At 43.3% G+C, this 142,832-nt stretch overlaps 6 protein-coding genes, 6 non-coding genes and 2 pseudogenes across 12 annotated transcripts; 7 read left to right on the plus strand and 7 right to left on the minus strand.

Moving 5' to 3' along the window:
* The first annotated feature begins 719 nt into the window (after positions 1-719).
* On the plus strand, positions 720-33,977 carry OSBP (oxysterol binding protein). The gene is made up of 14 exons (XM_066361229.1): positions 720-1,730; positions 6,233-6,441; positions 8,429-8,679; positions 13,011-13,209; positions 13,452-13,554; positions 13,874-13,928; positions 14,125-14,256; positions 18,637-18,882; positions 19,150-19,270; positions 27,162-27,265; positions 29,222-29,317; positions 30,400-30,581; positions 31,375-31,595; positions 31,692-33,977. The coding sequence occupies exons 1-14, from the start codon at positions 1,378-1,380 to the stop codon at positions 31,832-31,834; spliced, it is 2,415 nt and encodes an 804-aa protein (XP_066217326.1). The 5' UTR covers positions 720-1,377; the 3' UTR covers positions 31,835-33,977.
* A 4,007-nt stretch (positions 33,978-37,984) lies between these two features.
* Positions 37,985-38,057, plus strand: TRNAS-AGA (transfer RNA serine (anticodon AGA)). Its single transcript has one exon. It is a non-coding gene; the product is annotated as a tRNA-Ser (tRNA).
* Positions 38,058-41,116: 3,059 nt separating this feature from the next.
* TRNAF-GAA (transfer RNA phenylalanine (anticodon GAA)) lies at positions 41,117-41,189 on the plus strand. The gene has a single exon. It is a non-coding gene; the product is annotated as a tRNA-Phe (tRNA).
* A 1,931-nt stretch (positions 41,190-43,120) lies between these two features.
* Positions 43,121-43,376, plus strand: LOC136388577 (large ribosomal subunit protein eL43-like; annotated as a pseudogene).
* A 2,884-nt stretch (positions 43,377-46,260) lies between these two features.
* TRNAF-GAA (transfer RNA phenylalanine (anticodon GAA)) lies at positions 46,261-46,333 on the plus strand. The gene has a single exon. It is a non-coding gene; the product is annotated as a tRNA-Phe (tRNA).
* Positions 46,334-47,202: 869 nt separating this feature from the next.
* Positions 47,203-47,275, minus strand: TRNAK-UUU (transfer RNA lysine (anticodon UUU)). The gene has a single exon. It is a non-coding gene; the product is annotated as a tRNA-Lys (tRNA).
* Positions 47,276-50,582: 3,307 nt separating this feature from the next.
* Positions 50,583-50,668, minus strand: TRNAR-UCU (transfer RNA arginine (anticodon UCU)). Its single transcript is given in 2 exon segments — positions 50,583-50,618; positions 50,632-50,668. It is a non-coding gene; the product is annotated as a tRNA-Arg (tRNA).
* Positions 50,669-50,958: 290 nt separating this feature from the next.
* On the plus strand, positions 50,959-51,031 carry TRNAV-UAC (transfer RNA valine (anticodon UAC)). The gene has a single exon. It is a non-coding gene; the product is annotated as a tRNA-Val (tRNA).
* A 6,973-nt stretch (positions 51,032-58,004) lies between these two features.
* Positions 58,005-58,948, minus strand: LOC136388579 (olfactory receptor 4D10-like; annotated as a pseudogene).
* A 7,954-nt stretch (positions 58,949-66,902) lies between these two features.
* Positions 66,903-67,859, minus strand: LOC136387907 (olfactory receptor 4D6-like). The gene has a single exon (XM_066360017.1). It carries the CDS (start codon positions 67,857-67,859, stop codon positions 66,903-66,905), a length of 957 nt encoding a protein of 318 aa, XP_066216114.1.
* Positions 67,860-77,588: 9,729 nt separating this feature from the next.
* LOC136388580 (olfactory receptor 4D6-like) lies at positions 77,589-78,594 on the minus strand. Its single transcript, XM_066360403.1, has one exon. The coding sequence runs from the start codon at positions 78,592-78,594 to the stop codon at positions 77,650-77,652; it is 945 nt and encodes a 314-aa protein (XP_066216500.1). The 3' UTR covers positions 77,589-77,649.
* A 9,801-nt stretch (positions 78,595-88,395) lies between these two features.
* LOC136388581 (olfactory receptor 4D6) lies at positions 88,396-89,340 on the minus strand. The gene has a single exon (XM_066360404.1). It carries the CDS (start codon positions 89,338-89,340, stop codon positions 88,396-88,398), a length of 945 nt encoding a protein of 314 aa, XP_066216501.1.
* An 8,448-nt stretch (positions 89,341-97,788) lies between these two features.
* Positions 97,789-98,822, minus strand: OR5A1 (olfactory receptor family 5 subfamily A member 1). Its single transcript, XM_066360018.1, is given in 2 exon segments — positions 97,789-97,907; positions 97,910-98,822. Coding segments are annotated over 2 exon segments (1,032 nt in total).
* A 35,621-nt stretch (positions 98,823-134,443) lies between these two features.
* Positions 134,444-136,230, plus strand: LOC136388582 (olfactory receptor 5AN1-like). Its single transcript, XM_066360406.1, has 2 exons — positions 134,444-134,520; positions 135,182-136,230. Exon 2 carries the CDS (start codon positions 135,195-135,197, stop codon positions 136,140-136,142), a length of 948 nt encoding a protein of 315 aa, XP_066216503.1. The 5' UTR covers positions 134,444-134,520; positions 135,182-135,194; the 3' UTR covers positions 136,143-136,230.
* Positions 136,231-142,832: the final 6,602 nt, after the last annotated feature.

Here is a 142,832-nt window from a genome sequence, read left to right on the forward strand (position 1 = left end):
GTTACCAAAAGAAAGCAGTTTGTCCAGTGTCTGAGAGCAATATCTGTTGCCTAGTTTAAGTAACAAAATGTAGCAGGTTCCCCAAAGCTCCATATTAACAGTTTACAACATCTGAATGTTAAAGTGAGTAACTGAATATGATACTTTCACAAATGTGTGAACGTCAGTTTCTATATATATTTTAAAAATGGTGCCAAGTTTATACACAAGTGGGCTTAAGCTAAAACTATCAAGGGACTTTAGGTCTGGAGAGACTTCAGTGGGAAGTACTTAACAATGTCAGTCCCAGCGAATCTATTTTCTCCTCACAGCTAGGTGGGCAACTCGTGCGGCAGAATTAGAAGCAGGACATAGGGGTGCGGTGCGATAATAAAACCAGGGAAAGGAGCTATGAGTACCATGGAGCCAGGATGGAACTGGGGAAGCTATTCCTAGGAATCTAGGCCTCCAGCTTCAAGCCAGCTGCTGGAAGAGGACTCTAGAAGGGGTAGACTCAGGCAGGGTCTGAATGCTGAAGGTCACTCTTCCTACCAAGAAACTATGGAGGTCTCAACTCTGCACGAGGGACCCCAACACAATGCTTACATCAAAAACCCTTTAATGAAACGGTTACTTTTACCTTCCACCAACCTCCTCAAAGCTGGAAACGGGTGGACACGCCCCTCAGACGCTTATCCCGGATTTTATTGGCTGTTCCGGCCTGCCTCTCCCACTATATTTCTTTCACTGGTCAGCATGTCCAAGATCCTGTACCTCCGCCGACAAGTGAGTGACATGCATGCCAACTAATAAGAAATGAAAGTGAGGATGTGACGACATCTTCGTTCAGTCAATGGTAGAAGAGGTTGAGCAGCTGATACCAACCACCAATCCGTAAGGGCGGAAGAGAGATGCTAAGAAGAATGATGGGAGGGGGTGATGTGGCGGTGACGGGAGCATAAACTGAAATGAGTGGCGGAAACACTAGCCAATCGGCGATCAGATTGGTCGGGCACTCTGCATTCTCCTGTCCTCCCTACGTGCTGTAGTCTTCAGAAAAGCACCAATGAACTTTACAAGAGTCTGATTGGCCTTCATATGAACCAATCAACGGCGTGTCTGATGAACGCGTTCCACCCAGGGCTTTCACTGGGCGGTAAGGAATGACAGGCCCCAGAAAAATACCAATGTCCTAGGGGTCTTCCTCAAGTGACACTCAGCGGCACCAATCGACTTCCTCCTACTCTGACGATCCCTCCTGCCCACGGCGGCCTGGCGGGGCGGTGACGCTACGCGGCGGCGGCGGCGGCTGATGCGCTAGGTGTGAGGGGTGGCCCGGACGGCGACGGCGGCTCTCGTAGGCGGTTCCGGTCCTGTGTCTCCGGGCAGCGTCAGCTCATGGCGGCGACAGAGCTTAGAGGAGTTGTGGGGCCGGGCCCGGCAGCCATTGCAGCTCCTGGCGGCGGCGGCACCGGTCCACCCGTGGTGGGAGGCGGAGGTGGCCGCGGAGACGCTGGGCCAGGCTCCGGGGCCGCGCCGGGCACCGTGTCCGCGGCGCCTGCGAGCGGCCCGGGCCCCGGGGCCGGGGGAGTGGCTGCGGCGGGCCCAGCCCCAGCGCCGCCGGCGGGGGGCTCGGGCGCTGGGGGTTCGGGCTCGGCTCGAGAGGGCTGGCTCTTCAAATGGACCAATTATATCAAAGGCTACCAGCGGCGGTGGTTCGTGCTGAGCAACGGGCTCCTGAGCTACTACAGGTAACTGCTTCCGGGGCGCTGTCCCCACCGCTGCCCACAGTCCCCGCGCCGTCACCTCTCCAGCTGGCACCGCGGCCAAGGTCGCCCCGAGCCCCTTTTCGTCACCTGCGCGCGTTGACAGCCGCGGCAGGAGCCCACCATCACGGAGAGTGAATGCTCTCTAAGACTTACCTCTCCACCTGGGTTACCCATCCTTGGTGCCATACCGACCCCCTCGGTGCCTGGCCTTTCCAGTTTGAAGAGCGTCTATTCTTCCATTATGTTTCCACCAGCCCATCGGTGCAGTGATTAATTCTGCAAGGAAGGCGCTTTTGTAGGTGTCCAGGGGCACATACAAGATACCTAAGCCCAGGCACTGCTCCCAAGGAACTTACAGTAAAAGTCCCAAGGTTTAGCAGTTTGTGCCCAGTCTCCAAATTCCAAGGTTATTAGCAGCCCTGATGTTCCCGCCTTTGCTCTCCACATTCAGGCACAAGGACACTGTGCACAGGGTGGCCTCCGTTCCTGTCCCATCTTCTTTCTTTATCTCCAAGACTCGAGAACGCTTTTTCCTTCTAGACAGCTCAGAATGAAGATGTGCATTCCCAGACTGCTTTTATTTTTGCTCCTTCCACCTCTTCCCATGGGAATGATTAAGTCTTCTATGCAGTAGTATTTCTGGGGTCTCTGGTTTGTTAGGTGTCAGTTTATAAAAAGAAGAATCAATGTCTTTGGTATAATTACTTCTGTTCAACGATGTGTGTTTTGGAATGTTTAATATAGATTTATGGTGACTCACAATCTTGCCATAACATAACATGCTTTTGGCCATTCATGTTACTAAAGATAGAGGGGTTAAGATACTGGGTTTGGGGACAGGGCATAAACTGTTTCTGAGGGCTAGACAGTTTGTATAGGTGTTTTACATAGAGTATTTTTTTTTTTTTTTGACTCCTAGTAACCCTGTGAATTAGGAGATAATTCCCATCTTCCTGGTGAGGATACTGAGACGTAGCTTGGGCAATCTTCCCAAAGTCTTGAAGAGCTGGGATTTGAAAGTAGTTCTGTTCACACCAACATAACCTAAAACACAGGTTAGTGTTACATGAATCAGATACACAGATAATTAGGTACCAATAGCAAGTCAGTTTATAGATCATGGTTACTATGTTTATTTTATACAAAATACACAATATAAAAGTCTCCTTTAAGGGAGACTTTGCTTAGTATAAAGGCATTTCTAATCTAAATCTTTTTATGAAGACCATCCTATTTGGGACACAGCACTTGTTAATTGCAGCTCACTCTGTTTCTTTTCTCTGCCGGTAGTCACTCTGCCACCAGGTCAGTTAGGGTGAATGATTATCTATTCACTCCACTGTATTGACTCTTAGAGAATTTTAAGAGAAAATTGAAGGTAGGAGTTGGAGGTCATTTGAATTCAGGAATGGTGGAAAATGCCAGTGCATCCTCACTGCGTAAGTGACGTTAGTTGTGAATAGTTGTGTATATCACTTAAATTTTTATATTCAGAATTAATTTTAATTTTAAAACCCTTCTAATGACTTATCCAGGACTTTAGGTTAGATCAAAAAATTTTTTTAATTTAGTTTGCTCTAGAGCAGCGATTCTCAACCTGTGGGTCGCGACCCCGGTGGGGTCACCTAAAGCCATCAGAAAATACATAATGCATATCAGATATTTACATTCCGAATCATAACTGTAGCAAAATTACAGTTATGAAGTAGCCACCAAAATTATTTTTTGGTTTGGGGTCACCGCAACATGAGGAACTGTATTGCAGGGTCACGGCATTAGAAAGGTTGAGAACCACTGCTCTAGAGCTTTTCCCCTATTCAAGTTTATGTTTACCTAATAAACTGACCATCATTCTTATGTTCAGTTGATTCATAGCCTAATTTGGCTTTCACTATTAACACTGATTCCCCATTTTCAAAAGTTGTTTATCAGCAAGGGCCTTAAAGTATGATAATTTGTCCTCATCCAAGTTCTTATCAGATCTACTTTCCAAGCCAGTTGATTCTTGATCAGTATTGGTCTTGATTGGACCTTAATAACTTATATGTTGTTTTCTCTTCAGGTACTTGTAATCACTTTTGACTTCTCTCTTAAAGAGCTAGTGGTACCTGTCTGACCACAGATAAAACTCCTTCCAAAACATACCAAACCGCATATTGGGAAATATGCCATGAGCCTTTCCTTGCCGGCTAAGATAGTCCCACCCACAAACCAACCAAGCAACAGGATTCGGAGTTATCAGGTCTATACACTACCCTCAAAATCACGCTGTGAGGGACTGCCTACCAATATGTTAGTGTTCTTCCGGTCCCCGTCTCCCTAGAGTTATTTAGCTAAGCTGTCATTCCTCTTGCTTTTCATGCTTGCGAAACCTGTCCTTTCCTTTTACAAACTGCTGTTTTCCTTTTAACTGAGATCATTTACTTCCTCGACCCATCCCCTCACGGACTGTCCTAATAGGCTTTGGCAACACTGCATCCCTCTTTTTACATATCCTGTTCTTCTTTACCCAGTTACACAGATGGCCAGTTACTTAAAACCCAGTGTAGAATCCCAGCTCTCCCAGACACATCGTGACAGCCCCATTGTATTAGTTTTCCTGGCTAGCTTCTAGAGATTGGATTACTGTTCCAACTGGCCTTTTTAGGGAAGAAATTTCTAGCCAGAAAATACCACCTAATACTGTAGTGCCTAAAGAACTTACCTTGTGCCCTGAAAATGTTTTTTTCCAGCTTCTATAATAATCATTTATACTCATTGCTGTATTTTCCCAAACCCAAGTGCTCCAAGATCAAGCCTGACTTACTCTACTCCCAGGGTGCCTTTGGGTTTTTAAGATGGCTACAGACTTTATGTGATTTGAGAAACTTCTTTCGTTCATGAAGCTGAACAGGCAGAGAGGTACCTGGGAAGTGACTTGTGAAAAGTACCAACACATTGTAGCATGGTTGAGTAGAAAGCAAGGGTGAGCGGGCTGTCAGCCGTGGGTCTGTATTTGGCCTGCATTATTCATAATGTAACTGAAGCTTGTGGTGGGGGGAGGGGAAGGAAGAATAGTAGAAACAGGGATTCACATTACACTGTGGCAGGTGCAGGGGATGGAAAGTGGCCCAGTCCATTGAGACCCACCCCACCCCCACGCCCAGACATCCCATACTGCTCGTTTGTGCATTTGAAGATGAAAAACCAGTTTCACGTGACAAATTGAACAATAGTAAATCTGTCTTCCCAAGCACAGCAAACCAACTTTCTCAAACATACCAACTCTTACTTTCTGGAGGCGGTGTGTGTCATTCCTGGCATGCAGGAGTTCGGCATGTGCCAGGTGTGTTTGGCCACTTGGCTCCAGGGAAAGGGAAGTGGCTCCGCTTTGCACTGTGGCAGTTGGCAGAGGACTTTGACCTCTCTGTGTTCCAAGTTGGTCAGGGAGAACTGTGGTCTCAACATGCATGTCCCAGGGCATAGCCAGCAGGTGGTAGGGAATCAGCGCAGTTTGTACACCCAGCCATGCTCGCAGCTTGATGTCTTATGTGCAGTCCCTTGGAGCTTGTCACCAAGCAGTGCTGTAAAGTTCAAAAGTTAGCCTATGAATAGAACTGTCAGTCAGTAGAGATGGGGAAATTTTTTACAGCCAGTCCTCTGAGAACAGATTTACTGGATCTCTCCTTGCTATTAATAGGATGGCTTAGGAGTTCCCACCAATAGAGGTCAGTGGGCCTTCGGAAAGAACATAGTCCAGAAAGATTAGACCACCTGGTGATTCTTAGGGATACTTTGTCTTTTCTCCCACAGAAAACGGTTTATTCCTGTTTCATTATCATCTGAGCTGTAGTCAGTATTTAATACTCTAAACATCTAAGTGTGTCTTACAGTTCTGCAATACAATTCTAAGTGTAATGTGACAGGTCTCATTTGGGCTGAGTTTCGGTTGAGGGGAGGGTTGTTCAATACGTATAAAATGGAGCTCTTCTTTCTCTTAGGAAATGAGACTGTTGTATGAAATTTTGTTGCATGAGTTTATAAAGCACTATTTTATAACTATAACTTTATAAATAAAAAGTAATTCCTTATTGCAAAAGGGCATCAGGGAACTTTTGGGGTGATAGAAATAGTCTACATTTTGATTGTGGAGGTGGTTACACAATTATATGCATCTGTCAAAACTCACTGAATTGTACACTTAAAATTGCTGAGCTTATATTGTTTGTCGTTATTCTTCAGTGAAGCCTCCTTTGAAAAAGCTAAGGGTGAGAGGAACGTCGGAGCAGTACAGGTTGACTCGAAAACAACACTTAGGCTTGGAAAGGAAATCCCTACTAACTGTTTCTTAAATTTTAGGGTTCCATTTGAGGGAGATATTAGAACTTGCTCCTTCCTAAGACTACTGTATCTTCAGAAACCTTATAGTTATGAAAAGAAATGGAATGTGATCAAGGCCAAACCACCCATTAGCTTTCTACTTAGTGTCTGTCTCGTTACTTCAGGTCAAAGGCAGAAATGAGACACACCTGCCGTGGAACTATCAACCTCGCCACAGCCAACATCACTGTGGAGGACTCCTGCAACTTCATTATCTCCAATGGGGGTGCTCAGACCTACCACCTGAAGGCCAGCTCGGAAGTGGAGCGGCAGCGCTGGGTGACGGCCCTGGAGCTGGCCAAGGCCAAGGCTGTGAAGATGCTGGCAGAATCCGGTAGGGAGCAAAGAGCGCTCTATCTGGGAAAATTCTCACTTGCTCATCTTATGCACTAACCTTATTTATCCCTATTGTCATGTAATTACCAAGAATCTCTTAGATGTCTCAGGCTTCTGGTCATCATGCAGTATTTTTCCTGGAGTACTGTGAGGGTAGTTCTGCCTTGCAGGGGACATTTGACAATGTCTGGAGGCATTTTTCTTGTCCCAGTTGAGTGCTGGTGGTGCCACTGGCACGGCATGAGCAGAGGCCTGGAGGCTGCTCAGCCTGCAGTACAGACGACAGCCCCGACGAAGGGGGCCCTGGCCCAGAATGTCGCTAGTGCTGGTGTTGAGGTCAGTGTCCTACAGGCGGAAACAGTTGTCCTTTGGCTTTTAATGCCAGTTGACTGTCTTACAATTTTGAGAAATAATTATTTTATTGCTATAGATCAGTCTTAGGATGATTGCAGCTCACAATTTGGATCTATCCTTACTTTTTAATATTCTCCTGAAATCATCTTGCTTAACTGTTTGTTAGTTGAGTTGAAATAATCTTCATAGACTGACAAAAACATACATGATATTTTCTATGAAAGATCTTCATTCTGTTATCTTAGTTTCACTAACAAAGAGCAATCTAATTAGGTTTGGATTTTTCTTCAATGAAAGTGGTAGGAATTCTCCTGCCCTAGATGTTGATAGTTTAATCATACTGAGCTTGTTTACTTATGGCTGACCAAGATGGTCACCTGTGGACTTTTGTTCATCTGCTGTTTTTCTTACTCCATCATTTCCCATACATATTTACTATCTATTTTTTTTTCTTTTAAGTGAGAAGCGGGGAGGCAGAGAGACTCCCACATGTGTCCCAACCAGGGTGTACCCAGCAAGCCCACTAGGGGATGATGCTCTGCCCGTCTGGGGCCATTGCTTCATTGCTCAGCAGCCGAGCTATTTTAGCATCTGAGGTGAGGCCATGGAGCCATCCTCAGCACCTGGGACCAACTTCTCCAACCAAGCCATGGCTGCAGGAGGAAAAGGTGGGGGGGGGGAGAAAGAGATGGTTGCTTCTCCTGTGGGCCCTCCCCAGGAATCATCCCGGGATATCCACATGCCCGGGTTGACACTCTACCACTGAGCCAACCACGACCACATTAACTATTTGTTAAGCAGTGAAAGGAAGAGTCACTGTTGTGTCAAGTTTTTGGTAAGAAGTATTTTCACTTTGGCCCTGCCTTCTGTCTAGCAGCTAGGTCAGGCCTTTTCTTAGTTTCTTTGTTTTGACTTAATGCTGATGTTAGCTCCCCCAAAGGAAGTGACTGCTGGAAAAGCACTTTTCAGTGACAGAGGTGTTAAGTGCAGACTGGTAGCAAGAGTTACAGCATCGCCTTCTACTTGACTTATTATTGGAGAGTCATTTGACAGAAGACCTTGCATTGCTTTCAGTGCAGCGGTGGCAGAAAAAATAAACTTTTTGTTCTCCCTCTCATCTTCAGAAAAGATAAAATAATGATGTCTTTGGTGATGTGGACTTTGTTTACCGGGAGCTAGACTGAGTCTCAGCCCATTTCATACAAGGCCCACCGATCATCCCACAAGTGATAGTGGGTTTGTAGTAGTGGTCCGCTGGGACTGAAACGGAACCCTCGCAGTGGAGTTTAAAGGCTCAGTAATTCAAAGCAAACCCCAGGAGCCACTTAGCTTCTCCATCCTGTCCTCTAGGTTCCGAAACATAAGTGTGCATCAGAATGACCTGGGCAGCTTATTTGAAATGCAGGTTCCTGGGCCTTGTCTCACACGAGGCAAATCAGAGTCTCTGGGGCGGGACCAGAGAGCTGGACCTGTCAGAACTCCCAGTGTCTGTGATACAGGTGGGCTGCAGACCGCTCCGGGGAGAGGTTGTCCGCTGGTCAGAATGCACAGTGGGAGGAGGGTCAGCTTGGTTGCGGTAGAGCAGGCAGGGTCCAGGTCTGGAATCAGTACCTGGCCTTTTGCTTCTGCAGATGAGTCAGGAGATGAAGAGTCTGTCTCCCAAACTGACAAGACGGAGCTGCAGAACACCCTCCGGACGCTATCCAGCAAGGTGGAGGACCTGAGCACATGCAACGACCTGATCGCCAAGCACGGCACGGCCCTGCAGCGCTCCCTCAGCGAGCTGGAGAGCCTGCGGCTGCCGGCTGAGAGCAGCGAGAAGATCAAGCAGGTCAACGAGCGGGCCACGCTGTTCCGCATCACCTCCAACGCCATGATCAATGTGAGTGCCGGCGGCGCCTGGTGCTTTTGACTCTCCCTCTTTCAAATGGAATTCTTCCCAAATGCTGGGCAATTGCAGTTGTGAAAGCACAGAACATGAGGTCCTGCTCCCCTGCTCAGGGCTTTAAGTTACGTTGTTTGTTGCATGCAATAGAACGGGCTGCACAGGTGGAATGACGCCCACGCCCTGCTCAGTGCTCAGGAGGACACTGCCCAGCTGAGGGTTAGGCAGGAGTCCGGAGGTCCAGCCTGCCTCTGCAGCCCGCAGAACATCTGGTGGCGATGCTCATTGCATGCCTGAACCTCTCTGGGCTGTGCTTTCATTTATGTTGAGCTAACTTGATCTGTTGGGACTAAAAGATCTCATGGATTCTTTTTACTTTGAAGTTCTTTGAGCTTTAAGTTGGAGTCTGATGCCTATGTTGCAGTGTATTCGGGCCTACTGTGGGGTCTATATCAAGAACTAGTGAGAACATTATAATACTAGTTGTTCCGTTTTTACTGCTTATTGTCAGGGGTCATTTTGGGTGGTAAGACAAAACACTCAGCTTTGGGCACTTTTTGTTTAAAAAGAAGAGGCCAGCCCTTCCGCCTCCCCAGGACTTCCACCGTGGTGGCTGTTGGTGGTCTGTGGACAGGGCCCTAAAGTCCAGCTGCCGGCTGTCGGGGAAGCCAGAGCGCCACTGGCGTCTGTGGCAGGTCTCAGACCTTGCGCAACCGGCACGATAGAATACGAGGTGTGAACAGTGCTGTTTTCCTCTGCTGGTCACCAGTTCTCACCTGGCAGGTTGTTTTAGCAGCTTCCACCTGAGAACCCTAGAAGACATTTCATAACGCAAGTCAGAGGGGACTCTGTGAGGGGGCCTGTGCGGGTTTTTTTCTGACCTTACTAAATGGGATGAAATGACTCATGTAGGCCAGGTTTTCCCTTCTTGGGGGAGTCGTAATAGGACATTTGCTTAGGGCGCTGGGGGCTCCCATGGCTCCTGGCGATCTGAGGTCCTCCCTGTGGCCATTTAAAACCCCTTCATTACTTAATAGAGAGTTGTGATAACCTTTATTCTCAATCACTTTCTGAAGTGTGGAGCATTTTCTTCAGAGCTCTGGTTCACAGAAGGGAGAGAAGAAGTTGTTTTGTCCTCCACAGGAAGAGCCGCTGTGTCCAGGACTCCTGCCCATCAGCACTGACACTGTGTCTTATGTCTGGTCGCGTGCTGTTTTTCCAAACTGTGTGCTTCTTAGTGACTGTGTCTGCTTTTCTGTTCCTCTTATCAATAGTACAGGTCAGTCAATCAATTATGAATAAGTAACAGAACAACTCAGGACACAAGCCCCCTGATCACGAGTGTTACTGCCTTTTACCCCTACCAGGTGAATGCCCAGCTCTATGACAATTTTTTCCTACTTTTGATGTGAAAATGCATTAAGTTAAACACCTCTTGATTGGAAAATTTCTCATAAAACTGAAACTTTAGTGTGGACTTTCCTCTTGACATTGTGCTCATCTTTGTTCCTCGGGTCATTCTTTCCTGTCGTAAGAGTCCAGAGTTTGTGTCCAAGGAAGTGATTACTGGGCAGCCAGAGGAAAGTTGTGTCTGATTCTCTTCTCCCTTAGTGCACTGCCTGAACCCCTTTCATAGCTGGTTGTTGCTTAAAAGACATTTTGTATCCGTATTGTTTCCTTTGTACCTTTTAGGTGAGGGTGGCAAGGCCTTAACTGTCATATGCATATTAGAAATGACCACCCTAGCACATCACTTCTCTAAAGGGGCACTTATAGCAAAGGAGACTACATTTCACTCAGTTTCTTAGGATGTAACTTTTCTTACTAACAAAGTGAATCTGACCAAGGATACTGCTAGTGTATCTATTTGCTACTTCAGTGGACATCTGTTTTGTACCTTCTGTGTTCTAGGCGCTATTCTAGGGGCTATAAAACAAATGTAGGTGTGATCCCTGCCCTCAGGGAGATTCCTCACTAATGAGGGGACCGGGAAGTAACCAGATCATTATGGACTATGCCAACCAAGTGCATGACAGAAATGAGCACAGGCTCCTATGGTGTAGGGAAGTGTTTAGCTCAGACTAGGAGAATTTAGAATTCAACTAAATTCTGAAAGACTAGAGAGAGTTTTGCTATGAAAAAAGGCAGTATAGCGCCTAGGGCCCTAAAGTCCAGCTGCCCGGTTAACTCTATAGAACCCAGGCCAGCCCTCCTACTCTGTGACCTCAGTGCCTTTTCTGTAAATGGTGCTGATACTAGTAAGCCGCTCACGAGGTTATTGGAAGGCTCCTATAAGATAATTGGTATAAAGTGTTCAGCAAAATGCCTGACATGTAATTTGTCTTTCACTAGATTTTAGTTGTGATCAATGTCATTAGAAGGAAGTGAAGGAGAAGAGGTGATCCAGGTAGAGGTGTGGCATAGATGGATCCCTCCCTCTCCCCCAAAGTCTGGGAACTGCTGGCGACTGACTGTTAGTGGAACAAGGCTGGAGAGGAAGTGAGTGTGGGGGAGGAGGCGCAGGCCGTACTAAAGGGGTCTGGCAGTAGTGCAGTAAAGGAGGGAGGGTCAGTATTGGTGCCAGTTTAATAGAATAGCTGACGTCTTACTGAGTGCCTGCTGTGAGCCTGTGTGGCCCCACATGCTTTCCATGTAAAGCCACAGCTCTTTGTGGGAGTTACTGTTGTCACTCGCTGTTGACAGGAGAGGAAGGGGAAGCACAGAGAGGTTCAGTACTTGCCCAGGATTCCATAGCTGGATAGTGAGGTGGAGCTGTGATTGGAGCGCCAGTGGTCCAGCTCCAGTGCATGTGCTCAGTACTGCCTCTGAGTATGGAGGACGGAGGGGGTGCACACTCCAGAAATACTGAAGAAGAACCGATAAGACTTGATTATTGGATGTGGGGAGGACTAACCACTCAGAATCAAGGATGCTTCTTGGCTTTCTGGCTTGGGCTGGGTAAAGGGCCTGGGAGACACCACAGGGAGAAGCAGAGTCAGAAAGGGAACAAGCTCATCTAGGGACCCACAGATTTTGAAGTTACTCTGAGCCGCTAAATAGGCAACCGGATGTTCTGATCTGAAGCTCCATGAGCAGGAGCTGGAGTTACTGATTTCGTAGTCATTAATTAGCCTGTAGGCAATAGTTGAAACTATGGGTGTAGATATTCTATTTACCTTGTGGTTTCTGTAGAACAGGACGTTGAATTTTAAGATTTCATTGCCTCATTTTTCCATTTATTTATTAAGCAAACTTCGTCCGGCCCCTACTATGTACAAAGCAGCTAAGTTAGGAGCTGAAGATATATGTATGTGAATTAATTATAAACCGAGACTGCGAGTAGTGAGGGGCGAGGCGATGCCGCTGCGGCTGGTGTGGAGTAGAAGCCCGGCCAGTGCAGTGGGAGTGTGGAGAAGAGACCCACTGCCTCGGCAGCTGGGGGACGGGGCCCAGAAAAGTACCCTTTGCCTTAGATTTTAAACAATGAGGAAGGCTTGGCCAGGTAGAGAGAAGGGGCATTCAAGGGCATCCTAGGCGGGGTGAGTAGCATGTGTGGTGAGAGGCAGGCCTGAAGGAGACTGGGGGCCAGGCCGTGGTGCGCAGTCCAGTGTGACTCCCTGGGAGGGTGCCGGAGCCTGGGGAGCAGGGTAGAGGCAGGTGGTGGCCCTACTGTGAAGGGTCCTTATGTTCATCCCAGAGTTAGGACTGGGTCCCGGGCCCTGTGGGGAGCCAGTGAAGGGACTGATTGATTTGTATTTTGTCTCTAGAGCCTTTCTTTGTTTGCTCAGGTAGACTTCTAATTTTTATGGTCAGTTGTTTCTCTTAGTGACCAACATAAAAACAAATCACGTTTCCCTGTTCTTGGTCTAATTCAGTGCAGATTCTCTGCTTTCAGTGTCTGACTCAGCTTTGGGAGATTTCAGTGTCGTCAAGAGCTGGTTGAGAGCTGACATCCCATGCTTTTCCTCATCTTTCAGTCAATAGATTTTTTTTTCTTTCAGTCCAGTTCACATAGCTGCCCTTTGTGTGGTTGGCACGAATACTTTGTCTAGGTTTATTGCTCCTGTGGTATTTGGTTGGTCCTCATGTCCTCATGAGCAAGAAAGTGTAGGACCGTGACAGCCACACTCATTTTTCTTTCTGGAGTTGACCTTCATTGCATCATGAGCTGGCCGTCCCTGACTGTGTGGAGTAACGGGGGAAGTCTTTCACTGTAATCTGCCTGTTCAGGTTCCCAGAGTACGGTTACTTAATGGGCTGCCAGAGGACTGAGGGGTGTCCCCGACTAGTGGAGTCGATGTGACACATGTTAACTCTTTTCCGTGCAGGCCTGCAGAGATTTCCTTTTGTTGGCCCAGACACACAGTAAAAAGTGGCAGAAGTCACTACAGTACGAAAGAGACCAGCGTATCCGGCTGGAGGAGACCTTGGAGCAGCTGGCAAAGCAGCACAATCACCTGGAGCGGGCCTTCCGAGGAGCCACGGTGCTGCCGGCCAACACGCCCGGCAGTGCGGGTTCCGTGAAAGGTGAGACTGCGCCTGCGCGCTCTGTTCCCAGGGGCCGCGTCATTTCTGCAGTCGGAAGGACCTGCAGGTTCTCCAATACCAGTGACTCCTGTGAAACGCACTTGGAGCTGCTTATTTCTTCCGGCTTTTCCACTGCTTTCTACTGTTTGTTCCTGTGCTTGTGATTAGTATTTAAGAGAGCCTGCTGTGTCAGGTTTTGGTAAATGCAGCCAAAGTGGGTGAATAAGGCTTTTCCCTTGTAGATCAGTGCTGCTCTGGCAAAGGCGACATGAGTGATGAGGATGACGAGAATGAATTTTTTGATGCTCCCGAGATCATCACCATGCCTGAAAATTTGGGCCACAAGTAAGTTGTCTTTGACTCCCAATAAGAATAAACGTATCTTTCAGAGGAAATATTATTTTAGTTGGACTCTCGTAGTTGTCAGTGTTTACTGAGATGTATGTAAGGCTCTTTTCCTTAAGTAAGTGCAAAACTGGCAGCATTTTTACCTGAACAGGTTGACCAGAGATGTTTTAATTCATACATATTTTATTCTGTCATCTGCTCACCTGTTAATAAGTTTGTGCGGTGTGTTTAGCATTCTGCTTTGTAGGGACATGGCGAGAACCAGGCTCAAGTTTGGGTCTTTGTTCTAATTCTCCTGTGTTTTCCATCCGTGTAGACGTACGGGCAGCAACATCAGTGGAGCCAGCAGCGACATCAGCCTTGATGAGCAGGTACCTCTTACTTGGGAGTGATCTGAAGTGAGGGACTGGAGGTGTGATGCCCAAGGCTTTTTACTCTTAGTGCAGCACTAAGAGTAACTGGAAGTAGTGATTTTTATTTTATTTTTTAGCATGGGGGAAGGGAAGGTTATAAGTACCTGGTTTTAAGTTCGTTGTGGAGGTTGAATGGTTTTGTTTTTGTTCTTAGTACAAGCATCAGCTGGAAGAGACCAAGAAGGAAAAGAGAACTAGAATACCGTACAAGCCAAACTATAGCCTCAATTTGTGGAGCATCATGAAGAACTGCATTGGAAAAGAGCTCTCTAAGATCCCCATGCCGGTGAGGTTCTCCCACATCCACCCCACCCCCTGGTGTGGCCATTCGTGGCATGGTCTTTGTTACCCTTAGAGGTACATACTATCCCTTAAAATGATCTACTTTAGTTTGGGCTGTGGGGCTGGTGTGTCCCCAGATCACCCAGAATCAGATGCATTTGTTCATTAGTTTATTTAAGAGCAGATTAAGTATGTCGTTTAAAGGAGACAGGCATGACAACAGGTAAAGTATATTATTTTCTATGATAGTGTTGTTTGAAGTACTGTACATACAAAGGATTGGGGAGTATAGAAGCAAAACCAGTTCAGTCCAACCAAAGTGAGGATCATCACCAGGGTGAATGTGGTGCCTAGACTGCCCTCCCTGCCTCTAGTCATGCTCCCCTTCCAGTCTGTCCACACTGTTGCCAAAGTCATCTTTTTAAAATAGAAAATGCAGTCGTGTCACTCCTTAACTTAAAATCTGTACTAGATCTTTTTGGTTTTGAGAAGGGACCAGATTTCTTGGTGGGCTTTATACTTCTGTGCGAGTCCAAGGCTGTGCCCACACATGTGTGGTGTCTGGCCGTTGGGAGTGACCCTCAGGTACTCAGAGGCATCCTGTTGTCTTCCTCCTCAGGGCATTTACACATGCTGCTCTTTCTGCTCAGAGTTTCAGCAGCGCCCCACCACCCTTGCCACTTTTCTTTCACTGAATGCCCTTTGCTTCAGGAGTCAGCTGTAGTGTCATTTCTTCTGCACAGCTCCATGCATGCATCTGGTCCAGGGAGAACTTTTCTCTCCTGTGCTCCAGCAGGTGGCATCGTTTATGTCTGGGCAGGGGCAGTGCTTGCTTGTTTGTCCCAAGGCGTTTACTGAACGAGCACCCAGTATCTGTCTGGTGGTAGACCAGCACATCAGTTAGGTGTACGTTCAAGTGAACAAACATTCAGAACATACTGGTTTAAACCAGGTCTGCACACTATGGGCTTTGGGCTGAATCTGGCCATCTGTGTAGCCTGCAAGCTAACTGTAGTGTGTGTGTTTTATTATTAAATTTATTAGGTTGACATTGGTTAATAAGATTATATAACTTTCAGTTTTTTTATATTTAATTGAAAAAAATCAAAAGGTGGATAATATTTCATAACATGAGAATTACATGAAATTTAGGTGTTAGTGTCCATGAAGTTTTATGGGAACACAGTGACACTCATATGATTGCCTATTATGGCTGCGTTCATCCTACCAGGGCAGAGTTGAATGGTGTGACAGCGGCTATAAGGCCCTCAAGGCCTACATAGTTACTGTCTAGCCTTACAGAAGAAGTCTGGTCAAGCCCTGCCTTAAACAAATATTAGCTTACCTCACTCTCATGTTAAAGTCCAGACGTGGGCGGTTCAGGGCTGGTACCGTGCTCTGCAGAGTCTGGGCCCGACTCTTCTGTCCTCTTGCTCTGACGCCTGTACCCTCAGTTTCTAAGTCTCGCGTGGCTGCTCCAGTCCGGGCCACCAGGGGTTCGTTCCGGCCAGCAGGAAGGAGGGAGAAAAGGGCTGCTTCCTGGACAGTGCAGAAGTCCTTTCACTTGAATCCCTTCGGCCAGAACTCAGTTACACGGCTGTAGCTGGCTGGGGTAGAGGCGGGCAATGAAAAAACTTCTACTTTTGGTGGCATCACCTAGTTAACAGTTAGAGGTTCTACTTCTCATAGAAGGAAGGAAACTGGCCCGTGGAGGGTGTCTGTAGGCTCTGCCCCGCGGCAGGTACGTGGCGTACAGAAATACCGCATTCTCCTGCCCACTTGGGGCTGTGGACCAGTGGTCATAGACTGCATTCCTCATGGCCAGGGACTGTGTCTGCTCGGAGGTTCTGACCTCGAGGCTTTGCCAGTGCCTGGCACATGTGTACCCCTCAGCCAGTGTTGACGTGATCAGATAACTGGGTCTCGGCAAACAGATTTACATGTACATGTGTAGGGTTTCTCTTAGAAAAATGCTGACCTGCAGAAAAGGCCATGAGTAAGCACATTGAAGAAATAAAATAGTTCACTGGGGGCCTAAGAAGATGCCCCACTGGCCTGGTTCCTTGAGAAGGTGGGCTGGAGAGGCAGGTCTTGCAGCCTCAGCAGCGCAGATGCTGCTTAGCACCAGCTTCTGTGCAGGTGACCTCTGCTTCTCCTTTACCATTAGTTCCTTGTTGACTCTGCCACCAGGAACGTGCAGTCCAGTCCCGCGCCTGTTTGCCTGCAGGTCCCGTCCTTGCCCTTCCCTGCTCTGTGCTGTGTCACAGGAAAAAGATGGCTCCTCCAGGCTGTTTCTTGGGCTTCCAGGTCTGGCATCCGACAGGGCTCCACCGATGCCGGGCACCAGGAAGAGTTCGGGGTAGGGAAGAAGGGAGGAAACCCCAGGGTACATACAGGGATTTTAGCTCTTGCCAGATGCCTCCAGGTCACAGCAACGCCACTGCTGCCTTCTGTCCCTTCAGCTCAGCACTGGCTCTGGCTTCCTGCTGTTGCTACTCTCTAGCTCGTCTTTGGGCTGCCAGCTCTTCATCAGCTCTACCTAATTCCCTGCTCCCTCCAACTTTAAGTTCAGATTCACTTGTTTCCCTGTGAGGTCTCTGAGTGATCAGATGACTGATTTGAAAAGCTTTGCCCTTTAAGAGAAAGTGTGGGTCCCAGAACAGCTGGGGTCAGGGCCCTGTGTGAAGAGCAGTGATCGCTAAAGGCCCAGGTAGTGAGGGTCTGTCTAGCGGGTCCACGAGGAGGGCCCCACCCAGCCCAGTTCTCCTCGGAGTGTCTGCAAGTATTAGTATCGTCTAGAGCGCTGCAAGCGAGGGATTGGTTGGTGTGGTTATGAGCACCCTCTGTGAGAAAAGGGTTATCGGCCTGTTGCCCTGTCCGTGTGCTTGTGCCTTGTCCCAGTGCCCTCTCTCAGCCAACCACGCGGTTTGGTTGAGGAAGGCTAGGTCCTGTGTCCCAGAAGAGGAGTATTCTCGTGTCTGTCCTGTGGCTCTGTTTTCTCGGGGAAATTCCCACAGAGAAATGCTTGGTAGATTCCTCAGAGAAAAAGCAGGCTCTAGTATATTACTTAGAAATGTACAGATGCATAGAAACTAAAAAGAATATTAATATTAATAATGGTTATTGTTGGTAGATGGCATTTCAAGTAAATTTTTCTTTCATACTTTGTTTTTAAAGTTTATTATAGTGAAAATTATAAAATATTCTATTGGGAGGAGAGTAAATATGAGGGATGTCTGTGGCTCAGGGATTGGCAGATAGGAGGCTGGACAAAAATGTAGGGAAAGGTGAACTGTACAAAAGACATTGTTTGTATTTGGTTTGTTAATCTGAAATGTTGCTTTAGGCTAGTTAGCTCCATTCACGAGAAAGGAAATTTTTGTTTACCTTCCTTGGCCCTCTGGACTCAGAACTCAGGCTAGTGATATCCAGGCCTTTTCAACTGTATTGCAGATAAAGTTTGTGGGCTAGGCTAGAAACCAGAACTCTGTTTCTGTAGCATATTGTGAAATACAATGTCATCTTAAATTCCAAATAGTCAATTGGTAACACTGTGTTAAGCTGGGGAGACAATGTCTCTTTTGCTTCTGTCTCCATACCCAGTGAGTAGCATCGGGTCTGGCACACATGAAGCTCAGTAAGTATTTGTGGGATGGGAAAGGGAATGAACAACGAGGGAGCATCTCCCCAGCGGCGCACACAGATGTCCAGGGCTTGAGTGCCCCAGGTTGGCTCTAAAATTTGAAAAATGGAAACACTCACAGTCCCCTCTTTGCTCCCATCAAGAGCACACACCAAATCCAAAAAGTGACTGCAGCCTCAGAGCTAAGAAGTCAGAATCCTGGCCTGGTGTGAAACTGGACCGATTCTTAGCGATCATCTAGTCTAGGAGTGGAAGCTAATTTCGGTCATGTTTTCATTGCCCTAGCCAGAACATGCCTGTGTTTAAGTCACTACCTCTTCTTTCCTCCTTTAAGAATGTGAAATACCTAACGTCCTCTCTGGGTATAGGTGTGCCAAAATCCACTGCCTCTTCTATTCATTCATTCATTCACTCATTCAGTAACTTTGAGATGGCCCCTCTGTGAGGCATTGATGACTTGGCATATGTAGTGACGAACAGCAGAGGTGTGCTTCCCATCTTCGCTGTTGTCAGCCATGGAGATGGAAACGGGAGTGGGTACCGCTCATTGACAGAACAGAGGCCCAGGGAGATGGGCTGCTTGCAGGTTACATCTTACAGCTGCTCTGCCGAGCAGAAGTCCTCTTCCCAGTGACCAGCTTTCTCATCGCGACAACTCTGTGTTTTTCCACCTGCAGAACAATTAAATTGTCTCTTACAGACGTGTGGGCAAAGTTTTTATATCTGTTTTCTTCTTGACAGGTGAACTTTAATGAGCCCTTATCCATGCTTCAGCGCCTTACTGAAGACCTGGAATACCATGAGCTGTTAGACCGAGCTGCCAAGTGTGAGAACTCTCTAGAGCAGCTCTGTTATATTGCAGCTTTCACCGTGTCTTCCTACTCCACTACCGTCTCCCGCACCAGCAAGCCCTTCAACCCGCTCCTCGGGGAGACCTTCGAGCTGGACCGATTAGAGGAGAATGGGTACCGCTCCCTCTGTGAGCAGGTAAAGGCACCTCAGCACTGGGACGCGTTTCCTTTCTGAGGAAAGGCACGATTATTTCGGTTGCGCCTCGCCCCCCACTGCCAGGTGCCGTGTTTGTGGAGCTCCCAGGCCCTGCCACCCCGCGCTGCGGGTTTTCCCTCAGGGCTTCCGCACCTTGTGGGTATAGGAATGTCAGATGTGGATTCCAGGTGTTCATCACCGCTTAATGGGCAGCACCTTTTCCTTGTCCTTCCTTCCTTCTTAATTTGAATCACTGATTTCTTCAAGGTGAGTCATCATCCCCCCGCCGCTGCACACCATGCCGAGTCCAAAAACGGCTGGACGTTGCGTCAGGAAATCAAAATCACCAGCAAGTTTCGCGGCAAATACCTCTCCATTATGCCCCTCGGTAAGGCCCCCTCTTTCTAGGAATTGGTTCCGGCCTGAGGGGTTCTCTGGCGTGGGAGTGGAGGTCGCTGGGTTAGGAGTCGGGAGACCGGAGTCTGATCTGGGCTCGAGCCTTCCTAGCTCATTTTGCACGAGTCATTTAACGTCTCAACTGCAGATAGGCAAGGAGGCACAAGACTCGGGGGACCATCCAATCTTTCTTTTTGTCTTAGCTATATTTAATGCATCTTTAACTCTGATTTTAAAATACAAATTCTAACATGCAAGAAAAAAAGTCTGCCTCTTAACTGGTGTTTCTCCCTTTACCCTAGCAATCAGATGCTCTCTGTAAATCAAAACTGTCTGCAAGGTTAGGGTTCTGAGCTACGCCTCCCCTTTTCCTCTTTCTCCCCTCTCTCTTCCTCTGCCAGGTAGGTTAGGTATCATTTACGTAACAGCTGAACTCAGGAAAAGAAACTTTATTTTAAAAGATATTGGATTACAAGTTAATTTTGCATCAAGATCAAGAAGGCCTGGGAATAGGAATCCTACTACGCAGTGTGAGGGAGTCTGTAATCTAAGGGAATCGCGATGGTTCAGAAAGTGTAGCCGTGTAATCTAAGGGAATCACGATGGTTCAGAAAGCGTAGCCGTGTAATCTAAGGGAATCGCGATGGTTCAGAAAGTGTAGCCGAGATTCTGGATGCTCTGTTGAACTACAGCAGCCACAGTTGGCCGTGAGTGTGCTGGCGAGTAAGTGCTGGCCTGCAGCAAAAGAGTCGAGAGCCACGGCGCTGTCTGGGGACAGCTGCAGTACCTGCCCACACTCCTGTGGTGGCCTGCGCCCGGGCCTGGGCTTTCCTAAGGCCCCCTGCCGTGCTCGGGTACGGCACTATAGTTGTCATCTTTAGTGAGGTTCCCTTTCTCTCAAAATACAGCAGGTGTAGTGCAAACCAGAAATTAGCCAGAAAAAAAATAATACAGAATGTCTGTAATTACAAAAGGAGAAGAGAAACTGGAATATTAATTCTTAGATGAAGAGAGACCAAGTGATTTTGATCTTGATCTTTATTGAGGCCCTTTAAAAAAGTTTCTATTTGCTTCATTATTTTTGAAGTTAATAATATCAGAAGTATTAAGTTAAAAGAGTAGTAAATATTCACACCTAATTTCCAGAGCTAGTGTGTCAGTGTTCACATTGCAGAATGACCCATGGAGACATTTCACAGGCTACCTGAGGATCTCTAAAGAGACAGATTATGTTTCATTCTAAGGAAGGGTGAAGATACATTTAAAAAATAACAATAAACTACCCTGGCCAGATAGCTGGGTTGGTTGGAGCATTTGTCCTGATATGCAAAGGTGGTGGGTTCGATCCCTGTCAGGACACATACTGTTTCTGTCTCTCTGAAATCAATAAATAAGTTTTTTAAAAAATCAAAACTAAAAATTAGCAATAAACCTAATTTACCAGTGATGTGCTATATATTTGTCTGTAGTTTGATTAGTCTAGAATTCTTTTAAGGCATAAGTAACCGTATGAACACAGTCTAATTGGTAGCTCTAATGTTTTAGAGTTAATGAAAGCTCTTTGATGGGATTTCATTCCTGTGGTTAATTAAGGATTCAGGTCACTAGGATGTATTGTCTGTTAGATCCCGAGTGCCTGCCCTGTACCAGGCATGGGAAAGGTAAGTAAACAAAACAAGGATCCCGGCCTTAATAGGAGATTGAACAAGGAAGGACAGAGCGACAGGAGACGGAAGACAGAAGAGTAAAGAGTGGGGTCTCCAGGTGCTAGCCCTGGGGATGGCTATAGTTGATGTTTTTGAATCAGTTACCTGGAAGGAGAATCATGCAGTGAAAATGTTCAGCTTTGCAATGGCGCTCAACTCTCAGAGGCTAAATTGTTAAGCCAACAGAGCCCACTGAACAGGTTTGTGAGTGATAGGCAGATATTTTTTGAGGTGGTGGCAGGGTCTGAATCTCCCTGTAAAATAGTCTAAACAGGTTAGAATTCTTACAATCTGGAAAGAAGAATGTTTCTAGAAAATATGATTGAAGTTTACAAAATGATTTTGCAGAATGCCATGCATTTTCTTATCAAGTTCCAGGATATTGGGACCAGGTAATAACCTTGAAGTTTAAAGTGATACATTTAAATAAAAACATAATTTTATAGGATTGGAGTTCTATAGCCCAAGAAGAATCATAGTTTGAGAACATGAATGACAACCATTCAGCCTGTCCATCTCTATCAGTGACCCTACTGGGCTCCATGGCCTTGAAGTTGGCCTTGAGTGCTATTTTAGTCAGAGTCCTCCTTGTTTATTTCATCCATTCTTCCAGTTTCTAAATTTTTTGTTTGCAGTATTTTAACTCGTTTACATTTATTATAATTGATTAAGTATATACTTCTTTAGTTTATCAATTTACTTCCCTTGTTATTTCTTTTACTATGTTTATTAAAGGTATTTTTATAGTGGTTATCCTGGGTATTACAGTTAACTTCTACTAACCTTTTGCAGATTAATACCAATTTAATTTCAATAGTGTACAAAACTTTGCCATCTGTATGGGTTCATTACCTTTCCCTTCCTTTGTGCTTTTATTATCATACAAATTGTATTTTTTTACACTATAATTCCATCAACATAGTTTTATAGCTGTCGCTTTATGCAGTTGTCTTCATGTAGGAGGGAGAAAGAGTTGCAATAAAAAATACATTTATACTGTCTTTTAGGTAGTTTAATTGTAGTTTTCTTTACTGGTCTCTTTATTTCTTAATGTAGATTTAAGTTACTGTCTAGTGTAGAGTTTTTCAACCATCAATCTAGCGTTTAGTGTCCCTTTATTTCAACCTGAAAGACTTGAGTATTTCTTGAAGGGCAGATCAGCTAGCTATGCATTTTGGGTTTTAGTTATCTGGGGGGAGGGGTGTCTTATGTTCTCCTTTGTTTCTGAAGAATAGGTTTGCTGGCTATAGAATTCTTGGTTTGACAACATTTTTCTCTCAGCATTTTGAATGTGTCATCCCACTGCTTTCTGATGATCTTATTGAGTATCATTTACATGTAATGTATTACTTCTTACTGCTTTCAAGATTCTCCTTGTCTTTATCTTTTTTTCCCCTGAGAGAGAGACAGGAAGGGAGAGAGAGATGAGAAGCATCAACTCATAATTGCGTCACTTTAGTTGTTCATTGATTGCTTCTCATACGTGCCTTGACCAGTGTGTGTGTGGGGGAGGCTCAAGCCAAGTTGGTGACCCCTGTGCTCAAGTTGGCAAGCCAGCACTCAAGCTAGGTGAGCCCGTGCTCAAGCGGTGACCTTGGGGTTTCAAACCTGGGTCCTCAGCATCCCAGATGAATGCTCTACCCACTGTGCCACCACCAGTCAGTCATCGTTTAATAGTTTGATTATGATAGATTTCGATATGGTATACTTTGTATCCTACACGGAGTTCACTGAGCTTTTGGGATGTGTAGATTGAAGTGTTTATCAAATTGGAATTTGCAGCCTATATTTCAACTACCCCAACAATAATCAGCACCTCAGGCAGGTGCTGTGTTAAACCATCAGTTGATGGTTTTGATCATCTCCCCAGGGGAAAGGCTGTATGAGGTAAGCAGGTGCTGAGTCAGGTCAAATAAAGATTAGCCCGTGAGTGGGAGCCTACAAGGAACCACCACGTAGGTCCAGGAGTGACAGCTCTTTGTCGATGGGGCTTTGGGGGGGCTTCATACTTGCTAGTGAAATGAGGCTCCCAAACGTGTTTGCTAGGCTGCTTGCTGGGTTTCTAGGCCACTGCCAAGCTGGCGAGAGGAGGGGGAAATAGAGCAAGTTAAAATGCCCGCCACAAGCTCATTTTTCTTACTGAGATTCAGCCACTTTCTTTGAATAAATGTTTCTTGATTTATTGTAAGCCTTTGGTTAATTTCCAGAGTTCTGAGAAAGTTGATTCTGATGATTTTTGCTAGTGTTCTTGTTGATTTTATCGAGGAGCAGATCTGTGGAAGTCCTTACTCCACCCTCTGGAAGTGGCTGTCTTCCCCTTCATACATTACAGATGGCTCTGTTTTTAGATCTTTAACTTAATGTTGAGTTTTCAAGACACAAATGTTATATAAAAGAAGGCAATCACAGGACAGTCCTTGATTTTTTATTATCCGTGTGAGCTGCAAGGGACACTCAGTAGAACAACAGGTACATTATCGAGGTGAGATACAGTGTTGTAGTATTGGGCTGTATAGATGTCCTGATCTTATTTCGAACTTCAGCTCTGGCCCTCTCTCTCTGTGTGACCTTAGGCAAATTACGTGACCTCTCTGAGCTCAGAATTTTCATTGGTAAAATCGGGATTGGTAGGCTGGATAAGGCCCCCTAAAATATGTCTACATGAAGGAACTTTGTAGGTGTGGTTAAAGATCTCAAGATGGGGAGATAACCCTGGATTGTCCTTTGAGCTCAGTATAATCACAAGTGTTGTAAGAGGGAGGGTGGAGGGTCAGAGTCGGTGACAACGGAAGCAAGACACTTGAGTGATACCAGGAAGAGACCACAAACTGAAGAATGCCGGTGACCACTAGGAGCCAGAAAAGGCAAGACAACCGATTCTCTCCTCAAACCTTCCGAAGGCACACAGCCCTTCCGGCACTGGGACTTGAGACTCTGCCCTCCAGACTGTAAGCGCATCAGCCATGTCATCTTCAGCCACTGAGTGTGGCAGTGAGTTCCAGCAGCAGTGGGACACAGACCTGGGGTGCCGGTGCCTGCAGCTGAGGGACCAGGTGCCCGAGGGCCACGGTGTGCCAGGAAGTACTCTGGGTGCCGTGGTGCGGCGGGGAACGGGCCGCTTGGCTCTCCTTTAGCTTGCCTTCTTAAGGGGCCAAAAAAGTATGTATACAGATCATCTCGTGGTAAATATGTGAAGGAGATAAATGGAGGTAGGGTTGGGGTTAATGAGAAAGGTGTGTGTATGTGTGGTCCCTTGGATGAGGTAGTCAAGGAATCCTTTCTGAAAAGGTTACATTGAGCAGAGACCTAGGTAACGGAAGGAACCAACAGAAGGTGATTTGAGGGCGGGTGCTCCCGGCAGAGAGACCCCAGAGGTAAGGGCCACGCGTGGGGGCGAGCGCAGCACGTTGGAGGAGCAGGGGAGCCTCGCGGCTGGGTCGGGCTGCGAGGACGGACAGGACGGACAGGATGGACGTGTGGAGAGGGTTTTCCGCTCATCGCAGGGAGGCCGTGGAGAGGCTGTTGCCGTGTGGGAGGTTGATACGCGTGTTCCAGACAGCTCCGTTTGACTGGAGACTGAGGGGGCAAAAGTGGGAACCGGGGGACCACAGAGGAGCTGTTACATAAGTTCTGGCCAGAGGTGCTGGTGGGAGAGGGGCCGAGCACGTGCTGGAGGAGGTTTTTTTTTTTTTTTTTCCATTTTTCTGAAGCTGGAAACAGGGAGAGACAGTCAGACAGACTCCCGCATGCGCCCGACCGGGATCCACCCGGCACGCCCACCAGGGGGCGACGCTCTGCGCTCTGCCCACCAGGGGGCGATGCTCTGCCCATCCTGGGCGTCGCCATGTTGCGACCAGAGCCACTCTAGCGCCTGAGGCAGAGGCCACAGAGCCATGCCCAGCGCCTGGGCCATCTTTGCTCCAATGGAGCCTTGGCTGCAGGAGGGGAAGAGAGAGACAGAGAGGAAAGCGCGGCAGAGGGGTGGAGAAGCAAATGGGCGCTTCTCCTGTGTGCCCTGGCCGGGAATCGAACCCAGGTCCTCCGCACGCTAGGCCGATGCTCTACCACTGAGCCAACCGGCCAGGGCTGGAGGAGGTATTTTGAAGATGGTTAAATGAGATCATGTATGAGGCGAAGCCAGCACAGTGTTTGGTACACAGCGTGCTGTCAGCAGAGGAGCTGTTATTACTGTTTGTCATTGTCATCGTAATCTATCATAACTAACGAGGACTACTTTACTCTTCTGTGCAAGAAGGACACACCTAAGCCACAATGTGTCCTTTTCACTAGTGGTTACAGAGGAAGGAGGCTTAGAGTTACACCTTTACTGGAATTGACTGCCTTATTTTATTTATATATATATATCATTGTTTTGTTGTTGTTATTTTTAATGTTCAGTCACCTATGTTCAAACAACTAACTGATTCTGGTTTGGGCTTCACTGAAGACGAACTCATAGGAACAGGAGAAAACTGGGTTTACTGAGTGCCTGTTATGTTTTAAGCATGTTTCTGGGTAAATAAACAGACAGTGACTGCATAAGATGTGGCTACCCCAAGTTTACAGCTGGATAAAACTGAGGCCTAGGCAGGTTAAAACCTCCCCAGGGAGTGGTACTGTAATGCAACTCCGACACTAACCATCCAGCTAATACCAGCCACACAAGGGAAGGGCACAGTCTCCAACACGTCTGCCCTCACTTCGGGGGTGAGGCACACGTTTGGAGGTCCCCACGCCACCTGCACGTCTGACCACTGACTGTAAATCCAGGAGTGCCCACAACTCCTTCAGGTTCAGAAATTGGCTGGAATGACTCAGAGGACTCAGGAAAATGCTATACTCTCTTATTATAAAAGGTACAAGTCAGGACCAGCCAGATGAAGGGTGAGGTCTGGGAGGGTGCTGAACATGGAGCTTCCAGGCCCTGGGCTTCCCTGCAATCAGAGCACATGACCCTCCTGGCACGTTGATGTGCTCACCAACCAGGAAGCTCCACCTAGTTTCACAGTTTAGAGCAGCGGTTCTCAACCTGTGGGTTGCGACCCCAGCGGGGTCGCCTAAAGCCATTGGAAAAGACATAGTGCATATCAGGTACTTACATTCCGAATCATAACTGTAGCAAAATTACAGTTATGAAGTAGCCACCAAAATTATTTTTTGGTTTGGGGTCACCGCAACATGAGGAACTGTATTGCGGGGTCACGGCATTAGAAAGGTTGAGAACCACTGGTTTAGAGATTTTATTGGGAATTCATTATATAGACATGATTGATTGAATGATCGGCCACATGAGTGAACTCAATATTCAGGCCTCCTTCCCTCCTAGAGGGAGGGGAACATCATTTCTAGGAGGTTGGGAGGTCCAGCCTTTATTAGGTAACTCAGAGCTCAGACTCTCTAATTCCATGATTGGTCTTTCTGGCCTGCCCTCATCCCGAAGCACCTTGTCCCCGTAAGCTATCCAGGGACCTACCATGGTGACTCATTGCCATAAACTTTCAGGGCCCCCATGAGTAACAAAAACACTACTATCATTTGGAAACTCCAAGGATTTTAGAGGTTTCTTCCCAGGAACCTGGACAAAGGGCAGACACATTCTTTATTGTACAGCACAGGGTCACACGTCTACTGAGTAGTGGAGCCAGGACCTAATCCAGTTCTTTCTCATTCCGAAGCCGTGGCTCGCCCCACTCCTTCTTTATTACTAAGGCCCTTAGATAAGTGGTTGGCTAAAGGTCACACGGCTAGTTACTAAAAACGGCCTGGCCCCCATGCTACCGACCATGCATGCTGCTATCCGCAGTGCAGTTTTAGTGTTTCTTGGGGCAGATTCGACCTGCTCCTATACATTCTGCAGCCCATGTGGCAGCACAGTCGGAGGAAAGATTGGACTTTGCTGTCACTTGTGCTTGTACAGTTGTGCACGGTCACTTCCTAGCTGGCTGTGTCAGCTGTCAGCCTTTGTCGTCACTTAGTTATGTCTTAGTCAAAACTTTAAAACCAAGTGAAAAAATTCAATTGGCGCTTCCATTATTTAAGAAGGTTTTAAATTTCTTTTGACTTAGTTTTTCTTTTAAAAGTAAATATCAAAAGAGGAACAGGAAGCCCATTATTTCTAGCAAGCATGGAGCTGCTCTTCTCCTGTTGGGTGAATTTCTGTTCCCCCTCTGCTTCCAGGCACCATCCACTGCATTTTCCACACCACTGGACACCACTACACTTGGAAGAAGGTCACCACAACAGTGCACAACATCATCGTGGGCAAGCTGTGGATAGACCAGGTGAGCAGACACGCCGGCGCCCCGGAGCTGTTCGGCTTCTCAGCTTCTCCTGAGGAATCTCTCAGACAGCAGCGCCCCACCTGCTGGGGTTTGTGTGCCACGCGTTGTTATTTATAAACGACCAGCTTGCGGCCTCGATGACTGCTGGCACTGCCCGGGCACTGGGGGGAGGGGTATGAGAGAGTAGGAAGCGCAGCTCCCATTCCTCATCCCTTCATTGTTCCTTAGACATTTACTGCCAGGCAGAGGACCAGGTCCCGGGGGTGCCAAGTCGTGTGTCACACCTTCAATGAGTTATTGTATCATTGGAGATGTAAGGCAAATAAATATGTGTAGGCTGAAAAGTATTTAACAAAATCCTCTAGTGGGGCCCTGGCCAGGTGGTGTGGTTGATGGAGCATTGTCCCGGAGCACCGAGGTTGCAGGTTTTATCCTTGGTCAGGGCACATAGGAGAAGCCGCCAGTGACCACAGCGGCCTAGTAGAACAAGGAGTTGATGCTTTTGTTTCTCTTTCTCTCTCTCAGGTTTACTGAGATACTGTTTGATTGTCAGTGTGCTCTTAAGATAATGATTGCAGTAAATTCAGAATAGGGAGGGAATATGGTCTGAGCTGTCAGGAGAAGCCTCGTGGCAGGTGTGGGAACTAAGCTGCCTCGTAAAGGGAGGTTTGGGGTTCAGAACATAGGGGGAGCAAATGGAATGAATAAAGCAGGGGTTCCCAAACTATGGGCCGCATGCGGCCCCCTGAGGCCATTTATCCTGCCCTCTTTCATTGGTGGTCAGTGAGAGGCGTAGCTCACGTACAGTACTACTTCCGGTGACACGGGAAGCACACGTCACGGCTCCAGAAGCGTGTCATATCACTTGTTACGGCTAGTAGTGACAAATATGGAACCAGACATTGACCGTCTCATTAGCCAAAGGCAGGCCCATAGTTCCCATTGGAAATACTGGTCAGTTTGTTGATTTAAATTTACTTGTTCTTTATTTTAAATATTGTATTTGTTCCCATTTTGTTTTTTTACTTTAAGATATGTGCAGAGTGCATAGGGATTTTTTTTTTTTTTTTTTTTTGTATTTTTCTGAAGCTGGAAACGGGGAGAGACAGTTAGACAGACTCCCGCATGCGCCCGACCGGGATCCACCCGGCACGCCCACCAGGGGCGACGCTCTGCCCACCAGGGGGCGATGCTCTGCCCCTCTGGGGCGTCGCTCTGCCGCGACCAGAGCCACTCTAGCGCCTGGGGCAGAGGCCAAGGAGCCATCCCCAGCACCCGGGCCATCTTTGCTCCAATGGAGCCTTGGCTGCGGGAGGGGAAGAGAGAGACAGAGAGGAAGGAGGGGAGGAGGGTGGAGAAGCAAATGGGCGTTTCTCCTATGTGCCCTGGCCGGGAATCGAACCCGGGTCCCCCGCACGCCAGGCCTACGCTCTACCGCTGAGCCAACCGGCCAGGGCCAAGTGCATAGGGATTTGTTCATAGTTTTTTTATAGGCTGGCCCTCCAGCGGTCTGAGGGACAGTGAACTGGGCCCCTGTGTAAAAAGTTTGGGGACCCCTGGAATAAAGTATAGAAAGGCCTGGCACAGGTAACTTTGGAACTGTGAGTAGGGTACTTTAATTTAAGCACTGAATTCCTGAAGGGTACTAGTGAGGATTGGGTGGAAAAAGTAAATTGTATGGATATCATTATATCTGCTGAAGGTCAGATTGTGCTACCTAACTTGGGACACACAATTAAAAGACAACAGCAAAGGTCATTTGGTCTTTATCCGAACCTGGGATACCAAGGTTACAAAGGGATTCCATAGCATCTCAGGGCTGCTGAGACCTGACTCTTGAGCAAAGTAGCGCTGGAATATAAGATTGGAAAGGAATAATTGTGAGGCATGCGTTTGGCGGATATTCAAGGCATCTCCTCTTAATGAAACTAATCTATGACTCTTTTCATTTTATAGTCTGGTGAAATTGATATTGTAAATCACAAGACAGGAGACAAGTGCAATCTTAAATTTGTTCCTTATAGCTACTTTTCTCGGGATGTAGCAAGAAAGGTAAGAGAAGGTTAACTTAAATGTTTTTATTTAGGATGTATCCCTTAGAAAGCTACTTCAGCCTGACCGGGCGGTGGTGCAGTGGATAGAGCGTTAGACTGGGATGCTGAGGACCCAGGTTCAAGACCCCGAGGTCGCCAGCTTGAGCGTGGGCTCATCTGGTTTGAGCAAAGCTCACCAGCTTGGGCCCAAGGTCACTGGCTTGAGCAAGGGGTTACTTGGTCTGCTGAAGGCCCGCAGTCAAGGCGCATATGAGAAAGCAATCAATGAACAACTAAGGTGTCACAACGAAAAACTGATGATTGATGCTTCTCATTTCTCTGTTCCTGTCTGTCCCTATCCCTCTCTCTGACTCTCTCTCTGTCCCTGTAAAAAAAAAAAAAGAAAGCTGCTTCTTTGGGGCTAGGTGGGTGGGTAGATGGATGGATGGACGGATGGGGAGGGAGGGAGGGAGATAATCTAATTATATGTATCATATATGATAATATCTATATATGATATGTGATGATTCAAGAAAAAAGGAAGAGGTAAAGGAGAAAGTCAGCTGGAAAGGGGACTAGATTGCATTTCTAAACCAAAGTCATATCTTTTCTGGGAAGGTCAGCAAGTAAAGGTCAAGAGCAGGGAGACAAACAGGAAGGCCTGGTGGGAGGATTGCAGGCTGCAGGTGTGGGCACCTGACCCCGGGAGCGGGGCTGAGCGAGGGCTGTGCGTTTGCTCCCCAGTGGAGGGCGCCGTGAGTTCTGATGAGAGAGTGAAAGACGGATGTAGTCTGCCTGTGGCTGTCCATTCTGGAGAGAAGAAAAGACCGTAATTCTGAAGGCCAGTCAGATCCATTTCCTACACCGTGTCTTTGCAACAAAAAATTCCTATCCAACAAAATGATAATGAAACCTCCAGCTTATGCCTCCCTTATTTTAAGCAGCTTAAGGAAATCTAACAGTAATTTGGATGACTGTGTTTTTTGTCATAATAGGATTTAACAGTATTTACTCTAGGACTTTGGTTTCCAGAAGAGCCAGGTAGGCTAACCCACGGTGACCGTGGTCTGTGCTCCAGAGCCCCGCTCTCCATCCTTGTAGGTGACCGGGGAAGTGAAAGATCGGTCAGGAAATGTTCACTTTGAGCTGCTGGGGACGTGGGATGAGAAAATGGATTGTTTCAAAGTCCGGCCAGTGGTCGGGGAAAACGGGGGTGATGGCCGACAGCGAGGCCATGAAGTGGAGGAGAGCAAGGTCCTGCTGTGGAAAAGGAACCCTTTACCGTGAGTGCCAGCGCGTGCCGCCCAGAGACCGCTGCGGCCTCCGCCTGGGGGGGACACCAGTGACGCTTCCACATTGCTTCCCACTTAATTGTGGGAGGGACTGATTGAGCAAGGGAGTCAGAGCCTCTGGGGAGATGACCGAGGTTGTCACTGTGTGGCTGGAGTTGGTGCATGCCTCATCCCAAGAAAGTTCAAACTGATCAAACCATAGCTGCCCACCCACATCAGGTGTGTTCTGCAATCCTTAGACTTGTGGCCCAGCTGGATATTATTCTATTCTTTATATTGAGAAGTGGCCAGAGGAGAATCATGCCTATTGCCTGTTAACAACTTAGCCGGAAGGCCCAGCGGCAGTGTCAGACTTCCTGAGATAATGCACAGGACTTTGGAAATAAATTAAGACAGAAGCCGTTTGTCTCTCATCCTTGAATATGTGCAGTCTGTAGCAAGGCCAAGATTATCCCAGAAAGAGGTTAAAAGGAAGGCAGCGGAAACAGGAATAAGGAGTTTTCATTTAATAGACTGTTTCCTTCTTCCTGATGGATTTCTCTCTACCTTTCAGCTGAGCACAGCACAAGCTAGGAAACTGGAGTTGAGTGGTGCTGGGCGAGGCTGAGGAATGGTCCGGTCTGGGTCTCTTAGTTCAGGGCCAGTGCCGTGGTTCTTGAGTCTGTCCGTTTGTAGACCAGCCTGACGATGCCATCTTTGGGCAGCGTGTTCAGCTCTTGCTCCTGAGCTCAGTAGGGCCTGGGCTCTGGCCTGACCCTTTCTCTTTCTCATCCTTTACCTTCAGGAAGAATGCTGAAAACATGTACTACTTCTCGGAGCTCGCGCTCACTCTCAACGCCTGGGAAGCAGGCACCGCCCCCACAGACAGCCGGCTACGGCCCGACCAGAGACTGATGGAAAACGGGCGCTGGGATGAAGCGAATGCGGAGAAGCAGCGCCTGGAAGAAAAACAGAGAGCTTCCAGGAAGAAGAGAGAAGCGGAAGCTATGAAAGTCTCCGGGGATGGTAAGGAGCCTGCCCTGCTCTCGCTTTCCTGACATGTGCAGAATACCAGTGTGCATGGGCTCTAATTCTGTTTCTCTTCGGCCTCTTTCCCTTTAGGCACACCCTGCGATCCCTGTAAGGCACTGTGGTTTGAGTGGAAGGAGGACCCTGTTACCAAGGAGTTCACCCATATTTATAGGGGAGGGTACTGGGAGTGTAAAGAAAAACAGGACTGGACCTCATGCCCGGATATTTTCTGAACTGACAGTAATGAAAAGAAGGAGGAGCCAAGGCCAAGAGCACAGAGGATGTGCAGGAAAGCTGGCATTGGGACTCTTACCGAGGGCTTTCCTCAAGTTTGTCTATCTTAACCAATCATTTTTTCCAAATCAATCACCAGAAGCAGACACCAGTGGTGGTGATTGGCTGGTTGCCTTAGCTGATTGAAACTGAAATCAACATACTAGATGCCTGTGTTTGTCAAGGAGAGGTTAATGGCTGCAAGGTAGTGTTTGTTACTCCACGTCTGCAAAGTCAAGTATTCTCGGCTCTTCCTTCTCCCTCGGTCCCCGTTTAAGGTGATGCCATCCAGCCTCCTCTCGTAGGGTCCTGCTCAGCCAAGATCTACGCAAGATTATGATTCGGGGCATTGTGGGGCTGTTCAGAGCAAGAGCTGGTTTTAGAAGTTCCTTTCAGAAGAAACACGCAAGACTTGCCAACGGAGGCATTGTGCATGATTGCGGTGGAGCTGGGGCACGCCGCTAAGAAACGTGCTCACCAGCGGGGTCCGTTTCACGGGGCGTCCATGTGTAGATAACTGCGTCTTGGAACGTTCACCAGGGGAATTGTTCTGTAAGGTCGGAACATTCAGTTACCTTCTTGGAAGTTTCTATCTTCACTCACGTAAAACACCCTTCTCCTGTTCTCCATCTGCTTTGACAGCAACCGAAGGCCACTTTGGTGGCTGGTGGGAGGGTTGCAGCGTGCTCACAAGGGTGTTACGGACTTGCTCAGGCAGAGAACTTCTGAGAACATGGGCAGGATGGAGAGAGACTGCTGGCCACTCTGCTTTCCCACTTCCTCTACACCCACCCATCCTTCACTGCCTTTGCCGCTTCTCTCTCGGCTCAGTACCAGTTTGGGTCTGTGCCCCAGTGTGGAGCGAAACCTGACCCGTCCCACTCTGCGCTGCAGAATTGAGAGAGGCGGTTCATCTGGCCTAGAACTTGTCTCCATCTCTCAGCCCCATGGACTGGAGCCACCATGGGATAATGTGTTAAATATCTGTATATTATACATATGTAGAGAAAAATCTAATTTTTGTTTGATTTTCCTTCTTCCCAGTAAGAACTTTGTTTTTGATACCGCTTGTCTCCCTGGGACTGTCTCGGACCTCAGGCTGTGGGTTGAGCCTCCTCTTTTCATCGTCCTTTAGGGGCCGACAGATTCCGAACGTGAGCAGGGACGGTCATGTCCGGCACTTACTCAACAGGGACGTCATCCATGGTCTGTCGTGGAGTGCCGGCTGCTGTCCAAAGTCTGCTCTCCTAATTACCTAACTCTTGAAAGTGAAATCCTAACCTCCTTCCTGCCTTTTTCCATCTTTTGTCAGGAGGAGGATGGGCTGGAAGTCAGAAGGAGAGTTTCCAGTTTAATTCTGCCTCTGTCCAAATTGCAGCCCACACAGCTGTCTCCCAAAAGAGCCTTCCTCCTGGGACATGGGCTGAAAGCAGCGTTACCTGGAATGGGTGGGAGACCCCCTCAGGCCCTGGCTTCCTTCATTCTTTGTTCTGTATTAGTTTGAGTTGTCCTGTTCAGAAATCTCACCCCCTGTGCAATCCACCCTTGGTTGAGGATCACAAATTGAGGTGCCTTCTTTGTATGCCTTTTGTTAGTATTTTTTGTTTCTGTTCCTTAACTGCTGAGCCTCAGCCAGTGTGGGTCCTAGGGGGAGTGTCATTCCAGAGGAAGCCCGCCCTCCAGGGGACTTGCAGTAATATGGGTGAATTAGTCCTCTCGGTCCTTCTTGCCCCCTTCCCCCTCCTCCCCTCCCCTCTTCCCCCTCTCCCCAGCTGTGATAAACTTGAGAGCAGCAGCTGCTGAGGAATTCCCCCTAAGAAACTGATTTCCAGCATAAGCAAGGGGCTTCTTTAAAGGGGGCCCTTAAATGCGAAGACCTAACGAATCGGGGGCTTTAGACAGAGGGGGAGTCCCCCAACTATACTGAACTGCTTCCTCTCCCCCATCTGCACTACATTTCCGGCCGGGTCCCCAGTCAGATTCCTGCTAATGGAAGAGCTTCAAGTCCTTCAGGTGAAACAAAACGATATATATTTTCGGTTTTTTTGCCTTATTGTTTTTTTTCCAAGAAAACTACTAAATTAAATAATTTTTAAAAAGCCATTTTGCTTGTCTGCTTCACTTCTACTAGGTAGGAAACGGTGGTGGGAGGAGGTGGAGAACCGACCGGTGGTGATTTGTTCTCGGGACTCTGGGGCGGTGGTCTTCACGAGAAGCTGAAAGGAAAGCTGGGTACCAGCTTCAGCTGCTCAACAGCCTTCTGGAGGACATGGGCTCAGGGGAGTGGCTTTAACAGCCCCCACTGCTTCACTGTCACGGAATCGTCCATGTCCCCCTTTGGTAGAAGGGGATTGTTTCTAGTGTTATCGATGCCGGGCCTGTTTCGTCTCAGAAGTGAAAATTTAGTTTCTATTGCCCGTTTAGATTCTTAAATTCTTAGCTGTTTCATACAGAAATTCCCATCTGTTTTGAAACATAAGCAGGTGAGTATTGGTTTAAAGACCTTGGAAAGAAGAAAAGTGAAAATGCTTGTTTAGGTTCACAGGACGTGGCAGAGTTTTCAGGCCCCCCCAGCCGCCCCATCAGAGCCAAGCTCCTCTCTGCCCCACCCCCCTGCTGCCCTGCGGGAGGCCCGCACTCCACTGGACATCTGCTTTTGGGTCCAGGCTGCTGAGATAGCGACTCAATATTGTCTGGCTTACACTTTAGCGATTTTAAGTAAATGTTTCAGCCATTATGTTGAATATGAAGAAAGGCATTGAAAGAACTAACCAACAAATTCACTGAAGGTCACATACCTGATTGGTTAGTCATACGGTTGGAATTCAAAGCAGAATTGGTTTAACCCCAGAGTTTGTGACCTCTGCAACCTTGTGTTCTGGGGGAAACTGGGTTGGAAGGCAGTTGATAGTTAAATTGTTTCCTCTTGATTAGATCACATCATGAAAAAAAAATGACCATTCCTGTTTCGAGAAGCTCATTAGTATGAATAATGCCATTTTGGGGGGGTTCCACCTGTAGGAAGGAGCATTCTTGAAGTTTGGTTTCCATGCTCAGTGATGTCTCGAGATTCCTGTGTCCACAGAATTAGCTCTATCTGCCCTGGCTGGGCAGCTCAGTTGGTTAGAACATTGTCCTGTTATGCAAGGGTTGTGGGGTCACTGCCAGGCCAGGAAACAGGTCAATGTTTGTGTTCTCTTGCTCCCTCTCTAAAATCCATTAATAAAAAAAAATTTTAATGTTCTGTGTGTTGTCAGGGATTGGTTTTCTAGCCTAGTTCCGGGGAGGGCACTCATTTGCTCGGGTCATTTGCCTGATTCCCAGTGCTGGGCTTGATGTTAAGTTTCAGCAACATGTTTTTCTGGCTTGCTACAGACCATCGCAGTAGACCCTTGACATCTGTTAGAGCTTCATCCTGCAATCCTGAGTACCACTGTGGCATACGATTTCCTCCACTGGGAGCAATCAGGTGTACCTTAATCATTTTAATTCATCCTTTAGTCCTTTAATGAGCTACTGTGACATGAGGAGTTGGGATATGGGTCCCGAGGGGTCCACCACACTCATGATTCAAAATTAAGACATCAAAATTGCACATTGCTATCCTTGTCAGGGACCTATGAAGTCCCACAAAAATGTTAAACCTGCACATTTCAAAGGTCTGTTCTACTTCCAGCAAGATAAGCGAAAACCATCCTATGGTATATTTTATAGTCCCTAAAAGAAGGTGAAGGAAAATTTTGGGAACTTATTCACTATATGGTGTGTAGTATACCTATAGTATACCTTGTGAAATTTACCCAAATTTAGAGCCTGTTTCTAAAAGGTTATTAAGCTTTTCCCCACTAGTCTGTCCTGCCATGGGGGAAGCATTCCAAGCTTTTCATGGCTTTCTCTTCTAAAGCTCACAGAAAAATCTGGTTGTATTCTCCTCAGACTTTCCTCCCTACTCTCTTTCCACTAGAATGAATGCCCCTCTTTCCGTTCATCGTCATCCCTTGGGAAGGAAGTAGGGTGGCCAGATGAGGCGACTTTAAAGGCAAGAATTAAAGAGCTCAGAATCTTAAATAGATCCTGCAGAGGTCACATCTTCTGAGTATGACCAGGTGATTTTAGAAGTGAGGAAAGAATCCCTTGGCCCTGAGATGTAGCTGGGAATGTGTCCATTCATTCATTCATTCATTCATTGAACATTTACTTCAGCCTGTTACATAACGTATTGGAGATGAAAATGTCAAGAAAGAGCTCAGATAAACAGGCAATTACAATCCAGCTTGATAAGTGATGAGACAGCACCGCGGAGGAGCCACTAGCCTGTAAGATGGGAGGGAGGGGTCAGAGACATGTCAGAGAAGGTTTCTAGAATTTAGGAGACAGGATCAACGTTTAGAGTTGTTTTAATGGGGGTTGGTGGAAGGGGAATGTCAAAAATGCTGCGTGGGCAAAGAAAAGAGTGAAGTCAGGGAAAGCATCCTGAGCGTGGATGGCGTGTGAATGATTAGATTTCAAAGTCGAGGAGAGAGCACCGCCGCGAAGCTGCAGAGCGGCGAAGCCCACACCAGGGAAGTCTCTATGTGCCATGTAAAGGAGCCTTGGTGTTTGTTTGCAGCTAGGCAGCCACTGAAGGATTCTTCAGTAGGATGGTGGGTTCCAGTGTGGAAACGGATTTATAGGTAGGATGGTCCATTAAGGGATTCCAGCAATATCAAACTGAAATGACTGGCACTTGGGTCCAATTATGGGTGAAGTCAGAAGGAGGGAGGAAGGAATTTGTATTTTTCTGGTTTGGGAAACTTAAATAGAAAGTGGTCCTAAGATAAACAAGTTTACTGGGAAAGATGAGGCTCATTTCTGGACAATCTGAGTTGACGTTCCTGTGGAGAGGTTGAGAAACAATTGAACATGTGGGTTTATGTGTAACAGCTACATTTTTGTATGAGAACTGAGGAATGAGATGCTCAGAGAGGATGTACATTAAAATCACCTGGTCAGCTTAAAAAACTATGTAATCCTGAGCTGCCTCTGCACAGATTCCGACTCAGGGCTAGAGCTAGTACAATTATACATACAGGCTGGGGCATAAGTAGGTTATCAGTTGTGAGTACGAGAAACAATTTTTGTATTATTATTTATTCATTATTATATTATCTTCCATATGAATAACTGTAAACCTACTTTTGCCCCACCCTGGTTATAGGAACACAAAGGATGCAAAATTACGAAATGGGAGGAAGTGGAACACGGCTAGCATATTAGAGGATATAATTAAACCAGAGCTTGTGTCTCAGAAGTCTGAGAGAGGTCTGAGCCAATTCTACTTTTTAACAGTGTCTATATGTTTAAAATTTTTTAAATGCCAAGGTCGAATTACAAAAATTGAGGTATATTTTAAATATTTAGGTTTAGCAAATCAGTGCTTTTAACATACAGCTACAATAACTATGTATACATCATCAAAGGCTTCCACATTTGAACCCTTTGCAAATGGCTTTACCATCCTCTTCCGTACAGTTCTTTTTCTTTTCTCTTCTTTTCTTTTTTCTTTTCTTTCTTCCTTTCCTTTGTTGTTGTTGTTGTTGGTTTTAAACTTTCATACATTTCTTTAGTCCAATTTGACAATATCCCAAAAGTTCAAAATGTTCCTATCTTTGACCTTGGAAAAATCTGCCTTCTCACAAGAAAAATAAATAAATAAATACAAAAAGATAGTCACTGCCATATTGTGTGTAATAACAAAAAGTAGAGGGGAAAGTCAAAATGTCTGTATTAGGAATGTGATTAAATGTATTGTGTGGTATTCATACAACTCAATACTGTGCATGGTTGAAAAGAATGAAATAGCCTACACAACTGACATGAAAAAAAAAGTCCATGATTTATTTTTAAACCAGAAAAGGAGATTGCAGGGCAGTTAATAAAACAAACCACTGATAAAAGTAAAATTAGTCATCACTTCTGGTTTATAACTGAAGCTGGTCTCATCACCTCTATTATATTTATTGAATGCATACCTCCAGTCAAACCTCTATGTTAAACTGACTTATTTCATTGCTATGGAACAAATATTTATTTTACATATTCAGAAAAAAAAAACACCCAGTGTAGGAGCTGCCAAAATAGCTCAGTTGGGAGAGCATTAGACCAGAGATCTAAAGGTCCTTGGTTCAATCCTGGGTTTAGGCAGAGGTTTTAGATCAGGGATCGGGAACCTATGGCTCATGAGCCGGATGTGGCTCTTTTGATGGCTGCATCTGGCTCGCAGACAAATCTTTAATAAAAAGAAAATAACGTTAAAAATATAAAACATTTTCATGTATTACAATCCATTCATTTCCTACCGCTCATGTTTATGGTTGCGGGTGGCTGGAGCCAATCACAACTGTCCTCTGGGACAACACCAAATTTTTATTGGATAATGCGTAAGGTACGCAGGTCATTGTGAAGTCAGGAAGTAAACTTCCCTCCTTTTAATCAAGCAGTCTGCTAGTTAATTGCAGAAACCCTTTTGACGAAGAAGGTGGCTAAAAGAAAAAAAAGATGAGGAGTATTGTACTTTTCAGCAGGAATGGACAGAGGAATTCGCCTTTGTGGAGAGAGCAGGTTCTACAGTGTGTCTAATATGCAATGATAAAATTGCATTGATGAAATGGTCAAATATAAAGCGGCACTTTGACACACGCCATACTACATTTGCATCGAAATATCCAGCGGGGGACAGCAGGAAGAAAGCATGTCAAGAGTTACTGTGCAGAGTGCAAGCTAGTCAGCAGCAACTCCGTGTTTGGACCCAACAAGGTGACTGGAATTCGGCTAGCTTTGCTGGTGCTTTAGCAATTGTGAGAAACGGAAAGCCATTCACAGATGGAGAGTATGCAAAAACATTCATGCTTGATGTTGCCAATGAACTTTTTGATGAATTTTCAGATAAAGACAAGATAATCAAATGAATTAAAGACATGCCTCTGTTGGCAAGAGCTGTTCATGATCGTACCATCATGATGGTAAATCAAATTGAGGCAACACAAGTGAAGGACATAAATGCAGCACCATTCTTTTCTCTCACTTTGGATGAGTCAACAGACGTAAGCCATTTATTCAACGTGATTGCAAGATATGCTGTCGGTGACACACTACGTGTGGAAAGTCTTGCTGTTTTGCCTATGAAAAAGACAAGAAGAGGGGAGGATTTATTCAAGTCTTTCACTGAGTTTACTAAAGAAAAAAATCTACCAATGGATAAACTTATTCGGTGTGTACTGATGGTGCTCCGTGCATGGTGGGGAAAACAGGATTCGTAGCTCTTCTTTGTGAACATGAAAAGAGACCCATCCTAAGTTTTCACTGCATCCTACATCAGGAGGCGCTTTGTGCTCAGATGTGTGGCGAGTAACTTGGTGAGGTGATGTCACTAGTCATTTGGGTAGTCAACTTTATTGTTGCTCGAGCATTAAATGATCGCCAGTTTAAAACTGCTGGATAAAGTTGGGAATAATTATCCTGGTCTGCTTCTGCACAGCAATGTGCATTGGTTGTCAAGAGGGAAGGTGCTCAGCTGTTTCGCGGCTTGTCTGAGCAAAATCCAGACTTTTCTTTTTCTTTTTTTTTAAAGTTATTTATTTATTTTTAATAATTTTACTTTTTTAATGGGGCGACATCAAACTTTTCTTGAAATGAAAAACGTCGAGCATCCTGAGTTAGCTAACACTGAGTGGCTCCTGAAGTTCTACTATCTCGTGGACATGACTGAACATCTGAACCAGCTCAATGTGAAAATGCAAGGCATTGGAAATACAGTCTTATCCCTTCAACAAGCAGTGTTTGCATTTGAAAACAAGCTGGAACTCTTCATCGCCAACATTGAAACAGGTCTTTACTACACTTTGAAAAACTGGGAGAGTTTAAAGATGCATGCACAGCAAGTGACCCTGCTCAACATCTTGATCTCCAGCAGCTAGCAGGCTTCACATTTAATTTCCTGCAGTCATTCAAAGTGTGCATTGGAGAATTTCGTGAGCGCACTTGTCTTTTTAAGTTCTTCACCCATCCACACGAGTGTGCAGTGGACAGCGCCAACCTGAGTTACATCCCCGGTGTCTCTGTCAGAGATTTTGACCTACAAGCTGCTGACCTGAAGGCCTCAGACATGTGGGTGAATAAGTTCAAGTCACTGAATGAAGATTTGGAAAAACTTGCATGACAGCAAGCAGAGTTGGCGAGCAAACACAAGTGGGGAGAAATGAAAAACTTAAACCTGCGGACCAGCTGATTGTCAAAACTTGGAACGCGCTTCCTGTCACATACTACACACTGCAGTGTGTAAGTATTGCTGTACTGACAATGTTTGGCTCTACGTATGCATGTGAGCAGTCTTTCTCACATCTAAAGAACGTTAAGACCAACCTACGATCACGTTTAATGAATGGAAGTCTCAACGCCTGCATGAAGCTTAACCTCACCACTATCAACCAGACTACAAAGCCATCAGCAAAACCATGCAGCACCAGAAGTCGCATTAATGGTAAGAAGTACTTTATTCATTATTGGTTAGCAACAGCATTAACAACGTTATTAAAAAGAATTCAGAGACTTAATGTACTTTCAAAGTATTGGTCTTACATAAAATGCACGCTTTCACTTGTATTTAGTGTTAAACATATTGTATGGCTCTCACGGAATTACATTTTAAAATAGTAGCGTTCATGGCTCTCTCAGCCAAAAAGGTTCCCGACCCGTTTTAAATGCCGCGCCACCGACGGCCTTCCAAATTAGCAGTGGAGGATGCAAGGGCGATCTGGCTGCGACATCTGTCACCCCATTGATCACCAGGGTTGATTCGGCTGATCTGGCTGCCTAGGCGGGTGTCCCCTTCCTCCCTCACCACTCCATGTGCGTCCCTCCCGAAGCTGCGCGCTCGGTGGAAGAGGACGACCTTCCCCGCTAGAGGAGAGGACCGTTCTTCGGTCAAGGGTATACGAGTAGCTGCGCTCCCCTGCTAGAACCTCCAAACAAGTCCCAAATTAGCAGTGGATTTCTATTACAAAATCCCAGCTCACCACCGGGTTGGTAACGAGCTTGGGGTTGACACTGATGAACTCAACTTTTTTTCCCCTTCTGGATGGGAGAAGACTGCGAACCGAAAAGGGATTTCTGTTGTCGCTTTTCAACTGCTCAGGGTAAAGTCAGTGTCCCTTCCCGGATCTTGGGTCTGAGTGACACTACACTCTCTCTTCCAGCCACAAGCCGCCGAAATAGCTCAGTTGGGAGAGCGTTAGACTGAAGATCTAAAGGTCCCTGGTTCAATCCCGGGTTTCGGCAGTGGTTTTAGATGTCGCCACCTGCGGCCTTTCACGTTGGCAGTAGGGTCCCTCTTTAGGATAAAATCCCAGGTCGCCACCCTGTGGACGTTCTCACTCGCACGTGGTTGGTAAAGTGTTCGGGGTTGACTCGCGTGAACTCAGCTTTTTCCCCCTCTGGGTCGGAGAAGACTGGAACCCGAGAAAGGGTTCTTGTTGTTGCTCAGTGGCTCAGTGTAAAGTCAGCGTCCCTTCTCTGATTTGGGGTCTGGGGGACACTACCTTCCCGCCGCGCGCCGCTCACTTTCCCGTGGATCTTCCCAGCCCTCCCTCTTCCGTCCTGGTTCCGGGTGCACGTGGGGAGCTCCGGCTGAACCGCCCCGACCCTCTCTACCCCGGGTGGGCGGACCTGGCGGGGATGGCCACAGCCCCGGGCCCCCTCTCAGTCAAAGAAATCCTCGGTTTCCGCTGGGTCCACGCACTTTAACAATAACAAGGGCCTGGGACAGCTTTTGGTGCGGGGAGGGTGGGATAGGGGTGGGGATCGCAAGCCCTTTCTGGTTCAACGGGTTTTTTTGTTTCTGTTTTTGGTACAAGCTTGTCTGAAATATTGCGGATACAAAGTTCATATTCGTAGTTTCTCTGAAATTCAAATGTAACTATTTTTATTTGCTAAGTCAGAAGCCGCTGCACGTGGTATCCTCGCACTGCTCTGAGGTCGATGCGCCCCCTCTGTTCCCCCCACCCCAGGCGAAGATACTCAGAAACTAGACCGGGAGAACTGGGTTTCAGGGGGTTCTGGTAGTTTCCTGTTCTCACCTGTCCCCACGCCTCCAGAGTCGCCCACAACAGTCTGGGATGGCGATAGAAGGGAGGGAGATTTGGAGGCTCTAGACAGGAGCCTAATTAAAAAAGACAAACAAAAAAACTGCGTTAAGATCATCGATAAACCCCTCTACTCGGGTAAGTGCTGTGAGACACGGGCTTGGGGAATGCCTTCTCTCCGTCTCCGCCAGGCTGGGCCCCTGCTCCAGAGGAGTGAGATCAGCCCTCACCTTCTAAAACGCGGTATGAAACAAAATTGAGCAGTACTGCTTTGGACCCATCACATGTCCTCCCCTTTCTGTTACTCAGTGCCAAGATGCTAGCTGATCAGGGCTTCATCCCCCAGACCTCTGGGTTGCTGGATGGAAGGATGCATTTCCCGAACGACGCCAGAGGGGCGGGTCCCTCCTGGGGACTCCAGCCTGGAGACCGAGGGCTCTTGGCTTCGCAGGGAAGAATTCAAATGCAAGCCAGCATGGTTTACAGCCCAAGCAGGCTTATTGAGCAGAGGGATACCAAGAAAGAACCTCTCCACAGACAGAGCAGTAGACTCTCTTCCCAAGAGAAGCAGCAGAGACCCCAATCATCTCTGGAGGTTGAGCTTATATCTGCCTGTAAGTTCTATGAAAAATTGCTGGTGTGGGGGAATAAAGGGTGGGGAGAAAGTTAGGATTAACTTTAACCTTAAAAAGAAACCCACAACTTTTAACCTTTACAAGGTCTGTTTTGTGGTCTGTTTTCCCTTTATGGTCTGGGTAAGGGATGAGGTCTGGGTGAGTAGCTATTAGTTAGTCCCTGCAGGAACTTTCTTTATCTGGGGGCTCTTCGTGGTCAGCCGAGGCCTGTGGCAGGCAGTGTGCAGCAGGCCCCTGACTCACTGTATTTGACTTTAATTTATGTAGTCCTTAGGCCCCTCTCTTGTATTAGTAAGGGACTTCTGTAAAATCCAACGATTATCAAAAGCAAGGAGAATGAAGTGGCGGACTAAGAGATTGGGCAGTTCAAACTTGGCATGACATATGTCAGCATGTGTGACGGTGAATTGCATGTGTCCATTTGTTGAGCTAAGGTGTACAGTTCAGTCCAATGCTAGTCTACAGTCTACTACTCTCTGGGTTCCATGGCAACATGACTAAATGCACCAAGAAGGTTGCAATGGCTGGTAAATACGGAAATGGTTATGGTGCCTCCCTCAGGAAAATGGTGAATAAAATTAGCCCGCACGCCAAGGACACTTACTTCAAGACCAAGAGACGAGGTGTGGGGGTCCGGCCATGTGTCCCTGCATGGAAACAGCTGTGGGTGGCCCTGGACCTACAACACCACCTCTGCAGTCAAGGTCAGGTTGGCCGTCAGAAGACGGAAAGAATTAAATGGCCAGTAGAAGCTCCACAATTTGAAATGTTGCTGACCTATAATAAATCGGTTAATTTATGGAACAACAGTGACAACAAACCCAACAGGCTAGATGGTGCTGAGGTGGTCTTCTTTAGATGTAATTAATATTTAAATCAGTACATGGAATAAAGCAGGTTACCCTCCATAACGTGGTAGGGCCTCATCTAATCATCTGAAGGCTTACGACTGGGGGTTCCTGCAAAAGAGGGAATTCTCCTCAAGCCGTATTCTAGAAAGAAATCTGCCCGAGGCTCCGCTTGCCGTCCTGCCGCAGCTGGACTCAGGACCGCAACATCGCCTGTTCCCCATCTCCGGCTTCTCGGCCTCCCCCACAGGGTTTAGACTTTGGACATACCAGCTTCCAACATCCTCTGAGCCAATTTCTTTTTTTTTAATCTATCAGTCTATCATCTATCTATCTATCTATCTATCATCTATCTATCATCTATCCATCCATCCATTCCTGACAGCATGCTTTAGGGTTATACACAGGTGAGAGAGATGGGTGAAGGAGTTATTACTGCTCAGGAGAAAAAGTGCACTGAGCAAAAGTCAACCACCTTGGGACCATGAAGGCAGGTGCCATATTCTTAGGAAACGTTGGGCCTTTGCCCTGAAAGGTGAACCTTTCCCAGATTACTGCCGGAAAAGGAAAGAGGGACTGACTCCCGTGGGAAGTACTCGGATACAAGCAAGCAGCTGGGAGAAGACGGAGTCTGCCTGCAGTGCCCTTCCTGCCTGCCTGGCGCCCTTCACTCACCTCTCGAGGTACAATTGTAATGCCTATTTTTTTCCTGCCAGGTTCTCTCTGCCCACCTTCTAATCGTTCCTCTGGGTTATCAAAAAACACTTTAGTGTTCCTCTAGCAAAGCACCCACTACCCTGGCTCTCAAGGGCGTGCAGCCGGCACACCTGTCTGCTCGGCCTGGAAGTAGATCCACACAGTGCAGGGAGCAGAAGGCCAGGATGGTGCTGGTTCCCAGCAGCTTCCCAGTGAGGAGGAGGTTAGGCTGAGTTCTGAATGTGCTTGGGGCAGACCAGGGGTAAGGAGCGAAAGGGAGGCGGTGAGTGCCAGTTAGAGGGAACAGCACGTGCAAAGGCCCAGAAGACTGACTGAACGTTTGTGGGTGAGAAGTGGGGGATGTGGCTTCAGCCAGAGAAGGACGGTATGAGCGCCAGCGCGCCGAGCCCTGGCCGGTGGGGACCCGACGGATGCGGGGGACCCGGGCAGGGGCGTGCTTTCAGAGACCCCACCGCTCCTGGCTCGATCCCGGATGGTCTCTTCCAGCGCTCTGCCTCCTTTTTGAGGTGGGCACCTGGAAGTGGGACGAGGGACTGACAGGTCGTGCTTTTTGGAAGATGGGGCAGCCTGATGCCTTTAACGTTGAACTGTGATCACCGACCGCGGGCGCTTTAGGATTGGGGTGAAGAAACACGTAGAGGTGGGGACAGTGAGTGGCTTCTGTCCTCCCTCTGCAGGGGCTGAAGAAACTCAGGATTCGCTTTTGCCAAGAGGTCTCTAAATAAAACGGGGCGTTACTTATTTTATTTAAGGAATTTGTCTGCAGCTGCCAAAGAACGACCTTCCACCCTCCTGCCAGACTCCCTGGCCTGGCATCGAACTGACTCACAGAGGGGACCCCGCGCTGGTCAGGCATGTGTCCTTTACCTCGCACCGCAGACACGGTCTTCGTTCATCAGAGGGGAACCTTCTCTGTGACCCCGGGGGAACCAAGTCAGTTAGGGTATTAGACCCTCAATCTGAGTGAGGGTGCAGGGTTGAAGTCCCTGTCTGGGCAGAGCTCTCCCTTGTTCGGTATCATTAAAGAGATGACACCTGCTTCAGCCCTCCGTTCGCTCTCTTGTCGCACCCTCCGGGGACTGTCCTAGGCGTCCTCCCCCCAGGTGTCTGAGGAATACAGCCGGGGTCCCGCACCTCTCCGCCCCATCTGCCTACCCTTCTAGAGAATCACCTGTTCTCTGAAAAGGAAGAAGTGACCAGCTAGGATCTGAGGCACCAAACAAAGCAGCCCATTCCCCCAAACGAGGTCAAATCTCCCCCTCACTGCACCCCCAGAGTGACCCTGAATAGCGGGGGAGCTGAGGTTGAGGCGTCACCTTGTGCTGGTGGGAGGAGAGGGGTGCACACTGGGGAATAAGACAAGTCCTAGTGCTCAGAAAACGAAAAAGTGAGGTCTCATCGTCTACAGATGAATGACGGGGCCGTGGGCTCCAGAAAGGTGTTGAGGAAGCTAGGCTGCGCGCGACACAAGAGGAGCGCAGGCACGGGTCCCCCAACACTAAACGATTACGTCCCTGTGCGATGAAGGGCCCGCACTGGCTTAGCTGGACATCGAGCCTTCGTTGGCTCTGCTAGGCTACGTTAGAAAGTCTGTCTTGATCTCCCATTAACCGGCTGGAGGTGGGGCTGATTGCGTCCGCTGCCCTCTCAGCGGAAGGACCGATACCCAGGGAGTCCTGGTTAGTGGGCAGCGCCTCCACCAGCCATGCAGGAACGCCTCGCCCGGGGCGCTCCCCGGAAATAGTGCTAACGGCATCCCTCTCATTATTTGGAAGGTGAAATTAGGCATTAAAAGAATGAAGATGGATATATTTTTATTTTAAATTGCCTGAAGAGCATAGAAAGTGTTCTTTTAAAACAGTTTTTATTAATTGATTTTAGAGAGGGGGATATATATATATATATATATAGAGAGAGAGAGAGAGAGAGAACATAGATGTGTTCCACCTATTCATGCATTCACTGGTTGTATGTGCCCTGATCAAAAATCCAACCAGCAATGTTAACTGTTGAAGTCATGCTCTAATCAACTGAGCTACCCCACCATGAAGAGCACACATCTGAGCACGCCGAAATAGCTCAGTTGGGAGAGCGTTAGACTGAAGATCTAAAGGTCCCTGGTTCAATCCCGGGTTTCGGCATGAGTTTTGCAGACCTACCTTTGGACAGAACTGACGTCCGCTGCTTACCTTATAGTATCTTAACGGGCACATGTCAATGAGACTACATACAGCAGTTAGTACAGCAATATGAGAAAACAGAGAGCTTAAACCTGTTCAAGAAATCAGAAATCATGTAATGACGTGCACTCAGTCCCCTAATCACTCTGTGAATATTAGGGTGTGAAATGTAGCAGCGTTCGTAGCGCGATGACTGAAGCCCTCCGGGCTACCGGTGAAAGGTGTTTGGTTTGGCCTCCAGTGAAGTCAGCTCGCTAGGTTTGCAAGGTTTTCTCATTAATGGCAGACATAAGAACAGTCTTTAAAGACGTTTGTCTGTACAGCAAAGACTCGGAAGTCAGGGTCCCATCAGCGCGTTGGAAACCTGGTGAAGGATGGTTCTCAGGCTGGAGAAGTTGACTTGCAAGTGTCTCGAGTTAAAATGTTTATTTATTTACTTATTTTTGAAGTTCAGTGTTCTCACGTGGTTTCAATAAAAAAGCGCCCAAAGCTGCAGAAATTACAGCCAGGAGCAAAATTGTCATGGGTCTGATGACAGGTGTACCATTTCCTTGGGTATGTGTTTATTGCTGTTTTGAATAAAAAAGTGATTCTAAGGAAAAAAATATCCGAGGACAGAGTAGCACAAGGAAGGTTGGAAGAGAACGGACCGAGGCTGGAAGAGATCTCTATGAAGCACTAGCCTCACCTCTTACCTGACAAGCAAATCGGTGGTCTGGCTTGCGTTTCCCGAAGGGTGGAACACAAGTGCGTTTGCCAGAAACGCATACCGGCTCAGAAATACTGGCTTTGACACAAGCTCCCATTAGGAGTGAAAGTTAAAAATACTCCGCCCGAACAGGGACTTGAACCCTGGACCCTCAGATTAAAAGTCTGATGCTCTACCGACTGAGCTATCCGGGCCCAACGGAAGCACATCTGCCCGAGCCAATCCACAGTGAAGTAGGCCAAGTGGCCGCGTTCTACTCCTCCTGGAGCAAGTTGTTTTTAGATTCCCTAAACGCAAGCGCAAAACCAAGCTTGAGCAGGCGTTTGGCGGAGTAGAGTCTTGATTTCTCCTTTTTCCGCACCACAGCCAGGCTATAAAGAAAATAACCGCCTGCCTGACCTGCACCGCCCCCTCCCCCCACCCCGAGGGAACTGAATTCTCCCTTAAGAGGTATTCTCCAGATTTAGGACCTTGGGACCAGTCTCCGGGGAGCAGCGGGATTTCTAATCCCAATCTTTGCAGAGCCCTAGAAAGTCTTGTGGGTGGAGTATTATGAATAATTGATGAGGCTTCCAGTCATCCATCCACTCGACCTTCATCGAGTGCAATCCGCGCTCCCGAACCTGAGCAAGCTTGCGGGGCTGCAAAGACCCGGTACTCAGCGGGGCGGGAAGACCCGTGGAGGACCCGGGGCGACGCCAGAATCAAGGAGCTGTCAAGTCTTCAGAGGCCGGTGATGCCTCACTGGGCTGGGCAAGGTGACTGCGCCCCTGAGCGCTTGGAAAAAGAATTCTGAACAAACAGGAAAGCACGTGTGCTAGGGACTGAACGTTTTCCTGAATCTTTCTTCTGAAAGGTTTTGCTCAGACAAAATACAGGCTGGAACTTATACTTTTAGGAAGTCTTGTTACCGTAGGCATCTGTGTCCCGGACATAATTAATGAGTCAATTTTTTCATTCGTCCTGCTCCTTCATGGCCATGCCATTCCTAGAGGCACTGGGTGAGGGCTCTTGAAGGGAATTCTACAGGGCAGAGCCTCACAACACCTTCCGCCTTCCGTGGAGTTCAGGGACACTCCTGAGGTCTGCATCCTTTAATGGACAAATGTACCGGGAGCTCTGAGCAATGTGTAAAAGGGTGATCCGTATGGAAAGACAGCGATGTAAACAAAGACAACACAAAGTGCTAAACAATGTGTATGGTATAATATTTATGAAAAAATTAAAGGATATGTACCTGAATCCTTAAATTATAGATATTTATATATTTGGCACTTGCACATATAATAAATATAATATAATATAAATATATATTTTATATGTATATATAAGATGTACATTTAAGGATAAAAAACAATCCGATAAACATTTTGGGTTACAGCCATGAAGTGTGTGAGAGGGGGCTCTCACCATTTTCTTTAGGTACATTTGTATTTTTGGATTTTAAAAAAACAAGCATGTATTTTTTTTGTACTAAAATACATGAATAATAACAACAAAAAAGATAAAGTCTGTTAAACTATCCTCCACTCTGGGATCATACAGGCAGCCCTCCAGATCAAGGGTCCCTGATCCTGTGTTGTCTACAGATCCCAGCAGAGAAACATTAAAGGTAAGAATTTCTTCCCCAGTAGGGAATCCCTCCAGAAAATCCCTCCTGGCCTCAAGGTTTTGGAGGAGACTGGATGGTATTGAAAATGAAGGTATGGGCTGCTAAGAATCAGACAAGTCTGAGAAAAGAGCCTCCTGTGCCATGCTGTCAATCCTGGGAGGACTTAGTGAGCCTTCGGCCTAACCTCAGCTTCTTACAGCAGTACGTACTGCAGTCACAAGGTGCTGAGCGCAGCTCTGAATGCAGGAGAGCGTGGCGACCTGTTTCCTACTCTCCTAGGACAGACTGAATCGACAGGCACCAAACACTGAATACAAAGCATTGATAGCATGGTACAGGCCTGCTTAGCAGAGTTAATCGGAGCTGTTTGTATTTCATCTAACACACCACAGTTCCTTTCTTTCTGTGTTGCCCTCCCTCCATCCTGAAATGCCACTGTCTTCCCGCTTTCTAGGTTCCTTCAGTTTGAGAGGTTCCATCTATCAGTGAAGACAGGGATCAAGACTTACCCCAGAGATCCTGCGTGATCTTCTCCAGATGGAGTTAGGTACTGGGGGCTCTGAGCCTGTCGGTGTTGCTCATCCATCACAGCTGACCTTAAACACCTGTTTCTTGCTATGAGAACAGAAACTCCCTGTAGGTCCCCAGTGCCTGGGCCAGTGACTGGCACAAAGCAAACTCTCATTGTTGCATGAAAGAATGGATAGTTGAATGAGGGTCATGGGTCGGGGAAGGCTTTTAGTGGAGGACAAGGGGCAGAATTGGTCCTTGCAAGTTTTTGTTTGGTAGAGAGAAGGGGAGAATATTCCTGTTAAGATATCATCTTCAAATATAATACATTTGTCCCAAGGAAGTTCTATGCCACTCTATTGTTCCATGCCATTTAATATTCTCTATAGTGTTTATTGCCACCTGCAATTCTGTTTCTGTGCTTGCTTATAAACTGGCTCTTCCCTCTGTCACAAAAATACCGATGGGCAGTAAGTTTGTTGGTTGGGACCTTGTCATTTTTGTTGCTGTCATTTTTTGTTTAGTTTTGCATTTTTTTTCTTCCTGCATTTCCACAACTCCAGGATTTAGACACAGTTCTTGGTACAAAGCAGGAGTTTAAGAAATAACTGATGACTAATTTCAAAGAGTGAATGTTTTTACTGCACAATGTACTTCCCTATGTGCTTCCCTCAGAAAGTAGTATAAGTATAGTTTCATGCTGATATTTTCTATTTTACACACAATCAATACTGTAAGATGTTGCTACACTTTCTATGTCAGGCAGAAAATCACTAACTTTCAGGTTAGAATGTCAGTGCCATTTAACTGTCTTAGCTACTCTCACCTGGAGAAACACTGTAGGATTGCATGACTGAGACACAAAGGGTTCACGTGGAAAGGACTGTTCAGTTTCTTGCCTGGAGAAACTGAATAGTCATTACCATCCATGGGGTTCGAACCCACAAGGGAATAAAACCCACTCAGTTTTAGGTCCAGTGCCTTACCCACTCAGCTGTTTGGCCACCTGATTTCCCTGATGTTATTGGCTGATCATTTGAATAGAACTGAGCTATTGAGACGTTGCAGAACAATTTAAATGTTTATTTCTGGTGTAAAAGAACAATATTGTATAGGGAGGAAAAAACTCAGGAACTTTTTATCACATCCTGCCAATTTCTTTAATCTCCAGTCGCCAGAAATTCTGGAGCCACATGAAAGTGATCAAGAAGGCTCGAGTAGTAGGATTTCTCACACCTCAGCCAGTGAGGACCTAATAAGGAACTAGGAGTTTCCTTTTCTTCATGGGTGGGGGAGGTGGATTACAGATTTTACATGAGTAAGGTTTTTCTTCATTTTAGTTTTACTTCTATCCCCTCCCCTCCATTAAAACAAAAGAGCGACTCTGGTGGGACTCGAACCCACAACCTTTGAATGTCTCGACCTGTCTAGAAGTCCAATGCGCTATCCATTGCGCCACAGAGCCAAGTGTGCACTATTTTCCCTGCACTGTTTATATTAAGAGAGCAGCGGTGTCTACCCAGGGGACACGCGCGGGCGGATCTGATCGCGTTTTCTTTTTCTAAGACAACGTGTTATCTATGTTCTCAAGGAGAAACGTGGATCGAAGTCTCACTTGAAAGTCTAAAATTCTTTTTAAAGTTTCTCTCCCTGAAAGACCTCTGGGCATTAAATTTCAGCTTCATTCCATATTATAAAGTAAAAGGTCTTTGTGTGGTGTTGTTATTCTGTCTCGGCGGTCAGGTTGCCACGTGCGGTTCCATAGTGTAGCGGTTAGCACGTCTGCTTTACACGCAGAAGGTCCTGGGTTCGAGCCCCAGTGGAGCCACGGTGTGGTGATGTTGCCTTTTGACATTTCTAAACCTTTTAGGGTGAGGTAAGGTCTCCTCTTTCCAGCCCGGTTTTTCGTTTTGTTCCGGGAAGCGAGAGACATTACGGTTTCTTTCCGGAGCTCCGTGCTTTGTCCAGCCACGCCAGCTCCATTCGCCTGCTCGCCTCGGTAAATCGAAAGCCAGGGCTGCCCCCGTGTGGCAACTCTCGGGAAGTGCACGCGGCTCCGCCCAACTCGAGTCGACGCGCGCCGCCGCGCCTGCGCCCTGGCGGCTTCCCCCTCCCGGCCGGCGCTGCTCGCCAGCAGGTGCCAGCAGGTTCCCGGGCCCTCCCCCGGCTCTCTTCCTGACCTTGGCCTAGACTTGAACCAGGAGTTACACGAACGTCGTTCCTAGCAGCCTAAAGCCGCATCCCGAGAAGACCCTCGCGCCACCTAAAGAGCCTGTCTGAGAAAACGGAAGGCTGCCAAACACATGTCCTGTTTTCTCCCCCAGGCAACGCCTGGACGCAGGGCGCCCGTCTGTCTCCCAGTCTGTGTGCGCAGGCCGGGCGGGCCCACTCGGGTCCGCGCCCCGGTCCGTGCGGGCAGGCCGGACGGGGCCCGAGCCCACCCGGGTCCGCCCCCCGGTCCGTGCGGGCAGGCCGGACGGGGCCCGAGCCCACCCGGGTCCGCGCCCCGGTCTGTGCGGGCAGCCGGACGGAGCCCACCCGGGTCCGCGCCCCGGTCTGTGCGGACAGGCTGGACGGAGCCCGAGCCCACCCGGGTCCGCGCCCCGGTCTGTGCGGGCAGGCCGGGCGGGTGCGGGCGGGTGCGGGCGGGCCCACCCGGGTCCGCCCCCCGGTCTGTGCGGGCAGGCTGGACGGGGCCCGAGCCCACCCGGGTCCGCCCCCCGGTCTGTGCGGGCAGGCCGGACGGGGCCCGAGCCCACCCGGGTCCGCCCCCCGGTCTGTGCGGGCAGGCTGGACGGAGCCCGAGCCCACCCGGGTCCGCGCCCCGGTCTGTGCGGGCAGGCCGGACGGAGCCCACCCGGGTCCGCGCCCCGGTCTGTGCGGGCAGCCGGACGGAGCCCACCCGGGTCCGCGCCCCGGTCTGTGCGGGCAGGCTGGACGGGGCCCACCTGGCCAGAGGGCTGAGAGCCGGGGAGCATGCCCAGGTGGGGGCCTGTGCCCCCGCCCGCTCCCTCTTGAAGCCTGCTCGGCTGGCTTTCAACGTGGCTCCCACCACTCAGTCCAGGGATAACCCGAAGGCCACCTCCCTCCTTTGCTGATTGACTCCAAGCCCACTGACCTCATATTTCACTTAAATTTAAAAATACGTTCCCTTCTCGCGGAAGAACTGCTGCTCCCGGTCTACGACAGTTTGGATACAAGGCCTGTAACACTTAGCGGCCTCTGGCCTCAGTATCAGTAAAATGGGAAACTCCCTCCCAGCCCACTCAACTTCGGGCCTAGGAGGTCTGGGCAGGCTCCTTTTGCTTGCAGATGAAAAGGGCAGTATTTATGCAAAGAGTGAGGAAGGAACTTTTTGAGTCGATGGAAACATTTTATATCTTGATTATAGCAGTGGCAACATGACTTTATATATTTGTCAAATCTCATATAACTACGCACCATAAAAGGGCAAACTTTATATAAATTGTGCCTCAACAAACCAACCAACAAGCAAAACAGGTAGGATTTATGACACCTTGCAGGTTCTCAATAATAAAAACAATGAGTACATGAATAGATATGTAAATATGTCAATATATAAGTACTTATTGAAGGAATAAAAAAATAAAGTGGGAACTGGATTTCAGATTGAGATCAATAACAGTTTTACACCAGCATAATTTTGTGGGTAGTTTTTTGGTAGGCTTTTTCCATTTATAGGGAGAGCTCAGAATATACTGGGCAAGGTATCCAGTTAGGTTGCAGGAATATTCGACCTTCCCAAGATGCCCTCTTGTTACAGAAGGGGTCTGTACCTCATTGTGTTTAAAGATGTAGACTAAAGCAACGTCCTTTGTCATTTTTAAGAGGAAAAACTTCGCAGGGATAAAGAGAAGAGATGCATTCAAGGCATGAGAAACTCTGCATCATTCTCCAAAGTATCCATGTCAGATCAGAACTAAAAGGTAGACCATGAAGTCAGAAGTGTAAGGCAACTTGGTGGCTGCCCAGTCTAACTTCAGACAGAGCAGGCTGTGCAGATGGCTCTCGTCCTCTCCTTCATCTCGACAATCAGTGGTGGGCAGGGTGACACCAGGAAGGGTAGAAAGTAGAGGAAAAGTCAAATACAGAGATCAGATGAGGAGGGAGGGAAGGGAAGAGCTGGAGAGAAGGAAAAAGAGAGGAATAAATAGGGGGAGGAGGAGGAGGAGAAGGAGAAGAAGAGAGATGTCAAGTGTCCTCTACAGTTACTTCAAGTGCCACTCCTTGGTACCAGCTAATTAACTTGCCTTGCTTCACCAACATGCCTCTGAGCTTTTGGTCTTTGGGGATGGCCTGCCCTTTGACAAGTTGAATTTTGAAAAACTATGTAAAAAAAAAAATCACCCTTTTTAAAGAAGTTTGGCACAAATTTTCACTTCTTTTGCAAAGGTGCATGATTCCTTTGACTTCAGTGGTTTTATGATGTGATTTCTCAGGCCCATGAGGTTGGTTCTGATGATGCTGATGAAGACGTGCAGGTCCTTGAGGGTTTGCTTGCCCTACTTCCTTAGACTTTTAGACTTGTTGCATCACCTGGTCATTCTTAGACCTTCAGGACCCAGGATGTGGCTCCTTTTAGTGGCTGTTACACATTCCCTGAATGTTGACATTGGACGGATCTAGCCAAGGGGCTGGAGTGCTGTGAGTCATGCTGCTGCATATTAAAGAGACTGAGGGCATGGTAACAAGAGAGCACAGCCCAGACCAGTGGCTTTCAAACCTTTGTCTCTGAAATGCATGCTAATAAATGGGGAGGGCAGGGGTAAAGAGGAACAGGGACATGGCCATGGAAAATGATTTGACTTTGGGTGATGGGCACATAATGCAATCATCAACAAATAAAAAAACAAATTATTTACATCAAGACCACTGTCCTCATATGTATGTCTGAAATGAAGGTTTCAAGGAACAATGTTTTTAAAAATATATATTTGATTAACTCTGATTATTCTATACTACGCTATTCTGTTTCATTTAAAAAAATAATGCATGTTCAGACTTACTACTGACATCACAGCCCTTAGAGTTTCAGGATCTACAGTTTGAAAACATTCACCCAGAGTAGGGTTGTGCAAACAGAGGCAGTACACAGACCATCTATCTATGCCAGATTCACTGGGGATGCTGGTTAAAAGTGGGCATTCCTGGTATCCATGAGAACTATTAGAATATACTGGAAACATTGCCTGAACCATACATTTTGATGAACTCTCTAGGTCAGCGATTTTTAACCATTTCCATCTCACGGCACATGTAAACTAATTACTAAAGTTCTGTGGGACACCCAGAAATATATTTTTTGCTGATCTGGAAAAAGAATAGGTATAATTTTGATTCATGCACGCCAAATAGCTATTGTTGTTAGCTGATGGCATTTTTTTTTTAAATTTTTAACTTGACAATCTAAGGGAAAAGAGCCCAGTGCCCCTGCATGTTTTAAAAATTCTTGTGGCACAGCCCTTGAAAACTGCTGCCCTAGGTGATTCTTGTGCCCACTGAGGTTTGGGAATCACCAGCCTGGCAGCATACAGGTGCCCTGGCCAAGGCTTCCAACTCGGATCTGTGCAGTCGGTGAGGACTACACCAAAAGTTCCCCAGCGAAGCACCTACAGGAACGCTCCTCTTGATTGTGTAAGAGTTCTGTATAAAGTTGCTCCCACTCCTCAGAAAAAGATGGGAAATTTTGAGGAGAGGAAATAACTATGATATGGGTTTTGAGGGTTCATCTCTGGAAATCAAAATCTCAGTTAAGTTCTTAAATGTCCATCCCAGGGAGAAAGGTGGCAAAGGAATGACTCTAGTGGTAATGGGATGTTCCGATACATTTTGCTCAGTAGACACGGCTCCTAATTCAGGAGGAGGCTCTTTAGAAAAACAGTAGTGCCCCTCTCATCTGCAGTTCTGCTTTCTGTGGTTCTGGTTACCCATGGTCAATGGTGGTCCAAAGAGATTAAATGGAAAACTTCAGAAATAAGCGATTCATACCTTTTAAATCGTGTGCCCGCAGTCTGAGTAGGTCTGAGTAGGTCTGAGTAGGTCTGTAGCTGATGAAATCTCGCGAGACTCACGCCCTCCGGTCCTGGACGTGAGTCATTCCCTTCTAGCGTCTCCACGCTGTGCGTGCTCCCGGCAAATTAGCCCCTTGGCCGCCATCTTGGGTATGAGACGGGCCGTGGAGGTATGGCAATGCGTGTGTCGCAGTCACCCTTATCTCGCTTAATGATGCCTGCAAAGTGGAAGAGTACTGGTATGCCAAAGAGAAGCCCCTCGGTGCTTCCTCTAGGTGAAAAGGTGCAAGTTTCTCAATAAGGAAAGAAAAAAAAAATCGTTTGCTGAGGTCGCTAAGATCTACGCTAAGGATGAAATCTGTGCAATGGGGAAGGAAAAAGGAATTCACACTAGGTTTGCTGTCGCACCTCAAGTTGGAAATGTTTAAGGCTACAGGGTGTGATGAGTACTTATTTAAGATGGAAAAAAGGGCATTCGGTGTGTGAGTGGAGGACAAGAGCTGAAACACATCCCAAGGGATGAGGGAGTCACAAGACACAGGAAGGAAAGGAAAGGACACATTTGTATGAAATGGTCTATGTATAAGGTGGCCTGTGGTATGCATTTTTCATAGGCAATTTCATAAGGAAAAGCCTAGGGACTCTTGAGACCAGAGTTACCTGATCAAAGATAGCAGGACTCTCTGGATGATGAAAAGTGAGAATAACTCTTAGACTTTGCGTGAGAAGGGGAAGTGAGTCAGTCAATGTTGTAAAAAGTTAGAATTGGTTGATCAGGAGACAGGGATTGGCGAACAATTCAGCCAGTTAGTTCATACATGCTTATGGGGCCAGCCCAGGCCCAAGGAGGAACATCAGTGAAATCTGTCTGCAACATTCACTATTCTTTGGGTAACTCCCCTTGCACTCTCTCCTCTCCCACTGGGTCTGGCTTCTCGGTCTGGTCTCTGATTTCTGCTCTCAAAGCCAGGGTTCATCTTGGACCCATTATTTTCTATGACAGGGAACTCTCCTAGGCTGTCTCATCAGCTTTGTCGTGACCCTCTATGCAGAATAAATAACAAGCAAACTTACCGTCATGTTTTAATGACAGAAGGCTAGAAATTTTAAGATGTCAGGTGTTTTGAATTCAGTGTATAGTCCCATCATTTTTTTTTTTTTAAACAATGAGGAGTATGGGCCGTGTAGGAGAAGAGTGTGATAGTGATAAGGATGATGTTAATAATGATACTGGCCTTTAACTGAGCATCTACCACCCACCAGGCATTATACATTTCACATGTATCATCTCATTTTAATCTTCACAACCGCTCTATGAGATGAATATTAGAAGTAGCTTTGTACAGGTGTACTATGGCCTGTGAAGAGATACAGTATCACACAGCTGACAGATGGCATAGGCAGGGTCTGAACCCAGGTCTGCTTGACTCAGAACCCAGAGCTTTCAGCTGTAATGCGGTCCTTTCTACTTTTCTGCTGCTGCGCTTGCCCGGACAAAAGCGCTAGCCTAGACTGCCTCTTCAAAACGCCGATTGATTGGAAAATAGACTGGTTAGACTGAGGTTTTGTTTTTGCTTTTTAAAAAATCTCCCTTGACATGTCCTCTCTTTCTCTCTGGCAGGAAAAATGTAAATCCTCGATGGTGAAGCCAATCTGAGATTGGCCCTGGTAAGGCCATGGCTGGAGAAGTCAGTCTTACATAATGAGAATGGATTGCTCTTTGGGTAGGATCCCTGAGGTTCTGCCTTTGTCTAAACACAGCTGAGCCTGTGACGCTGCACAAGATCAATCCCTTCAGGCCGTTATGGGAAATCGTCTCATTTTCATTCCTGATAAAAATCCAGGAGGACAACCATTACATACCTTTGAGGTCACAAGACCATATGCAGTTTGTTTGGGTTTTCTTTTTCTTTTTTTTTAGCGAGAGAGAGAGATAGAGAGAGAGAGAAAGGGGGAGACACAGACAGACAGGAAAGGAGAGATGAGAAGCATCCACTTGTATTTGCAGCACTTTAGTTGTTCATTGATTGCTTCTGATACATGCCTTGACGGGGAAAGGGGCTACAGGCAAGCCAGTGACCCCTTGCTCAAACCAGTGACCTTGGGCTCAACTAGTGACCATGTGATCATGTCAGTGATCCTACACTCACGTCAGTGACTCCGCACTTAAGCTGGTGACCTCAGGGTTTCAAACCTGAGACTTTAGCGTCCCAGGTCCATACTCTCCCCACTCTTCCACCACCCGTCAGGGAAGACTATATGCAGTTTAAGCAGAGAAAACTTAATCTGTGATAGGCCATATGTGCCCATGTATGTGTATTTTCGAGGCACACTGATCATGAGATCTTTCTAGAATAGGTTTTGGCATGGACAGGTCTAGTACCATAATAAATTACACTCGCATGGTAAAATAACAACAGATTGGGTATCTGAAGACATTGCTGTAGTTGAATTTATATAGGATCTTGAGCAAAGCACTCCATCTCTAGGCTTCTACCTATTTACCTTTTGGAAAGGCGGTTGGATTCAATTAATTTCTTCATTGCCACATAGTTGTCTTTGAGGGGAAATATATCAGTCAGCTTAATCTTATAAGACTAGTTATTTCATGCTTAACAGAGCTTGGGTTATCAGTAACCTAATAGGTTACTATTACTTAAATAGAAAAACTAAATGTCACTTAGTAAGTGTGATTGGTTTATTGACAACACATTTGAGTGTGTATGACTCCGGGAGAAATAATGAAAGGAATCCTTGAAGATCCTTCCTCTATTCCATCACAGAAAGCGCGACTCTTCTCTTCAGTCTCCTCATGGCTGACTGCATCTCCTGGTTCCTCAGAGTGTAGACCAAGGGGTTCAGCAGAGGGAAGATGACAGTGAAGGTGACGGAGAAGGCTGCATCTGTGGGGGGACAGTGAAGGGCCGGGCATGGACGTAGATGCAGGGCACGCAATGCAGGGTCAGCACGGTGATGTGGGCTGTGCAGGTAGGTGGAGATGGCTTTTCTCCTGCCCCCCTCCCTGCCTGAGGTCTTAGTAATGATAATATGACCACATAGGATGCCAGGAGGAAGAAGAACCACAGTGTGGCTTTCAGTCCATTGTTGGAAATCATGAGGAGCTCAAGTGCAGAGGTGTCTGTAGAGGCGAGTTTGAGGACCGGGGGACATCGCAGTAGAAATTGTCAAGAGCATTTGGTCCACAGAAGGGGAGTGGGGGCAGTAGGGAGATGTGGATGATGGAGTGGGCAAAGCCCCCCACCCAGGCAGCCACAATTAACCCAATGCAATGGCCCCCACTGCTGAGGGTCACATAGTGCAGCGGCCTGGAGATGGCAACGTACCGATCCAACGCCATCACCAACAAAGGCAATGCATCCACCCGCCTGCAAGGTGGAAGAGAAACATCTGGTGAAGCAGCTACAAGGAGATGGTCTTTCTGTGTGACAGAAGGTCCACCTTGGGAACTGTGTTGGAGGAAAAGCAGATATCAGTGATTGATAAATTACGAGCAAAAGGTACATGGGGATGTGAAGGCAAAATTCATAGGTCACCGTCACCACGAGGAGATTTCCCAGCAGAGTGGTCACATATGCCAAAAGTAGGGAAAGAAATAAGACCAAGTTCAGTTCTCGAGTCTGGCTTAGGCCAAGGAAAACAAATTCTTTTACCCTGGTGCTGTTTTTTAGCTCCATGGAGTTGTCATCTTTAGCTTTCCTTTGCTTCAGCCTACTTCATATGAGGCGTACTTGGCTATTTATTGACTCTTCTTCCTAAGAACTAAGAATGCAACTCAGAATGCTGCTCATGTGGCTGAACCATTTACAATTTGTTGAATTGTCCAGATTTCTAAGATTGCAATCAGTTGGGTGTTCAAATAAAATTATCGCATGCATAAGTCATTAAATAATTCTTTTTCTATAAAACTGTTTTTTTTTGAGAGAATAAGCACTTATGTTAAGTAGTGACATTTACATAGCATATTTTAATTAACTTATAGTTAAAATTTTTTATCATTTTTATTCCACATGTATTTATTGCATGTCAGGGACTGTGTGAAGCATTAAATATAAATATTAAATATAAATATAAGGAAGACATTGTAAACTGATAGTATATAAATTTAATATTAGCGTATTCTGTTGACCTCAGCAGGGTCTTGTCTTGCTCAGAAAAGGGTGTTGTTCTAGTTCTCGCTGCGGTATTGCTATGGCCATGAAGCAGTTTTCTTGCTCTTGGCTGTTTAATGTAGATTTTTTAAAATTTATTTTTTTAAAAAGTTTTTTATTTTTTATTTATTCATTTTAGAGAGGAGAGGGAGAGACAGAGAGAGAGAGACAGAGAGAGAGAAGGGGGGAGGAGCTGGAAGCATCAACTCCCATATGTGCCTTGACCAGGTAAGCCCAGGGTTTCGAACCAGTGACCTCAGCATTTCCAGGTCGACGCTTTATCCACTGCGCCACCACAGGTCAGGCTTAAATTTATTTTTATTTTATTTTTTATGTGCCTTGACTGCGGGCCTTCAGCAGACCGAGTAACACCTTGCTTGAACCAGTGATGTTGGGCTCAAGCTGGTGAGCTTTTGCTCAAACCAGATGAGCCCTCACTCAAGCTGGCGACCTTGGGGTCTCGAACCTGGGTCTTCTGCATCCCAGTCCAATGCTCTATCCACTGCGCCACCGCCTGGTCAGGCTAATGTAGAATTTTTTTTAAATTGCAGCTTATTCTAAAAAAAAAAAAAAAATTGCAGCTTATTTTATGTAACTTGTCATCGTGATTGCTTTATATTGATTAGTTTGCTTACTTCTTTAAAAATATAATTTGCTATTGGAAAACAAATTGAAACAGTGTATAAATCCAAATCTCCAAGTATCTCATTAATTTTTTTTAAAAAAACCACTTAAACATGAAAGCTACCCTTTTAACAGGTTTTAAGTGCCTGATACCATGTTGTTAACTACAGCCAGGGTGTTGTGCAGCAGACCTCGAGAACTTTATTGATTTGTATAAGTGACGTGATCCTTGTTTGAGTGTGCGGGAGAGAAGAAAGCTAGTGACCGACTTCTGAGAGGTGGTCCATGCTGTGTCAGTCACGCTCTCCGCTCCCTCTTTCCCTTTGTGGGTCAGAGGTGAGAGAGTGAAGGGGTCACAAGCAGGAAGAGACATTGGTATCATTAGAACAATGTCTACTTTTTAAAAAATAGGATGTTATTGATCATTCTTAGGAATTTTATAATTGTTATTTGTTCTACCTTGTACTTAACAAGGGCATATTTATAGCAGTCTCCGAATGTATACAAGACAAATTGGACTGCACTGTACAAGTGCTTATAGCTTGTCAAAAGCAGATGATCTGTGTAGTCAGTGAACGCAAAGCATGGCAGAATGCGAAAGGGGTTACGAGAGAAGTAGAGGTAGAATTGGGAGGGATAAGAGGTGGGACAGGAAATACATGATTTTCAGCAGGAATAGAAACTGCTGTTTTCTGAGTGCTTACTATGGAGGTAGAAGCATGAAAAGTTGTTTTATTTAATTTTCACCACCATACTTTCTAAGTATTAATGTTACTCTCGTTTTTCATCTGGAATATGTTATGAACCTATGTTTGCCTGAGGGGAAGGGAGAGGTGGAAGTAAGAGGGAAGAAACCATTGTCTTTTCCCCTCAGTTTTATAGAATATAAGATATAGAATATATGTCAGGGCTAATTTTGTATAATAAGAATGTTTGATGGCCTGACCTGTGGTGGCGCAGTGGGATAAAGCGTCGACCTGGAACACTGAGGTCGCCGGTTCCAAACCTTGGGCTTGCCTGGTCAAGGCACATATGGGAGTTGATGCTTCCTGCTCCTCCCTCTTCTATCTCTGTCTCTCTCTCTCACTCCTCTCTCTCTAAAAAAATCAATAAATAAAATATTAAAAAAAAAAAAAAAGAATGTTTGATAATATTTGCCGGAAGATAAAAATTTGGCAGAAAGGGGGTTTGGAAACCCAGTTTACACTAATCCTAGTCTGAGGCAGCCTCACCAATAAGTAACTTAGTGTCGCAAATGTGTGATACCTTCTCTCACATTGAATGCATCACATTTCTGAATCCCTGTTAACACAGTGTCTCTCTTCCTCATAGTTAACACCCACCTTTATTGTATTTATCATTGAGAACATCTTCGCTGTGAAGCATTTAACACATCTGGAAAATACCACAGTCAAACCATTTCATACATCATCACAACAAGGACATCATCTCGATTTCACAATGCATAAACTTAATCCTTAGCTAGACATTTAATGTTTTTACCTAATTCCTGGGTCCTGAAACTCCAACGACAAGATGGATGCTATTGGGTACAGTGCAGAACAGAACACTGGTGACATTAATTCTCAACAATTTTGTTTCTGAAAGTAAAGCTTTTTGGAACACTAAATATTTTAGTGTCCTTGCAGCCCCCTCAGGAGGGAAAGGACAGATTCAAAGAATCTCATTTTCAAGAACTTCCGCTATGTGCCTATCTTATGTACTAATCCCTCAGCCTCAGGCCACATACAAGAATCACAAAGGGAATATTATTGGACAAGGAAGTGGAAGTCAAGTGTCTGATTCTGCTGTTGGTGATGAAGTTTCAATGGGAGTTATTAAAAAGTTCCCGAGCCTTTCACATGTGCACACGCACATACACATGGACACACTTTGCCAGAAATCCAGATTACTTAGAGGCAATATAGGATACCAGTCCTCTTATCCACAGCTCAATCAGTATGTTGTTAAGAACATGCCAAGTTTTGTGTCCAAGAGACTACAAGGGTCCAATGTCCATAGCTTGCAAAGGCTCAGAGGACTATATGCAAGTGTGTTTTAATTAGAGTGCCAAAAACTTAACTGAAATTTTTTGCTACCAGTTCAGTTTCTAATTATGTAGACAACGATCATAGCCTCATGATGTTGCTGTCTCCATGCTCAGAGAAACATGCTTAGATGATGTTTGTGGAGTGCATATTTTTCCTGTTTTTCAACAATCTGCTCATATGGAATCTCAATTTGGACACGGCTAGATAAATTGGGTAGGCAGTCTACACAATTACAGTGGTTATTTAAAATTAACTCAATTTGGCCTGATCTGTGGTGGCGCAGTGGATAAAGCATCGACCTGGAAATGCTGAGGTCGCTGGTTCGAAACCCTGGGCTTGCCTGGTCAAGGCACATATGGGAGTTGATGCTTCTAGCTCCTCCCCCCTTCTCTCTCTCTCTCTGTCTCTCTCCCTCCCTCTCTCTGTCCTCTCTAAAAATGAATAAATAAAATAAAAATAAATTAAAATTAACTCAACTTATTAAATAGTTTCAACTTATAAAATGCACTTCCACTGTTTCCGGAATGATGATGGCTCTGGAGTTAACTGCTTTTACATTTTATTTTACTATGTTAAACTAGTCAATAAAGATAAAAACTGCACTAGTCAGGTTGCGTGTTTGAGATAGAGAATGCTTTATTTCCCCAGCTGTGTTGTGATATAATTGGCATATATTGCAAAAAATGTCGGCTAACCCCTCTATCACGTCAGAGTTTCTGTGGTGATATCATTTAAGGTCTGCTCTTACAGCAACTTGCAGATAACGATACAATATCATAAACTGTAATCCATGCAATACATTAGATCTCCATAACTTACCTTGTAACTGGAAGTTTTTACCCTTTGATCAACATTTTCCCATTTCTCCCACCCCCCAGCCCCTGTCAGCCACCATTCAGCCCGATTTCTATGAGTTCATATTTTTAGATTCCACATGTAAATGAGATCACACCATACTTGTTTTTCTCTGATTTATTTCCCTTGGCATAATGCCCTTACATTCCACCCATGTTATTACAAATCACAGTATTTCCTAATTTTTTAATGGCTGATAATAGCCATATATATATGTATATATATGTATATACATACACAACTATATACACATGTATACATATACATACATACACGCCACATCAACATCATCTTCATCCATTCTTTATTTTTATTTTTGTATTTTTCCAAAGTTAGAAGCAGGGAGGCAGTCAGACAGACTCCTGCATGTGCCCAACCAGGATTCACCTGGCATGCCCACCAGGGGGCGATGCTCTGCCCATCTGAGGTGTTGCTCTATTGCGACCAGAGCCATTCTAGCGCCTGAGATGGAGGCCATGGAGCCATCCTCAGCGCCTGGGCCAACTTTGCTCCAATGGAGCCTTGGCTGTGGGAGGGGAAGAGAGAGACAGAGAGGAAGGAGAGGGGGAAGGGTGGAAAAGCAGGCGCTTCTACTGTGTGGCCTGACCAAGAATCGAACCCAGGACTTCCACACATCAGGCTGATGCTCTACCGCTGAGCTAACTGGCTAGGGCCTTCATCCATTCTTTACATCAATGAACACTTAGATTGTTTCCATATCTTGGATATTATAAATAATACTGCAGTGAATAAGGGAGTGCCGATACATCTTTGAGACCCTGATTCCATTTCCTTTGGATATGTAACAAGAGATGGAATTGCTGGACCATATGGTAGTTTTATTTTTAATATTTTGATAGACATTAAACTGTTTTTTTTATAAATAAATATTAATTTTAATGGGGTGACATGAATAAATCAGTGTACATATATTCAAAGAAAACATGTCCAGGTTATCTTGTCATTCAATTATGTTGCATACCCCTCACCCAAAGTCAGATTGTCCTCCGTCACCTTCTATCTAGTTTTCTTTGTGCCCCTCCTCCTCCCGCTCCCCCTCTCCCTTCCCCCCCAACCATCACACTCTTGTCCATGTCTCTTAGTCTCGTCTAAACTGTTTTTGTAGTAGCTGTACCAGTTTATGTTTCCACCAACAGTACACAAGGGTTCCCACATCCTTGCCAACACTTATGCATTTCTTTGATGCATAGTGATACTGAGCACCTTTTAATTTACTTGTTTGTTCTTTTTAGATTTTATTCATTTTTTTAGAGAGAGAAGACAGAGAGAGAGAAAGAGAAAGGGAGAAGGGGGAAGGGTAGGAAGCATCAACTCTCATGTACACCTTGACCAGGTGAGCCCAGGGTTTCAAACTGGTGACCTCAGTGTTCCAGGTCAATGCTTTATGCGCTGCACCACTACAGGTCAGGCTTCATTTACCTATTGACCATTCATATGTCTTGTTTTGAAAAGTATCTATTTAGAAACACTTCTCCAAAAAGGATATGCAGTGAGCAAATAGACATATTAAACTATGCTCAATGTCACTAATTGTCAGAGAGCAAATTAAAACCACAACGAGATATCACCTCACACCTGTCAGAATGGCGCTCATCAGTAAATCCACAGATGACAAGTGCTGGCGAGGATGTGGAGAAAAGGAAACCCTAGTGCAGTGTTCGTGGGAATGCAGACTGGTGCAGCCACAGTGGAAAACAGTATGGAGATTCCTCAAAAGATTAAAAATGGACCTGCCTGCCCTGGCCTGATAGCTGAGTTGGTTAGAGCATCGTCCAGCAGCATAGAGGTTGCCGGATCAATCCCAAGCTGGGGCACATACAGGAATAGATCTATGTTTCTATTTCTCTCTCTCTCTCCCTCCCTCTTCCCCTAAAATAAAAAAAAAAAATGTAAAATATGGACCTACCTTACAACCCAATGATTCCATTTCTGGAGATTTATCCAAATAAAATCAAAACACTAATCTGAAAAAATATATGCACCCAGTGTTCATGGCAGCGTTATTTACAATAGCTAAGCTATGGAAGCAACCCAAGTGCATAGCAACAGATGAGTGGCTAAAACAGCTGTGCTACATAAATACAATGGAATATTAATTGGCCATAAAAATGAATGAGATCTTACCATTTACAAAGGCCTGGATGGACCTAGAAGGTATTATGTTTAGTAAAATAACTCAGTCAAAGAAAGACAAATACCATATGATTTTACTCATGTGAAATCTAAAGAACGAAGTTAAAAAACTTAATATGCTCATAGACACAGAGAGAAAACTGGTGTTGGGGCACTGGATGAAAGAGGTGAAGGGTCTGAGAAGCACAAATAAGTAGTTACAGAGTAGTCAGGGGGAAGAAAGTAAAGCATAGGAAATATAGTAAAAATACTGTGATAACTATGAAGGTGCCAGTTGGGGTACTGGGAATGTCAAGGGGAACACTGTAACGTATATGATTGTCTAACGGCTAAGTCGTACACCCCAAACCAGTACATAATAAAGAAAAAGACCTATGTTGCAATCCTAACCCCTAGTATGATAATATTAAGAGGTAAGATGTTTGGGGGTAATTAGGTCATGAGGGTGCAACCGTCATGAATGAGATTAGTGCCTTCATAAAAGGGATTTGTCTTGTCCTCCTTCCACCATGTGAGGATATAGTGAGGAGTTGGCAGTCTGTAACCCAGAAGAACAGAGAGAAGTATCACTCATAGGTGCTTCACTTTGGTTGTTCATTGCTTGCTTGTTGTATGTGCCTTGACCAGGCAAGCCCAGGGTTTTGAACTGGTGATCTCATCGTCCCATGTTGACACTCTGTTCACTGTGCCACCAAAGGTCAGGCACTCTTGGATAGTTTCTGAATTACTACTGGAGGCTGAGAGGTAAATTTGAGGTGGACATAGAGAGAAGGGCTTTCATTGTCTGTATGTCTTCTCTTTTGGAGTCCAGCCCTTCCCTCGGGAGAGAAGTGGATAAACACTCAGACCCCGTGGCTATTCCTAAACGACCCTGCCTGTGATGTGCTTCTTTTCTCTCGTGCTACACAAAATGAGTCTTGAGTACCTGAAAAGGCATTTCTTAGGTAGTATTTTCTTTTTGGCACTACAGTGATTTGTCCGGAATTGTGTAGACATGCATAGACAAAGACCGCATGGCTCTAGCTGTTAAAGTCTGGGAGGCGATGTGGAAAGGGGCTGGAGGCAGAAAGACAGTTCAGGTTACCATGCAGCAAGTTATCATTGTGGATTTTGTGCAGATGCATTCCAAAACTGTACAGTACTTTGAGATTAATTTTAGTGAGAAAGTAAGTAGAACGGACCTGCCAATAGGGAATACTTGGTCTGTCTATAGATTTGTCCATGAATATATCTGGCTTAAAATAAATTAAAATGTTTCTTCTTTTTTTTTACTAATTAGCACAATATATTGAAAATTCTATACTCAAAATACAAAATCAAGAAATTATATTAATAATTGACAAGAAATAACGGTCACTAGAGAAAGCATGTATGAAATAAGAACCTCTGTATTCTGTATATGTGCACGATTAGGGATAGAGGGGTAGATAATAGGGAATGTAGATTGTATGTCTGATTAATACCTAGAGTGCCACTCACATTGCCACTATCATCCTCAAGGCATTTACCATGTTTCATTCCCATGACAAGCTCGTTAGCAGATCATTTATTTCCATATTGCAGTCAGTGGAAATGAGGTAAAATATGTTGGCTGAGAGTCACAGATTACACCAAAATAGCATTTATGTTATTGATTTCAACCTTCTACCACATACTTCTCCCATCCCCAAGCCTATGGTTATGTTGTTTCATCTCACCTCTTCCTTTTATTCTTGTATCCTTCTGCTCCAGTTGAAGGGCTGAGAGGATGTAGCTCGCACTCTTACTCTTAGGTGGCAGTTTGAGAAAATCAAATCTGAGTTACATTTCCAACCTCAGTCTGACTGCTCACCCCAGCTTATTACTTTAGAAGGTCCAAGTCTCCTCCTCAGTCTCTTCATGGCTGACTTCATCTCCTGGTTTCTCAGGGTGTAGATCATGGGGTTCAGCATTGGAGTGATGGCCGTGTTATTGATGGACACAGCTGTGTCCATGGGCAGCGTAATGAAAGGCCGGCAGTAGATGTAAACACATGGCACAAAGTGGAGACTCACCACCAGGATGTGGGAGGTGCAGGTGAAGATGGCCCTTTTCCTGCCCTCCCGAGAGTGAGCTCTGAGCATCACCAGGATGACGGTGTAGGACCCCAGAAGCAGGAGGAACCACAGCAGGGTCACTAGCCCATTGTTAGAGATCATGAGAAGCTCCAGAACGAAGGTGTCTGTGCAGGCCAGCTTAAGCACCTGGGGCACATCACAGTAGAAGGCGTCTAGAGTGTTGGGGCCACAGAAGGGAAGGGGAAGCATCAGAATTACTTGGACAACTGAGTGCAAACAACCACCCACCCAGGAAGCCACCACCAAGGCCACCCACACCTCTCTCCTCATAACGGTCACATAATGCAAGGGTTTGGCGATTGCAAGGTATCTGTCATAGGCCATCACAGAGAGGAAAAAGACATCTGCCCCCCCAACAAAGTGGAAGAAAAAGATCTGGGCCATGCAGCCATTGTAAGAGATGCTTTTCCTCTCTGACAAGAGATCGACCAGGAACTTGGGAACGGTGACTGAAGAGAAAACAATGTCTAGGATGGATTTGTTCCTCAGGAGAAAGTACATGGGAGTGTGGAGCTGGGACTCACAGGTGATGGTCACCACAACGAGGGCATTGCCCAGCACGGTTGTCACATACACAGCAAGGAAGAACACAAACAAGAAAATCTCCAGCTCCCAGAAGCGCGTGAGTTTCAGGAAGACAAACTCCCTGACACTGGTGTGGTTGCTGGGGCCCATGGCGAGGTCACCTTCTGCCAGGTCTGCACCAGAAGGAGACGTGTTAGGATTTAGGAGTATGGTATCACGAGGGGGCACATCGTTCATCATATATTGTTATAATGCTCTTTCAAGCATCCAAATGAGCATGGCTAATCAGAACACTGGTCCGGAATTTCTCTATCCAGATGGTTCTTCCAGTGGGTTGACAGGAAGAACCATTATTATGTCCTTACCGTGACCAGAGGGAGATGAGAGGACAGTGGTCATTCGACTGTGGCTTAACTTCCTCACAGGCCTGCGAAACTTTCTACTTTACCAAAGGTTTTCACTTGCAACATCTCATCTTGATTTTGATTCTTATAATGTCTCTGTGGGGTCTATAGAGTGGTTGTGATGATCTGCATTTTATATAGGGGAAACTGGAGCTTACAGCAGTTAATGACTCAGCTACATTTGCATAATTGCAAAGTTAATAGGTGACAAATTAAAGACTTGAACCCAAATTATTTTTCTGACTTGACAATGTCTCCTTTCTCAATCCAATTTTTGTTAGGCTCCTCTGAACTCTGTTCTCAACTAGAACTCGACCTTGGTCTTCCCTGTCTATCCTAGTTGAGCCTAGTTTTTTTTTTTTTTTGTATTTTTCTGAAGCTGGAAACAGGGAGAGACAGTCAGACAGACTCCCGCATGCGACCGACCGGGATCCACCCGGCACGCCCACCAGGGGGCGACGCTCTGTCCACCAGGGGGCGATGCTCTGCCCCTCCGGGGCGTTGCTCTGCCACAACCAGAGCTACTCTAGCGCCTGGGGCAGAGGCCAAGGAGCCATCCCCAGCGCCCGGGCCCTCTTTGCTCCAGTGAAGCCTTGGCTGCGGGAGGGGAAGAGAGAGACAGAGAGGAAGGAGGGGTGGGGGTGGAGAAGCAAATGGGCGCTTCTCCTATGTGCCCTGGCCGGGAATCGAACCCGGGTTCCCCGCACGCCAGGCCGACGCTCGACCGCTGAGCCAACAGGCCAGGGCTAGTTGAGCCTAGTTTTAGCAAGAGTTCTACTAGATCAGTTTAGCAAGAAGCCCCTCCCTTGATGCAATCAAATTTCTTATCCCCCACCCTTGATCGCAACTCCTTGTATCTAAGTTCTTGGCTTGTTTTTAGTAGGAATCCTGCTAAGTTATTTCAACAAGAATCTCTCTATTCCTGATGTGTTTGTTTAGATTCCAGCCACTGACCTCCTCCCTCTGTTCCTTGGCTATAAATTCACACTTGTCCTGTATTTGGAGTTGAGGCTAATCTGTCTGCCCTATTGTAATACACTTCACCCCTATTGCAACAGTCTTGAATAAAATCTGTCTTGTCATTTCAGACAAGTGTCTGGTGAATAGTTTTTTATTTTTTTGATGTTTCTCCGCTGTACCTTTCTGCCAGATCGGAGAGTCTGTTGCTTACTTTGATATATCAGAATTACAGGGTAGGTAAGGCTTATGTAGTTAATTATGTAGTCTGATTATTGAATCCTCATCTCCTTTAAAAGAAGAGATGAATCTCCTCTCATAAGTACTTCTCCCTCTACTTAGAGACACAAGGCCCTCCCTTGGGCTCACTGGGCTGTTGGTGGAATGGAGAGTTTCAGTCATTGTTCAGAGCACACACAAATATCACAGACAAGGCCTGGCTGGTTGGCTCAATGGTAGAGCATCGGTCTGACATGTGGATGTCCTGGGTTTGATTTCCGGTCATGGAAGCACCCATCTGCTTCTCCACCACTCCCCCCTTTCTCCCTCTCCTGCAGCCATGGCTCAGTTAGAGCGAGTCGGCTCTGAGTGCTGAGGATTGCTCCATGACCTCCACCTCAGGCGCTAAAAAAATGGCTCTGTTGCAAACAGAGCAAGGGCCCCAGATGGGCAGAGCATCGCCCCTTAGCTTTCCCGGTGGATGCTGGACAGGGCGCATGCAGAGGTCTGTCTCTTCCTCCCCTCCTCTCACTAAAAATATAAAAAAGAAAATATCACAGACAAAGTGATCATTAAAGTTTCAGGGCCTCAGAGGTGACTTAACCCAGCTTCCTCACTTTAGGGCTAAACAGAGAAGGATATTTATTTTTCCAGAATCAGGGCTATAAATTGTTAAAAAATGGAGATTTAAAGAATCTTTAGCAAGTATTTTTAAATATTTATTTGTTACAAGGACATTTGAAACCTACCCTGGAGGTAGGGGAGGGTGCTAAGGGGAGCAGGGGTGGGAAGAGACTTTGGGACATGAAGGGGGCACAATGCAGCGTGTGGAGGGTGTTACGTTAGTGGGACATTTGAAACCATGTCAACATAATCAATTAAAAATTAAAATAAAAACAATGACCTACCATTTAAACAAATCTTAAGCATACAGTATTGTCAACTATAGTCACATGGTTGTGTATTAGATTTCAGGATTTACCCATCCTGCATAACTAGACTTTGTACCCCTTGACCAGCATCTCCTCATTGCCCTCTCCTCCCAGACCCTGGTAACCATTCTCCACTCTGCTTCTATGAGCAAAGGACGTTGTGCCTCGTGAGAAACGCCACATGCAGAAAATTCCTACTGCATGATCTCACTTGTATGTGGAATCTAAAATATTTAAATCATAGAAAGATAGAGATTTCAAACCAGGTTTATTGACTTGAATTCCAGGTTTTTTCTACTATTTCTATATTATAGCAAACTATAATATAGAAATTTTTTTTCAAAAAATATAGTTTTTTTTTTTTTTTTTTCAAATCGGGTGTTTAGCCATCAGAGGACAAAATTCTTTAACACAAACATCTCTTTATCCAAAGACTCTCATATTCCAGATATTATTTTGAGATCACCAATGTCTAGTTCAACAAACTCACAGACATGAACATTTGTGTGTTGATTGCTGGGGTGGGGTTTGGAGGGGGGTGTAGAGGGGATAAAGGGTGATGAACAGAGACTTGACTTGAAGGGGTTAACATAGAATACAGTATGCAAAAAATGTTGTAGACTTGTGCATTTGAAACCTGGATGATTTTGGTAACCAGTGTCACCTCAATACGTTCAATGAAAATCAAAGAAAAAGTAAAGACAAATGAAGAAAGGAAAGAAGGAGGGCCTTCAGTTTGAAAATAAAGTGCTATGTGACACTTAAAAAAAATATGTAAGTGCTTGACCAGGCAGTGGCGCAGTGGATAGAGTCTTGACCTGGGCCACAGAGGACTGAGGTTCAAAACCCTGAGGTCACGGTCTTGAGCACCGGCTTACCACCTTGAGCACGGGGTTGCTGGCTTCAGCATGGGATCAGAGACATGAACCCCTGGTCACTGGCTTGAAGCCCAAGGTAGCTAACTTGAGCCCAAGGTTGCTAGCTTGATCAAGGAGTCACTTCACTAGCTCAGCTGTAGTCCCCTGGGCAAGGCACATATGAGGAAGCAATCAATGAACAACTGAGGTGCCGCAACCAAGAGAGATGCTTCTCATCTCTCTTCCTTCCCGTCTGTCTGACCCTATCTGTCCTTCTCTCTGTCTCAGTCTCCCTCACTAAAAAAGAAAAAGAGAAAAGTTCTGCTATTTAAAAGAGTGGAATTATATATGAAGATAATAGGATTAGAAAGACGAGAATAGACTAGATGAAGAAAAAATAGAGCATTTTTTTCCGAAATAAAAGAGTAATAAATCACCCCGCAAAAAACCTGTTTGGGTGTACTTTATGGTTTAACATGAAGGATTAGGACATACAGAAAGCCTTTCAAATAAAAATCTCTGTTGATTTTCCTAGATCCTTGATTTTCTCAACAGTAAAATCATTTAATTCCTGTGAAAAGTGAATTTCCTCTCTAAGTTATTTTTGAATGTGATCCAGTAGGAATAGTACTAAATGTAATACTCTGACATTCAGGAACTTGTTACTTAGAATTCAAACTCTGGAGTTACTTTCTGCCACCTAGAAAACAGCAGAAGGCTACGACAATGCTATACTAAATTTGGAATTATGTTAATGCCTTTTATCCAGGGTGTCTACAAAGAAGAGCCCACCTTAGGACTGTGTTGAGGACAGGATGTGTTCAGTCCTTCCCATTTGAGACCCCAATGAAAATATTCATTCTAGACCCAAGTGTAAGGGACAGCTCCCTTGTAAACCTGTAAGATTCTTTTTTGATTTTTTTCTGTTAGACAATGAAGAGGATATACTGGGACATTTTTCTTTGTTTTGTTTTCCACACACTTAAACACATATACAAAGCTTAATTTCCTACTTCAAAAATTTTCAAGTATAGCCTGGGCTGTGGTGGCTCAGTGGATAGATCTTCAATCTGGAATGCAGAGGGTGCCGGTTTGAAATTCCGGGCTGGCTGGTCAAGGCACATACGAGAAGCAACAGGTTGATGTGTCCTGCTCCTCCACCCTTTCTCTCTCTCTCTGTCTCTCCTCCCTCTAAAATCAATAAATAGAATCTTAAAAAATTTTTTTTTCAAGTATAGTCATAATGGTTTCTCACTTGCATTTTATTGCCTTATTGTGTGTGTGTGGTTGTTGTTGCTGTGAGATCACCCTAATCCTTTGTGGAGAGTGATGGTCAGTACATCAGTTTTTAAGGTGGAGACTGGTTTTCATGGGTGTATGGCAGTCCGGCAGGTGGAGAATAAGCACTGGTCGAGAAGGCTCAGTAGGAATGGGAACTGGCCAGGAGAACACAGCGGTCTTAGGACACAGGGGTTGAAAAGGAAATATGGAAACTAGGGGACAATGGGTGGCATCGGGACCAGGCTTGTACAATGTGCTGGGGGTGAGGGGGCACAAAAGTTATACAGTTGTCCCCTTCAGTTTGCCTACTTGGGTCCCAATTACTGTATTCAAATAATGCTGCACTCCACATTTTGTAAATGCTTTTTTTGTTTGAATCTGTAAGCCCAGACACAGTACTGGCTGAAATGATGTTAATTTCTAATTTGAACTGATGACTAAGGCGTCCAGTAGAGAGCCAGAGACCTGATAAGCTAGCTCTCCAGAGATGGAACTACTTACCGTTGACATCTCTGTTGAACTCATGTGATTCCCCTTGCTTCTCTGGTCAGTCACCTTAAAGGCTTTAGACTGTCAGGCACAATGTCAGGTCGGGATCTGGTGGCCTTTGTGTCTTGTGACTTAAGGGTAGCATTTTTGAACCTAAAAGCAGCCTATCCAAAGGCACAGAGCCTTTGAGTTCAGGTTCAAAGGTTTTAAAGTTTGGCTGTGTGACCCTGAACAGCTGAACCATGTGCATCTCAGAATCGTCTTCCATGGAACAGGGAGCATAAGGCTTGCTTTGTGATGGGGTATGACTGTAATGACCTGGCATTTTTTAGTGTCTGTCATGAGGTCTATTTGTCTCTGCTTCTTCTTCCAAGTGTAAATTCTTTGAAAGCAAGGACTTTGTTTTGTCAAGATTGTACCCCCAGGTCCGACCCAGAACATATCAGGTATTCAATAATTCTTTTTGAAAAGAGGGATGAATGAATGGGTGACCGGAGCCTGATACACAGTGTTTACCCAACGAGGACCTGTTTCCTTTATTCCATCTCCAGCCTCCTCCCAAACCTCCCCCTTTGGCCCCTTAGTCACCTTTGTTCTGCATAAGTCAATTCAATGACAGTTCATAGGAGAGCGCATTGTAAACTTCAAAGCACTATCAAAATGTCATTTATATAATTGTGTTTCTCTCCCTGCTCTCACTAGCATTCAATATCATTTTTTTGAAAAGAAAAGGATTGTGCCAGTTATTTTCCCATACATTGTAGGTGCTCAGTTAAAGCTTATGGAATGACTTAACAGAATAAAATAAAATCACCTTCTAACTTGAATGTGTCTTGAGAAGCGTAATAGTTTATGTGAGAGGCAGGAGAGTCTAATCAACCCAAGGCTTTTAGTTCTAAATGACATATTAGCAAGAATTGCACATGGCTGTTTTTCCTTCCTGGGACTGAAGGCTGAACACTGTGGACATTATAAAATAACATGTGTGCTAACCTAACGTGGCCTGCAATTGTGTCTTCGGGAGGCCCTCACCTACCTTTGTGTCAGCAAGGTGAGCCTGCGGGGTTCCCTGTCTTCACAGCTCTGTTCTTCTTCACCCAGACACATGCACTGTCCACACTGCCCTCATAGACACAGAGTTGGGAGTCTAATAATATGATAATCACCGTGGGGAATAGTGTCAGATATTTGTGGGAAAAATAATTTTCAAAGAAGAGTATGATTGTTGTGGATGCCATGGGAGTTATTAGAATGTTGCTATGCAACATGTGCAAATACTGGGATTTTCCTTGGCCCAGTGGTAGAGCATCCGCCTGGTGTGCAGGAGTCCCGGGTTCGATTCCCGGCCAGGGCACACAGGAGAAGCGCCCATCTGCTTCTCCACCCCTCCCCCTCTCCTTCCTCTCTGTCTCTCTCTTCCCCTCCCACAGCCGAGGCTCCATTGGAGCAAAAAAGTTGGCCCAGGCGCTGAGGCTGGCTCTATGGCCTCTGCCTCAGGCACTAGAATGGCCCTGGTTGCAACAGAGCAATGCCCCAGATGGGCAGAGCATCGCCCCCTAGTGGACATGCCAGGTGGATCCCGGTCGGGTGCATGCAGGAGTCTGTCTGACTGCCTCTCTGTTTCCAACTTCAGGAAAATACAACAACAAAAAAATACTGAGATTTTTCCATCTCTCTTTCTGTGACTGCTTTCTGTTCCACTGTGACTGAGAGCATACTTTGCACAGTTTGTGAATGTGTGTTTTGTGGCCCAAAACGTGGTCTATCTTGGTGAATGTTCCATGTGAGCTTGAGAAGAATGTGCATTCTGCTATTGTTGGATAATATGTTTTATACATATCAGTAGATGCAGTGCTTAATGTTGCTGTTCAATTCACCTGCATCCTTACTGATATTCTGCCTCTTGGATCTGCCAATCACTGATGGAGGGGCGTCAGAGTCTCCAGCTGTCATAGTAGATTTGCCTACTTCTCCTTGTATCCCTGTCAGTTTTTTTTTTCAGAGACAGAGAGTGAGTCAGAGAGAGGGATAGACAGGGACAGACAGACAGGAACGGAGAGAGATGAGAAGCATCAATCATTAGTTTTTCATTGTGCATTGCAACACCTTAGTTGTTCATTGATTGCTTTCTCATATGTGCCTTGACCATGGGCCTTCAGCAGACCGACTAACCCCTTGCTGGAGCCAGTGACCTTGGGTTCAAGCTGGTGAGCTTTTGCTCAAACCAGATGAGCCCGCGCTCAAGCTGGCGACCTCGGGGTCTCGAACCTGGGTCGTCTGCATCCCAGTCCGACACTCTATCCACTGCGCCACCGCCTGGTCAGGCTCCCTGTCAGTTTTATGTTGCTTATTTCGACACCATTGTTAAGTGTGCACACATTAAGGATTGTTACATATTCTCAGAGAATTGACCCTTTTATTATTATCACTATGAAGACCCTCTGTTTATCTCTGATACTATTCCTTGTTCTGCAGTCTGCTTTATCTCAAATAATATATCTCCTGAAGCTTTCTTCCAGTTTATCTGTCTCCATTGCATTATTTTGAATCTGTGTGTCCTCATATTTAACATGGGTTTCTTGTTGTCCAGTGATGTGTGGATCTTCTCAGAGTTTCAGTGCGTGAAAGGATGTACAGTGTATTTTCAGTATTAGATTTTTTGTGGGGGTACTGTATAGTTCAAAACTTTTAGAAAAAATATCTAATGAAGCTCCTTGGAGGGCAATAATTTCAAAAACATTTGAAAAACACTGGCATTTGATTGGAGTCTTGGCCTAATGCCTCTGCATTGTAGGACTCAGAGAAGGTCACAGATGTGTCACCTACAAGGACCTTTTTGGCGGAGTATTAATGCATCATAACAACTTGTAAGAATTGTTCTGTGTGTTGCAATATACTGAGCTTCCTTATTGCTCTTGGATAATTTTTAAAAAATATTTTATTTATTGGTTTTACAGAGGGAGGGCAGAGAGATATATCAACTTATAGGTGCTTCACTTTGTTTTAAATTTTTTATTTATTTATTTATTCATTTTTAGAGAGGAGAGAGAGAGACAGAGAAAGAGAAGGGGGGAGGAGCTGGAAGCATCAACTCCCATATGTGCCTTGACCAGGCAAGCCCAGGGTTTCGAACCGGCGACCTCAGCATTTCCAGGTCGATGCTTTATTCACTGCGCCACCACAGGTCAGGCAGGTGCTTCACTTTGGTTGTTCATTGCTTGCTTGTTGTATGTGCCTTGACCAGGCAAGCCCAGGGTTTTGAACTGGTGATCTCATCGTCCCATGTTGACACTCTGTTCACTGTGCCACCAAAGGTCAGGCACTCTTGGATAGTTTCTGAATTACTACTGGAGGCTGAGAGGTAAATTTGAGGTGGACATAGAGAGAGAAGGGCTTTCATTGTCTGTATGTCTTCTCTTTTGGAGTCCAGCCCTTCCCTCGGGAGAGAAGTGGATTAAGACTCAGACCCCGTGGCTATTCCTAAACGACCCTGCCTGTGATGTGCTTCTTTTCTCTCGTGCTACACAAAATGAGTCTTGAGTACCTGAAAAGGCATTTCTTAGGTAGTATTTTCTTTTTGGCACTACAATGATTTGTCTGGAATTGTGTAGACATGCATAGACAAAGACCACGTGGCTCTAACTGTTAAAGTCTGGGAGGCGATGTGGAAAGGGGCTGGAGGGAGAAAGACAGTTCAGGTTACCATGCAACGAGTTATCATTGTGGATTTTGTGCAGATGCATTCCAAAACTGTACAGTACTTACTTTGAGATTAATTTTAGTGAGAAAGTAAGTAGAACGGACCTGCCAATAGGGAATACTTGGTCTGTCTATAGATTTGTCCATGAATATATCTGGCTTAGGATAAATTGAAACATTTCTTCTCTTTTCACTATTTGGTGTTATATATTGACAACTCTATTCTCAAAATATAAAATCAAGAAATCATTTAAGCCTGACCAGGCCATGGTGCCGTGGATATAGCTTCGACCTGGGATGATGAAGGCTCAGGTATGAAACCCTGAGGTTGCAGTCTTGAGTGTGGGCTCATCCGGGTTGAGCATGGGCTCACCACCTTGAGTGTGGAACTGTAGATATGACCCCAGTGTTTCTGGCTTGAAACCAAGGTCTTTGGCTTGAGCAAGGGGTCACTGGCTTAGCTGGAGCTCCCCCGTAAAGGCACATATGAGAAAATAATCAATAAACAACTGAACTGCTGAGACTACGAGTTGATGCTTCTCCTCTCTCTTCGTTTTTGTCTGTTTGCTCTGTCTGTGCTTCTCTCTCACTAAAAAAAATTACATTAATAACTGACTAGAAATGACTGTCACTAGAGACAGCATGTATGAAATAAGAACCTCTATATTCTGTATATGTGCATGATTAGGGATAGAGGGGTAGATAATAGGGAATGTAGATTGTATGTCTGATTAATACCTAGAGTGCCACTCACATTGCCACTATCATTCTCAAGGCATTTACCATGTTTCATTCCCATGACAAGCTCGTTAGCAGATCAATTATTTCCATATTGCAGTCAGTGGAAATGAGGTAAAATATGTTGGCTGAGAGTCACAGATTACACCAAAATAGCATTTATGTTATTGATTTCAACCTTCTACCACATACTTCTCCCATCCCCAAGCCTATGGTTATGTTGTTTCATCTCACCTCTTCCTTTTATTCTTGTATCCTTCTGCTCCAGTTGAAGGGCTGAGAGGATGTAGCTCGCACTCTTACTCTTAGGTGGCAGTTTGAGAAAATCAAATCTGAGTTACATTTCCAACCTCAGTCTGACTGCTCACCCCAGCTTATTACTTTCAGAAGGTCCAAGTCTCCTCCTCAGTCTCTTCATGGCTGACTTCATCTCCTGGTTTCTCAGGGTGTAGATCATGGGGTTCAGCATTGGAGTGATGACCGTGTTATTGATGGACACAGCTGTGTCCATGGGCAGCGTAATGAAAGGCCGGCAGTAGATGTAAACACATGGCACAAAGTGGAGACTCACCACCAGGATGTGGGAGGTGCACGTAGAGAAGGCCCTTTTCCTGCCCTCCCCGGAATGAGCTCTGAGCATCACCAGGATGACGGTGTAGGACCCCAGAAGCAGGAGGAACCACAGTAGGGTCACTAGCCCATTGTTAGAGATCATGAGAAGCTCCAGAACGAAGGTGTCTGTGCAGGCCAGCTTAACCACCTGGGGCACATCACAGTAGAAGGCGTCCAGCGTGTTGGGGCCACAGAAGGGAAGGGGAAGCATCAGAATTACTTGGACAACTGAGTGCAAACAACCACCCACCCAGGAAGCCACCACCAAGGCCACCCATACCTCTCTCCTCATAACGGTCACATAATGCAAGGGTTTGGCGATTGCAAGGTATCTGTCATAGGCCATCACAGAGAGGAAAAAGATATCCGCTCCACCAACAAAGTGGAAGAAAAAGATCTGGGCCATGCAGCCATTGTAAGAGATGCTTTTCCTCTCTGACAAGAGATCGACCAGGAACTTGGGAACGGTGACTGAAGAGAAAACAATGTCTAGGATGGATTTGTTCCTCAGGAGAAAGTACATGGGAGTGTGGAGCTGGGACTCACAGGTGATGGTCACCACAACGAGGGCATTGCCCAGCATGGTTGTTACATACACAGCAAGGAAGAACACAAACAAGAAAATCTCCAGCTCCCAGAAGCGCGTGAGTTTCAAGAAGACAAACTCCCTGACACTGGTGTGGTTGCTGGGGCCCATGGCGAGGTCACCTTCTGCCAGGTCTGCACCAGAAGGAGACGTGTTAGGATTTAGGAGTATGGTATCACGAGGGGGCACATCGTTCATCATATATTGTTATAATGCTCTTTCAAGCATCCAAATGAGCATGGCTAATCAGAACACTGGTCCGGAATTTCTCTATCCAGATGGTTCTTCCAGTGGGTTGACAGGAAGAACCATTATTATATCCTTATTCTGACCAGTGGGAGATGAGAGGACAGTGGTCATTCGACTGTGGCTTAACTTCCTCAGAGACCTGCGAAGCTTTCTACTTTACCAAAGGTTTTCACCTGCAACATCTCATCTTGATTTTGATTCTTATAATGTCTTTGTGGGGTCTATAGAGTGGTTGTGATGATCTCCATTTTATATAGGGGAAACTGGAGCTTACAGCAGTTAATGACTCAGCTACATTTGCATAATTGCAAAGTTAATAGGTGGCAAATCAAGGATTTGAACCCAAATTATTTTTCTGACTTGGCTAAGACTTCTTTTTCTTTGTTTTCTTTTTATTTTTTTATTCATTTTAGAGAGGAGAGGGAGAGAGAGAGAGGAGAGAGAGAGAGAGAGGAAGGGGGATGGAGCAGGAAGCATTAACTCCCATATGTGGCTTGACCAGGCAAGCCCAGGGTTTCGAACCGACGACCTCAGCATTTTCTGGTCGACGCTTTATCCACTGTGCCACCACAGGTCAGGCAAGACTCCTTTTTCAATCAAATTTTTGTTAGGCTCCTCTGAACTCTGTTCTCACCTGGAACTCGACCTGGTTCTTCCCTGTCTCTCCTTGTTGAGCCCAGTTTTAGCAACAGTTCTACTAGATCAGTTTAGCAAGAAGCCCCTCCCTTGATGCAATCAAATTCTTTATCCCCCACCCTTTATCGCAACTCCTTGTATCTAAAGTCTTGGCTTGTTTTTAGTAGGAATCCTGCTAAGTTATTTCAACAAGAGTCTCTCTATTCCTGATGTGTTTGTTTAGATTCCAGCCACTGACCTCCTCCCTCTATTCCTTGGCTATAAATTCACACTTGTCCTGTATTTGGAGTTGAGGCTAATCTGTCTGCCCTATTGTAATACACTACACCCCTATTGCAACAGTCTTGAATAAAATCTGTCTTGTCATTTCAGACAAGTGTCTGGTGAATAGTTTTTTATTTTTTTGATGTTTCTCCGCTGTACCTTTCTGCCAGATCGGAGAGTCTGTTGCTTACTTTGATATATCAGAATTACAGGGTAGGTAAGGCTTATGTAGTTAATTATGTAGTCTGATTATTGAATCCTCATCTCCTTTAAAAGAAGAGATGAATCTCCTCTCATAAGTACTTCTCCCTCTACTTAGAGACACAAGGCCCTCCCTTGGGCTCACTGGGCTGTTGGTGGAATGGAGAGTTTCAGTCATTGTTCAGAGCACACACAAATATCACAGACAAGGCCTGGCTGGTTGGCTCAATGGTAGAGCATCGGTCTGACATGTGGATGTCCTGGGTTTGATTCCCGGTCATGGAAGCACCCATCTGCTTCTCCACCACTCCCCACTTTCTCCCTCTCCTGCAGCCATGGCTCAGTTAGAGCGAGTTGGCTCTGAGTGCTGAGGATTGCTCCAGGACCTCCACCTCAGGCGCTAAAAAAATGGCTCTGTTGCAAACAGAGCAAGGGCCCCAGATGGGCAGAGCATCGCCCCTTAGCTTTCCCGGTGGATGCTGGACAGGGCGCATGCAGAGGTCTGTCTCTTCCTCCCCTCCTCTCACTAAAAATATAAAAAAGAAAATATCACAGACAAAGTGATCATTCAAGTTTCAGGGCCTCAGAGGTGACTTAACCCAGCTTCCTCACTTTAGGGCTAAACAGAGAAGGATATTTATTTTTCCAGAATCAGGGCTATAAATTGTTAAAAAATGGAGATTTAAAGAATCTTTAGCAAGTATTTTTAAATATTTATTTGTTACAAGGACATTTGAAACCTACCCTGGAGGTAGGGGAGGGTGCTAAGGGGAGCAGGGGTGGGAAGAGACTTTGGGGCATGAAGGGGGCACAATGCAGCGTGTGGAGGGCGTTACGTTAGTGGGACATTTGAAACCATGTCAACATAATCAATTAAAAATTAAAATAAAAACAATGACCTACCATTTAAACAAATCTTAAGCATACAGTATTGTCAACTATAGTCACATGGTTGTGTATTAGATTTCAGGATTTACCCATCCTGCATAACTAGACTTTGTACCCCTTGACCAGCATCTCCTCATTGCCCTCTCCTCCCAGACCCTGGTAACCATTCTCCACTCTGCTTCTATGAGCAAAGGACGTTGTGCCTCGTGAGAAACGCCACATGCAGAAAATTCCTACTGCATGATCTCACTTGTATGTGGAATCTAAAATATTTAAATCATAGAAAGATAGAGATTTCAAACCAGGTTTATTGACTTGAATTCCAGGTTTTTTCTACTATTTCTATATTATAGCAAACTATAATATAGAAATTTTTTTTCAAAAAATATAGTGGTTTTTTTTTTTCAAATCGGGTGTTTAGCCATCAGAGGACAAAATTCTTTAACACAAACATCTCTTTATCCAAAGACTCTCATATTCCAGATATTATTTTGAGATCACCAATGTCTAGTTCAACAAACTCACAGACATGAACATTTGTGTGTTGATTGCTGGGGTGGGGTTTGGAGGGGGGTGTAGAGGGGATAAAGGGTGATGAACAGAGACTTGACTTGAAGGGGTTAACATAGAATACAGTATGCAAAAAATGTGTTGTAGACTTGTGCATTTGAAACCTGGATGATTTTGGTAACCAGTGTCACCTCAATACGTTCAATGAAAATCAAAGAAAAAGTAAAGACAAATGAAGAAAGGAAAGAAGGAGGGCCTTCAGTTTGAAAATAAAGTGCTATGTGACACTTAAAAAAAATATGTAAGTGCTTGACCAGGCAGTGGCGCAGTGGATAGAGTCTTGACCTGGGTCACAGAGGACTGAGGTTCAAAACCCCGAGGTCACGGTCTTGAGCACCGGCTTACCACCTTGAGCACGGGGTTGCTGGCTTCAGCATGGGATCAGAGACATGAACCCCTGGTCACTGGCTTGAAGCCCAAGGTAGCTAACTTGAGCCCAAGGTTGCTAGCTTGATCAAGGAGTCACTTCACTAGCTCAGCTGTAGTCCCCTGGTCAAAGCACATATGAGGAAGCAATCAATGAACAACTGAGGTGCCGCAACCAAGAGAGATGCTTCTCATCTCTCTTCCTTCCCGTCTGTCTGACCCTATCTGTCCTTCTCTCTGTCTCAGTCTCCCTCACTAAAAAAGAAAAAGAGAAAAGTTCTATTTAAAAGAAGTTGAATTATATTCGAAGATAACAGGATAAGAAAGACGAGAATAGACTAGATGAAGAAAAAATAGAGCATTTTTTTCCGAAATAAAAGAGTAATAAATCACCCCACAAACAACCTGTTTAGGCGTACTTTATGGTTTAATATGAAGGATTAGGACATACAGAAAGCCTTTCAAATAAAAATCTCTGTTGATTTTCCTAGATCCTTGATTTTCTCAACAGTAAAATCATTTAATTCCTGTGAAAAGTGAATTTCCTCTCTAAGTTATTTTTTAATGTAATCCAGTAGGAATAGTACTAAATGTAATACTCTGATATTCAGGAACTTGTTAGTGAGAATTTAAACTCTGGAGTTACTTTATGCCACCTAGAAAACAGCAGAAGGCTACGACAATGCTAAATTTGGAATTATGTTAATAATTCCAGGGTGTCTACAAAGAAGAGCCCACCTTAGGACTGTGTTGAGGACAGGATGTGTTCAGTCCTTCCCATTTGAGACCCCAATGAAAATATTCATTCTAGACTCAAGTGTAAGGGACAGCTCCCTTGTAAACCTGTAAGATTCTTTTTAAATTTTTTTCTGTTAGACAATGAAGAGGATATACTGGGACATATTTCTTTGTTTTGTTTTCCACACACTTAAACACATATACAAAGCTTAATTTCCTACTTCAAAAATTTTCAAGTATAGCCTGGGCTGTGGTGGTTCAGTGGATAGATCTTCAATTTGGAATGCAGAGGTTGCCGGTTTGAAATTCTGGGCTTGCCTGGTCAAGGCACATACAAGAAGGAACAGGTTGATGTTTCCTGCTCCTCCACCCTTTCTCTCTCTCTCTGTCTCTCCTCTCTCTAAAATCAACAAATCTTAAAAAAAAATTTTTTTCAAGATAGTAATGGCCCTGGCCGGTTGGCTCAGTGGTAGAGTGTCGGCCTGGCGTGTAGAAGTCCCGGGTTCGATTCCCGGCCAGGGCACACAGGAGAAGCGCCCATCAGCTTCTCACCCCTCCCCGTCTCCTTCCTCTCTCTCTCTCCCTTCCCCTCCCGCAGCAGAGGCTCCATTGGAGCAAAGATGGCCTGGGCGCTGGGGATGGCTCCTTGGCCTCTGCCCCAGGCGCTAGGTGGCTCTGGTCGCAACAGAGCGACGCCCCGGAGGGGCAGAGCGTCGCCCCCTGGTGGGCGTGCTGGGTGGATCCCGGTCGGGCGCATGCGGGAGTCTGACTGTCTCTCCCCGTTTCCAGCTTCAGAAAAATACAAAAAAAAAAAAAAAAATAGTCATAATGGTTTCTCACCTGCATTTTATTGCCTTATTGTGTGTGTGTGTGGTTGTTGTTGCTGTGAAATCACCCTAATCCTTTGTGGAGCGTGATGGTCAGTACATCGGTTACTAAGGTAGAGACTGGTTTTCATGGGTGTATGGCAGTCCGGCAGGTGGAGAATAAGCACTGGTCCTGAAGGCTCAGTAGGAATGGGCACCAGCCAGGAGAACACAGCAGTCTTAGGACACAGGGGTTGAAAAGGAAATATGGAAAAAGGGGACAATGGGTGGCCTCGGGGCCAGGCTTGTACAATGTGCTGGGGGTGAGGGGACACAAAAGTTATACAATTGTCCACTTCAGTTTGCCTTCTTCGGTCCCAATTACTGTTTTCAAATAATGCTGCACTCTACATTTTGTAAATGCTTTTTTTGTTTGAATCTGTAAGCCCAGACACAGTACTGGCTGAAATGATGTTAATTTCTAATTTGAGCTGATGACTAAGGCGTCCAGTAGAGAGCCCAGGACTAGACAAGTCAGCTCTCCGGAGGTGGAAGCTACTTACTGTTGGCTTCTCTGTTGAACTCATGTGATTCCCCTTGCTTCTCTGGTCAGTCACTTAAAGGCTTTAGACTGTCAGGCACAATGTCAGGTCGGGATCAGATGGTGGCCTTTGTGTCTTGTGACTTAAGGGTAGCATTTTGGAACCTAAAAGCAGCTTATCCAAAGGAACAGAGCCTTTGAGTTCAGGTTCAAAGGCTTTAAAGTTTGGCTGTGTGACCCTGAGCAGTTGAACCATGTGCATCTCAGAATCGTCTTCCACGGAACAGGGAGCATAAGGCTTGCTTTGCAGTGGGGTTTACCTGTGTAGACCTGGATTTTTTTTTACTGTCTGTCATGAGGTGTTTATTTGTTTTTGCTCCTTCCTCCAAATTAAATTCTTTGAAGGCAGGGACTTTGTTTTGTCAAAATTGTATGCCCACCCAGGTCTGACCCAGCGGACAACCAGGTATTCAATAATTCTTTTTGAAAAGAGGGATGAATGAATGGGGGATCGGAGCCTGATACACAGTGTTTACCCAATGAGGACCTGTTCCCTTTATTCAACCTCCAACCTCCTCCTAAACCTCCCCCTTTGGCTCCTTAGTCACCTTTGTTCTGCATAAGTCAATTCAATGACAATTCATAGGAGAGCGCATTGTAAACTTCAAAGCACTATCAAAATGTCATTTATATAATTGTGTTTCTCTCCCTGCTCTCACTAGCATTCAATATCATTTTTTTTGGAAAGAAAGGGATTGTGCCAGTTATTTTCCCATACATTGTAGGTGCTCAGTTAAAGCTTATGGAATGACTTTTAACAGAATAAAATAAAATCACCTTCTAACTTAAATGTGTCCTGAGAAGCCTAACAGTTTCCATAAGAGGCAGGAGAGTCTAATCAACCAAAGACTTTTAATTCTAAATGACATATTAGCAAGAATTACACATGAAGTTTTTCCTTTCTGGGACTGAAGGCTGAACACTGTGGACATTATAAAATAACACGTGTGCTAAGCTAACGTGGCCTGCAATTGTGTCTTTGGGAGGCCCTCACCTACCTTTGTGTCAGCAAGGCGAGCCTGCAGGGTTCTCTGTCTTCACAGCTCTGTTCTTCTTCACCCAGACACATGCACTGTCCACACTGCCCTCGTAGACACAGAGATGGGAATCTAATTATATGATAATCACCGTGGGGAATAGTGTCAGATATTTGTGGGAAAAATAATTTTCAAAGAAGAGTATGATTGTTGTGGATGCCATGGGAGTTATTAGAACGTTGCTATGCAACATGTGCAAATACTGGGATTTTCCTTGGCTCAGTGGTAGAGCATCTGCCTGGTGTGCAGGAGTCCCGGGTTCGATTCCCGGCCAGGGCACACAGGAGAAGTGCCCATCTGTTTCTCCACCCCGCCTCTTTTCTCTCTGTCTCTCTCTTCCCCTCCCGCAGCCAAGGCTCCATTGGAGCAAAGTTGGCCCTGGCGTGGGATAGCTCTATGGCTTCTGCCTCAGGTGCTAGAATGGCTCTGGATGCAACAGAGCAGAGCCCCAGATGGGCAGAGCATCACCCCCTGGTGGGCATGCCGGGTGGGTTGGGCACATGCGGGAGTCTGTCTGACTGCCTTCCCGTTTCCAACTTCAGAAAAATACAAAAACAAACAAACAACCCCCCCCCCCCGGGATTTTCCCATCTTTCTTTCTGTGATTGCTTTTTGTTCCACTGTGACTGAGAGCATACTTTGCACAGTTTGTGAATGTGTGTTTTGTGGCCCAAAACGTGGTCTATCTTGGTGAATGTTCCATGTGAGTTTGAGAAGAATGTGCATTCTGCTATTGTTGGATAATATGTTTTATACATATCAGTAGATGCAGTGCTTAATGTTGCTGTTCAATTCACCTGCATCCTTACTGATATTCTGCCTCTTGGATCTGCCAATCACTGATGGAGGGGCGTCAGAGTCTCCAGCTGTCATAGTAGATTTGCCTACTTCTCCTTGTATCCATGTCAGTTTTATGTTGCTTATTTCGACACCGTTGTTAAGTGCGCACACATTAAGGATTGTTACATATTCTCAGAGAATTGACCCTTTTATTATTATCACTATGAAGACAATCTGTTTATCTCTGATAATATTCCTTGTTCTGCAGTCTGCTTTATCTCAAATAATATATCTCCTGAAGCTTTCTTCCAGTTTATCTGTCTCTGTTGAATTATTTTGAATCTGTGTGTCCTCATATTTAACATGGGTTTCTTGTTGTCCAGTGATGTGTGGATCTTCTCAGAGTTTCAGTGCGTGAAAGGATGTATGGTGTATTTTCAGTATTAGATTTTTTGTGGGGGTACTGTATAGTTCAAAACTTTTAGAAAAAATATCTAATGAAGCTCCTTGCTTCAGTAATTTCTTTCTTTTTTTTTTTTTGTATTTTTCTGAAGCTGGAAACAGGGAGGCAGTCAGACAGACTCCCGCATGCGCCCGACTGGGATCCACCCGGCATGCCCACCAGAGGGCGATGCTCTGCCCATCTGGGGCGTTGCTCTGCCATAATCAGAGCCATTCTAGAGCCCGAGGCAGAGGCCACAGAGCCATCCTCAGCGCCCGGGCAAACTTTGCTCCAGTGGAGCCTTGGCTGCAGAGGGGAAGAGAGAGACAGAGAGGAAGGAGAGGGGGGGGTGGAGAAGCAGATGGGTGCTTCTCCTGTGTGCCCTGGCCGGGAATCGAACCCGGGACTCCTGCACGCCAGGCTGATGCTCTACCACTGAGCCAACTGGCCAGGGCCGAGGGCAGTAATTTCAAAAACATTTGAAAAGCACTGGCATTTGATCGGAGTCTTGGCCTAATGCCTCTGCATTGTAGGACTCAGAGAAGATCACAGATGTGTCCCTACAAGGACCTTTTTGGCAGAGTATTAATGCATCATAACAACTTGTAAGAATTGTTCTGTGTGTTGCAATATCCTGAGCTTCCTTATTGCTCTTGGATAATTTTTAAAAAATATTTTATTTATTGGTTTTACAGAGGGAGGGCAGAGAGATGTATCAACTTATAGGTGCTTCACTTTGGTTGTTCATTGCTTGCTTGTTGTATGTGCCTTGACCAGGCAAGCCCAGGGTTTTGAACTGGTGATCTCATCGTCCCATGTTGACACTCTGTTCACTGTGCCACCAAAGGTCAGGCACTCTTGGATAGTTTCTGAATTACTACTGGAGGCTGAGAGGTAAATTTAAGGTGGACATAGAGAGAAGGGCTTTCATTGTCTGTATGTCTTCTCTTTTGGAGTCCAGCCCTTCCCTCGGGAGAGAAGTGGATTAAGACTCAGACCCCGTGGCTATTCCTAAACGACCCTGCCTGTGATGTGCTTCCTTTCTCTCGTGCTACACAAAATGAGTCTTGAGTACCTGAAAAGGCATTTCTTAGGTAGTATTTTCTTTTTGGTACTACAATGATTTGTCCGGAATTGTGTAGACATGCATAGACAAAGACCACGTGGCTCTAGCTGTTAAAGTCTGGGAGGCGATGTGGAAAGGGGCTGGAGGGAGAAAGACAGTTCAGGTTACCATGCAACGAGTTATCATTGTGGATTTTGTGCAGATGCATTCCAAAACTGTACAGTACTTACTTTGAGATTAATTTTATTGAGAAAGTAAGTAGAACGGACCTGCCAATAGGGAATACTTGGTCTGTCTATAGATTTGTCCATGAATATATCTGGCTTAGGATAAATTGAAACATTTCTTCTCTTTTCACTATTTGGTGTTATATATTGACAACTCTATTCTCAAAATATAAAATCAAGAAATCATTTAAGCCTGACCAGGCCATGGTGCCGTGGATATAGCTTCGACCTGGGATGATGAAGGCTCAGGTATGAAACCCTGAGGTTGCAGTCTTGAGTGTGGGCTCATCCGGTTTGAGTGTGGGCTCATCACCTTGAGTGTGGAATCGTAGATATGACCCCAGTGTTTCTGGCTTGAACCCAAGGTCATTGGCTTGAGCAAGGGGTCACGGGCTTAGCTGGAGCCCCCCAGTCAAGGCACAAATGAGAAAATAATCAATAAACAACTGAACTGCTGAGACTACGAGTTGATGCTTCTCCTCTCTCTTCATTTCTGTCTGTTTGCTCTGTCTGTGCTTCTCTCTCACTAAAAAAAAATCAACATTAATAATTGACTAGAAATGACTGTCACTAGAGAAAGCATGTATGAAATAAGAACCTCTGTATTCTGTATATGTGCATGATTAGGGATAGAGGGGTAGATAATAGGGAATATAGACTATATGTCTGATTAATACCTAGAGTGCCACTCACATTGCCACTATCATCCTCAAGGCATTTACCATGTTTCATTCTCATGACAAGCTCGTTAGCAGATCAATTATTTCCATATTGCAGTCAGTGGAAATGAGGTAAAATATGTTGGCTGAGAGTCACAGATTACACCAAAATAGCATTTATGTTATTGGTTTCAACCTTCTACCACATACTTCTCCCATCCCCAAGCCTATGGTTATGTTGTTTCATCTCACCTCTTCCTTTTATTCTTGTATCCTTCTGCTCCAGTTGAAGGGCTGAGAGGATGTAGCTCGCACTCTTACTCTTAGGTGGCAGTTTGAGAAAATCAAATCTGAGTTACATTTCCAACCTCAGTCTGACTGCTCACCCCAGCTTATTACTTTCAGAAGGTCCAAGTCTCCTCCTCAGTCTCTTCATGGCTGACTTCATCTCCTGGTTTCTCAGGGTGTAGATAATGGGGTTCAGCATTGGAGTGATGACCGTGTTATTGATGGACACAGCTGTGTCCATGGGCAGCGTAATGAAAGGCCGGCAGTAGATGTAAACAGAAGGTACAAAGTGGAGAGTCACCACCAGGATGTGGGAGGTGCAGGTGAAGAAGGCCTTTTTCCTGCCCTCCCCGGAGTGAGCTCTGAGCATCACCAGGATGATGGTGTAGGACCCCAGAAGCAGGAGGAACCACAGCAGGGTCACTAGCCCATTGTTAGAGATCATGAGAAGCTCCAGAACGAAGGTGTCTGTGCAGGCCAGCTTAACCACCTGGGGCACATCACAGTAGAAGGCGTCCAGCGTGTTGGGGCCACAGAAGGGAAGGGGAAGCATCAGAATTACTTGGACAATTGAGTGCAAACAACCACCCACCCAGGAAGCCACCACTAAGGCCACCCACACCTCTCTCCTCATAACGGTCACATAATGCAAGGGTTTGGCGATTGCAAGGTATCTGTCATAGGCCATCACAGAGAGGAAAAAGATATCCGCCCCCCCAACAAAGTGGAAGAAAAAGATCTGGGCCATGCAGCCATTGTAAGAGATGCTTTTCCTCTCTGACAAGAGATCAACCAGGAACTTGGGAACGGTGACTGAAGAGAAAACAATGTCTAGGATGGATTTGTTCCTCAGGAGAAAGTACATGGGAGTGTGGAGCTGGGACTCACAGGTGATGGTCACCACAACGAGGGCATTGCCCAGCACGGTTGTTACATACACAGCAAGGAAGAACACAAACAAGAAAATCTCCAGCTCCCAGAAGCGCGTGAGTTTCAGGAAGACAAACTCCCTGACACTGGTGTGGTTGCTGGGGCCCATGGCGAGGTCACCTTCTTCCAGGTCTGCACCAGAAGGAGACGTGTTAGGATTTAGGAGTATGGTATCACGAGGGGGCACATCGTTCATCATATATTGTTATAATGCTCTTTCAAGCATCCAAATGAGCATGGCTAATCAGAACACTGGTCCGGAATTTTTCTATCCAGATGGTTCTTCCAGTGGGTTGACAGGAAGAACCATTATTATATCCTTATTCTGACCAGTGGGAGATGAGAGGACAGTGGTCATTCGACTGTGGCTTAACTTCCTCAGAGACCTGCGAAGCTTTCTACTTTACCAAAGGTTTTCACCTGCAACATCTCATCTTGATTTTGATTCTTATAATGTCTTTGTGGGGTCTATAGAGTGGTTGTGATGATCTCCATTTTATATAGGGGAAACTGGAGCTTACAGCAGTTAATGACTCAGCTACATTTGCATAATTGCAAAGTTAATAGGTGGCAAATCAAGGATTTGAACCCAAATTATTTTTCTGACTTGACAATGTCTCCTTTCTCAATCCAATTTTTGTTAGGCTCCTCTGAACTCTGTTCTCACCTGGAACTCGACCTTGTCCCTCCCTGTCTTTCCTGATTGAGCCCGATTTTAGCAACAGTTCTGCTAGATCAGTTTAGCAAGAAGCCCCTCCCTTGATGCAATCAAATTCTTTATCCCCCACCCTCGATTGCAACTCCTTGTATCTAAGTTCTTGGCTTGTTTTTAGTAGGAATCCTGCTAAGTTATTTCAACAAGAATCTCTCTATTCCTGATGTGTCTGTTTAGATTTCAGCCAGCCACTGACCTCCTCCCTCTGTTCCTTGGCTATAAATTCACACTTGTCCTGTATTTGGAGTTGAGGCTAATCTGTCTGCCCTATTGTAATACACTTCACCCCTCTTGCAACAGTCTTGAATAAAATGTTTTGTTATTTTAGACAGGTGTCTGATGAATAATTTTTTTTTGGACATTTTTTTGCCATTCTGCCAGATCATAGAGTTTTTTACTTACTTTGGTTGATCAGAATTACTTGGGGTAGATAAGGCCTAAGTAGTTAATTAAGTAGCCTGCTTATTTAATCCTCATCTCCTTCTTTAAAAGGAAAAATGAATCTGGCCCTCATAACTATGGTACTTCTCCATGTACTCAGAGACATGAGGAGCTCAGTTGTGTCCACAGGACTGTTGCTAGAATGTAGCGCTTCAGTCATTATTCAGAGCATGTGGAAATATCACAGATACTGATTGTTAAAGCTTCAGGGCCTCAGAGGTGAGTTAACCCAACCTTCCTTTCTTTAGGGGTAAACAGAGAAAGAAGTTTATTTTTCTAGAATCGGTCTATAAATTAGTGAATGATTGAAACTTAAAATTCTTTTTTTAAGTATTTTTATAGTTTTTTTTCTTCTCTCTTTTTTTGTCATGAGGACATTTAAGATGTACCCTTGATGTAAGGGTAGGCAGAAAAGGAAGGAATGGGGTGGAAAGAGGCTCTGCATGGGGTATGGGGGACACGGAACAGTGTGCAGAGGGTGTTATATTGAGTGGGACACTCAAAACCAGTCAACACAGTAAATTAAAAATTAAAAAAAAAAGACCTACAATTTTAACAAATTTCAAGGTTACAATATTGTCAACTATAGTCCTATGGTTGTGTATTAGATTTCAGGATTTATCCATCTTGCATAACTAGACTTTGTACCCCTTGACCAGCATCTCCTCATTGCCCTCTTCTCTCCCAGATCCTGGTAACCCCCCTTCTCCACTCTGCTTCTATGAGCGAAAGATGTTGTTCCTCATGAAATACTCCAGGTGCAGAAAGACCACTGCTGTATGATGTCACTTTTATGTGGAATCTAAAATATTTAAGCTCCTAGAAAGATAGAGATTTTTAACTGGGTTTATTGACTTGAATTCCAGGGTTTTTCATCTATTTCTACATCATAGCAAACTAGGTTTTTTCAAATCTGGTGTTTGGCCATCAGAGGACAAAAGTCTTCAACACAAACATTGTATGTTCAAAGACTCTCATATTCCAGATAATTTTTTGAGTTGACCAGAATCCAGTTTAACAAGCTCATGAACATGAAAAACAGTTTGGTAATTGGTGGGGTGGGTTTTGGAGGAGGGTTTAGAGGGGATAAATGGTGATGGACAGAGGCTTGACTTGGCGGGAACGATGAACACACAATATAGTATGCAAAAGATGTGTAGTAGATCTGTGCCCTTGAGATCTGTATGATTTTGTTAACTAGTGTCACCTCAATACATTCAATTAAAAACAAAGATAATAAAAGACAAATGAAGAAAGGAAAGAAGGAGGGCCTTCAGCTTGAAATTAAATTGTTATGTAATACTTGGGAAAAAAAAAGTAAGTAGATCATCCTGGTATTTGAAACAGTGGAATTATATTTGAAAATAATAGGATAATAAAGATGAGAGTAGACTAGATAAAAAACAAATAGAGTAGTTTTCCCTACATGAAAGCATAATAAGTCACCCAGAAAGAACTTGTTTGGGTGTACCTATGGTTTAATTTCAGCGATTAGGACACACAGAGAACCTCTTAAATAAAAATCGCTGTTGATTTTCCTAGATCCTTGATTTTCTCAACAGTAAAATCATTTAATTCCTGTGAAAAGTGAATTTCCTCTTGCCTGACCTGCGGTGGCACAGTGGATAAAGCATCAACCTGGAATGCTGAGGTCACTGGTTTGAAACCCTGGGCTTGCCTGGTCAAGGCACATATGGGAGTTGATGCTTCCTGCTCCCCCTTCTCTCTTTCTCTCTCTTCCTCCCTCCCTCTCCCTCTCTATCTATCTCTCTTCTCTCTAAAATGAATAAATAAAATCTTAAAAAAAAGCGAATTTCCTCTTTAAGTTATTTTTGAATGTGATCCAATAGGATTTGTGCTAAATGTAATACCCTGGTGTTCAGTAACTTGTTTCCTAGAATTGTGACTCTGGAGCATCTTTCTGCCACCCAACAAGCAGCAGAAGGCTATGACAATGCTATACTAAATTCGGAATTATGTTAATGTCTTTTATCCAGGGAGTCTACAAAGAAGAGCCCACCTTAGGACTGTGTTGAGGACAGGATGTGTTCAGTACTTCCCATTTGAGACCCCAGGGAAATCATTGTTCCAGACTCAAGTATAAGAAAAAGCTCCCTGGTAAACCTGTAAGAATTTTTTTTTCCTTCTTCGACAATGAAGATGATATACTGGGGCATTTTTCTTTGTTTTGTTTTCCATACACTTAAAGACATATATGAAGGTTAATTTCCTCTAAATTTTTTCAAGCATATTCTCCTAACAGTTTCTCACTTGCATTTTATTGCCTTATTGTGTGTGTGTGGTTGTTGTTGCTGTGAGATCACCCTAATCCTTTGTGGAGTGTGATGGTCAGTACATCGGTTACTAAGGTAGAGACTGGTTTTCATGGGTGTATGGCAGTCCGGCAGGTGGAAAATAAACACTGGTTGTGAAGGCTCAGTAGGAATGGGCACCGGCCAGGAGAACACAGCGGTCTTAGGACACAGGGGTTGAAAAGAAAATATGGAAACTAAGGGACAATGGGTGGCATCGGGGCCAGGCTTGTACAATATGCTGGGGGTGAGGGGACACAAAAGTTATACAGTTGTCCCCTTCAGTTTGCCTACTTGGGTCCCAATTACTGTTTTCAAATAATGCTGCACTCCACATTTTGTAAATGCTTTTTTTGTTTGAATCTGTAAGCCCAGACACAGTACTGGCTGAAATGATGTTAATTTCTAATTTGAGCTGATGACTAAAGCGTCCAGTAGAGAGCCCAGGACTAGACAAGTCAGCTCTCCAGAGATGGAACTACTTACCGTTGACATCTCTGTTGAAGTTATACGATTCCCCTTGCTTCTCTGGTCAGTCACCTTAAAGGCTTTAGACTGTCAGGCACAATGTCAGGTCGGGATCTGGTGGCCTTTGTGTCTTGTGACTTAAGGGTAGCATTTTGGAACCTAAAAGCAGCTTATCCAAAGGAACAGAGCCTTTGAGTTCAGGTTCAAAGGCTTTAAAGTTTGGCTGTGTGACCCTGAGCAGTTGAACCACGTGCATCTCAGAATCGTCTTCCACGGAACAGGGAGCATAAGGCTTGCTTTGCAGTGGGGTTTACCTGTGTAGACCTGGATTTTTTTTTTTTACTGTCTGTCATGAGGTGTTTATTTGTTTTTGCTCCTTCCTCCAAATTAAATTCTTTGAAGGCAGGGACTTTGTTTTGTCAAAATTGTATGCCTACCCAGGTCTGACCCAGCGGACATACCAGGTATTCAATAACTCTTTTTGAAAAGAGGGATGAATGAATGGGTGACCGGAGCCTGATACGCAGTGTTTACCCAACAAGGACCTGTTTCCTTTATTCCATCTCCAGCCTCCTCCTAAACCTCCCCCTTTGGCCCCTTAGTCAACTTTGTTCTGCATAAGTCAATTCAATGACAATTCATAGGAGAGCGCATTGTAAACTTCAAAGCACTATCAAAATGTCATTTATATAATTGTGTTTCTCTCCCTGCTCTCACTAGCATTCAATATCATTTTTTTGAAAAGAACGGGATTATGCCAGTTATTTTCTCATATATTGTAGGTGCTCAGTTAAAGCTTATGGAATGACTTTTAACAGAATAAAATAAAATCACCTTTTAACTTGAATGTGTCCTGAGAAGCCTAACAGTTTCCGTAAGAGGCAGGAGATTCTAATCAACTGAAGACTTTTAATTCTAAGTGACATATTAGCAAGAATTGCACATGGCTGTTTTTCCTTTCTGGGACTGAAGGCTGAACACTGAGGAAATTATAAAATAACATATGTGCTAAGCTAACGTGGCCTGCAATTGTGTCTTCGGGAGGCCCTCACCTACCTTTGTGTCAGCAAGGTGAGCCTGCAGGGTTCCCTGTCTTCACAGCTCTGTTCTTCTTCACCCAGACACATGCACTGTCCGCACTGCCCTCATAGACATGGAGTTGGGAGTCTAATAATATGATAATCACCGTGGGGAATAGTGTCAGATATTTGTGGAAAAATAATTTTCAAAGAAGAGGATGATTGTCGCAGATGTCATGGGAGTTATTAGAATGTTGCTATGCAACATGTGTAAATACTGGGATTTTCCCATCTCTCTTTCTGTGATTGCTTTCTGTTCCACTGTGACTGAGCACATACTTTGCACAGTTTGTGAAGGTCTGTCTGTTTTATAGCCCAGGATGTGGTCTATCTTGGTGAATGTTCCATGTGAGCTTGAGAAGAATGTGTATTCTGCTGTTGTTGGATAAATGTTTTATATTATTTTCTTCTTCTTCTTATTTTTTTACAGAGAGAGAGAGGTTTAAACAGGAGCAGAGAGATGAGAAGCATCAATCAGTTTTTCATTTGTGCATTGCAACACCTTAATTGTTCATTGATTGCTTTCTCATATGTGCCTTGACCGCGGGCCTTCAGCAGACTGAGTAACCCCTTGCTCGAGCCAGCGACCTTGGGCTCAAGCTGGTGAGCTTTTGCTCAAACCAGATGAGCCCTCGCTCAAGCTGGTGACCTCGAGGTCTCGAACCTGGGTCTTCCACATCCCAGTCTGATGCTCTATCCACTGTGCCACCACCCGGTCAGGCGGATAAAATATTTTATACATATCAATAGATGCAGTGATTAATGTTGCTGTTCAATTCAACTGCATTTTTACTGATATTCTGCCTATTGGATCTGCCAATCACTGATTGAGAGGAGCCAGAGTCTCCAGCTATCATAGCAGATTTGCCTACTTCTTAGTCAGTTTTGTGTTGCTTGTTTTGACACTGTTGTTATGTGCGCCCACATTAAGGATTGTTTCATATTCTCAGAGAATTGACCCTTTTATTGTTATCATTATAAAGACCCTTTGTTTATCTATGATAATATTCTTCATTCTGAAGTCTGCTTTATCTCAAATAATGTATCTCCTCTAGCTTTCTTTTGATTTATCTTTCTCTGTTGCATTACTTTAATCTGTGTGTCCTCATATTTAACGTGGGTTTCTTGTTTAACAAAAACTATATGTTTTCTAAACATACTATTGGATCTTTAAAAATATCTACTTTGTCGTGTCTGTCTTCTAATTGGTGTGTTTGGACTATCTGCACGGTCAGGTGGCTTGGAAAGTTAGTCAAGGTTCTTTTATTCTTAAAAATTTAGTTTTAGAAAAGAGTCTAGAGAAGAACACTCAAAACTTAAGTGTAAGATTTCTTAGCACTGGAAGTTCAATATTCTGCCAGATAAGTTGACGCCAGAAGAAAAGGGGCCGAGATACACTACGCTGAATGCTACTTGAGAATAAAATCAGGGTGATTTACCATCAGAGATTTCTGACATGATTGATGTCCCTGAATTGTTATTGTGAAAGGTGTAGAGATTTCCTGAACTCAGGGGGAAGAGCACAAAGTATTTGCTTCTCAGATGTGCTTCAACTGGGTTTGAACCAATGACCTCAGCATTCCATGTCAGTGCTCTGTCCACTGTGCCACCACAGGTTGGGCAAGATTTTACTTATTGATTTTACAGAAAGAGGAGAGAGAAGTGGGGAACAAGAAGTATTTAACTTATAGTTGCCTCACTTTAGTTGCTCATTGGTTGCTTAGTTCTTAAGCCCAGTGTTTCGAACTGGCGACCTCAGCATTCCAGGTTGATGCTTTATCCACTGTGCCACCACAGGGTAGGCTGTCATTTATTTATTTATTTATTTATTTATTTATTTATTTATTTATTTATTTATTTATTATGTTTTGTTTGCCATAGAGATTTTAACACTACTTTGGTCAGACTTATTATTTTCTTTTCTTTATGGTTTTGCTTTTATCATTAAATTTAGAAAGATTTTTTCCATTCCAAGGATACACATATATTTACTTATATTTTCTAATCACCATATAAAGAACATACAACTCTTCACTTATTTGCAACTTGCTATATTTTTTGTGGTGACATATATTTAAAGTCATCCTAAAATAGTTTGAAACTAGAAAGCATGACTTAAAAACTTAAATTCAATTAAAACTGCTTAAAAACTTTATTTCAATATGTTCTAGAAAGTGTTTCTGGTAAAACTGAGTGTATCAATATTTTATCAGATTACTTTATGCGTTGACTAGGTTAAGGCAGCTCTTAATATCTAAGGAGAAAGCTAAATTTCAGGGGTGGGCGATTTCTGAATGAAAGGAAGAAAGTTAATCTTCACAGTTTCCTCCCCCCCCCCCCCGGAAAGAGTGGGCTTGTTGTGAAACAGTGGTCTCTTTCTTTTTGTCTGTGGATGGAAGGGATGCCACGAAACCTCAAGGGAGGCTCTCCTGCACGTCCAGTGAACCTGCACTACTGGAACAGTGAATGTCTTGGGCAGGGGACAGGGCCACAGAGGACTAAGAGTGGACTCACCAGCAGCAATGGTGCTGGACAACTCCACTGCCAGGTGCCCTGTGGAAGAGTAGCGACCTGGAGGGACAGCCTGGGACACACCTTCCGGAGATGACGGCAAGTCCTAGTGAACATGGAGCTGTAGGGGCTAATACATTCAGGTGAAGAAACAAGGACTTTCTAGGAGCAGCGGGTTCAGGGAGAAGAGGACAAGAGGAGATCAGAGCTGCCAATCAAAAAGGCCGAGCTGTGAAAGGGTTTGAGGTGCTGAGCTGGTGAAGGAAAGACATGGTGAAGTCAAGGAGACACTGACCGAGTAGGTCGTGTAGGTGACTGCGACGGGGCAGAGAAGAGTATTGGGATGACGCCAGTGGACTCAACGTTCCCAAGCCCCTATGTAGCTGAGATAGAAATGGCAGCAAAGGGTAATATCCTTCAGTATTGATAGCAAATTATTGAGTTGCCCTCACGGGAATCCAACAGGGACATCTCGGAGAGAGTGTGGAGTGGAGTAGGCATCTTGTTTTGTGATTCATTTTGACTATAATGGTGTATTTTTTTTGGATTCTGTCAGGTGCAGGCAGTAAGAGGGCTGCACCTGTACACCATCAGGGCTGTTTGTTGTTGAACATGGAGGGCAGCATTCAGGCCGTGCAAGGGCTCTGGCGTCAGGAAGACCTCGGTCTGAATGGGGGTTTCACCCCTTACTTTCTGTGTGACCCTGGCAGGTCAGTGCTCCTTGTGGGGCCCTTGTTTCCTTGAGTGTACCACAGGGACAGTGCTATGTGCATTGTAGCGCTGCAGTATTTAATCAAACAACTTTTGTGCTTGGTGCGTATTAGGTGCCCTATAAAAGATGGTTGTTGTAATGTCGATGATGAGAATAGGCTACTCTGGGAAGATTTATTTATTTATTTTTGCTGGCATAATCTCTTCTCTTTTCTGACTATCCATGGTGAAGTCAGTAGACACATGACCATGAAGAATAATGAGAGGAGCGTGGGGAGGAATCTCCATTTTCGGTTTTGCACACCATATGTCTCCCTTGCCTAAGTTAGTGATGGAGGCAGATGCACCGGGACCTTTGCATTTTCTGTAGTTTGGAGAAGTATGTCTTTAATCATGAACTGGGAAAACACTTTCTTTTTTCCCAGCTTCTCCCACAGGCTTCTTTGATCTCTTTGTTCCTCAAACTGTAGATGAGAGGGTTCAGCATGGGGATGACCAGTGAATAGAACACAGACACCACCTTGTCCCTGCCAGGCAGGTAGCTGGAGCTGGGCCGCAGGTACATGAACAGGGCTGTCCCAAACAACAGGGTCACCACCATCACGTGCGAAGCACATGTGTTGAAAGCTTTCCTTCGGCCTCTGGCTGAGTGTATTTTCAAGACAGCAGCCACTATGAAACTGTAGGAGAGGATGAGGATGAGGAAGGATGTCCCTCCAACAGTGACCACCATGAGGAAATTCACCAGTTGACTGAAGAAGGTGTCAGAGCAAGAAAGAGCCAGCACTGGTGGGAGGTCACAGAAGAAATGGTCGATGATGTTGGGTCCACAGTAGTGGAGCCGAAATACAGAGCTGGCCTGGATCAGAGAGCACAGGAAGCCACTGATGTATGCTGCAACCACCATGCGTGTACAGAGGCCCTGGGTCATGATGGCTGTGTAGAGCAGGGGGCTGGAGATGGCTGTGTAACGGTCATAGGCCATCACAGTCAGGAGGAAGCACTCAGTTAGACCCATGCCAACGAAGAAGAAAAACTGAGCAGCACAGCCCAGGAATGATATGGTCTTCTGCTCTTGGAAAAAGTCAGTGAGCATCTTGGGAGCCACGGTAGAAGAGTAGCAGATGTCAATGAAGGAGAGGTTGCTGAGGAAGAAGTACATAGGTGTATGCAGATGGGTGTCACTTCTGATCAGAAAGATGAGGGCCAGGTTCCAGACCAGACTCACAAGATAGATGCCCAGGAAGGTGAGAAAGAGAAGGGCCTGGTGTTCTGGATGGCCCACAAAGCCCAGGAGAATGAATGTGGTCACTGAGGAGCTGTTCCAGCCTTTTGTTGTGGACATGTTCCCCATGAATCACAAAGACAGGATGCAGACCTGGGAAAATAATGAAAATCCTTTGGTACAGGTGATGTCAACAAAAGGCACAAGAGGGAGGGCAGAGTATTACAGTGTTACAACTTTATGCTAAGGTTCTCTTTTTCTCAGAAGGTAATTGTAGTTATTGTCTTAAATATTTGCTTTACATTAGAAAGTGTAGGTGGATGATATGGGCTTAAACTTGGATTCAAACTCCCTATGATTAACTTCTGCCTCTACTGTTTAGTAATTGTGTTAATTTGGGTGAGATGTTTAACATTGCTAGGCTTCCATTTCCTTATTTTTAAAATGGTGACAGTACTTACTTCACCATATTTGTGTGAAGAATTAAATAAGGCAAAGTGTGTAAAGTGCAGGGCCCACTGTTAAGTCCTCAGAGAAAGTTATTATTAGGAATTTTGTGTGTTGTGTAATGCCCTGAAATACCTGTTCATCAAACTATTTTTTTTTTAATTTCAGTATTGAAATAGCGGGATTTCAGCTACATAGTTGTGAAACAATCAGATGTTTAGATGTTTTTATTCTAAAGGATTTCTATGAAAATGCTCTTGGGATGACGTCAAAGTAATGGCGGGGTAGGAAGTGATACTGATAAATCTCCCCCAAAACTCAACAAGATGTTCAACCAGAAATAGAAAAACCTATCCTTGGAGCCTCCAGATGTTTTGTAATACACCCGAAGGTATGGTCGAGTGGAAAATTGGCTAAACATATAATCAAACCCCGAAGGAAATAGGGAGTAAAAAATGCTCCGCCTTCCTCACTAACCTAAACAGGGTTGCTTTCACTGGGAACTGAGAATATAGAAACTAAGGCGGGCAAAGGGGGTGAATAGATCCAAGCCGCGGCACAAACGGCTGAACCAGGCTGTGGCACGGAGATCCAAGCCGAGGAAAAACTGTGCCTGTGGCAACCCAGTCAATACAAGCTAACACTCGCGCCAAACCCAGACAAAGAAAGACAAGCGGGGCAGCCATTTTCCCCGATCTCCGGGTTGGCACACGCAAATAGTGGGCGAGAGATTCCTCCGAGTGCCTCAGCAGTGGGCGCTTGTGTTACCCCACAGAGAGGCAGAGTCAGGGGCCTTTGTGTGGGCTGAAAGCAGAATCTCTGGGCCGCCCCAGCGCCCTGAAAAAGCCGCGCATGGGGAGGGAGTGAGAGCCCATTCCAACGCTGGAACTTTTCTGTGGGGGCGGGGGTTTCACTCAGAGGGTGAGACTGCTGGCCTGATATCCTGGTCTGCGCGCACAGATAGTGAGTGAGAGATTCCTCCGAGTGCCTCAGCAGTGCTCGCCCGTGTTATCCCACAGAGGGGCGGAGTCAGGGGCCTTTGTGTGAGTCAAAATCGTAATCTCCAGACCACCCCAGTGCCCTAAAAAAGCCTCACACTGGGAGGGAGCGAGAGCCAATTCCAATGCTGGAACTTTTCCGTGCGAGAGGAGGTTTCACTCAGAGTGTGAGACTGCCGGCCTGATATCCTGGTCTGCGCACACAGATAGTGAGTGAGAGTTTCCTCCAAGCGCCCCAGGAGTGGGTGCCCACCCGTGTTACTGGACAGAGTGGCAGAGCCAGAGGTCTTTGAGTGGGTGGAAGACCCGCCTGATTATGCTAGCAGCTCTGACTGACTGAGCCTTACCCAGAGCCCTGTGCTGAGTGAGAATAGAGTGGGGAGTTGCCAGCTCTTTGAGCCTCTTACTATCCAGGCAGAGGCAGCAGCAACCCCATAGCTGGATTATGAGGCTACTAATTGAGGAAGGAAAGACTAGGAGAGAGGCTCCAGGAACATGGATTCTCTCACTGTCGGAGCCTATAAATGCTAATGAGCCTCGACTGCCAACGAGACTGAAGCACAATACATGACATTGCCATAGAGACTTATCAACTGCAAACCTCTACCTGAGTGTGCCAAAGGGGCAGAACCCAGAGTACAGAGTCACCGACCAGGAAGAGGGAGAGAAAAGAAAAAGCAAGAAGATAACCTCTCAAAATCAAGAATAACCTGCAGACTTTATAACCTATCCCATTTTATTATATTTGTTCGTTTGTTTCTCTTATCTTCATTCTTGATTTTTTTTTCCTCCTCCAATTTGGTTGTTTAACTCTCTGCTGGTCTTTCTCTCTCCTCTCCTTGAACTACACTACCCATAAGTGTTACATCTCCCATTATCTTTTCTTTCCTCTTCCTTTCTCTCTATGAGGGTTGCACTCCAAAACGCTTAACTCTCTCTCTCTCTCCTCTTTTTTCTTCTTTTAGTGGTTCCCTCTTTTTTTTTCTCTCTCTTTCTTTTCTCCCTCTATATTAGTTTCTTCCTTTCTCCTTTAGTTTCCTCTCATTCAAACCTCAATAACGAACAAATTCTCTTATCTGGGACTCAAACTTATGTTTGTGGCATTTTGGGGGCTTTTTACTTCACCTTTTTAACTCATTAGCAGTGCTTCCATTCCTGGCTCTCCATTTTATCTAGTTCTTGTTCCACTGAATACAATAGTAACTTTTTAATTTGTCCCCCCATTTTCCTGTTTCCCTCTTATTCCTATCATCATAACTCTTAGTCAACCAACACCTACAATATAATTCACAGTTCACCACAAGATTTTCTCAAGAAAGAGGAGAGAGGAGAGGAGAGGAAAAAAGGAGGGGGGGAATAATATCCTTTTTTTAAATTTAAATTTTATTTTATTTTTCTTTATTTAATTATTATTTTTTTTGAAAAACAACAACTCTTTGATTTTTATTTTTTTTAACTTTTTATTCTTTATTAAATCTCATTAATACTATCAACAACACCACTCTCAGATGCCATTAAGGAAGAGAAAATTGAATATCATGGATACAAAAGAAAGAGAGGTAACACAGATAGATGAGGAAAAATCTATGGAGAAAAAATTTAATATATTGGAAACCTTGGAGTTAAACGACAGAGAACTTAAAATAGAAATCCTAAAAATACTCAGAGATATACAAGAAAACACAGAAAGGCAATTTAGGGAGCTCAGAAAACAACTCAATGAACACAAAGAATATATTTCCAAGGAAATTGAAACTATAAAAACAAATCAAACAGAGATGAAAAACTCAATTCACGAGCTGAAAAATGAGGTAACAAGCTTAGCTAATAGAACAGGCCAGATAGAAGAGAGGATTAGTGAAATAGAAGACAAGCAACTTCAGGCACAACAGAGAGAAGAAGAAAGAGACTCAAAAATTTTAAAAAATGAGATAGCCCTGCAGGAATTATCTGACTCCATCAAAAAGAATAACATAAGAATAATAGGTATATCAGAGGGAGAAGAGAGAGAAAATGGAATGGAGAACATACTCAAACAAATAATAGATGAGAACTTCCCAAGCCTGTGGAAAGAACTAAAGCCTCAAATTCAAGAAGCAAACAGAACTCCGAGTTTTCTTAACCCCAACAAACCTACTCCAAGGCACATCATAATGAAATTGGCACAAACCAACGGCAAAGAAAAAATTCTCAAGGCAGCCAGGGAAAAGAAGAATACAACATATAAAGGAAAGCCCATTAGATTATTATCAGATTTCTCAACAGAAACTCTACAAGCTAGAAGAGAGTGGACCCCAATATTTAAAGTCCTGAAAGAGAGGAACTTTCAGCCAGGAATACTATACCCATCAAAGCTATCCGTCAAATATGAAGGAGAAATAAAAACATTCACAGATACAGAAAAGATGAGGGAATTTATCATCAGAAAACCCCCACTCCAGGAATTACTAAAGGGGGTTGGTTCTCCAATCAGATACAAAGAACAAAACAAAACAAAACCACAAGTAAAAGCTCCAAGAAGAACACAATAAAACCAAATTTAAACTGTGACAACAACAAAAAGAAAGGGAGGGGGGAAAGGATGGAGATTAACAGTAGCAAAGGACGATGGAGGGCAAAAGTACACACAAAATAGTGCACTACAATGAACAGGGTAGGAATGCTTTTCATTACTTAAAGGTAACCACCATTGAAAAAACCACCACAGCCCTGGCTGATTGGCTCAGTGGTAGAGCGTCGTCCTGGCGCGCAGAAGTCCCGGGTTCGATTCCCGGCCAGGGCACACAGGAGAAGCGCCCATCTGCTTCTCCACCCCTCCCCCTCTGCTTCCTCTCTGTCTTTTTCTTCCCCTCCCGCAGCGAGGCTCCAGTGGAGCAGAGATGGCCCGGGTGCTGGGGATGGCTCCTTGGCCTCTGCCTCAGGTGCTAGAGTGGCTCTGGTTGCAAAAGAGTGACGCCCTGGAGGGGCAGAGCATTCCCCCCTGGTGGGTAGAGTGTCGCCCCCTGGTGGGCGTGCCGGGTGGATCCCGGTCGGGTGCATGCGGGAGTCTGTCTGACTGTCTCTCCCCATTTCCAGCTTCGGAAAGATAAAAAAAAAACAAAGAAAAAACAACCACAGAAGTACATGATTTAAAAAAGATAACAACAGAGGAAAGATGTATGGAATACAACCAAATATAAACAAAAGATAGAAAAATGAAAGAGAAGGATCAAACAAGATACAAAACTAACAGAAAGCAATCTATAAAATGGCAATAGGGAACTCACAAGTGTCAATAATTACACTAAATGTAAACGGATTAAACTCACCAATAAAAAGGCACAGAGTAGCAGAATGGATTAAAAAAGAAAATCCAACTGTATGCTGCCTACAAGAAACTCATCTAAGTAACAAGGATAAAAACAAATTCAAAGTGAAAGGCTGGAAAACAATACTCCAAGCAAATAACATCCAAACAAAAGCAGGAGTAGGAATACTCATATCTGATAATGCTGACTACAAGACAGCAAAAGTACTCAGAGACAAAAATGGCCATTTCATAATGGCTATGGGGACACTGAATCAAGAAGACATAGCAATTCTTAATATATATGCACCAAACCAAGGAGCACCAAAATATATAAGACAGCTACTTATTGATCTTAAAACAAAAACTGACAAAAATACAATCATACTTGGAGACCTCAATACACTGCTGACGGCTCTAGATCAGTCATCCAAACAGAGAATCAACAAAGATATAGTGGCCTTAAACAAAATACTAGAGCACCTGGATATGATGGACATCTACAGGACATTTAATCCCAAAGTGACTGAGTATACATTTTTCTCCAGTGTACATGGATCATTCTCAAGAAGTGACCATATGTTGGGCCACAAAAACATCAGCAAATTCAGAAAAATTGAAGTTGTACCAAGCATATTTTCTGATCATAAAGCCTTGAAACTAGAATTCAACTGCAAAAAAGAGGAAAGAGGAAAAATATCCCACAAAAATGTGGAAACTAAACAACATACTTTTAAAAAATGAATGGGTCAAAGAAGAAATAAGTGCAGAGATCAAAAGATATATACAGACAAATGAAAATGACAACACGACATATCAGAATCTATGGGATGCAGTAAGAGCAGTAATAAGAGGAAAGTTGATATCACCTCAGGCATATATGAACAAACAAGAGAGAGCCCAAGTGAACCACTTAACTTCACACCTTAAGGAACTAGAAAAAGAGAACAAAGACAACCCAAAACCAGCCGAAGAAAGGAGATAATAAAAATCAGAGCAGAAATAAATGAAATAGAGAACAGAAAAACTATAGAAAAAAATTAATAGAACAAAGAGCTGGTTCTTTGAAAAGATCAACAAAATTGACAAACCCTTGGCAAGACTTACCAAGGAAAAAAGAGAAAGAATTCATATAAACAAAATCCAATATGAAAGAGGAGAAATCACCATGGACACCGTAGATATACCAAAAATTATTGTAGGATACTATGAAAAACTTTATGCCACTAAATTCAACAACCTAGAAGAAATGGATAAATTCCTAGAACAATACAACCTTCCTAGACTGAGTCAAGAAGAAGCAGAAAGCCTAAACAGACCTATTAGTAGAGAAGAAATAGAAAAAACCATTAAAAACCTCCCCAAAAGTAAAAGTCCAGGCCCAGACGGCTATACCAATGAGTTTTATCAAACATTCAAAAAGACTTGGTTCCTATTCTACTGAAAGTCTTCCAAAAAATTGAAGAAGAAGCAATACTTTCAAACACATTTTATGAGGCCAACATAACCCTCTTACCAAAACCAGGCAAGGATGGCACAAAAAAAGAAAACTACAGACCAATACCTCTAATGAATACAGATGCTAAAATACTAAACAAAATACTAGCAAATTGAATACAACAACATATTAAAAAAATAATACATCATGATCAAGTGGGATTCATCCCAGAATCTCAAGGATGGTTCAACATACGTAAAACGGTTAACGTAATACACCATATCAACAAAACAAAGAACAAGAACCACATGATCTTATCAATAGACGCAGAAAAGGTTTTCGATAAAATACAACACAATTTTATGTTTAAGACTCTCAACAAAATGGGTATAGAAGGAAAATATCTCAACATGATAAAGGCCATATATGATAAACCATCAGCTAACATCATATTAAATGGCACTAAACTGAAGGCTTTCCCCCTTAAATCAGGAACAAGACAGGGTTGTCCACTGTCTCCACTCTTATTTAATGTGGTACTAGAGGTTCTAGCCAGAGCAATCAGACAAGACAAAGAAATAAAAGGCATCCATATCGGAAAAGAAGAAGTAAAGGTATCACTTTTTACAGATGATATGATCCTATACATCAAAAACCCCAAAGAATCCACAAAAAGACTACTAGAAACAATAAGCCAATACAGTAAGGTCACAGGATACAAAATTAAGATACAGAAGTCAATAGCCTTTCTATATGCCAACAATGAAACATTTGAGAATGAACTCAAAAGAATAATCCCCTTCACGATTGCAACAACAACAACAAAATACCTAGGTATAAACATAACAAAGAATGTAAAGGACTTATATAATGAAAACTATAAACCATTGTTAAGGGAAATCGAAAAAGATATAATGATATGGAAGAATATTCCTTGTTCTTGGTTAGGAAGAATAAATATAATCAAGATGGCTATATTACCCAAAGCAATATACAAATTTAATGCAATTCCCGTCAAAATTCCAATGACATTTTTTAAAGAAATGGAGCAAAAAATTATCAGATTTATATGGAACTCTAAAACAGCCCGAATAGCCAAAGCAATCCTAAAGAAAAAGAATGAAGCTGGGGGCATTACAATACCTGACTTCAAACTATATTATAGGGCCACGATAATCAAAACAGCATGGTATTGGCAGAAAAATAGACACTCAGACCAATGGAACAGAATAGAAAACCCAGAAATAAAACCACATATATATAGTCAAATAATTTTTGATAAAGGGGCCAACAACACACAATGGAGAAAAGAAAGCCTCTTCAATAAATGGTGCTGGGAAAACTGGAAAGCCACATGCAAAAGAATGAAACTGGACTACAGTCTATCCCCCTGTACTAAAATTAACTCAAAGTGGATCAAAGATCTAAACATAAGACCTGAAACAATTAAGTACATAGAAGAAGACATAGGTACTAAACTCATGGACCTGGGTTTTAAAGAGCATTTTATGAATTTGACTCCAAAGGCAAGAGAAGTGAAGGCAAAAATTAATGAATGGGACTACATCAGACTAAGAAGTTTTTGCTCAGCAAGAGAAACTGATAACAAAATAAACAGAAAGCCAACTAAATGGGAAATGATATTTTCAAACAACAGCTCAGATAAAGGCCTAATATCCAAAATTTACAAAGAACTCATAAAACTCAACAACAAACAAACAAACAATCCAATAAAAAAATGGGAAGAGGACATGAACAGACACTTCTCCCAGGAAGAAATAGAAATAGCCAACAGATATATGAAAAGATGCTCATCTTCTTTAGTTATTAGAGAAATGCAAATCAAAACTGCAATGAGATAACCAGCTCACACCTGTTAGATTAGCTATTATTAACAAGACAGGTAATAGCAAATGTTGGAGAGGCTGTGGAGAAAAAGGAACCCTCATCCACTGTTGGTGGGAATGTAAAGTAGTACAACCATTATGGAAGAAATTATGGTGGTTCCTCAAAAAACTGAAAATAGAACTACCTTATGACCCAGCAATCCCTCTCCTGGGTATATACCCTCAAAACTCAGAAACATTGATACGTAAAGACACATGCAGCCCCATGTTCATTGCAGCATTGTTCACAGTGGCCAAGACATGGAAACAACAAAAAAGCCCATCAATAGATGACTGGATATAGAAGATGTGGCACATATACACTATGGAATACTACTCAGCCATAAGAAATGATGACATCACATCATTTACAGCAAATTGGTGGGATCTTGATAACATTATACGAAGTGAAATAAGTAAATCAGAAAAAACCAGGAACTGCATTATTCCATACGTAGGTGGGACATAAAAGTGAGACTAAGAGACATTGATAAGAGTGATGGTTACGGGGGGGGGGGGGAGGGGGGAGAGGGAGAGGGAAAGGGGGAGGGGGAGGGGCACAAAAAAAACTAGATAGAAGGTGACAGAGGACAATCTGACTTTGGGTGATGGGTATGCAACATAATTGAACGACAAAATAGCCTGGACTAGTTATCTTTGAATATATGTATCCTGATTTATTGATGTCACCCCATTAAAAAATAAAATTATTTAAAAAATCAAAAAAAGAAGAAAAAAAAGAAAATGCTCTTTTCAAATAATAAATCTGAATACACTATGTAGTTTCAGTTGCAAATCTCTCTTCAGTATCAGCTCTCTTAGCTATTTGTTAAGACTCTGCTTTACCTCTTAATGATGTGTAATTTTGGACAGGTCTATGACTCTTCATAATATTAGAGATAATAATAGCACTTAGTGACCCTGGCCAGTTGGCTCAGCAGTAGAGCATTGGCCCATGTGTGGAAGTCCCGGGTTTGATTCCCAGCCAGGTACACAGGAGAAGTGCCCATCTGCTTCTCCACCCTTCCCTCTCTCCTTCCTCTTTCTCTCTCTTTCCCTCCTGCAGCCAAGGTTCCATTGGAGCAAAGTTTTCCTGGGCACTGAGGATGGCTCCATATCCTCCACCTCAGGTGCTAGAATGGCTCTGGTTGCAACCAAGCATCGCCCTAGATGGGCAGAGCATCACCTTCTGGTGGGCATGCTGGGTGGTTCCCTCCTGGGTGCATGTGGGAATCTGTCTCTCTGCCTTCCCGCTTCTCACTTCAGAACCCCCCCTCCCCCAAATAATAATAATAGCACTTAGTTATTAGGATGTATGTATGTATTTATCTATTTGTCATTTCCTTTAGAATATGCTTGGTGCATAGTATGTTCTTTGTTTTTATTGTTAAAAACCTAAATTACTAACTATCCTCATTAAAATTCTTAAAATTTTCAGTGAATGAAGGATCTGTTTAGATCGAGGCTTGATTCCATCCAACCCTTGTCTGTGAGAATTCTCATCACCCCCTCACACACCTACACAAGTCAGCAGAGAACACCTGCCGTCAGCAGGTTTCTGAAGCCGAGGTCCTCTTCCTGCAGAAGCAGGAGGAGAAGTGTGGTCAGAAGCCTTGGTGGCTCACATGAGCGACCCTTAATGGTTTGAAATGTATCGAGTCTTCTTCAGGTCTTAATCCGAACAACTGGGAATCAGCAGAATTACCTTTAATGGTCAACCCTATTTCAGCCTATTTTACCTACCTTTTAAAACGTAGTGAATCTCACCAATTTTATTTTATTTTTCAAAGTGGAAATGTTATTTTATGAATTTTAAAGCAGTATGTGGGGACTGTAGAATAATTTGATCAACAAACAAGTGAAATGTTAAACCTAAAAAGCATGGGAAGTTCCTGACTGATGCAAAGAACAAACAAACAAACAAAGACCTCTTGCCACTGAGACTGGGCATTGTGACATTCCATCTCCTGAAATGACAGCTATGAGCAGTTTGGTGTGTGCCGTTCATGTGCAAGTGTATGTATGTGTGTGTGGATGTTTGTTTTATAGTACAAAGACCCTCTATAGTTTACATTTATTATAGAAAACATTCCAAGTCAGTAACTTCACAATTTGGGGAGGAACAATTTCTCTGCTCTGATTTTTTTTCTCACTTTAGGAGAGCTACTTTATTTTCATATCCCTAATTTTTATTAAATCATTGCTAGTCAAGGTCTCAGTGAACTTTTCAACTTTCTTCTTTCAATTTGCACAGAGAGATGCCCTTGGAATCGGGGCCCACTTTCCTCCCTCTCAGCAGCTCCTGCTACAGGTATTTCAGCACCAAACCCCTCAGATTTGGATAATGAGAGGAAGTGAAGCTCCTTTTAGCCATCACCGTGACATAGTGTCTACAGAGTTTGGGTCGCTCACACGAATCCCAGTCTTATCAGTATGGCTCTAAGCTTTGACCCATGTTAAAAGAGTTACACACCTATTGGGGGAAGGAGTGTACATGTTCCAGATCAGGAGAGGTTCTGTCCCTTTGAGCAAGAAAGTGCCCTGTGGCAAAGGTTAGCACAATGGAATGAAGATGTAGAGCCACGTGGAGAAATCAGAAACTGAAAAACAGCTCTGCTGGAGCCCTCACCTGTTCTGTGTAGGGTCATTCGTTTTGTGAGGTAGAGACCTGAGGTCCGTGATCCGGTTCAGGGTTGTTTGTGGTGCCTGCTCTGGTTAGCAGAAGGGGAGTGGGGTAAGGTGGTGGTTGTAATTCTGGGCAGGCTTCCAGACAAGTCTAATTCTAATCCCGACTCTGCCACTGGCCGGCTGTGGGATGTTGGGCAACTCCTTTAGCCTTTCTGAGTCTCAATGTCTCTTCTAAAATGGGAATAGCAGTGACTACTTAACAGAGTGTTTGAAGTACTGTCTGAAAGGCTCACGGGTCTTGAGTAGAATGTTTGTTTAATAAGTTGGGACTATGATTGCTATCAGCAGTGAATATTTCTCCAAGAATATTTTATGGAACTGAGCCTCTTTTTGGCAGGGAAGGGAAACATTTTCTTTTCATGTCATAGGTCAAACTATGCTTATCTTACAAAAATAAGTAGTTCACTGAGGTACCGCATAAGTTTGTAAAAGTGTTCAGGGATGAGGTTGAAGAATTTAAGGACCTGGGGGTTGATGTGTCAACTGAAAGTCTACTCTGAATGTTGCCATGCAGAGAGGGAGCTTTCATAATTAAGGATGAAAGTTCCCATCCCCAGAAACAGGAAGGGAAGCTGGACAAATTGAAATAAGAGGAAAGGCATATTCTGGGTTTTATTCCCACACGTGGCTGTCCTGAATCTTATTCTAGAACATGAAATGAAAGGTGATTTAAAGGTTGCATGAACCATTTTATGCCACCAAACGTCGCTCAAGAAGAGGTGTTTGAGAGAGAAAGGAAATCTCCTTCAGTCTTGCAATAAACTCGGGAAGCTCAGCTTGGTCTGAGCCTGGATTCCCTACGATTCTATAATGTGAGTCTAATCAACAGCAGGCCTATTTTGCAGAGCTGCAGAAGGAGAAATTGAGAGGCTCAGTGATTTCATTGGACTCCTAGATGCTGGAACTACATCTTTGTGGCTTTAGCGGGGGAGGGAAACATTTTCTTTTCATGTCATAGGTCAAACTAAAATTCAAAAGACACCAAGGCTTTAAACCAAGAATTAATATTCAAATGGTAAGAGTAGCCTTCAAAGCCAAGGCGAAGACATAATACTATAGTAACATTAAGCACCTAGCACGGGATCTTGCACATAGGAGACACTCAGTGGTTGATGGGAACCTGTAGAGTTGATTTATGACTCAGCTCATCTTTTATGAAATATCTGCAAGAAAATTTTATAACCAAGTCTGCTTAGTCTGAGCTTAACAGATGCAGCTGATGATGGAAGATAAAAATGGTATAATGCCAGGAAGAACCTTAACATAACTTTGGAATTGGTGTGGGTTGTCCCCGTCATTCCTGATCTGGGCTTTGCTCTTCCCTTCATGATACCTCCTCCTCTCACCCTTGCAGATGCCCTCACGGCTTTTCTTGGTCTTCCTGCTCTGTCTTTCATCCAGGTGTACTAGTGATTAGGAAACTGAGAGTCCCTTTCCACATAAGGTGAGAATTCAAAAGACACCAAGGCTTTAAACCAAGAATTAAGATTCAAATGGTAAAATTGAAGCCATCAGTCAGAAAAGGGAGGGCTTCAGAGGTTAAAGGTCTCTGCAAGGTTTGGACAATACATCCTGATCACAGCCCTTCCAAATTGTTTTTGAGATTATTTACCAATAGGTGGGGCTGTCTTCAAAGGCATAGAAGTTCCTTCAGAAATTTCATTCCCTCTTAATTTATCTTCTTTACAAGGGCTCAAACTTGGCCCAGGTAACCCATCAAAGGAGCAGGTTAAGGTAAGATTGGGGTTGAATGTGGGGCAGCACAGATAGTTTGAGAGGTACATGGAAAAAAACTGAAACTGAAGAACTCCTTAGTTATTAGTACGGGTTTATAGATCTAGGGTGCTCTCTAAGATGAGATTAATATGGGCATGAAGACACAAAGTAAAGGAGGAATGACTATACTCACCCTCTCTTCCTCTTGCTCTGTCTGTCCTTGAGCTGATAACTTCTGCTTTGGAAGGATTTTAATCAGGCTTTGGCAACTGCTTTTAATCCTCAAAGAGCTAATAAGTTTTGAGAGCAAGCTTGAGCCTGGTTTGTTCATCAAAGATAAAAAATACTTGTTGAGTATAGAATATGTGTTTGTGGGCAGAAGAGTGGAGGGAAAAGGTATACAGAGAGAAGAGAAAGAATGGAATCTTTAAGAAGCTCTTTGGCTTCTGCTAATATCTGAATTTGGGATCATTTTGGAAATGTTTCAAAGCTGGAAGGGGGTAAATTTGAGATAGGGTTTTCTTCTCTCTCTCCTTGGAGATGTTTCATCACCTTTGCCCTTGAGGGTCTCTTTTGAAAGAGAATAGACTGTACCTCCCAAACTCTACAGATTCGTAGTTAATTGATCTCTAGGGTGGTGTGGAGAGCACATACATAAATGCTCTAAAGACAGTGCTTATTAAACTCCATCTCAATGGCCAACTCCTTTAATCCCCCAACGCTACTAATGCTCACTTCTGGTGCCCATGATGGACACGCTAGGACAAGATAAACTCCTAACCTGCAGAAGAAGCAAGGTTGCATATATGTCCTCTTTGCCCTTCCTTCATAGAACCTTTCTGGTCTGAAGTATATCTAATGGGTGGAAATCAACCTTACAAAGCTCTTACTACATTGTAAACACTGTACTACATGCTTTGTGTGCATTAACTCACAAAATTCTCCAGCATCATCCCCACCACTACAGAGGAGAAAACTGAGATTCAGAGAAGCTGAATAAGTTGCTCAAAATGTTATAGCTAGTAAGAGCTTGATCCAATACTTGAAACCGTGACCAGGTGGCACCAAACTCTGCAGATGGAATTATGGTGCATGCATTAATTTTGTATCTCAATTGCATATAAATGCATACGATACGGTCAGTTATACCCCCTCAGTTCATAAGTCCACTTTCTTTCCACAGCGACCTGCCATCCTCCTCCAGGACAGAGACATTAGCTACAAGACCTCTTGATTTTTTTTAAATCACAGTTTACTCTGGAATAGTGTGATTTAGTACACAGATGTAAGACTTTTATTCTATGGAGGTCCACATACAAATAAAAAATTATTTAGGGTCAGACACTGAGCAGAAAGAAAACCGCTAATTTATGTTTTTGGAGATGGAAGTTAGAAAAATTAAAAGGTTGGACTCACTTCTTTCTTAAACTGAGAATACTGAACTGTGATGAAAACTGAAATGGGAACATTTGAGGAAACTTGAAGCTGATAAATCTTGAACCCCTCAATAATCCTGAGCCTTTCTAGCCATGAGAGTGATCCCTCTTAATCTTTCTGGAGCAACTAGCCTTTTCTTCTCAACGACTATTTCTTAACCACACATGAAGCAATTGCCATGCAAGGGCATGCCTGTTCACCTCTAAACCCACCAAACCATTCTTCCTTGCTGCCAGGTCATAATTAGATTCAAATATCAGGATGCTCCAGGGGACAAGTGCAACGTATGACCTTTGAGAAGAGAAATTATTCCTCCCAAGCTTGGAAGATATTGTGGACTATTTTTGGGAAAATCCTGGAAGAATATATTTAGAATGGACTCTAAAAATATTAACAAGAAGGATACATTATAATATTAGATTGGGTAAAATTTATCTATATGTTCTGGATTTCAAATTTATTTTCTTTAATTGATCATTAGGGAGCAACTGTAACACTCCGTTTATCAGATTAAACAGTAGCCTGCATTTAGTGGGTTGAGATGACAGATCTTGCCTGGCTCAGATTGGATGGAAGAACCCGAAGTCTTAGGGAAATGGGAATGTTAGTGTAGGTTTATCGTGTCGGATCTGAGTGTAGATCCTCTTACCAGCCATGTTTATGTAGAAAGCTCAGAGGGAAGTCCCTTCATTAAGGCACCGAGGAACTGAAAGGGTAGAACCAGCATTTTTGAAAAGCAGCATGGTAGGGTGACTATGAAAGACGCTGTCATCGAGATGATCTCATCGTGAGGGCGAGTAGCAGTGCTAAACCTCCAGAGATATGGTGGGCACAGTTAATGTATGGGGCAGCAGGGTTTACACTGTCGGAATCGGCTTTCTTACCCTTATCATAATGCATTTACAGTGCACTCATATTGTGCGCATGAGCGGTCCATTTGTTTTTATTGTTGAGTAGTATTGCTTTGTATGGGTATAACACAATTTGTTTAATCATTCTACAGCGGAGGGATTTTTTTGATAAACATTGTATTTTGAAAGCATTGTAGATTTGTTTAAAATGGTACCATGAATGTGACCTTGTGACTTATCTGTTGCCAATTATATTACCGTTCTCTAAATTTGCCATTTTCAAAATGCTCAGTAAGTTGCTCACCATCCTGGTCTGGTTTTTTTCCCCAGAATTAAACTTCATGCTAGTATTGAGTTTAGGTAATTGAAGAGCACATGGTACAGTGATTAGAGCGTGGTGAGAATATATTGTATTTGAGGATGATCAACTATTATTACAATGCCAGGTTCTCATGTGGGTTTTAGTTACCAAAAGTCACCTCCTAAAACTGATCCTACAATTTAGGCATGAGTCCACCAGGTGGCAGCACCATCCCATGGGAGGGAGGTCTAATCTCTTAGGCATCGATGCAGAAATGGCTTGTTAATATAGTTATCTCAATTGTAATCATATAGTTTGAGTTCTTAGAGCTCTTCTACTTTAGCTCTTTTGTTTAAGAGTAAAAAATTGAGGCTGAGACAGGGCAAGAACCTAATCTCCCACAGTAGCATGGAAAATGGGACTCACGTTTCATGACTTTTTTTGGTAAACATATATATATATTTTAATTAATTTATTGTGTTTACATAGATTCTAATGTCACCATGTTCCCCAGTACATCCCCCCGTCCCCTTCACTGTAATGCCCTTCCCCCCTTCTCTCCAGGATTTGCTTTTCTGCTTTCATCCCATCCTATCACTCTATCATCCCTTTTTTCTCTGTCCGCTTTCCTTTTGGACCCTTTGATCCCGCCTCTGTCTCTATTCCATTCCCCAGTTCATTTTGTTCGTCAGATTCCTCATATGAGTGAGGTCATATGATATTTTTCTTTCTCTGCCTGACTTATATCACTTAACATAATAGTTTCCAGTTCCATCCATGTTGTCGCAAAAAATAATATTTCTTTCTTTTTCTTGCCCTCATAGTATTCCATTGTGTGTATGTACCACTGCTTTTTAATCCATTTGTCCACTGACGGACACTTGGGCTGTTTCCAGATCTTTGCTATTGTAAACAATGTTGCCATAAACATGTGGGTGCATTTCTCCTTCTGGAACAGTTCTATGGGGATCTTGGGGTATATTCATAAAATTGGGATAGCTGGGTCAAAAGGCAGTTCGATTTTCAACTTTTTGAGCAATCTCCATACTGTTTTCCACAGAGGCTGCACCAGTCTGCATTCCCACCAGCAGTGCAGGAGGGTTCCCTTTTCTCCACATTCTCACCAGCACTTACTCTGTGTTGTTTTGTTGATGAGCGCCATTTTGACTGGTGTGAGGTGATATCTCATTGTGGTTTTAATTTGCATTTCTCTAATGATGAGTGATGTTAAGCATTTTTTCTTTCTTTCTTTTTTGTATTTTTCTGAAGCTGGAAACGGGGAGAGACAGTCAGACTTCCGCATGCGCCCATCCGGGATCCACCCAGCACGCCCACCTGGGGCGTCGCTCTGCCGCGACCAGAGCCACTCTAGCACTGGGGCAGAGGCCAAGGAGCCATCCCCAGCGCCCGGGCCATCTTTGCTCCAATGGAGCCTTGGCTGTGGGAGGGGAAGAGAAAGACAGAGAGGAAGGAGGGGGAGGTGGAGAAGCAAATGGGCGCTTCTCCTATGTGCCCTGGCTGGGAATCGAACCCGGGTCCCCTGCACGAGAGGCCGACGCTCTACTGCTGAGCCAACCGGCCAGGGCTTAAGCATTTTTTCATATGCCTATTGGCCATCTGTATGTCCTTTTTGGAGAAGTGTCTATTTATTTCTTTTGCCCATTTTTTGATTGGACTGTTTATCTTCATGGTGTTGAATTTTACAAGTTCTTTATAAATTTTGTTTATTAACCCCTTATCAGACGTATTGTTGAATATGTTCTCCCATTGTGTGGTTTGCCTTTTTATTTTGTTCATATTGTCTTTAGCTGTGCAAAAGCTTTTTAGTTTGCTGTTTATCTTGTCCTTTATTTCCCTTGCTTTCTGTTAGTTTTGTATCTTGTTTGATTCTTCTCTTTTGTTTTTCTATCATTTGTTTTTGTTTGGTTGTATTCCATACTTCTTTCCTCTGTTGCTACCTTTTTAAAAAAAATTATTATTATTTTTATTTTTATTTTTATTTATTCATTTTAGAGTAGAGAGAGAGAGAGAGAGAGAGAAGGGGGAGGAGCAGGAAGCATCAACTCCCATATGTGCCTTGACCAGGCAAGCCCAGGGTTTTGAACCAGCAACCTCAGCATTCCAGGTCGACGCTTGATCCATTGTGCCACCACAGGTCAGGCCTGTTGCTACCTTTTTTAAGTCGTGCTTCTGTGGTGGTTTTTTTCAAGAGTGGTTACCATTAAGTAATGGAAAGGGTACCTACCATGTTCATTGTAGTACACTATCTTATGAGTACTTCTGCACTCCATCGTCCTTTGCTACTGTTAATTTCCATCCTCTCCCCCCGCTTTTTTTGTTTTTGTTGTCACAGTTTAAATTTGGTTTGATTGTGTTCTTGGTGGAGCTTTGACTTGTGGTTTTGTTTTGTTTTGTTTTGTCCTTTGTATCTGGTTGGAAAACCCCCTTTAGTGTTTCCTGGAGTGAGGGTTTTATTTTTTCCTTTTTTAAATTTTTACTATTTTTATTAATTTTATTGCAGTGACATTGATAAATCAGGGTACATTTGTTCCGAGAAAACATCTCTAGATTATTTTGACCTTTGATTGTGCTTCATAGCCCTCACTCAAAGTCAAATCGTCCTCCGTCACCTTCTATCTGGTTTTCTTTGTGCCCCTACACTCCTCCCCCTACCCCCTCCCTCTCCTTCCTCGCCCCCTCCCCACCCCTCCCTCCCACTCCCTGTTACCATCACATTCTAGTCCATGTCTCTGAGTCTCATTTTTATGTCCCATCTATGCATGTGTTCATATAATTCTTAGTTTTTTCTGATTTACTTATTTCACTCCGTATAATGTTATCAAGGCCCATCCATGTTATGGTAAATGATCCGATGTCATAATTTCTTATGGCTGAGTAGTATTCCATAGTATATATGTACCAAAGCTTTTTAATCCACTCGTCCTCTGACGGACACTTGGGCTGTTTCCAGATCTTCGCTATTGTGAACAATACTGCTATAAACATGGGGGTGCATTTCTCCTTCTGGAACCGTTCTATGGGGTCCTTGGGGTATATTTCTAAAAGTGGGATGGCTGGGTCAAAAGGCAGTTCGATTTCCAATTTTTTGAGGAATCTCCATACTGTTTTCCACAGTGGCTGCACCAGTCTGCATTCCCACCAGCAGTGCAGGAGGGTTCCCTTTTCTCCACATCCTCGCCAGCACTTATTCTGTATTGTTTTGTTGATGAGCGCCATTCTGACTGGTGTGAGGTGATATCTCATTGTGGTTTTAATTTGCATTTCTCTAATGATTAGTGATGTGGAGCATTTTTTCATATGTCTATTGGCCATCTGTATATCCTCTTTGGAGAAGTGTCTATTCATTTCTTTTGCCCATTTTTTGATTGGATTGTTTGTCTTTCTGGTGTTGAGATTTACAAGTTCTTTATAAATTTTGCTTATTAACCCCTTATCGGACATACTGTCAAATATGTTCTCCCATTGTGTAGTTTGTCTTTCTATTCTGTTCTTATTGTCTTTATCTGTGCAAAAGCTTTTTAGTTTGATATAGTCCCATTTGTTTATCCTGTCTTTTATTTCCCTTGCCCGTGGAGATAAATCAGCAAATATATCATTGCAAGAGATGTCAGAGAGCTTACTGCCTATGTTTTCTTCTAAGATGCTTATGGTTTCACGGCTTACATTTAAGTCTTTTATCCATTTTGAGTTTATTTTCATGAATGGTGTAAGTTGGTGGTCTAGTTTCATTTTTTTGCAGGTTGCTCTCCAATTTTCCCAACACCATTTGTTGAAGAGGCTGTCTTTACTCCATTGTATTTCCTTACCTCCTTTGTCAAATATCAGTTGTCCATAGAGCTGTGGGTTTATTTCTGGGTTCTCCGTTCTGTTCCATTGATCTATGTGCCTGTTCTTATGCCAGTACCAGGCTGTTTTGAGTACAATGGCCTTGTAGTATAGTTTGATATCAGGAAGTGTGATACTTCCCCCTTTATTCTTCTTTTTTAAGATTGTTGAGGCTATTTGTGTTCTCTTTTGGTTCCATATAAATTTTTGGAATATGTGATCTATATCTTTAAAGTATGTCATTGGTATTTTAATTGGTATTGCATTGAATTTATAAATTGCTTTGGGTAATATAGACATTTTAATGATGTTTATTCTTCCTAACCATGAGCATGGTATATGCTTCCACTTGTTTGTATCTTCCTTAATTTCTTTTATCAATGTTTTATAATTTTACGAGTACAAGTCTTTAGTCTCCTTGGTTAAATGTACTCCTAGGTACTTTATTTTTTTTGGTTGTAATAGTGAAGGGGATTGTTTTCTTAATTTCTTTTTCCGACTGTTCATTGTTGGTGTATAAAAATGCCTCTGATTTCTGAGTATTAATTTTATATCCTGCCACCTTGCTGAATTCATTTATCAGGTCTAGTAGTTTTTTGACTGAGACTTTAGGATTTTTTATATACAATATCATATCATCTGCAAATAATGATAGCTTTACTTCTTCTTTTCCAATTTGAATGCCTTTTATCTCTTCTTCTTGTCTGATTGCTGTGGCTAGGACTTCCAGGACTATGTTGAATAAGAGTAGTGAAAGGGGACACCCCTGCCTTGTTCCTGATCTTAAGGGGATTGCTTTTAATTTTTGCCCATTGAGTATGATGTTGGCTGTGGGTTTGTCATAGATGGCTTTTATCATGTTGAGGTGTGTTCCCTGTATTCCCACTTTGCTGAGAGTTTTGATCATGAATGGGTGCTGGATTTTATCAAATGCTTTTTCTGCATCTATTGAAATGATCATGTGGTTTTTCTTCTTCCTTTCGTTTATGTGATGAATCACATTGATTGATTTACGAATATTGTACCAGCCTTGCCTTCCCAGAATAAATCCCACTTGATCATGGTGTATGATTTTTTCCATATATTGTTGGATCCGATTTGCTAATATTTTGTTGAGGATTTTAGCATCTATATTCATCAGGGATATTGGCCTATAATTTTCTTTCTTTGTGTTGTCTTTGCCTGGTTTTGGAATCAGAATTATGCTTGCCTCATAAAAGGAGTTTGGAAGTCTTCCTTCCTCTTGAATTTTTTGAAATAGCTTGAGAAGGATAGGAGTTAGTTCTTCTTTGAATATTTGGTAGAATTCACTTATGAAGCCATCAGGCCCAGGACTTTTCTTTTTTGGGAGTTTTTTGATAACTGTTTTGATCTCATTTGGTGTAATCGGTCTGTTTAGGTTTTCTGATTCTTCCAGATTGATTTTTGGAAGATTGTATGTTTCAAGGAATTTTTCCATTTCATCTAGGTTGTCTAGTTTTTTGGCATACAGTTTTTCATAGTATTTTCTTACAATCCTTTGTATTTCTGTTGTGTCAGTTATTATTTCACTCCTTTCATTTCTAATTTTATTTATTTGAGACCTCTCTCTCTTTTTCTTGGTGAGTCTAGTTAAAGGTTCATCAATCTTGTTTACCTTTTCAAAAAACCAGCTCCTAGTTTCATTGATCCTCTGTATTGTTTCTGTAGTCTCTATGTCATTTATTTCTGCTCTGATCTTTATTATTTCCTTTCTTCTACTACATTTAGGCTTTACTTGCTGTTCTTTTTCTAGTTCTTTTAGATGAAAGGTCAAGTTGTTTATTTGAGCTTTTTCTAGCTTCTTAAAGTGTGCCTGTAGTGCTATGAACTTCCCTCTCAGTACTGCTTTTGCTGTGTCCCATAAATTTTGAGTTGTTAGCCCTGGCCAGTTGGCTCAGCGGTAGAGCGTCGGCCTGGCATGCAGGGGACCTGGGTTCGATTCCCAGCCAGGGCACATAGGAGAAGCGCCCATTTGCTTCTCCACCTCCCCCTCCTTCCTCTCTATCTCTCTCTTCCCCTCCCGCAGCCAAGGCTCCATTGGAGCAAAGATGGCCCGGGCGCTGTGGATGGTTCCTTGGCCTCTGCCCCAGGCACTAGAGTGGCTCTGGTTGCGGCAAAGCGACACCCCGGAGGGGCAGAGCATCGCCCCCTGGTGGGCAGAGCGTCACCCCTGGTGGGCGTGCCAGGTGGATCCCGGTCAGGTGCATGCGGGAGTCTGTCTGTCTCTCCCTGTTTCCAGCTTCAGAAAAATACAAAAAAAAAATTTTTTTTTGAGTTGTTGTATGCTCATTATCATTCGTTTCTAGGAATTTTTAATTTCTTCTTTGATCTCGTTCTTAATCCATTCGTTATTTAACATCCTGCTATTTAGTTTCCATGTGTTTGAGAATTTTTGAGCTTTTCTGTTGTGGTTGATTTCTAGTTTTATGCCATTGTGATCAGAGAAAGTGTTTGATATTATTTCAATCTTCTTAAATTTGTTGAGACTACTTTTGTGCCCTAACATGTGGTCTATCCTAGAGAATGTACCATGAGCACTTGAAAAGAATGTATATTCTGCTGCTTTAGGGTGAAAGGTTCTGTAGATATCTAATAAATTGAGTTGATCTAGTGTGTTCTTTAAGTCTACTGTTTCTTTGTTAATATTATTTCTTGAGGATCTATCTAGTGATGTTAGTGGGGTATTAAAATCCCCTACTATTATAGTGTTGCTGTTGATCTCGCTCTTTATATCCATCAAAGTCTGCTTTATATATTTAGGTGCTCCTATATTAGGTGCATAGATATTTATAATAGTTATATCTTCCTGTTGGATTGCTCCCTTTATCATTATGTAGTGGTCTTCTTTATCTCTTACTATATTCTTTGTTTTAAAGTCCATTTTGTCTGATATAAGTATTGCTAACCCAGCTTTTTTTTCATTTTCATTTGCATGAAATGTTTTTTTCCATCCTTTTACCTTCAACCTATGTGCATCTTTTGCTTTAAGGTGTGTCTCTTGTAGACAGCATATGTATGGGTCCTGTTTTCTTATCCATGAAGCTATCCTATGTCTTTTGATTGGATCATTTAATCCATTTACATTTAAGGTTATTATTGATATGTAGTTGTTTATTGCCATTTTATTCTTTAAAGCTGTATTCCTCTTTTGCTATATTCTTTTCCCACTTTGATCTGTTTACACCATGCTCCTTAACATTTCCTGCAGCATTGGTTTGGTTGTAATGAATTCCTTGAGTTTTTTTTTTTGTCTGGGAAACTTTTTATTTCTCCTTCAATTTTAAATGATAGCCTTGCTGGATAAAGTAGTTTTGGTTGTAGGTTCTTGTTCTGCATTACTTTGAATATTTCTTGCCTTTCCCTTCTGGCTTCAAGTGTTTCTGTTGAGAAGTCTGATGTCATCCTTATGGGGGCTCCTTTGTAAGTGATATCCTTTTTTTCTCTCACAGCTTTTAATATTTTCTCTTTATCACTTAGCTTTGGTATTTTAATTATGATGTGTCTTGGTGTAGGTTTCTTTGGGTTTCTTTTTAGTGGAGTTCTCTGTGCTTCTTGAATTTGTGAGAGTTTCTCCTGCATTAATTTAGGGAAGTTTTCAGCTATGATATGATTGAATAAAGCCTCTGTCCCTTGTTCTTTCTCTTCTTCTTTAGGAACCCCTATAATGCGGATGTTATTTCTCTCTATGTTGTCACAGAGCTCTCTAAGAGTTTCCTCAAACTTTTTGAGTCTCTTTTCCTTCTTCTTTTCTGCTTTCATGCCTTCATTCCAGTTGTCCTCCAACTCGCTGATTCGATCCTCAGCTCTATCCATCCTGTTTTTAATTCCTTCCATTGTGGTCTTCATTTCTGATATTGTATTTGTCATCTCCGACTGATTCTTTTTTTAATATTTCAATATCCTTTTTTATACTTGCTATTTCTTTATTTAGGTGTTCGTGATGACCATCCATTGTTGTTCTAAGATCCCTAAGCACCCTTACAATCATTATTTTAAACTCCGCATCTGGAAGTTTGATTATTTCCATATCACTCAGTTCATCTCCTGAACTTGTGGTTTCATTTGGATTGCACTTCTTTGTCTTCTCATTGTGTCTGGGTGTCTGTGTGTTTTCTTTGTAGAGCTGGTTGAGTCTAGGCTTGGTATTGTCTGCCTCCAGTTTTTACTTGTGTTGTTTCTAGGTCTTCTTGGGTTGGCATCAGCTATTATTTATAATCCACTTTAGGATTTGGGCTGCTTTGAAGTCTTGATTTGTTTGTTTTCTTAACTGGTGATTGTCTTGTTTGCTGATCTCAGCAGGGGGCTTATTTGAAACTGTATTCAGGAATGCGGTGGGTGTAACCTGAGGCTCTGAAGTCCTCTTCTGCCAGTTAATCTCTCTGGGGGCGGGTTGCTTTCTCAGCTTCAGTAGGAGGAGGTGTATCTCAGATCTCCATGGAGACCTGAGTTACTGCCCCCTCCTCTCCTCTTCTTGTTTTCAGCTGTGTCTTGTTGTGCTGATTGGAGCTGGAGAGATGTCTGTATCTCTGTGACCTGGAAGTACTTTTGTATTTTGCTTTGTGGAAGGATCAGCCCCTCCCCCAGTTATGGCTGCCTCCAGCACTGAATGAGTCAGCTTTTTATATCATCACCTACATTCCTCTCCCCCTCACCATCCGTCTCTCTCTCTCTCTCTCCTTTCTTTTTGGAAGACAAGCGGGCCCTTTCAACACACCTCGTTCCCTGGTCGCCAGGCAAGTGGCTGTGAGCAGTATTCAATGCTCTTTTACTTGGAGTGAGAGCCCAGCCTCACCCCCCTTCCTGTTCCTGTAAGCAGGGGAGATTCAGGTGCTCCCTACCAGGTTTGTTGTGGCTTCTTCTTTGCTCCTTGGTTTTTGAAAGCTGTTCTTGTAGTCCAGATTTGGTGTTTCATGCTGATTGTTCATAAATTAGTTTATAATCCAGTTTGGTGGTGTGAGCTGGGAGTCTGTGCATCTGCCTACTCTGCAGCCATGTTCAGGTCCTAGAGTGGGGGTTTTCTGATGATAAATTCCCTCATCTTTTTTGTATCTGTGAATGTTTTTATTTCTTCTTCGTATTTGAAGGATAGCTTTGATGGGTATAGTATTCTTGGCTGAAAGTTCCTCTCTTTCAGGACTTTAAATATTGGGGTCCACTCTCTTCTGGCTTGTAGAGTTTCTGCTGAGAAATCCAATGATTATCAATAGGCCTTCCTTTATATGTTGTATTCTTTTTTTCCCTGGCTGCCTTGAGAATTTTTTCTTTGTTGTTGGTTTGTGCCATTTTCATTATAATGTGCCTTAGAATAGGTTTGTTGTTGTTAAGAAAACTCAGTGTTCTGTTTGCTTCTTGAATTTGAGGCTTTAGTTCTTTCCACAGGCTTGGGAAGTTCTCATCTATTATTTGTTTGAATATGTTCTCCATTCCATTTTCTCTCTCTTCTCCCTCTGATATACCTATTATTCTTATGTTAGTCTTTTTGGTGGAGTCAGACAATTCCTGTAGGGCTTTCTCATTTTTTAAAAATTTTGAGTCTCTTTCTTCTTCTCTCTGTTGTGCCTGAAGTTGCTTGTCTTCTATGTCACTAATCCTACCTTCTATCTGGTCTGTTCTATTAGCTAAGCTTGTTACCTCGTTTTTTAGTTCATCAATTGAGATTTTTCATTTCTGTTTGATTTGTTTTTATAGTTTCAATTTCCTTGGTAATATATTCTTTGTGTTTGTTGAGTTGTTTTCTGAGCTCCCTAAATTGCCTTTCTGTGTTTTCTTGTATATCTCTGAGTATTTTTAGGATTTCTATTTTAAATTCTCTGTCATTTAGCTCCACGGTTTCCAATATATTAAATTTTTCTCCATAGATTTTCCCTCATTTATCTGTGCTATATCTCTGTCTTTTGTATCCATGATATTCGATTTCCTTTTCCTTAATGGCATCTGAGGGTGGTTTTGTTGATAACACTTAGTTTTTAGTGTGTGGGACTTCTAGACACTCCAAGGATAGATTTTTCTGTCTCTGGTTGAAGAACTTGTTGAAATTTTGGGGAGATTTATTGGTAACGCTCCTAACGGTGCCATTTCTCTGATGTCACTCTCTATTTCCCTTGCCCATGGAGATAAATCAGCAAATATATTGCTGCGAGTGATGTTGGAGAGCTTATTGCCTATGTGTTCCTCTAGGATGCTTATGGTTTCATGACTTACATTTAAGTCTTTTATACATTTCAGGTTTATTTTTGTGAATGGTGTGAGTTAGTGGTCTAGTTTCATTTTTTTGCAGGTAGCTGACCAATTTTCTCAACACCATTTGTTAAAGAGACTGTCTTTACTCCATTGTATGCTATCACCACCCTTGTCAAATATCAATTGTTCATAAAGGTGTGGGTTTATTTCTGGGTTCTCTGTTCTGTTCCATTCATCTATATGCATGTTCTTTTTTAAATTAATTAATTAATTCATTCATTTTAGATGAGAGAGAGAGAGAGAGAAGTGGGGGAGGAGCAGAAAGCATCAACTCCCATATGTGCCTTGACTGGGCAAGCCCAGGGTTTCGAACCGGCAACCTCAGCAGTCCAGGTCGACGCTTTATCCACTGCGCCACCACAGGTCAGGCTATATGCCTGTTCTTATGCCAGTACCAAGCTGTTTTGAGTACAGTGGCCTTGTAGTATAACTTGATATCAGGAAGTGTGATACCACCCACTTTATTCTTCCTTTTCAAGACTGCTGAGGCTATTCGTGTTCGTTTTTGGTTCCATATAAATTTTTTGGAATATTTGTTCTATATCTTTGAAGTATGTCCTTGGTATTTTAATAGGAATTGCATTGAATTTATAAGTCTCTTTGGGTAGGATGGACATTTTAATAATGTTTATTCTTCCTAGCCATGAACACGGTATAAGCTTCCACTTGTTTGTATCTTCCTTGATTTCTTTTATCAATGTTTTATAGTTTTCTGAGTACAAGTCTTTAACCTGCTTGGTTAAATCTACTCTTAGGTATTTTTTTGTTGTAGTTGCAGTAGTGAAGGGGATTTTCTTAATTTCTCTTTCAGACAGATCATTGTTGGTGTATAAAATTCCTCTGATTTCTGAGTATAGTTTTATATCCTGCCACTTTGCTGAATTTATTTATCAGGTCCAGTAGTTTTTTGACTGCGACTTTAGGTTTTTCTAGGTACAGTATCATATCATCAGCAAATAATGATAATTTACCTTTTCTTTTCCAATTTGGATGCCTTTTATTTTTTCTTCTTGTCTACTTGCTGTGGCTAGTACTTCCAGAACTATATTGAATAAGAGTGGTGAAAGGGGGCACCTCTACCTTGTTCCTGATCTTAAGTGGATTGCTTTTAATTTTTGCCCATTGAGTATGATGTTGGCTGTGGGCCTGTCATAGATGGCCTTTATCATGTTGAGGTATGTTCCCTGTATTCCTACTTTGCTGAGAGTTTTGATCATAAATGGGTGCTGGATTTTATTGAATGCTTTTTCTGCATCTATTGATATTATCATGTGGTTTTGTCCTTCCTTTTGTTTATGTGAAGAATCACATTGATTGATTTGCAAATATTGTACCAGCCTTGCCTCCCCAAAATGAATCCCACTTGATCATGGTGTATGATTTTTTTCATGTATTGCTCGATCCAGTTTGCTAATATTTTGTTGAGAATTTTAGCATCTAAATTCATCAGGGATATTGGCCTATAATTTTCTTTCTTTGTGTTGTCTTTGCCTGGTTTTGGAATCAGAATTATGCTTGCCTCATAAAAGGAGCTTGGAAGTTTTCCTTCCTCTTGAATTTTTTGAAATACCTTGAGAAGTATAGGAGTTAATTCCTCTTTGATTGTTTGGTAGAATTCGCCCATAAAACTATCTGGCCCAGGGCTTTTGTTTGTTGGGATTTTATGGATAACTGTTTTTGATCTCATTTGTTGTAATTGGTCTATTTAAGTTTTCTGATTCTTTCAGATTGATTTTTGAAAAATTACATTTTTCAAGGAATTTGTCCATTTCACCTAGGTTGTCTAATTTTTTGGCATACAGTTCTTCATAGTATTTTCTTACAATCCTTTGTATTTCTGCTGTGTCAGTTGTTACTCTTCTCCACCCTCATTTTTAATTTTATTTATTTGAGTCCTTTCTCTTTTTTTCTTGGTGAGTCTGGCTAAGGATTCATTGATCTTGTTTACTTTTTCAAAGAATCAGCTCTTCATTTCATTGATCCTCTGTATTGTCTTTTTAGTTTCTGTGTCATTTATTTCTGCTCTGATCTTTATTATTTCCTTTCTTCTACTTCCTCTAGGCTTTACTTGCTGTTATTTTTCTAGTTCTTTTAGTTGCAGGATTAAGGTTTTTTTTTGAGCTTTTTTTAAGCCTCTTAAGGTATGCCTATAATTAATGCTGTGAACTTCCTTCTCAGGACTGCTTTTGCTGTGTCCCACAGATTTTGAGTTGTATGCTTATTTTCATTTGTTTCAAGGAAATTTCTTATTTCTTCCTTGATCTCATTGTTAACCCAGTCATTGTTTAATAACATGCTGCTTAGTTTCCAAGTGTTTGAATGTTTTTCAGTTTTCTTATTGTAGTTGATTTCTAGTTTCATGCCACTGTGATCAGAGAAGATGCTTGATATGGTTTCAATCTTCTTAAATTTGTTGAGACTCATTTTATGCCCTAATATGTGGTCTATCCTAGAGAACACTTGAAAAGAATGCATATTCTCTTGCTTTAGAGTGGAGGTTCTGAAGATATCTATTAAATCCAGTTGATCTAGTATATCCCTTAATTCTGTTGTTTCTTTGTTAATTTTCTTTCTTGAGGATCTATCTATTGACGTTAGTGGGGTATTGAAATCCCCTACTATTATAGTATTGCTGTTGATCTCTCCCTTTATGTCCATCAAAATCTGCTTTATATATTTAGGTGCTCCTATATTAGGTGCACATATATTTATAATGGTAATCTCTTCCTGTTGGATTACTCCCTTTATCATTATATAGTGATCTTCTTTATCCCTTACCATAGTCTTTGTTTTAAAGTCCATTTTGTCCGATATAAGTATTGCTACCTCAGCTTTTTTAATTTCCATTTGCATGAAATATTTTTTTCATCCTTTTACTTTCGTCTATGTGTATCTTTTTTTTTGAGGTATGTCTCCTGTAGACAGCAGATGTATGGGTCCTGTTTTCTTATCCATTCAGCTTCCCTATGTATTTTGATTGGAGCATTTAATCCATTTATATTTAAGGTTATTATTGGTATGTAGTTGTTTATTGCCATTTTATTCTTTAAAGTTATATTCTTATTTTACTATATTCTTTCCCCCCTTTGTTCTGTTTACAACAGGCCCCTTAACATTTCTTGCAGCATTGGTTTGGTTGTAATGAATTCCTTCAGTTTTTCTTTGTCTGGCAACCTTTTTATTTCTCCTGCAATTTTAAACAGTAGCCTTACTGGATAAAGTAGTCTTGGTTGTAGGCTCTTGTTCTGCATTACTTTGAATGTTTCTTGCCATTTCCTTCTGGCCTTACGTGTTTCTGTTGAGTAGGCGGATATGTCATACTTATGGGGGATCCTTTGTAGGTGATAGCCTTTTTTATCTAACAGCTTTTAATATTTTCTCTTTACCTCTTAGCTTTGGTATTTTAATTATGATGTGTCTTGCTGTAGATTTTTTGGGTTTCTCTTTAATGAAATTCTCTGTGCTTCTTGAACCTGTGTGACTTTTTCCTGCATTAATTTAGGGAAGTTTTTAGCTATGATTTCATTGAACAAGGTCTCTCACCCTTGTCTTTTCTCTTCTTCAGGAACTCCTATGATGCAAATGTTGTTTCTCTTTAGGTTGTCACCGAGCTCTCTTAGAGTTTCCTCAGATTTTTTCAGTCTCTTTTCTTTTTGCTGTTCTGCTTCCATGCTTTCACTTATCTTGTCCTCTAAGTTGCTGATTCAATCCTCTGCTTCATACAGCCTGCTTTTAATTCCTTCCAGTGTAGTCTTCATTTCTGATATGGTGTTTGTCATTTCTGTCTGGTTCTTCTTTATGATTTCTGTGTCCTTTTTGATGCTTTCAATTTCTTTATTGAAGTGTTCTTTAAGTCCATCCATTGTAGCTTTGAGATTTTTTTTTTGACTTTTTTTTTTTTCCTGAAGCTGGAAACGGGGAGAGACAGTCAGACAGACTCCCGCATGCGCCCGACCGGGATCCACCCGGCACGCCCACCAGGGGCGACGCTCTGCCATGACCAGAGCCACTCTAGCGCCTGGGGTAGAGGCCAAGGAGCCATCCCCAGTGCCCGGGCCATCTTTGCTACAATGGAGCCTCGGCTGCAGGAGGGGAAGAGAGAGACAGAGAGGAAGGAGGGAGTGGGGGTGGAGAAGCAAATGGGCGCTTCTCCTATGTGCCCTGGCTGGGAATCGAACCCGGGTCCCCCGCACGCCAGGCCGACGCTCTACCGCTGAGCCAAACAGCCAGGGCCTTGAGATCTTTAAACATCCTAAAAAATCATTATTTTATACTCTGCAGCTGTTAATTTGATTACTTCCAATTTGTCCAAGACTTTTATCAGAGGATTTATCTTGTTGAAGCATATGACTTATGCTTCTCTGCCTACCCATTATTCTTTATTACTTGTAGGCTTCTTCCAGCTGTGATCTAATAGTAGAGCCTCTTTGAAGTTTTGATTTGTTTGTTTTCTTCTCAGTTTTCTTAATTCAGTGGTAGTCTTGTTTACTGATCTCGGCAGGGGGCTTATTTGGAGCTGTATCCAGAAATGCATGGGTGTAACCTGAGACTCAGAAGGCCTGATCTGCCAGCTTCTCTCTGGGGGTGGGGTGCTTTCTCCATTTCAGTAGGGGGAGGTGTATCTCAGATCTCCATGGAGACTTGAGTTACTGCCCCTCATCCCCACTTCCTGTTTTCAGCTATGTCTTGTTGCTCTGACTGGAGCTGGAGAGCTTTCTGGAGATGGGTCACCTGGAACCACTTTAGGCTTGTGCTTTGTTGAGGGTTCAACTCCTTCTCTAGCTATGGCTGCCTTCACACTGGATGAGTCAGCTTCTTAGGTCACCCCATGCATTCCTCTGTCTGGCACCATCTGTCTGTCTCTTCCTACTTTTTTTTGGAAGATAAGCCAGCTTTCTCAGCACACTTAGTTCCCAGTCCCCAGGCAAGTGGCTGTGAGCAATATTTTTTGCTCTTCTCCTTGTAATGAGAGCCCTTCTGGGCTCTCAGTCTCACCCCACCTTCACTTCTGGAAGCAGGAGATTTCAGAGCCCCCCTACCAGGCTTGGTGTGGCCTTTTCTTTGCTTCTTAGTTTTTGAGACCTGTTCTTTTAATCCAAAGTTGGTTTATCATGCTGATTGTTCCTAAATTAATTTGTAATCCAGTTTGGTGGTGTGAGTTAGGAGTCTGTGCATCTACCTACTCCACTGCCATCTTGGTTTCACTCATGACTTCTAGCTCAGAACTTCCTTCCATGACTTCTAGCTTAAAACTTCTTTCTTGTAAACATATTTAAAAGACCTCTCAAACCTCCAAATATACCTTTATATTGTACCTTATCTCTGCTTAGAATGAGTGGTGAAAAACAACTATATTCAATTGACATTATCCTCACCTCCAGTGGGAAAAATATGAACTGAGACACCTTTCAGACTCCAATATGAGAATCAAGATGGGATTTTACTGCTAAGTATCTCTGAATTTTTTTCTGGGCTCTGCTTTGAAACAATGAATGTAACTGCATTAAAATAACTATGCTAAAAGGTTAAACATGAAAGCAAATTATATTTTAGCAGAAGCTGTCAGTGAACAGAATCTAAAATGCATAGAATCCTAGTGAGGTGAAATTTGAATTGAATCTCAAATGTCTTCTAAACATTTTAATTTTATATGGAGTTTATATGCTTTTAGGTGCCATTCCCTTTCATACTTTTTTGATTTTCACTTAGACTTCTGCTTTAAATTCTTATATATAATTGTCTTTGAAATTTATCATTTTAAAGTAAGGGATTGGAGAGTTTATGGTTATGTCCAGGTTAATTTAATATGGCAACATCTACAATTCTTAGAATGTGTTGACAAGCACATTGCATGTTCCCTTTCTTCATTTTCCTGTCCAGAGTTTTTTATTTTTTTGAGAGAGAGGAAAGGGAGAGAGAGGAAGGGAGAAAGAGAGAGAATGGGAAGGGAGAGAGAAAGAAGCATCAACTCATTGTTCCACTTAGTTTTGCCATTGATTGCTTCTAGTATGTGAGCTGACCCTTGCTCCAACTGATGTACTTGGGAATGAGCCAGCAACCCTAGGATCAGACCAGTGTCCTCAGCATTCCAGGACTACTGTGTCACTGGCCAAGGCACTGCTTTTTATTTTTGAGTGTCTCAATATTATTTTGTAAATCATCATTATAACTATAATCAGAGTTGGCATGACAGATGAACTATCTTACCATCCTCTTTTGTCAATCTTTTTTAATCCTAAGAAGATGTACAGATCATCACTAGGGGTTTACTCTCTGAATTACCTTGGAACTTAATTCAGTATCAAACTCTTTTATAGACAGTTGGGCTTGACTTTCCCAGCCTCAGGATCTCCTGGGCCAGTTTTCCTCCAGTCCTGGCTAAGATGCTTCTCTTGACGAAGAACTTCCAATTCTTCTCTTGTTCTCAGTCTATTTCAAGGGACACTCCTTTTTCTTTCAGTGATCTCAGTGGCTATATTTATTTTCCTAAATTTATCCTCTTACCTTGTGTGTTAAGAGTCTCAGTGATCATATTCCTTCAGATAGGAGCTCTTTATGTAATTTAATTATTTTTTATTTTCAGATTAGGGATTGCTAACCTGATCTCCATGAAATGAACAAACTCCTTTTCGTAAACATTATTTCCATAGAAAGAGTTTCAAAAACAGAAAATAAGGGTCTCAAAATATCAGACTTTCAGAGCGTGAAGGCTCCTTGGAATGTTAGTTCAATTTACTCAGGCCCTGCAGAGATCAGGATGGGGTTTAATCGACTCACCCAAAGTGTCAAACCCATGTCCTCTCAGCACCCAAAAGATTAAAGAGTAAAGGAACTGCTTTTATTGCAATGAAAAATAAACACAATAAAAAGAAAGGGAAGAGCTTTTGGCCATGATCCTAGAGACAGAGTTAATGATATCATTCATTAATAATCATTAAATCAAATAAATGAGATGAGGATTAGTCATGAGCCTTGAATAAAGCAAAAATGGTCTGGGGTTACAATAAGCCACACGTTAAATAAAACTTCCCGCCTGACCTGTGGTGGTGCAGTGGATCAAGCATCGACCTGGAATACTGAGGTCGCTTGTTCAAAACCCTGGGCTTGCCGGGTCAAGGCACATATGGGAGTTGATGCTTCCTGCTCCTCTCCCCTTCTCTCTCTGTCTCTCTTCTCTAAAATGAATAAATAAATAAATAAAAAATAAAACTTCCCATATAAGTGTGTTTAATCTGTGTCATATGAACAGATGCACATGAAACAGAATGTTTTTGGTACTAAAAGAATAAGGCATTTTATAGCTGTTTGAAGCAGGACAGGGTATGGCTGTCTCAGTGGGGCTAGTGAGCTGGAGCTGACTTCACTTTAATAAAATCACCACAATCCAGGGTGTGGCACTCATCTCTGCAGCCTCTGAACATCTTTTCCAGATGGGCTGAAGTTTACCAAGCTCAGAATAGCGAGCTCCATAAGCCGATGCCCTTCTTATTTTTCAGTGAAGAACAGAACTGCCAAGCTTATACTTGTGCCAGTGGCACAATTCTTCCTAAGGAAACCACACGAAAGAACAAATTACAATTGAGAGTCTACTGAGAGAGGGAGGAATCAAAGCAAAGCGGATAATGTGCATCAGTGCCTGATGTGGCCAGCTACAGGGTCTGTCCAGCTAGCTGGAGGGCACTACCATTTTTTTCTCCCCAGGCATTCATTGTCTTCTAAGTGACCATCTTCCCCTCTCATCATGGTATTATTTGCAGATTGATTGAAAGATTTTCCTTCTTTTGAACCAAAAAAATATTTTGTCTCCAAAATGCTTCTGTTACACATTTCATTGATCTATTATAGTCTGATTTTGTAGTTTAATTTTTAAGAGTTTTTAGAAACCTAGTTATTGTCCATATGAACCATCTATGTTCCCCTAATTTTTTGGACAGGTACATACAGTCATACACAGATTCCCCCCCCCCCCCCAAACATTCATGTACTCATGGTTTAGTGACTGGCACATTAGACAGGCTCTACTGAGATTTTAAACATTTTTTCTAAATATTACTAGTCTCATGTTTCTAATCTTACACATAGACAAACCTAGAGCTTGCCTTTTCTGTGATCATTCACACAGATGAGGAAACACTTGCGTTTCACTTTCCTGTGTCCAGATAACTGATTTGGGTCTTCCTGACCTACAGTTGAACAGGAAAAGACTGACTGATTTGCATGTAAGGAAATATACCAGGTATTCTTGCATTCTCCCATCAACTTAATCTACTACGACCTTCCCTGAACAGCTAAATAACTGGGGAAGATAAACCAACAGTTCGCATGTGACTCCTGTGCTTTTGTTCCGTCCTCATTCTTCCCATGCTTCTCTCTCCCTTTCTAATGCTGACAGCCTGTGTGCAGTGCTGCTTGTGGGTCTGGCAGAGATGAGATTCCCCCTCTTTCCCACAAGTACAGAGATCTCCATAGCAGGCTCTTGCAGTTGTGGCTTGGAACAGTTATAACCTGGGTGTAGAAGCATCTCTCTTTAGTGTTGGCAGACTAGATTTGGCTGGCACCACCTAGTTGGAAGACAGACAAACCACTCTTTCGTACCACCACACTCTAGAAATAAACAGGCATACGGGACCCAGGGAGACCTTATGGAAGAACAGAGGTTTCATCTCTCTCTCAAAACAAAGATCTTCTGGAATAGAACCACTGTATCAGATTGAACTTAAATGTCACCGTAAATAGAGAAACTGACGTGTTAGGTATCATGTTGATATTGTGTGGCGTATTCTTGTCTGATAAACCTATTGAGGCTGGGTTGTTTTCAACTTAAAAAATCCATATGGAGCAGAATTGGTACACATGGACCCAAACGAGGAAGGCCCTATATCAGACATACATTGAAACTCATAGTTCGTTTTCTAACAACTATAAGTTAAGGAAATAGGCTGGAAGGGATACTCTCACCCTTCAACTTGACCCTCAATTCCAGGAAGAGAAGTCCTCATAACTTCTGGCTGTGAAAACTAGCAGATATTTTGGCTGAGTGAAATGGAAGGCTGCTGGAGTCTCAGGCGTTCCCCTTAAAGGATCTGCACATGGACTTACCTGGATTCACTTGCTCTGAGCTTAGCACTGGGGCAGCTGCTGAAAAGGCACCAGGGACATATGTGGAGGAACTGAATAGTGTGGCATCAGGATGGAAACTGGTGGGACAGTTTTCTTCCAAACTAAAGTGCTGGCAGAGGCCATTGATTATTTTCATTTTCTGAGCCATCTTCTCATAGATCTTTCTTTTTTAATTTTAATTTTTATTTTTTAAAATTAATTGTGTTTACATAGATTCTAGGGTCACCCCAAATGCATCCCCCTCCTCCCTATTCCCTTCAACATCTCCTTTGTCCCCCTCTCTACAGCACCCTCCCCCCTTCCTTTCAGGTTTATCCCATCCTTTCATCCCCTTTCCCTCTGTCCTCTTTTCCTCTGGTCCCTTTGTCCCTCTTCTGTCTCAATTCCATTCCTCAGTTCTCATTATTCCTTGGATTCCTCAAATGAGTGAGGTCATATAATATTTTTCTTTATCTGCCTGGCTTATTTCACTCAACATAATAGTTTCCAGGTCCCTCCATATTGTTGCAAAAGGTAATATGTCCTTCTTTTTCATAACCCCATAGTATTCCATAGTATATATGTACCACAGCTTTTTAATCCACTCGTCCATTGACGGACACTTAGGCTGTTTCCAGATCTTCACTATTGTGAACAATGCTGCCATAAACATGGCGGTGCATTCCTTTTTTTCAGTCAGTGATATGGTGTCCTTGGGATATATTCCTATAAGTGGGATGGCTGGGTCAAAGGGCAGTTCCATTTTTAATTTTTTGAGGAATCTCCATACTGTTTTCCAGAGTGGCTGCACCAGTCTGCATTCCCACCAGCAGTGCAGGAGGGTTCCCCTCATAGATCTTGCAGACAGGTGCCATATCTGAGTCTCCATCAACCTGGCTAATGAAAACAAATATGATGATTGAAATTTGAAATTCAGTGAATGAGTTAAACAACCTACTAGCACAACTTATGATAGAATGAAATTACTGGAAGGGAACACAGTAGGGAAATAAACTCAAATAATGGATGTTTCAGTAATGGGGGGGGGGTAGAGCTATGCTCCTAGCTAGCATATCATCGTGGGCAAATCCTTCACTGTTCTGGTTCAGGTTCCTCGCCTGAAAATGGAGGGTGCTGGATCAGATGATCCCTAGGTCTTTTCCAGTTCTAATGACTTCAAGTTCATTAAAACAAAAGTCATAAATCATCAGGTCATGATTGGACTGTGGTGAAGTAGGGAATAAATAGGTCCAGAAGGGACACGGATAACAAAGTAGTGAGGAAATTAGCAGAGAGAAAATCCCATGATATTTATGACTCTAGAGAGCAAGGGCCTGAAGAGTTTTCTCCCTCTAATTGTCTTTTGTCCTGTTGCCTCTGCCCTTTAATAGCACATTTAAGAGGATCCCCAGTTGTGGGCATCTCTCTTGCTGTGAATGGACAGCCAGCTTCATGGCGAAAAGCTCCCCCGTCTTGGAGTATGATAGGGCCCACTTGGAAAATTCTTTTGAAAAGAAGCAAGCGATTTCAGCCTTTGGCAAAAACTCTGTCTTCCTGGGGGATCTGGGTCAAGGTGAGAGGGTAAGATTTAGAGAAAACAGTGGATCATGTGCCATCTCAGTATTTGTGTGATTCTCTCAGCAGGGCATAAATGGAGTAAGGCTTATAAGGTCTTCAGTCTCTCCCATTCAGCCCTTCCCTTTCCCTCACTTATTATTTTAAATATATTTGCTTTAAAATTTGATAAGTTATTACACACATGATAACTTTCCTCAGTGGGTGAAGAAAAAATAATTAAATCTTTAGATGATTTCCTGGGAGAGAAAGAGCTATTTCAAATTTATTCTGTAATGATGCCTCTTAGGCTTTACTGTTATAAAGCGGAAGCTATATATTAAATTATCAGAGGTCTTTTAAAAGGCTGTTATTTTAATCAATTATTTTTCCTTAAATATAATAATTATAGGATTTCATTTGCTTTCTAAGTTGTTAGTCATGTTTTTATATATCTTTTCATTTTCATGAGACTTCATGAAATAATTGAGAACCTGAAGCAACTGACTAGGTCTTCTGGACAATTTGAGAGGAAAAAATGGGGTCCTTTCAACCAGGACAGTGAAGCATTTCTCCTTTTCCAGTGCTCTATGGAGGAAAAAATTGGCACATGTGAGAACTATAATGCTCTCATGTCACCCAAGTCAGCAGTGCGTTCTCTTGTCTCTTTCTGATACTAGGAGAACCAAGCCAATGATTGGGGGAAGAAATATCACAGAGATCACTCATTTCATCCTCTTGGGATTCTCAGATTTTCCCAGAATCATAGCAGCGCTGTTTGTTGTATTCCTGTTGATCTACATTATGACTCTGACTTGGAACCTATGTCTCATTGTCTTAATAAGAATGGACTCCCACCTCCACACACCCATGTACTTCTTCCTCAGTAACCTATCCTTCATAGATATCTGCTATGCGACCTCCACAGCCCCCAAGATGCTCTCCAACTTCTTCCAGGAGCAGCAGACGATCACCTTTGTGGGTTGTGCTGTTCAGTACTTTGTCTTTTCAACCATGGGACTGAGTGAGTCTTGTGTCATGGCAGCCATGGCTTATGACCGATATGCTGCCATTTGCAATCCACTTCTCTACTCATCAATCATGTCCCCCAGCCTCTGTGTTTGGATGGTGCTGGGGTCCTATTTGGCTGGACTCTCTGGTTCTATATCCCAGCTGTGTGCCATGCTTCAGCTCCGCTTCTGTGGGCCTAATGTCATCAACCACTTCTTCTGTGACATGCCCCAACTGCTAGTCCTTTCCTGCACTGACACTTTCTTTGTGCAACTCATGACGGCTATATTGATACTGATCTTTGGGATAATAAATGCCTTACTTATCATGATATCCTATGTCTATATTGTCTTGTCCATCATGAAGATCACTTCAGCTAGAGGCAGGTCGAAGGCTTTCAACACCTGTGCTTCTCACCTGACAGCAGTTACCCTCTTTTATACCTCAAGTATATTTGTCTACTTGAGCTCCAGCATTGGCGGTTCCTCCATCTTTGACAGGTTTGTATCAGTCTTTTACACCGCGGTGATTCCCATGCTGAATCCTTTGATTTACAGTCTGAGGAATAAGGAAATCAAAGATGCCTTAAAGAGGTTGCAGAAGAAGAGAGGATATTGCTGTGGTCAATGATTTTGAGATTTTTTGACAGATTTTGTCTCATCAAAATTGCCTTAAACCACAATAACATGCACATGAATGGAGTATGTTAAAGTTCACACTAACTTTGAACAAAAGAGGCTGAATTTCACACAATTAGCATGCCAAAATGGACTAACATCTGACTCGAGTCTACACAATCACAATATCTTTAAGTTCTGGGGGTTCATCTCTTTCATCCTTCTTGAGGAATGACCTCATCATTTATTAACCTACCTGCAAGTATTTGTGAAACATCAAGATTTAGAAACTTGTTGTTTCTTTTTGATTCTGAGATTGAGCCCTGTTCCATTTCAGGCCTCTCACTCTAAAGGGGAGATACCTGGCAGAGGCCCTCAGGAATGTAGAAACCTTGTCTCCCAAATATTCTGATGCAGCATAGTCCAGACATGGTGGTGATCAATGTTTCTTCTATGGTTCTGCCCATAATGAGAATGAACAGAGAGAGGGATGTGCTTTTGGAAAAAAACAAAGCCATACAATTATCCTAGTAATATCACTCTATGGTTTCTTTCAGTTTTAATTATCTAATACCTTTTTGGTCACATCTTAGTCTTTACCACTTATTGTCTACGGAAGGAGTGATGTGAATCATTAAGAAGAATGGAATGAAGTATGTAGTTGCTTTAGTTTCATTTACTTACGAGTCTGATGATATCATATTTTGCATCTACTGTGTATTGGGGATTTTTTAGGAGAGATGTTATTCAAAATCAATGTCATAGTCAATAGCACTTTCTGATATTGTAGCACTCAAATGTCTCTTTCTCCATTGAATCTGGAACATTTACCCTTGGTGTATGGCCAACAAAACACACTTCTAAATCATTTCTGCTATTTCAAGGATCTATACATGTTTGTGTGAGAACTCATTGTAATAATAGATTATTAAATATTCAATATAGCAGAGACTAAGAATAAATATGGAAAACTGCTACACATTCTTTCTTATTGTTTGTGTTTAATATTTTATGTCCTGGAGATTTATGGTTATATGGAGTGATATGATGGGTGGAGTAGAATGGTTAGAGTTACTTTAATGCCGATAGTTTCCAGGAAACCTCAAGGCCAGAAGAGGAAACAGAATAGGCAGGGTTCTCAATTCTGGCCAGTTTTCATAGTTTACTGAAGTGAAACGTAAAGTTTGTGGTCCCAGTGATCTGGCTTAAAAGAGCAACAAGGTGTATAACAACACTGACCTTTGATTTGCCAGGTCACCCAGACTTTAAAAATGATATCAAAGAAACATCATTACCTTTACGTATTATTTTTTGGACATTCATTACATTTTTAATGTTGTTTTAGGTTCAATTCTGATGAATCCCATGAAGTATTCTGTTTAATTAAGAAGTGTAAGTGAAGGAGTATTTGAAGCCTTTGCCAAATTTTCCATGAGTGCATACATGTACAGGATGGAGAGATGGGAAATTGCTGAAATTTTGGCAGAGCATGTGAGGTCTTACTTGATTCCAAGGAAATGGTGAAATGAATAAAGGATAAGTGGTTACTGCATCTAAGTATAAGGATGTTTTTTGAAGTATTGCTCTTTAAAAATGTGTAAGAATGTGTGAGAAGTTTGTTTTAAAGGGGCCATGAGGACTTCAATATGAGACATACCTCTGCTAAGTGTTTAAAATACAGTGTTATATGTAATTGCTATCCTGTACATTAGGTTTCCAGAACTTACTCATCGTCTAGTTGCAAGTTTGACCCTTTTAAAGATATCTCCCCAATTCCTGTGCTCCGAATCTCCCAATCCTCTGATAACCACCATTATATTCTGTTTCTAAAGTTCAGCTTTTTTGATTCCATATATTAGTGATATCATACAGCATTTGCCTTTCTCTGTCTTTTTCTCACTTAGCATAATACCCTCAGGATTCATCCACATTGTTACAAATTGCAGAATTGTCTTCACTCTGATAGCTGAGTAATATTCTATTGAATGTATACCCTATGTCTTCATTATCCATTCATCCATTGATGGACACTTAGGTTGTTTCCATAACTTGACTTTGTGAATAATACTGCAACGAACATGGAAGTGCAGATATCTTTTCAATATCTTGTTTTTATATACTTGCATTGAATATATACTTAGAAGTATAATTGCTGCATCACATGTTGGTTTTATTTTTATTTTTTTGAGCAACCTTCATACTGTTTTCCATTGTCACAGAACCAGTTTGAATTGCCACCAATAGTGTACAAAGGTTCCCTTTTCTTTTACTGGCTTTTACAGTTGAATTTATTGGGTGACATTGATTGATAAAATTATATAGGTTTTATGTGTACAGTTCTATAATACATTATGTGTATATTGTATTGCATTCACTACTTTATGTATGTTGAACCATTCTTGCATCTCAGGGAGTAACATCAACTTAATCTGTTAAAAAGAATTCAGAGACTTATTGTACTTTAAAAGTGTTGGTCTTACATAAAATGCACACACTTACTTGTATTTAGTGTTAAACATATTGTATGGCTCTCACAGAATTACATTTTAAAATATGTGGCGTTTATGGCTCTCTCAACCAGAAAGGTTCCTGACCCCTGCTGTACACTCTTCTCTTAGCACTGTTTTTGTAGCGCCCATTAGTTTTGTTGGGTTATGTTTCCATTTTCACTTGTTTTGAGATGTTTTTGACTTCCCCTTTCACCTATTGGTTGTTCAGAAGTGTGCTGTTTAGTTTCCACATGCTTGTCAGATTTTCAGCTCTCCACTTGTTGATTTTTAGTTTCATACCAGTGTGGTCAGAAAAGATACTTGGTATGTTTTTAATCCTTTTGAATTTGCAAAGACTTGTTTTGTGTTCTATCATATCCTGAATAATGTTTTATGTGCATGTGAGAAGAATGTATATTCCAACGCTGTTAGATGGAATGGCCTATTTATGTCTGTTATATCTGTTTGTTCCACTTAGTCTAATGTATGGTTCATGCAACATGTCCTTGTTAATTTCATCTGAATGATCTATTTATTGCTACTATTATTGTCTTGTTATTTATCTCTTCAGATCTCTTAATATTTGCTTAAAATATGTTGGTGCTCCAGTGTAGTGGTATATATATATATATATATATATTTATGATTTTTGTATCTTCTTGATGAATTGACCCCTTTAATTATTATATAATGACTTTTTTGGTCTTTTGTTTCTCTGTTTGGTTTTAAGTCCGTTTTGTCTGATGTAAGTACAGCTATCCTGCTTTCTTTTGGTTTCCAGTTGCTTAGAACATCTTTTTACATCCCTTTACTTTTAGCCTATGTGTATTCTTGTAGCTGAAGTGGGTCTCATAGGCAGCATATAATAGGATTTTTAAAATCTACTCAACCACTCTGTGCTTTTTGGTGAATTCAGTGTACTTACATTTAGAACAATTGTTGATATGTTACCAGATGAATGGCAACTTATTAATTGCTGCCTGGCTGTTTTGTGGTCCCATTGTTTGTTTTCCTCTATTTCATCTTACCTTTGTAAATTGGTTATTTTCTGTGGTGGTATGCTTTGATACCCTCTTTAAAAAATCTACTAGAGGTTTTTTTCTTCCTTCTTATTGAACTTATTGAAGTGACACTGGTTAACAAAATTATACAAGTTTCAGGTGCACAAATGCCACAATATATCATCTGTACATTGTATTGTGTGTTCACAATACAAGTACAAGTCAAGTCTCCTTCTATCACCATTTATCCTCCCAATAACCTCTCCTTTCACTATAGTTTTTGCTTTGTGGTTACTTTGAGGCATACACAAAATATCTTATAGATAAACAATCCACTTTAATCTGATAGCACCTTAACTTTTCTTTTATACAGAAGCTCTACCCTTTTACGTACCTCTCTTTATATTTTTGATATCATAATTTATCTCTTTTTATGTTGTGTGTATCTTAAGAAATTACAATAGCTATATTGCAGTTGTACTATAATTAAGTGGTTAACACTACATTCTGTTTGAGAAATAGCTTTCTAAATCTGACTATAGATTTGTTTCTACCAGTGTGTTATATATTTTTGTTTTATTTGCTGTTCATTGTCTTTTTATTTTAGTTTGATGATCTCTTTTTGTTTAGAGCATCATGCCAATATTGCCAGGACTAGATGATCTCTTTTTAGCATTTCCTGCCAAGCAGGTCTAATGGTGATTCATACCCTCAGCTTTTGTTTTTCTGGGAAAGTCTTTATTTCTCTTTCCAGTCTTAAGGATAACTTTGGCAGATATAATATTCTCTTCTGGCAAATTTTTTTTACATTTTGAATATCATTCTACTGCCTCCTGGCTTGAGGATGTCTGCTGAGATATATGCTGATAGCCTAATGAGGGTCCTTTTCAGCTTAAAATATTTTTTTTCACTTGATGCTTTAAGGATTCTTACTTTACTTTTAATTTTTGACAGTTTAATTATAATATGTCACGGAAACGTATTATGTGCAAGGGACCCTCCATAAAAGTATTAGCACATTTTTCAGCAGAAACTTTGAAGGCTGAAGGGAGTGGCACAATGCATTTAAAGTGCTTAAAGAAATGAAACTTCCAACCAGGAATAGTCTAGCATTTATATTGTTTTCTCAGAATTGAAGGAGAAATAAAGTTTTCCAGACAAGCAAACATGAAGAGTTTATAAACACTAGATTGACTTCACAAAAAATGTTAAAGGGATTTCTTGAAGCAGAAATGAATGAATTAAAATCTAATTTCAAAGTTAGGAGAAGGAAAAAAATAACAAAGATTAGAGTGGAAATAAATTAGACAAAAAAGACAATAGAAAAAAAATCAATGAAACTAAGTTCTGTTTTTTCTAAACTGATAAATAAAACAGACAAATGTTTAGCTAGTTTCACCAAGAAAAAAAGAGAGAGGACTGAAATACATAAAATTAGAAATGAAAAAAGAGAGGTTGTGACTGATTTCACAGAAATACAAATGATTGAAAGAGACTGCTATGAACATAATAACTGCCATATAAGACAAGCTGAGATCATACTCAGTGCTCAAAAGCTGAAAACTTTTCCTATACAATAAAGAACAGGACAAGGATACCACTCTTACCTCTGTTATTCAACATAATCCAGGAAACCCTAGGTAAAGCACATAGGCAAGAAAAAAAATGAATTCAAGTAGGAAAAGATGATGTAAAATTGTGTCTCTTTGTTGACATGATGACATGATATTGTATAAAATAACTGTAAAAATTCCACCCAAAAACTGTTAGAACTAATAAACAGATTCGGTAAACTTGTAGAATAAAAATTAATATACAAAATTATTTGTGTTTCTATACACTAAGAATGAACTATAAGAAAGAGAAATTAAGAAAACTATCGCATTTACAGTTGTCCAAAAAGAATAAAATACCTCGGAATAAATTTACCCATGAAGGTGAAAGATTTGTACACTGACAACTCTTAAGACATTGATAAAAAAAGTTGAAGAAGACATAAATGAATGGAAAAGATAATCTATGCTCATGGACTGGAAGAACTAATATTGTTAAAATATCTGTATTAGCAAAAATGATCTACAAGTTCAATGCAATCCTTATCTTAATTTCAATAACATCATTTTACAGAAATAAAAAAAAATCCTTAAATTTGTATGGAGCCACGAATAACCCCAAATAGGGAAAGCGATCTTGAGAAAAAAACAAAACTGGAGGCATCATATTTCCTGATTTCAAATTCTAATACAAAGCAATAATAATCAAAACAATATGGTATTTGCTTAAAAAAGAGACACATTGATAAATGGAACAGAATAGAGAGCCCAGAAATAAACCCACTCATATATAAGTAATTTATGACAAAGGAGTCAAGAATATACAGTGAGAAAAGGATAGTTATCATTTTCCATGTATGTTAATAAATGATGCATGGAAAATGAGCCAGCCACATGAAAAAGAATAAATCTGGACCACTATTTTACACTATACACAAAAATCAACTCAAAAATGGATTAAAGACTTGAATGTAAGACCTGAAACCATAAGACTCATAGAAGACACTAATGTGTCAAGCATTAGTTTGACATTTGTTTTGGCAATGATTTTTGGATCTGACACTGAAGCAATGGCAACAACAACAAAAACAAGTCTTGAGCAAAAGTCAACAATAGCATCAAACTACAGATTCAGACTTGCAAAACTATGTATTTAAATTATTAGATAACAATTTAAGTATGTTTAATATGTTTAAATAAAGAAAGTATTGAAAGTATGATTAAAGACAAGAAACTATCAAAACTCTCCAGTTGGGAAAAGAGCAAAATGGATACTTGAGAAGAGAAAATTTTAATAATTAAAACTTGAAATTCAGTGGGTGTGTTACCCAGCCAATTAGGATAACTCATAGTAGAATGAATTTACTGGAAGGGAGATTTGAAAAATTTATTAAAGAGAACACAGTAGAGATATACACATAATGGATGTTTCAGTGATGTGCTTAGAGCAATAAGATTTGGCATACATCTAATTGGGTTTCTGTAGACATATAATAGAAATATAGAATCAATTTTCAGAATACTGCTTGTGTTTAGTAGACAGCACACTAGGCTGAAGGTTACCATATTAAATGGACAGTAGAAGAAGTTGCGAATATCTCCATAATTACAAGGAGAAGATCTGTCTATAATCAATAAATCTTTTTGTTGTCATGGTTGT

The sequence above is a fragment of the Saccopteryx leptura genome, chromosome 1 (genome assembly GCF_036850995.1).
Source record: "Saccopteryx leptura isolate mSacLep1 chromosome 1, mSacLep1_pri_phased_curated, whole genome shotgun sequence".
NCBI classification, from domain to species: Eukaryota; Metazoa; Chordata; class Mammalia; order Chiroptera; family Emballonuridae; genus Saccopteryx; species Saccopteryx leptura.

Coding starts and splice junctions, on each gene's coding strand:
- OSBP (XM_066361229.1), top strand. CDS start 1,378: ATGGCGGCGACAGAGCTTAGAGGAGTTGTGGGGCCGGGCCCGGCAGCC. Junction 13,555..13,873: donor CCTGAAAATTTGGGCCACAA/GTAAGTTGTCTT, acceptor CCATCCGTGTAG/ACGTACGGGCAGCAACATCA. Junction 14,257..18,636: donor TCTCTAAGATCCCCATGCCG/GTGAGGTTCTCC, acceptor TCTTCTTGACAG/GTGAACTTTAATGAGCCCTT.
- LOC136387907 (XM_066360017.1), bottom strand. CDS start 67,859: ATGGGCCCCAGCAACCACACCAGTGTCAGGGAGTTTGTCTTCCTGAAA.
- LOC136388580 (XM_066360403.1), bottom strand. CDS start 78,594: ATGGGCCCCAGCAACCACACCAGTGTCAGGGAGTTTGTCTTCTTGAAA.
- LOC136388581 (XM_066360404.1), bottom strand. CDS start 89,340: ATGGGCCCCAGCAACCACACCAGTGTCAGGGAGTTTGTCTTCCTGAAA.
- LOC136388582 (XM_066360406.1), top strand. CDS start 135,195: ATGATTGGGGGAAGAAATATCACAGAGATCACTCATTTCATCCTCTTG.